The 144,179-nt window shown below is 38.7% G+C and overlaps 1 protein-coding gene and 1 pseudogene across 1 annotated transcript; one reads left to right on the top strand and one right to left on the bottom strand.

Annotated features, from left to right (window-relative positions):
* Window positions 1–814: 814 nt before the first annotated feature.
* LOC113931471 lies at window positions 815–1,350 on the bottom strand (annotated as a pseudogene).
* Window positions 1,351–46,290: 44,940 nt separating this feature from the next.
* MAGEB16 (MAGE family member B16) lies at window positions 46,291–143,222 on the top strand. Its single transcript, XM_027608483.1, has 2 exons — window positions 46,291–46,353; window positions 141,794–143,222. The coding sequence occupies exons 1-2, from the start codon at window positions 46,336–46,338 to the stop codon at window positions 142,889–142,891; spliced, it is 1,116 nt and encodes a 371-aa protein (XP_027464284.1). The 5' UTR covers window positions 46,291–46,335; the 3' UTR covers window positions 142,892–143,222.
* The last annotated feature ends 957 nt before the right edge of the window (window positions 143,223–144,179 follow it).

The following is a 144,179-nucleotide window of genomic DNA, read 5'->3' as shown; positions in this document are numbered from 1 at the left end:
ATTGAGCCCCGCATCTGCTCTGCGGGGAGCCTGCTTCTCCCTCTCCCTGCTGCTCCCCCTGCTTGTGCTCTCTCTCTCTCTCTGTCAAATAAATAAATACAACCTTAAAAGAAAAAAAAGAAAGAAAGAAAGAAAAAGAAAAACCAGGGGCATCTGATTGGTTTTTATGTTTTTACATCAATGCGACAGACCACACTGGTGATGGGAACAGGACAGCAAAATACAATTGCGATCTGAGACCAACTTTGACATTATGCTTCCTGGCTTTCTCAGTGAGGCAAACAAGGAGAAGGTGGAAGACAGATGGAGTCCAAAATCCACCATATACACGCATCATGTTAGAGAGTTTTCAAAAAAGGGATGTATAGCCATCTGGCCATAGCTTTTAGGCATTTGCCTGCCAAACTAAGAAGAGAATAGTGAGAAGAAAGAGAAGACAGAAAAAGCAAAAGCTTACATTAGATAATACCTTAGCATTTTCTGTGGTGCTATGATCAGTAGGTTTCTTTCTTTCTTTCTTTCTTTCTTTCTTTCTTTCTTTCTTTCTTTCTTTCTTTCTTTCTTTCTTTCTTTCTTCTTTAATGGTAGCACTAGGATTTATTTAAAAAAATTTTTTTAAGATTTTATTTATTCATCTGAGAGAGAGAGAGAGACAGAGAGCACAAGCAGGGGGAGAGGCAGAGGGAGAGGGAGAAGCAGACTCCCCGCTGAGCAGGGAGCAGGGCATGGGGCTGATCCCAGGACCTGGGAAGGCAGACACCCAACTATCTGAGCCACCCAGGAGCCCCAGCACTGGGATTTATTAAGTTGTGTCTTAGTACAGGCACTGGGGCTTGCCCTTGGTGCTCTTGATGTATAAAGCCCAGCCATTTTTCCAATTCTTTTTGAGCAATGACACCAGGAAATTGACAGCTAAGTGGGTGTTGTACACAAGCCAAGCTCATCATCTGTCATCGTTATGTGGCCAATAGCCAGTGCCAGACACAGCACCTTCTTCATCTGGAATTTGTTCATGGACTTCACTTCATCCACTTTGGCCACTATGTTCTCATTGTGGGTCAGCAAGGAAGGGAACTTGCCAGCCTTATTCAGGCCTGGGCCCAGGATTCGTGGGATCTGCTTGATCAGATTCTGAAGCCAAAAAGGCATCATACTTCTTGGCCAGCTTCTTGACTAATTTTTTATTCTTGGTGAGTTTCTTCAGCATTTCGATGTCCATGTGGGGAATATCCACAGCCTTGACCTCATCACAGTGCTGCTAGTCCCCCAGAACACATATGGAGAACTTGGGGCGGGACCTGGACTTAAGCCTGATGGTGCCCAAGAAGCATTGGTCCTTCTGAGGGTCATAGTTCTTCAAGCCAATATGCAGCTCCACCATCTCCAAAAACTTCCAGCACTTGCACTGTTTCCTGTGCCGGACTTCCCACACAGCCTAGTATGGGCGTCAGGGGAGACTTTGCTGCTCAGGGTGCTGCACCACAATAACCAGAAAAGAGCGTCACTAGGTTTCTTTCAACATTAAAGAGAGACCGTATGGCACAGGAATACAAAGCGAAGATTCTAGAAACAAATTGCCATAATTAAAATCTCATCTCTGCCACTGAGAAGTTATGTGAATGTCAACAATTCACTTAAGCTCTTTTGTGCCTTAGTTTCTTCCTCTGTAAAACAGTAGAAGCAACTGTACCTATATCAAATGTTCTTGAGAATTAGAAAAGAATATATATGTATACATATATATGGTATTAGTACTTACTCTTTTTTTTGAAGAGAGAGAGACAGAGAGAGAGAGAGAGAGAGAGAGAGCATGAGTGGGGGGAGGGGCAGAGGGAGAGGGAGAAGCAGACTTCCCACTGAGTGGGGAGCCCGATGAGGGACTCCATCCCAGGACCCTGAGATCATGACCTGAGCAAAAGTCAGACACTTACCTGACTGAGCCACCCAGGCACCCTGGTGTTAGTACTTATCTTTTTTTTTTTTTTTAAGACTTTATTTATTTGTCAGAGAGAGAGGGAAGAGAGAGAGAGCAAGCACAAGCAGGGGGAACTGCAAGCAGAGGGAGAGGGAGAGGCAGGCTCCCTGCCGAGCAGGGAGCCTGATGTGGGACTCCATCCCAGGACCCTGGGATCATGACCCGAGCCGAAGGCAGATGCTTAACCGACTGAGCCACTCAGGCGTCCCAGTACTTACTTTTAAAAAGGGAGCTATGTGTTGTTCAGTAGTTATTAGAAGATATGGAAAAATGAAACTGATCACCATAAGCTGAATTTCCATGAACTCCACATACTACACAAAAGTTTTTTCAGAGGTACAAGTAAGTGGGAGATGTTACATTTGTACTGTGCATCTTCTAGGCTAGCTCTCAAACAGACTTTCTCTAGGCCATGCCTTATTTGAAGATTAAAAGGTAAATTTCAGGGGCGCCTGGGTGACTCAGTCATTAAGAGTCTGCCTTCAGTCAAGTCATGATCCCAGGGTCCTGCATTGGGCTCCCTGCTCAGTGGGGAGCCTGCTTCTCCCTCTCCCTCTGCACCTCCCCCCACTTGTGCTCTCTCTCTCTCAAATAAATAAATTTTTTAAAAAATCTTAAAAAAAGGTAAATTTCAATTAACACAGTGCTAACATACAAAGGATATCGCCTACATGATTTTTTTCAATGTCAAAAACTGTTTTCCAAAATGTGAGGGTCAGAGATAGGGTGGAGATGGGAGTTAGCATATTAAATAAGAGTGATAAATATTAAATGAGCCCCTACTAAATTAGCACATTTCATTTATTCTCATTTATTGCCCATACCCATCCCAAGAGGTTAAATATTATCTATCTTTTACAAATAAGAAACCTGATATTCAGTGAGGTTAGCTAAATAACTCAAGGTCACACAACCAGAGAATAATATAATTGGGTCTTGAAGTCATGTTTATCCAATTGCATAACATAATGGGGAGACCTAACATTTATTTAGTGCCTTCTGTATGTTCTGTGTTAGGGGCTTCATAGCACTATCACCCATTGATGGCCTAACAGCCAATTATGTAGGAACTATTTATGTTACCATTCCATGGATGAGGAAATTGAGGATGGGAGGGGTTGAATAACATGGCCCAGGTCTCAGAGACAAGACGTGGTAGGTAGGAGATTCAGACTCTGTTTCTCCCATAACATGGGATTATAAGAAGCAATCATATTTTGATGATGAACTTTGATTTTTAAAAAATCATTTTTGAGAAAATATTACATATTCTTATGATACATAAAATAAACTAAAACTAGAGTTTATGTAAAGTGATTCTTAGTTATTACAATATTTTTGGAAGCCCTGAAATAGCTGCACATCATTTAACTGACAAAAATTAAAGGATGGCTCGCTCAGGATGTTAAGATGTAGTTTGGTGTATATTCAAGAAGAAAGAGAAATCTCAAAGATCTCTCATTAAAAAGAAAGAAAAGGGGATGCCTGGGGGCTCAGTCGGTTAAGCTGCGGACTCTTGATTTTGGCTCAGGTCATGATCTTAGGGTCCTGGAATCAAGCCCTGCGTCTGGCTCCATGCTCAGCTGGGAGTCTGCTTCAGGATTCTCTCTCTCTCTGCCCCTCACCACCCTGGCTCTCTCTCTCTCATTCTAAAATAAATAAATAAATAAATCTTTAAAAAGAAAGGAAAGGATTTCTTCATTTATTGATATTTTAGAAAAGAGTATTTAACATATATTTTATAAAAGTAAAATGGAATAAGCTTGTTTAAATGCTTTGTGTTTTAAAAAAAGTTTTTCTCAGGGGGCACCTGTGTGGCTCAATTGGTTGAGCTTCTGACTCTTGATTTTTGCTCAGGTCATGATCTCAGGGTGGTGGGACTGAGCCCTGTCTCTGGCTCCCTGCTCAGCGGGGAGTCTGCTTGTCTGTCTCCCCCTACTTCTCCTCCCTCTCATGCTCTCTCTCTAAAATAAATAAATAAATGAAATCTAAAAAAAAAAGGTTTTTCTCAGGTCAACTGTTATGATTATGGGATATTGTCTTAAGAACAAGGATAATGCTAAAAATCAATTGAAATATATAACCTTTGCTTTACCCTGAAATGTTTTCAAAGGGATATTTTAAGAAAGCATTGAAAACCAAATTGTTTGGCTTCTGAATATGTTCTTTTTTGCAATAATAGTTAAATAGGAAATTGCAAAGTATGAGAAATGCCATTTTGCCATTATGATGTGGTGGATAACATAAATATCCTTCCCAAAGTTAAATGAAAATACAAAATTCAATGGTAATACTTTTGTTCAGCATCACTTTTTAAAAAATGTACAGGGTGAGTAGTGTTTCTCATTACACATAATATTAGAAATCAAGTTTTGAATTGAATTTGTCATTTTAAAGATGGCAGCTGGTAATAAATATCTTTCTGGAAAGTGTATCATTTCAGAGAGTGGCAGAATGTTGACTATAAAAACTATTTCTATCTTGCTTTAATGTAGGCCTAACATAAGAACAACTTTATTGTGCTCACATTAAACATTTTATTTAGACATTAAACAGAAGTTTTCTGATGTCAAGTCTTTACCAAAGCTGAATAAAAGCTTGTTTGCAATTGTTTGGATGAGGCTTTCTTGTGCCAATGTCATAATAGATCTCTTTCCAGTGTGCTAACTTCTGAATTGCAAATTTTCAGAAATGTGTTTTAGCTATAATTCACACTTGCAAGAACTAAATGAATAGAATCACTGTTCAGCAAATCAAAAACCACTTACAGCTCCTATTGAACAAAAATAGAAGGTATTTGCTGATTATGTTAAAATTGATCATTGTTACTTATCTTCTGGAGCTACAAGCTTAACTGACTGTTACTATCAAAGGTCATGAGTAATAGGATTGAATTTCAGACTTCTGTATTAAGAATGTTCAGGGTAGGGGCGCCTGGGTGGCTCAGTCGGTTAAGCGTCTGCCTTCAGCTCAGGTCATGATCCCAGAATCCTGGGATCGAGCCCAGAATCGAGCTCTCTGTTTAGTGGAAAGTCTGCTTCTGCCTCTGTGCCTCCCCTCTCTTTGCTTCCCCTCTGCTCGGGCTCTCTCAAATAAATAAATAAAATCTTTTTTTTTAAAAAAGGAGAAGAATGTTCAGAGTAGAGATATACTAATATAACTGGAAATCACCTTAATTGTGACTTCTCAGGATCTAGCTTTGTAACATGGAGTAAATAGAGTTAAAGCAGCTTGTGGACAGCACTGAACTGTGTCCATGTAGTGTGCTAGAACATTTACATATTAAATTTTTAACAGCATAATCGTTCCAAATAATCTATAGATTCAGTACAATCCAAATCAAACCCGATCAAGTTATTTTGTGGATATCGACGAACTGATTCTAGTTTATGCAGAAAAGCAAAAGAAGGATGACTGGCTGCCTCAGCAGGTAGAGCATGCAACTCTTGATCTAGGGGTCATGGGTTCAAGTTCAACTTGGGCCTAGAGCTTACTTTAAAAAAAGAAAGAAAAAGCAAAAAATATAGAGCAGCCAACACACTATTGAAGGAGAAAAACAAATCTGAAAGACCGACACTATCCAACTTCAAGATTTACTATCAAGCTATAGTAATTAAGACAGTGTGGTTTTGGTGAAAGAAAAGACAAATACGTGGATGGGACAGAATGTAGAGCTCGGAAATAGACCCACGTAAGTATCAACTGGTCTCTGACAAAGGAGCAAAGGAAATATAATGCAGCAAAGATAGACTTTTCAAAAAATAGTGTGGGAACAACTGGACATCCACATGGGAAAAATGATTCTAGACACAGAACTTAATACTCTTCACAAAAATGAACTCAAAATGGATCACAGACCAAAATGTAAAACCCAAAACTATAAATCTCCTAGAAAAATAACACAGAAGAAACCCTAAATGATCTTCGGAAAAGCAGTGACTTTTTTGTCATAGTACCAAGGGCATGATCCATGAAAGAAATAATTGATGAACTGGATTTCATTAAAATGAAAAACTCTGGTTTGTGAAAGACATTGTCAAGAACATGAGAAAACAAGCCAAAGACTGGGAGAAAATATTTGCAAAAGGCACATCAGATAAAGAACTGTTGTATAAAAATAACTCTTAAAACTCAACAATAACAAAACAAACAACTACATTAAAAAATGGACCAAAGACCATAATAGACACCTGACTAAAGAAGATATACAAATGACAAATAAGCCTATGAAAAGATGCTCCACATTAAATGACATCAGGGAAATGCATATTAAAACAACAGTGAGATATCACTACGCACATATTAGAATGGCCCAAATTCAGAACACTGACAACAGGAAAATACTGGCAAGGATGTGGAGCAATGGGAGCTCTCGTTCATAGCTGGTGGGACAACAAAATGTTACAGTCGCTATGGAAGACAGTTTGGCAAATTCTTTCTCTTTTTTTTCCAGCTTTATTGAGATATCATTGACATATAACATTGTATAAGTTTGAGGTGTACAACGTGAAGATTTGATATATGTGTATATTGCAAAATGATCACCACAACAAGGTTAGTTAACACATTAATCACCTCCCATAGTTATTATTATTTATTTTTGTGGTAAGAATCTTTGAGATTGGGCACCTGGGTGGCTCGAGTGGGTTAACATCTGCCTTGGGCTCAGGTAATGATACCAGAGTCCTGGGATCTCTCCCTCTGCCCCCACCCCCGCTTGTACTCTCTCTCTTTTTCTCATGCTCTCTCTCTCTCTCAAATAAATAAATAAATAAAATATTTAAAAAAAAAGAATCTTTGAGATCTACTCTCTAGTAACTTTCATATATATAACACAGTGTTGTTAACTATAGTCACCATGCTATACATTTGGCCCCAGAACTTGTTCATCTTATAACTTCTTACCTTATGCAACACTATACTATTACTTTGTCTTCTGTGTTCAGGGGTCTTCTTTCACAAATTCTCTGCTCCTCCTCCATGTAGCATTCCCCAAAGGTTTGTTTTACCTCTCTGCTCTTCTCTCATTCTGTACCTCGTTTCTCAGATATCTTACTGTATTCACAACTCCATATAGCATCTTGTTGCATATCACTCCCAACCTAGATCTCCAGCTCAATCTCCCACCCAGAACTTCAGTTCAAGATGAACAAGTGTCCATTGGACATTGCCTCAACCATTAAATCAAAGAAATAATGTGTCTTCCCCAGGCATATTTTAACTTCTCTTTCTCTGCTTTTGTTTGTATTGCAACAACTTTCCTATTCACTTTGCCAGGAAATATTATCAGTGAGAGCTTTGACACTTTATCCAAATTCCACATTCATCAAGTCCTGGTAATTCATCGCAGTGCCTCTTAATTCATTCTTCATTCTTAAGACCAGGACCGAGCCTGTGATAACTCAACTCATATTTCCTCCTTGTGCTTTACTCAACCCCGGCCTCTGGTGCAAGCCATCTTGTTCACCACAATAGATAATAAGGATAAACCCCTGCTTGGATCACACTGGCATACTATCAGAAGGGTATCAAAGGCTGAAAAATGTCTATGGATTAAAGTTTAAACTTCTTGTTCTGGAATTCACATTCTTTCACCATCTGGCATCCTTTACATCAAAGGAATGCTTTCAGGGGAGGATTTCATTGAAGTAGACTGTGCAGAGGGATCCCTGGACTGACTTGTCAACACCAAATTCACCATAAATGTGGCCCTGGCAGAGGGCAAGAGAGCAGGGCTTGCCATATCTTTCCAACCTAGCATCCACAGTCTGTCCCCCTGAGATGTCCATGTGTAGGATTCAGAGGATTGGAAAGGGCTGAAGAATCAGAGGACAAAACAGCATTTATATTTTCACTAACATCCCACTAAAATGTATCATTTCCTTCAAGTATGAATGTGGGCAACCTAACAAAGAAGAAGTACCTGTGACTAGGTCACCAGTAAACATCCCACGCGTTCTGACATCATGTAATGGTTGTGTCACACATCTTGAAGTGAAAAAAATTATGGGACCGCTCCCTACATCATGTTGTTCACTGTGTTAAGGAGCACATATACGATGTCACAAATGCATTTCATTTTTATTTTGACAGCACTGTTTCCAAATTATTGCTTTCCTTTGTTATTTATATATTTGTGTTTATATACAAACAGTATTCTGAGTCTATATTTTTTAGACTGCCAAAGGGGTCTGTGTCCATAAATAGGCTCAAAACAGCTACCCTGTACACAGCAGGTTCTGGAAGTAGGGAACTGATAACACAGAAACGTGGTCCTGTAGGTGGCCCTGTAAGTTTAAGCACTTACCTGCTTATTGTTATAAAAGCTTTCCTTTTCAACATATATTATTGCCCTGATATTCACAAGCTGGAGGGCATCGAGCTGATAAGAGTAACATCCTCATAAGAAATTCAGAACTGTCATGCCAGAGACACACACCTCAGACGTATGAGATTATTAAAGAGCAACTGGAGAAAATTATCAGAAAAATGATGTGCAGGTTATACCACATTATACAACCTCTAATTGGTACAAGTTAATTTTCATAATACTGAATTAGGAGTGAGCTCTCTCTGTCTTATGAACATGCATCTTTTATAACTATCTTTAAATTACGTTTATGAATCATATTATGTCATTGCAATCAAAATAAATTTAAGGATTGCTGTTACTAAAGCACAAGTTAACCACTTAGGCCCAATCACATTCACTTAAATTTCTGTCTTGTGCAAAACAAACTTCTTCCTGACAAAAATGGAAATCTACTTGCATATTTCACTACTTCAAGTAAATAACAGCCATAGTACTACATTTCTACAATTTGTTACGTATTGATTCTGTAATAATGGACAATAAAATTAGCCTTTCAAATTATAATTTATATCCACACCAGCAAGGTCACTTTATTGTTATTCAAAAAAGAATCTTAACTTTCATCATGTCTTAAAGTGTGATATCATTAACATCATTTCTGCCATGGCCTTAAGAAAAATGAACTTCACACGTTGTGTGTTTCCTTGCTTGCTTTGTTTTGCTTCTTTTTCTCTCATTGAGATAATGCAGTAATTGTGAAATTAGCTTTCATATTTTCATGTCGAGGACAACTTATTTAATATATTTTCATTTCCTGAAATGTGTTGACAAAGAAAAGGTGATTCTGACCTCAAAATTTAACTGGGATTTTATCCTCTGAATTTTTATTTTCCCTCTTTAAGTTAATGGTGTCACCTTCCTTAGGGTCTCTCAGTGCCATTACCATATTTGCCTCTTTTTTCTCCCTCATCTCTCCCTATCCAATAATCATCAAATGTACCTGTGATGGAAATTGTCAAGCAGCAACCAGGAATTATTCCCCTGGCTGTTGGGGTCCTGTGGGGGTCCTTTTGGCTATCAGCTTTCTCTCAGGTTTTCCTCAGCTGAAGAAAATGGCTTCTTCCAAGATCATGCCTCCTTCTAAAGCAAACCTGGAAGTTTTTCCAATGACTGGCCAACACAGGGCTATAAAGACCTGACCCATTTTCCCCGACTGGGGGCAATTCTGGAGGATGAGCTCAGTTATAGCATTCCCCATGAGGCTGACTGAGGCCTTCGCTGGGACTGCTTAACAACTCAACATGTACCTTTCCCTGCTTCTATTTCATATCTTCTTTGCCTGCCCCCACTCTTGATAATACCAACAGCATTTCCTAATAAACATCTTGCATGATAAACTCCATCTTTAAAACTGCTTCCTCTGCAACCCAACCTGTGACAGACCATTTTACCTTTCATTTCTCTTAAAACTGTCTTCCTGTTCCTCACAGACCTAGTTCCATCTACCATTAACTTTCATTTCGAGTGGCCATTCTACTTTTATTCCATACCAAGTCGGCTTTAAAATAAATGTTCCTCCCACAGACATGCGGATCTTGATTGGAGGTCAGTGAAGGGACATATTTCAACTTCACCTTCTCTTAAAAATTTTCCCTACTCACCTATATGCTGTGATACCCATTGAACCACATACTGTTCCTAGCCCACCTGCTCTCCACAACGGTTCCCATACACACTAATGTTTTCCTGCATCTCTCTGTCGGAAGGCATTCTTTGTCATGGGAGCATACGTAGCCTGTTTGTGTCAGAGATATCTATGGGGTAATATCTCAAGGTGTCCCTCAGATAGTGATGTATGAGATATAATGAATATCCAGCTTCTTGAGTCCATAAGGTGACAATTCTGAGGGGTATTCCACATAGTCTCTGATAAGGTCTCCAGTGAGGTAATCCAGATTTCAGTAGTAATCTAATTCTACCTTTTATTGGCTTTCACTCTTCAGAGTGCTTCGTAAGACCAACTTCCAAATGAATTATGTGCATTCAAATCCCTCCTTCAGAGTTTGCTTTATGGGAAACTCAAAATAAGGTACTTACATTAATAACTGATGATCTAGAACAGGAGTCAACAGGGCTGTGTGCCAAATCTGGCTTGCCATCTGTTTTTGTAAATAAAGTTTTATTGGAACACAGTCACTCACATTCATTTAGGTATTATCTATGGCTGCTTTCATGCTATAACAGTGGAGTTCAGTAGCTACAACAGAGACCAGACCTATAGGCATAAAACATTTACTCTCTGAACCTTTACAGGAAAGATTTTTGTTACATGATCTAAATTATTACCAAAAACCTCTAGATGATCTCCCAGATTTAGCTGCTCTATCTCTGACCATTTGTTTTACATATCACCTCCAGATTTCTAAATTTATTGACTCATGCCTCTTGACTCCTCTTGAATCTTCAAAGGCTCCCACTGCAATAAGAAGCAAAAAAAAAAAAACACCTCTGCCCTACAAATTCTGCCTGTATGTTACTCTGCATTCCTACCACACACCCCCTCCAAACATACCTCTCTATTCATTATTTACAGAAATTGTCTCCTCTGTGCTTAAATTAAGGTTGTTTCACCTGCTGGAATGCCCTCCTGCACTCATATTGGCTGAAATTTTCTATACAAATACGTCAAAAGAGCTTACATTTGCTTATTGTAAGCATGTCTTGAAATGTACAGCCTTACAAATGCTAATGAGACCAGTACAAAAAAGGTTATATTAAGGAAAAGCATATCAAGTGTAATTATTTAATTATCCTGTTCATTTCAATAACTACTGGCCCAAGAGCTTCTTTCAAGGTTGTCATACACATTCCTAATTCAACAATGCACAGTTCACGGTGCCTCTCGTGTTCCTTCTCATCAGTAGCCGACTTTGCTGCCTTATATACAGCAGCACACGGAGGTTCATTATGTTTTGTCTAAAAATAATCATGCCAATTCTGGGACTTGTTGCTCTTCACAAAAAAAAATAGTTCAATTTTTTTTGAAAAAAAAAATTCAGATTTTATTTTAATCATCAAATGACAGCTTTTTTGATGATTAAAATTTGATGATTTGATGATCATCATTTGATGAAATTATTTACTCAATTTACATCCCCGGATTACATGCAGAAATGGTGAAAGATACCACTTAACTGAAAGTTTTAGAGTAGGTTTACTATACTCTCTTGTGAATTTTTCCCTCTAACGTTATAAAGTAAAAGCAAAGTAAAGCAATAGATTGCAAGTGGAACACGTAAGCCAGAATTCCAGATGAGGACACAGTAAAGTGAGACTCAGACAGTGTTCATAAAACACCCTTGCCAGCCACTGTTGTTACTTTAACTCATAGAAGCCATATACGAATTTTTGAGATGAATATTTCTATTCTCTTCTAGAATATGGAAACTGGAGATGAAAAATTTTAAGCATCTTGTCCCCAGAATGGGAATGAAACCTTAACTCAGGTTTTCCAAGACAAATATTCTAACTGGGTTTGGGTTGGGGGGGAGTTCTGTGGGAGAGGTTTCTTTTCATGAATTTTTTTAGAAGATTTTTTTATTTATTTGAAAGAGAGAGCATGAGCAGGAGAGGCAGGGGACGAGGGAGAGAGAATCCAAGCAGACTCCCTGCCAAGAGCAGAGTCCACCACGGGGCTCAATCCTACAACCCTGAGATCATGACCTGAGCTGAAATCAAGAGTTGGACATTTTACTGATTGTGCCACACAGGCGCCCCTTTTTTTCATTAATTCTTAACGGTCTGTGTAAAACAAAATTCTTAACAGTTATGGGAAGATTTCAGAAGATGTTAATGACTACTGTGGTGGCGACATTTGATGGGAAGCACAGCAGAAGCTGAGGAGTGAGCCAGTGGACATTACAATATGTTCTGTTACAGTGGCAGAGGATGATGGAGTGAAGCAGAACTCCAGCTTTATGCCACATTTATGCCTTTTTAAAATTTCCCTCCTGCTCACTGATATTATTTGAATTCAGTCTACTATCTTTGCTCTTCCTTCTTCGCTCTAGTTCTCTACACCTTCTGTGTTAGGTATGGACCCTCCCATCGAACAATCTTTGTTTCTTCCATTCTTACCTAGTTTAGTTCCTTAATTCTCTGATGTCTTCCTGTCCATCCTACCCACTCTACCCCTCACTGGTTTCAAATTCATCCATATCTTCCTACCTAAGCTTGAACTGCTATTTCCTTGAACATTTCCTCAGTCATCTCCAAAAACGATCTGTTGTCTATTCCCCCAGACTCAAAAGAAGGCAAACAGGACACGGATAGAACATCAGAGATAATTTCAGACCACTGTTCTTCTACTGCTATTCATCATAACTTCATAACCTGAACTTTTCTCTCTGTATCATTTATTTACTTCTCTACCGTCTTTTTGTTTTTTTAATACAATATCCAGTCCCAGAATCAAGGTTTTTCCTTTACTCATCTCTTGCCATTATCCTTGGAAATTAGGTGATGTATTAAAAATGTCTGACAGTCACCTTGGTAGTTAGCATAGAGCTCATGTCCAGCTATTTCAAAAGTGCCCTTGAATCTCTTACTTATTTGACTTTCCAACTTCCGGGAGTTATCTATCCTAGGTTAACCTTACCCCTACTATCTATTTTTCATAATTCCTACAAAAGGGTAAAGAAAACACAAATATGGATTAGCCCTAAAATTTTGTGTGCCCTCACTTTTTCATCCCTGCTTTGTCATACTTCCATCAATTTCACATTTTCCTAACATGGCAGTTTCCAAAGTACTCTTCATATCTTTCCCTGAACTACTTTAATTCCCAAGCCTCATCTCTTCTCCTTATGCTGAGTAGATGGTCTCATTTCCTATTCTCTGTGGTAATCATAGATAACGCAAAATTTTCTATGTGAATGTTTACTCGGCCCCAGCTCTGGACGATTAAAGAGCAGAACATACACATACATACACATTTCCATGGGCTACACACGATCTCACTCAGAATGGGTTGCATTGACCTCTAAGCTGATGGAAACCTGAGAAACTATGGAAACCCTGAGAATCTTTTTGCCTTCATATTTATACCCTCAATCCAGTCGATGTCATTTGAACTATTTAACCCATGTGAAAGCAAAATGAACTGGGTTTGAGTAATCATTTTGAGAGTTTTCGTAATTGGAGTAGTGGTGTTTGTAGGCTGGCCTGGCATATAAGTGCTACCAAATATACTTTGATTTTTCTTTTCCCTCTGATCCTATTTGTCCATAACCATTCTCACCACTCTAATTCATAAATTTGTCACTTAATGGCTGGACTACTGCAAATATCCACCAAATTGATTTCACAAGCCTAAAATATTTTCTTTCATCTTAGACTGCCACAGTGATTTTCCAAAGAACTATTTTTATGTTATACTTCCACATAAAAATTTCCCACGACTCCCCACTACTCAGCGAATGATACAAAAAATCACTGACATGAATATACCTTTATAGCCTCAAGTCCCCAAATTTCCCAGAGGCTCAGTGTCCGAGTCGATTCGGAAAATTCTGTATTCTGAGAATTTGCTCTTGTCATCCACTTTCCCTGGATTTATAACCACCTCCAGTTTACATACAGATGTACTAGTCATTCCCCAAGCCTCAGTTACAATGCTAGGTCCTATAGATGGCCTTTTCTTAATACCTTAGCTTAAAGGGACCCATCATTTTATGGATTCTTAACATTTATCAGTCCTATGGCACTTGCTTCTCTCTAGGGAGCAGCTTCCTGAGCTTGGAGAAAACAGTGCTCCAAAAGATTGTTGGCCATTTATTCTGGTGCATAAAAACAATATTTGGACTTCAACAGGCGTTCAGGCAAGTGGAAATGAAGAGAGAACACTCATCGGGATCCCAGAATTGCTCCTAGCTGTGTGCTTCTCACATGGCAAGTTTGACTCTATTAACTCTTACCAGCCTTTGATCCTTAAGGCTCTTTCTAGATTATATGTTTGTTTATTTATTGCATTACTCAGATCAGCTAACCAACTTGCTTTCCTCTGAAGACATCAATGGTTTAAATCCAAAGGAAAGACGGACATTTTAAAATCTAGATAAGCCTGGTGGAAAAAATGGATTTGTACAAAGACATTTTGGTACCACTGATGTCACACCATTTAAGCCGATTGCTACTTAAAGCCAGCTGTACTGAGGTTGACAGGCAGGAACAAGCTCAGTAAAGTTTGGCACTTGAACTTTCTGTTTAGAAATTTAGTGATATCTATTTACTGGAGCATTAACATTCCTGAGAGACTTGTTATATTTCTTCATTTAATATAAGATGATAAAAATTTACACTTACTGTTGAAATATTCTGAGTCAACTCAACCACTGAAGCCTGGGGAAAAAGCGACCTGTGAAACAGCCTGAGAGAGGTTAAGTAGATTATTTCAAATTATATAATTAGTATTCAACTCCAAAGTCGGTGCTTTGCAATTTTTGTGATGAATCAAATACAGCATAGTATGCTTAGGTTCTTTCTTTCTTTCTTTAAGATTTTTTATTTTGGGGCACCTGGGTGGCCCAGTCGGTTAAGCATCCAACCCTTGTCTTCTGCTCAGATCATGATCTCAGGGTTCCTGAGATCCAGCCCTGCCTCAGGCTCCGTGCTCCGCACAGATTCATCTTGAGTTTCTCTCTCCCTCTGCCTCTGCTCCTGCCCCCCACGTTCTCTCTAAGTAAATAAATTCTTTAAAAAAAGATTTATTTTTATTTTTAAGTAATCTCTACTCAATGTGGGGCTCGAACTCACAACCTGGAGATCACAAGTTGCATGCTCCACCGACTGAGCCAGCCAGGTGTCCCTAGGTCAGTTCTTTTTACTCTGATTTTTACTCCTAATTAGCATCTATCATGTTCCAGACACTGGCTTAAGTGCATTAAATATATCATCATATGTTCTTCATTGAACAATCTCTGTCCCAAAATGAGAACACTGAGTTATAGAGCAGTTCGGTGACTTGTCCTGGTGATAGTAAGAGCTGGTGCTAGGGTTTGAAACTTTGCCTAGTTACACTGTACTTTACTGTCTGTCAAGCAAAAGGACACTTCCTGCTGTTTGTTTTTATGAAGTTAATATTCTCCTTGTTTGCTCTCTCATTACATTATAAGCTTGACCCAAATTTAAAATGAGAACAATTACATTACTAATATTGCAGCTTTATTAGGTTTCATATATTAGGTTCAATTATCTTTGAAATAAATTACTTTGTTCTTTCATAAGGTCAAGATTAATGACCTGTTAATTTGAGAATTGTTATTTTCTCTGTTTTTTTTTTTTTTTTTGTCAAGCCAAATGTTATACCTACTGGGGAATATTATTGTAAGTATGTCTTTTTTTTTCATATAATTATCTTAATTAAACAATTTACCTTTAACCAAAATTCATGAGTATATTTTCAGTATACTTGGTTGTATTCAATTTCATCCAACTAGAGAAATACAGGAAACACTGAACATAAGCACTATACTCAAATTCTGCCTTAATATGTACATTTATTTTAAAGAATAAATTTATGACATTATGAAATTCACCATGTGATGATATTGCCCTGTGTTTAAAAATAAGCATAAAGTTAAATGTAGTCAAATAAGAAAACATGTTTCTGTAGAAGAGGAAAAATAGAAAATATTATTAAGTACGTACGATGAAAGGGGTTTTTGAAAACTCCAAATGACATTTCCTTCCTCTCCAAATATGATTTTTCCTTTTCATAGTCACACTCTTGAGTTTCTTGGTATTCTTCTACTTAAATGCAGGATGCACATCTCTCACCTGGCCATCCTCAGTCTTCAGTTCCTCCTTTCCCTCAAGAGAATATCTCTTCTCATATTATTGAGAATGACTTCCCATCCTTTACTGTTCCTGGATTAAGCTCAAAATCACAAAATTAATTTCTTGAAAATGCCTGAATTTCAATATGTCTAATTTTTTAAAAAGATTTATTTATTATTTATTTGAGAGAGAGAGAGAGAGTCTGTGATAGACAGAGGGTGGGGTGGGGTGGAGAGGCCGAGGGAAAGGGAGAGAATCTCTAGCAGGGTCCCTGATGAGCATGGAGCTTCATCTCACAATGCTGGGATCAAGACCTGAGCCGAAATCAACTTAACTTAATCGACTGAGCCACCCAGGTGCCCCATGTCTAAATTTTTTTTTTTTTTGTAATCTCCCATCTACTGAAAATTATTTTTTTTCCTAACACGATTTCTGACTCCCATTATTTGTCCTCACTGTTCATTTTGTCACATCTACTGCCAAACACAGACTCTGGAATACGTAAGGGCTCACCAACATTAATTGAATGAATGAATAAATAATTGATTTTCAGTATTTTAGCATGACATTCAGAGATTTCTGCCCTCTGGTCTGATCTTCACTATACAATTTTTTCCTTTCTTTTTCTTTCATTATACAATTTTCTAATTTGGACTTTGGCCCCAGAGCATCCTTCAGCGCCTATAAAATAAAACCTTCTTATAATTTCCTAGTGACTTCAGCACTGATTTCCCCCTTTACTGTCCTGTTTTATCCCCACCATAATATCTTAGGAGATTTTACTTTCCCTTCACTCTAAGCTCTTTTTCTCCCTCTTAAATCTGTGCAAATTATATTTTTGAGGATAGCACATACATAATTTAAGATGCCGGTTTATCCAACTGAGAGGAGGAGACAAGAACAACTTAATGATCTCTTCTTTTAATTATTAAAATGTGCTATTAATTGGGGGACCTGGGTGGCTCAGGTGGTTAAGCATCCAACTCTTGATTTCAGCTCAGGTCATGCATGATCTGAGGGTTGTGAGGTCGAGCCCCATGTGGGGCTCCATGGTGGGCATGGAGCCTGCTTAAGATTCTCTAGTTCCCTCTCCTTCTGCCCCTTCCCTGTCTCTCTATCTCTAAAATAAATAAATAAAAATATGAAATGTGTTATTAACTTTCTTAAGGAGAAATTGTGTCTTTAAATCTCATTTCTAGACAACTCACAGGATATCCAATCTTTGCAGAAATAAGTGTATGTATTCTTTCTTACAAATAAATCTAAACTAATGCATAATTTATATCCAGTATATATCCAGAGATACTCATATAAAGTTATTTCTTCCTCAATAGATTTTGCTTTTTGTATTATCTAACGCCACAATAAGCAAGGAAACTTTTCAAAAGAAGTTTAGGGCAAGAAGCCAATGAGCTTCCTCCATTCGAATAACTGTTATTTACTCTCCTGAAGGACTCAGAAACATGCCTATTTGTTAAACTCAGCTAAGCTTCTGAGCTGAAATATGTAAAATGTTGGACAAAAGAGAATGAAGCATATCAATTTTGTCATAAAAAGTGTCTTGTTCACCTTCCAGTTTTCTTCAAGTCTAGAATCTCTATTGTGGACTATCTGCCTGTCAGAGATGATTGAATAACAATCCCATTCCTTTAAACATGGGAGTTACTACAGGGAGCAGGGCATGTTGCTCAACAGGGCAGAAGGCACCGCGCAGCTGGGTGGCTCAGTCTACTAAGCGTCCAACCCTAGATTTCACCTTAGGTCAGGATCAAGCCCCTCACTGGGCTCACACTGGGGTGTGGAGCCTGCTTGGGATTCTCTCTCTCTCTCTCTCTCTCTGCCGCTCCCCAGCTCACGCTGGCACGCACTCTCTCTCTCAAAAAAAAAAAAGGGTAGAAGGCTCAACTGCTGGACAACATAACCATAAAAAATTACCCTTGCTTTATTGAAGACTCTTGTTACCTCACTGTTTAGCCAGAGAAAGCTTTGCTATTTCTTCAAGGCCTCACACTGGCTGGGCAGGCTATCCTTTGATCTATGCTGGTTTTCCTTTTGAGCAATGTCACTTTTTCTCGAAGGTTACCATTCTCACAATCCTAATGAGATCAGAGCATTGTTATAAATATCTTTTCAATCCTAAGGTAGGATACAGTATAAAAAACATAATACAAATGTCTGGATTTGTCGAATTACTATATTGTATACCAGAAGCATTGGATATCAACTATACTTCAATAAATAATAAATTTAAAAAAATAATAATACAAATGTAACCATTTTACTTTTCTTTCCATTTATTGCCAATATATGTAAGTAATCAATAAACAACAAATGATAAAAAAGTGTCCTAAGGCCTAACTCCATATAAGGAAATTCTCTGGAAAACTGGAAAACAATTCAAGCACATCAGTCAGACAAGTATCCATGACAATGAGACTGATTGTCTAGAATTTTAATTCACTATGAGAAACATTTAACACACCAAATGTTAAAGATGGCAACTTCATTTTCAAATGCACTGAAATCTATATGTCAAGAAAATCAGGGGCGCCTGGGTAGCTCAGTTGTTAAGCGTCTGCCTACAGCTCAGGTCATGATCCCAGGATCCTGCGATCGAGCCCCGCATCAGGCTCCCTGCTCAGCGGGAAGCCTGCTTCTCCCTCTCCCACTCCCCCCGCTTGTGTTCCCTCTCTCACTGTCTCTGTCTCTGTCAAATAAATAAAATCTTTAAAAAAAAAAAAGAAAATCAGTTCCTCCTGCAAGAGTATTAACTGCTTCAAATTCTTTGTAAAACAAATAGAGCTTTTGTATGTGTTTATGTTATGTGCATGTACTATATTTTAAATCACAAATTAATTATATTATACATATCAGTTATAATTATATAGCATATGTTATATGCGGCTATGTGCATATACCATATTATAATTTAATATTACATATTAACACAGACTGGCAATGAGCCACTGTTGGAATCCATACTATGGTCTAGCAAAGCCCCAGCATTCTCAGCTGGTCTATGGGGGAAACAAACAGTTACTCTCAAAGACTGTCAAAATATTGCTATTTTTATTCCATCCTATTCAAGTACAAATACAGTTTTTTAAAAAAAATTTCTTTGTTTGTTTGACAGAGAAAGACACAGCGAGAGCAGGAACACAAGCAGGGGGAGTGGGAGAGGGAGAGGCAGGCTCCCTGCTGAGCAAGGAGCCAGATGTGGGGCTCCATCCCAGGACCCTGGGATCATGACCTGAGCCGAAGGCAGACGCTGAACAACTGAGCCACCCAGGCATCCCACAAATATAATTTTAGAATATAATTTTCTCTTGACAAAAAAGGATTCCAGGCATATTATCATCTTTGTTCATTGATTACTTCATTCTGAGAGAAGTATCTGGGTTGTGGCAATCTCATTAGAGCAGATCAGGAGAAAGAATTATTTGATCAAAGTGTGTTGTTTTATTAACAGAAATCCAGAAAAAATATGCCTGATTTTGCTCACACATAAACAGATTGAAATGGGAACCTTTAGAATAGGAAATTTAAACATCTCAATAGTAATTATTAATGTTATCAAAGATAAAGAATCACTAGTCATTTAATAGTAAACAATAATTGAAATGCACAAGTCCTAGTATAAAGCTTCCATCAGAAGCTTTATGTTCTCCACTATTTCCCTTTCCCTAAAAATATCCACTTCCTAATGATAGTGAGTCTGAAAGTGAAAGCCAAGGACATTCTTCAGTGTACATTTTCCAACTCATGAAATGTTCATGAGTAAAGACCCTAAGGAATGCACGGTGCCAGCCTCTTTCTTTGCCAGTCTGAAAAGGAATCCATCGTAACAGTGGAGTTCACGGTAAGATAGTTCTATTTTTGAAGATGTACTGATAAAATAATATGCATCATTTCTTAAACATTCAAAATAATTCGATTTGATTAATAAACATAAATAGGAGTATTATGATTTATTATAAATAAGAAGCCACTTCTGTTTCTGCATCCCTTCAGATGTAAAATAGCAGCTGTAGAAACCATTTGGATCTTTAGAAACTTGGAAATTTTACTGGCCACATTATGTCATCATGCCATCATTGTCTTTTAGGGGCAGGTTTTCTCAAAGTCCTTTCCGAATCTGCGCTGGAGCAGTTACCATCCATACCCCGCCACGTCTCCTGGCATTTAAGTCCACCCTGCAGGCAAATGGCTTTATGGAAAACCGACTTTCTCCTTGAGGGCTTTCTCTGGTCGTAGGAGAGTGCTTAGCCCTTGCACGGATCAGGCCAGAAGTGGCAGTTAAAGCCTGCAGGAGCAGTTCTCCACTGATGATGGTGGGAATTAGTAGAGAAATAACACAGCTTCCTTGCCCTTTGGTTAGAATAAGTCTGAGCTGAATTCTTCCAGAGGTCCTCAGCAGGATTAAGCCCCAGTTGCCCACAGTGGTACCCTGCTCATTTAGAAAAATGTTTCTTCAAAAATTTTAAATTTTTAATTGAAGGATAGTTGACATACAGTATTAGTTTCAGGTGTACAATATAGTGATTCAACAATAAGACACACTCCAAAATGCTTACCACGGTAAGGGTATTACAGTATTTTTGACTGTATTCCCTATGCTGCACTATTTATTTATTTATTTATTTATTTATCTATCTATTTATTTATTTATAAGATTTATTTATTTATTTGAGAGAGCGAGAATGAGAGAGAGAGAGAGAGTACATGAGAGGGGGGAGGGTCAGAGGGAGAAGCAGGCTCCTCGCTGAGCAGGGAGCCCGATGTGGGACTCGATCCCGGGACTCCAGGATCATGACCTGAGCCAAAGGCAGTCGCTTAACCAACTGAGCCACCCAGGCGCCCATATGCTGCACTTTTTAAAGCTGGTGACACATTGATTTCATAACTGAAAGTTTGAGCTTCTTAATCCCCTTCATTGAAATCCCCTGAATTGGTCTGCTCTCTTCACTCTCTCCCACTCTCCTATCTATGCTTCCTGAGGTCACCTGCTAAATAAACTATTTGTGGGGGCCCCTGGGTGGCTCAGTCAGTTAAGCATCTGACTTCAGCTCAAGTCATGATCTCGGGGTCCTGGGATCGAGCCCCGCGTCAGGCTCCCTGCTAATGGGGAGTCTGCTTGTCCTTTTCCCTCACCCTCTGCCCCCCTCCCTCCGCTTACGCTCTCTCTCTCTCAAATAAATAAATAAATACACTCTTACTAAATAAATAAATAAATAAATAAATAAATAAATAAATAAATAAACTATTTGTTCTCAATGCATGGTCTCAATATCTGCTTCTGGGGGTATATAACCTAAGACATCCTTTCAAATCAATCAAGTGAGGTCCCGGTCCTAGGCCTCATGCTTGCCAGGGCCTCACTCTACCCTTCTTCTGTTTTTTGCCACTCCCCACAGGGCAAGGAGTCCAAGGAATACAAAGATTCCTTACTAAATAGCTTGATCCTGTTTCCAGCACTTGCACAGGACTCCTCTCTGAATCACTCCCTCCTGATGGTAGATTCTTAGGCCCAAGACCAAATGAAGGGGTGCCTGTTAGAGGGAACCTGTGAACTGAGTTAGAGCATGCTGGCTAAGTTATCCATATAATTCAACACGAGGTCCTCCACAAAATGGGTTAGACTCCATAGTATCCCTCATGTCTCTGAATGTCTCTTTTGTAGTTTTCACTTACGTCTTCTCATGCTGAATTCTGGATAGTTTACTCAAAACTTTATTACAATTCTCCATTTCTGTCATCATCTGCAAATATTTGCAACTTATTACATCCATTGAATACTTAAAAAAAAATCAGTGCCTATATTTTTCACTCAGAAATTTCCAATTCTTCCTGTTACTTTTTAAAAGTCTGATTGTTCTAAAGATTTTATTTATTTATTTTATTTTGAGAGATAGAGAGCATGCACACGCGTGTAAGCAGAGGTAGGGGCAGAGGGGAAGGCAGAGGGAGAGGGAGAAAGAACACCAAGCACGGAGCCCTTCACGGGGCTCCATCCTATGACCCCAAGATCATGACCTTAGCTGAAACCGAAAGTCAGATGCTCAACCAACTGAACCACCCAGGTGCCCGCCTCCTGTTATTTTTAATAAGGTCATTTTTCATTACTATCTCTCTTTTTTAAAATTACCATTTCAATTTCATTTTTTTAATCTCTATACCATTTTAAAAAAATACTTATATTTCATCTCACATTTGTGTATTATTTGCTTGTGTTATTTGGGCTCTACTCCTTCTGACCATTGGATCCATGATTCTTTCTTTTGATAGACGGTTTCTTTATGTGCTTTTGTGTTCATTCCCACCCCCCGCCCCCGTGCAGCCTGGATTGTATGAATGCCTCTCTTGAATTATTTTATGTTTGTTTTTACCAGTAATCCTAGAGGATAGAACAGTCCCTAGACTAATTTCTATGTAAAGTCCTTGGTTTGGGGTTCCTGATCCATTCAAGTGGAATAATACAAACGAAGAGTGCACTGGATGAACAGACCGCCTATGTTACCTCTTGGGAAATCCTTTTTCTCACCTAGCGGTCCAGATACAGATGCCCAAAACAGAAGGTTTGTAAACTATAGTTGGATTTTATCTAATCACTTATTTCAACAAAGGTACACCTATTTTAAAGTTCCAACTTTATGGAGTTTTCAGTTACAACTTTCATTTTCACATGAAACCCAAGACCTTATCTCAGGTTCTGTCTGGTCATGATGTAAGCCGTTTGACTGCCGAGGCAAACAGCAGCTTTTCCTGAATCTCTGCCCTGCCTTTCACATGCTTCTCTTCTCTTATCTCTATTTTATAAATTTTGTTTCAAATCCAATCAAATATCCACAATGACAATTTTAATTATTTCACATGAATAATGCATTGTCATTATAGCAACACATGTTGTATTTCTCGAGCACTACAAACAGTGCCTCAAATATTCTAAGAATGTTGGCAGCTCTGTGATCATTATTGTGGAACCACTTCCAAGCGTTACTTTCCTCATAACAGCCTGTAAGATAGTTAACATAATTATGTTCTCCATTTTATAGAGAGGGAATATAAAGCCTACATATATTTTGTTTCAATTTTCAGATCAATAAAACACAATAGGATTTATTGTTAAAGACGATGTGAGGAAGGTTTCTATTAACCTTGTAATATTGTAACCACACTAACGTGAGTTTGTTCTTTGGTAACTTGCGGACAGAAAGTACACCAGATGGAGGTATTGTACAAAGGAAACTTTATTTGTAGCAAATAAGGAGATCATGGGCAATAATTTCCGAAGACTGACTCCCCAAGCAAGGGTGAATAGGTTCCTTTTATTCAAGGTTAGGATGAATATTTAGAAAGGGGAGACTTGTCATTGTATGTAGAGGCAGGCAGACGGTCACTAATGTGCCTTAAGGAAACATGCCTAGACATACATTGTATGTTATATAAATGAGGCTGAGGCTCCTCCTTGGGTGGAGATTTTAGTATTAGAATGAGGTAAAGGTAATGGTAGGTCATTGCAGAGGTCACTCCGTGGTCTGTCTGCGCAGGCGTGAGTTGGGGTCTAAGTTCAAACTGGTCTGGGTGGTCTGGGCCCAACGGAGCTCTTCCTCTGGGCAGTTATTTCTTGAGGAGTATTTTCAGTTCCCATCAAGGGATGCTATGCCCATGAGGTCTTTTGCCTGAGTTCAGAGATAAGCTGGAAAGAAGAGCTTAAGGAAAAATGTGGGACAAAGGTTGGTGAGTGCAAGCAGGTGGGCAGTAAAGTCAGGTCTTAGGGTCTAATGACAATATTTTAAAATCTGGTGTGGCATCTGTCCACTCCTTCATTATGTTTTCCTTGTGTGTGTGTGTGATTATTCTCTGACTTCCTTTCATATGAACTTTAAAACTTGTAAAAGAAAACAAAAGCAGTATTTTTAGGAAAATCTACAGACTTTTATATACACAAGGCTAAAAATAGATAAGAAGTAGTTCACTCGAAAAGCTAGAAAAGGAGTAATGTCACCAAGATGGTGGAGTAAGACACCCCAGCCCCTGTCCCCCAACAAAGATTAATGATTAGGTGGCTAGCCACAAACAAAAACAGCTTTGGGAGAGTGCAGGAGTCGACTTAATCCTCAGCAACACAGTAGAACAAAGAACCTGAGAATAACTGCACAAAAAAGGGAAAAGGGAAGAGCTTCATTTTTTTTCTTTTTAAGATCTTATTTGTTTGACAGAGAGCACAAGCAGAGGGAGAGAGAGAGAGAAGCAGGCTCCCTGCGGGGCAAGGAGCCTGATGGGGGACTCGATCCCAGGACTCTGGGATCATGACCTGAGCAGAAGGCAGATGCTTAACCGACTGAGCCACCCAGGCATTCCAAAGGAAGGGTTTCATTTTGCCTGCCTAACCCCAGCCCCCAGCCCAACACTGCTCAGTGCCTAGAGGGAATTTGCTAGCTAGAAAGGGAGAGCTGGGTGAATAACCAGTTTCCCCAGCCTTCCCAGTGCCGCACAAAAGACCCCACTGGGCCTACCTGCAGCTAGCTCCTCCAAATGTGCGTCCGCACCTCACCAGCCTGACTGCCATCACCAGCCTCCACTGCTGTGCATGTGCCCCAGGTTAGAGCTTGCAGTCACAAGTCAGAAGGAGAAAGACAAATAGTATATGTTCACACTTATATGTGAGATCTACAAAAGCGGAACTTATAGAAATAGAGAGCAGAATAGTGATGGCCGGGGGGTGGGAAAAATAGGGAGACGTTGACCAAAGGGTACAAATCCCAACTATAGGATGAATAAGATCTGGGGATCTAATATATGGCACGGTGACTGTAGTATATACTTGAACATTGTTAAGAGAGTAGATCTTATTGTTTTTTTTTAAAGATTTTATTTCTTTATTTGACAGAGAGACACACAGCGAGAAAGGGAACACAAGCAGGGGAAGTGGGAGAGGGAGAAGCAGGCTCCCCTGGGGCTCGATCCCAGGACCCTGGGATCATGACCTGAGCCGAAGGCAGATGCTTAACTGACTGAGCCACCCAGGTGTCCCAAGAGAGTAGATCTTAAATGTTATCAGCACACACACACACACACACACACACACACACACACACACACACACAAGTTGGTAATTACATGAGGGGATGGAGGTGTTAGCCAAACTTCTTGTGGTAATCATTTTGCAATATATACAGGCATCTAATCATCACACTGTACACCTTAAACTTAGATGTATTATGTCAATAACATCTCAATAGAGCTGGAAAAACATAAAAAAAAGAAAAGGAGGGTATCAGTAAGAAACAGAAGTTGGGATAAAGCATGGGGAAGACAGAGGTTTTCAATCAGTGGTGTCTCAGTGTGACTCTCATGTCCGTTGTTAGCTCTTGTAAATATAACCGAGCCGAGTAGGGACAATCAAGGCTAGACTACCAACTCTTGTGACTCCTGGAAATGGAAATGCCTGCGTATTGTCTGAATTCCGGCTTTCATCTGTGGGCTTCTAGAGCAGCTTCTAGAAAGGGATGCTCTTGGTCACAGGGTATGATTCCTCACTTCCTGGGACCTCCCGCTGCCTTTAAGCCACCTGTACTGGTTACTCCAACTGGAGTAAGGCTGCAGTTCATGCTGAAAGTAGAGACCACAATTCTGTTCTCACCTCTTTGTTCCTCTGGCCACAGGAGCACATGTGATGTCAAGGGAGGAAAGTAGAGATCCAGGCTTGAGGTCCCTTCCACTCCCAGGTAAAGAGTATATACGGAACAGATGAGCTCTCTGATCAAATTGGACTTAACTTCTGCCAAAACATGAAGCAGAACTTGTTTGCATATCATTTCATAAGTGCTGTTTAAATAAAGCAGCTGTTTCAATTAGTGATGAACATTTTGGGATCAATAAAACTGCTCAAAGAATTAGCACACAAAATTAGAAGATGATATATTTGTTAATAAAAGTATGGGTGACCCCAGCTCAACCTTGATATTAAAAAATGTGTAAATACTACCCTCTATTAAAGAATTTTATTACAAAGGGAACTTCACCACTGTTAAAAATTAACCTGTATATACATAGCAAAGGAGTCACCCATGAATCTTCAATTTTTTTTTTTATGGACTATGTAACAGTTCACAATACAGGGTGTAATGGAAAATTTGACCTGGGAAATAAAGGACTGTTTTATGTACTTATAAACTCCTCTTTCTGGTGGTTTGAAAACATGGCCACAAATCTTTTGGCACTGCCTGGAATGTGGTGATACGGTGGGCCGAGTTTAGTGACCTCATCCTAACGTAGTATGCTAACATGCAGCGGAAGGGAAGTGATGTAATTTCTGACACTAAATCAGGAAATTTTACAAAACTTTTTGCCTATTTCTCTGTCTTTTTGACTCACTTTCCTTTAGAACCAAACTGCCATCCTGTGAAATAGTCTGGGCCACATGCAGAGGTCATCTGTAAGTGTCCAGGCCAACAATCCCTGCTGAAGTCTCCTCCAAAAGGCAGCATTGACCGCCAGACATGTGAGTGAGAAAACCTTTGGGATGATTCAAGCCCCAGCCTCTATCTGACCAGAACTGCAGGAAAGGCTCTGAGCAAGAGGCACCAAGCTGAGCCCAGTCACCCCAGAAGTGTGAGAGATAATAATCATAATTGATTTTCTTCGTTTAAGCCACTACATTTGGGGTGGTTTGTTCTGTAGCTAGAGATAACCAGAACATTCCTGTATCCCTTGTCTTAGCCATCATTCTATCCATCTTTTCTAAATCTTCAGTTATTTCATAAAACAAAATAAATCTGTGTTCTCCTTATAATTTTAAACATGGTGATACTTGTCACCTAAAAGTCATTTATCTAAATACATTTATTGTACATGTAAAGCAAATAGGACTCACAGTGAAAAGAAAGATGTGGGCAGAGTCCTCCAAAGGGTCATGAACAGGGAAGGCTGAGGACCAGCCCTTGGGCCTCCAACCCCGCCAGCAATCCCCAGGGCTTGGCATTCTGTCTATTGTCATAACCATCTTTTGTTGAATATTTCATTTACTGATATGCTATGCACATAAAAGTCAGACATGAAGGGGCACCTGGGTGGCTCAGTCAGTTAAGCATCTGACTCTTAATTTTGGCTCAGGTCATGATTTCAGGGTTGTGACACTGGGCCCTGCGTCGGGCTCCCTCTGCCTTGTCCCCCCGCCCACCCTGCTCTCTCTAAATAAATAAATAAATAAATAAAATCTTTTAAAAAAATGTTAGGCGTGAAGACAAATAAAAGCTTTTGCCTGAGGTACTCACAGGTTCTTAAAGCATTTGGGGAATGGCAACAACCCTCAGCATTATCATGTTCAGGGCTATTCCCAGTGTCATTGTCGTAAGTAAAAAGGTAAACAACATTGATGACACAAAACTCAAAAACAATTCTTTATCTTCACTAAATCTTATAGATTCTTAAAAATTATGGCTACCTACATGATATGCAAAGACCACAGATGTATTTCATATATCATTTGATCTTTTATATTATTTTAAAGATTTAGAACATGAGAAAAATCCAAAAAGGAAATTAACAATCATTCATATTTCTACCACTCACTTTTTCAGTAAAATGATACATCTTCACTTTCAAACAGGGAAGAGAAGAATAAATTTGATAATGTAATAATGATGATGGTAATAATAATAATAAATCTAATCAAAAGACTAAAAATAGGTGGTCAAAAGTTAGGACTAAATAGATACTCTCTCCAAAAATGATGCTTTCTTTTCTTTTCTTTTTTTTTTCCTTAATCTCTAAGCCAATGTGGGGCTTGAACTCACAACTCTGGGATCAAGAGTCATATGCTCTTCTGACTGAGCCAGCCAGGTGCCCCCCCAAAATGATGCTTTCTTGAAAAATTTTATCAGCTTTTGCTTCCCACATTTGTTTTTTGTTTTTTTTCCTCATAAAGCTATAAGGAGTATTCTGCAGCTGTAAATTCTGGTTGCATTTCTGAAAATTAATTAGGAGATGACAGCTATCTCCCTTAAAAGATTCTTTGGTTTTAGAACCCATCAACTCTAGTCCAGTTACTCTTCTCTTAGTATTTCTAATCGCTTTGCTCAACAAGCTGTCAATTAATATTTGGCTGCTCAGGCACTGTTTACTTGATCTATTTCCTTTAAAAAGAAAAATAAAGAGAAAAGATTTGCTTACCCAGACATCTACTTTTGCCTGAATTTGGTGTTGTATACATATATTGGCTATTTCCAAGAAAAGTTCTTTTCACAACATCTTCTCATTTTCTCCATTTGATTTTTATGAATAATACCATCTTTCTGAACAACCTTCTCAATGAGATTACATATCCCAACTCATCTGTTATTCTGTGTCTTCTACTTGCAGATATTTTGATTGGCAGTTTAAATTAATACCTTTTTTTTAAAGTAAAGAACAACACCTGATATTTATATGTATCCCCCCACATACTTATATGTATTTTGAGGGTTTGATGTACACCTTACTTTAAAGCTGTCATAGACATAATAGTAGGATATTTTAACATTTATAAGAAAGATCATACACAAAGTGAACAGAGCAAAAAAAAAAAAAAAAAAGAATAGAGATATTTTCATATACATACCCAAGAGGCTATCTAGAGGGTAGTAAAAATGGGATGTTTGCTACATTTTGTACCACTTTGCCTCTGGGACATTGAATTCTCTCTTTTCTTTTTATGATTTTATTTATTTATTTGACAGAGAGAGACACAGCGAGAGAGCGAACACAAGCAGAGGGAGTGGGAGAGGGAGAAGCAGGCTTCCCGCTGAACAGGGAGCCCGATACGGGGCTCGATCCTAGGACCCTGGGATCATGACCTGAGCTGAAGGCAGATGCTTAACGACTGAGCCACCCAGGCGCCCCAACACTGAGTTATCTTTTTTTTTTAAGATTTTATTTATTTATTTGAGAGAGAGAGAGAATGAGAGATAGAAAGCATGAGAGGGAAAAGGGTCAGAGGGAGAAGCAGACTCCCTGCTGAGCAGGAAGCCCAATGCGGGGCCCGATGCGGGACTCGATCCCGGGACTCGATCCCGGGACTCCAGGATCATGACCTGAGCCGAAGGCAGTCGCTTAACCAACTGAGCCACCCAGGCACCCAACACTGAGTTATCTTAAGCAAGGGGCTCTAACCTGGGGTCCAAGAACAGAGTGGATATGCGAAATCCCATCTTTATTTTCATCGACTTTTGGCTGCAATATAGCATTCCCAAACCACAGTGGTATTGGTTGTGCCTATAACTTGGTCACCACAAAACTACATACATGTTTATATCACATTTCAGTTGTTAAAGATATCTTGAAATATTGTCTATATTTATCACTATCACTACCTTTAAAGTATGACAGTTATATTAGCCCCATCATAAGATCTTATTATGCATTGTGTTAAATAAGAAATACATATTTTAATATATTATTTTTCACTTTTTGATAACCTATTGGAATATTACTAGTTTTTTCTATAATCCTTGCATTTTTTTTTTTTTAAGTGGGCTTCACTCCCAGCGTGGAGCCCAATGCAGAGCTTGAACTCATGACCCTGAGATCAAGACCTGAGCTGAGATCCAGAGTCAGATGCTTAACTGACTGAGCCACCCAGGCACCCCTATAATCCTTGCATCTTATTTTAAGTATTTATGTATGAACACCTTATTCTGTGAAGAGGCATAGGCTTCACCAAACTGCCAAAGAGGCTGATGGCATAAAAAAAGTTAAGAAACTCTGACCTAGAGCAAGAGGATCAAAGCAAATTATTACAGTCCCCTTTTTTAAAAATAAAGATTTTATTTATTTGAGAGAGAGCGCGAACAATTGGGGGCAGGGTGGAGCACAGGAAGAGGGACAAGGAGACCTCGCGCTGAGTGCAGGGCCCAACGCCACAAACCCTGAGATCAGGACCCTGAGATCCCTACCCCAGCCGAAACCAAGAGTCAGAGGCTCAACAGGCTGAGCCACACAGGTGCAGCTGCCGTCCCCTCTTATCGGCAGTTTCGCTTCCGCGGTTTCGCTTCCCGGGTTTCAGTTACCTGCAGTCAACGGGAAGCAGATGATTCGCTTTCTGACGAATCATTAGAAGTCAATAGTAGCCTACTGCCACGTCACAGTGCCTGCGTCATTCACCTCACTTCAGCTCATCACATAGGCATCTTATCATCTCACATCATCGTAAGAAAGGTGAGTACGTATAATAAGATATTTTGAGAAAGACCACATTCACATTCACATTCCTTTTATTATAGCATTTATAGCATTTTGTTAGGTTGGTTTGATTTTATTATTAGTATGGTTGTTAATCTCTTACTGTGCCTAATTTATAAATTAAACTTTATCACGCGCATGTGTGTATAGGAAGAAACATAGTAAGGGGGGGTGGAGGGATAGGTGAAATACAAACTTCCAGCTATAGAATAATTAAGTCACAGGAATGAAAAGCATAGGGAATATTGTAATAACCTTGTATAGTGACAGACGTTAACAACACTTACTATGGTGAGCATTTTATAGTGTACGTAATTGTCAAACCACGATGTGTTACACCTGAAACTAATATAATATTGTATGTCAACCCTTCTTCAATTAAAGAAAAAACATAGTATATGTAGGTTTCAGCACTATCCGTGGTTCCAGGTATCCGCTAGGAGTCTTGGTGGATGAGAGGAGACTCCTGTACTTAGTATGTGCACTTGGCCTGTGATCTGCTCTAGTTTCCTTAGAGACTTGCCTAATTCTAATTGCTAATTCAGTGCAGTAGGAGGAAATATTTTAAAATCATGGCTCTCCAGAATCCAGCTTTTAGTGGGCTTTTAGTAAGGGTCAGGACCCACATAAAAATCTCCACTATAGCATTCTTTCACTTGGCTGACTATTCTGGGTCAAGCTACTCTGGGTCATAGGATGAATGATGAAGCCCCTAAGCTCATGTACCATTTCGTCCACAAAATGCAGGCCTGCAAGAAATAATTACAGTGCAGAATGATAAACACTTCAACACCTTTTCAGCCTTCATTCACGCTTTCCTATGCCAACCCTGTGGTCCATATGCACAAACATAATTGCTGGTGCTACCCCTTTGTTGTGTCCCCATTGCTTTTTGTTATTCTTTCTGTGTTCCCTTTCCTTGAAGGGAACATCTTTCCCTTCTTCTCTAGATTCTGGCCATCAAGATCTTATTCATTTTTCAAAGCCCCATTTGTATACGATAAATAAAAACAATAGAGTACAGTATATACATGAAAAAAGGGTTTAGTACCTCATAATTCTCCTTAAATATCTTTTCCTCTTCCACGAAGTTCTCTTTAATATCTAGTGATATTCTTTTTTTATCAACTCATAGATCATTTTTTTTCAAATAACATATAATACTGAAAGCATCCTGCCTTGTGTAACTGAAATATTTGTCTATTTTTTTCTACTTGATGTTGGGCTCCTTGAGGACCAGATATAACTGACTCATCACTGTATTCTTTAGTACGAAAGAGTGCTTGAGATACCATCTAGTATGTATTTGTTGAATGAGTACATAAGTTAATATTGCTGGAAAGAAGAGCAAATCATATTAGTGTAGAAAATTATTTTCAAAGGGGTCATTTCTGAGCATAGCTGATCCATCAGTCATTTTTAAATTGTGCCTAAAACTGGTCCTTGCCAAGCAATTCTTTTGGGATTAATTAGAACAAGAATTTGTTAACTCTTCTTGCTTATGTGAATGCTTCATATTCTCATAAAGTAAAATGTGTGATGAATATAAAGTCTACCTTCTACACTATTTAAATTTTTTAAAGTTTAGTTATTTTTTAGTAATCTCTACACCCAACGTGGGGCTCAAACTCTCAACCCAAGACTAAGAGTTGCATGCTCTTCCAATTGAGCTAGCCAGGTGCCCTTAAATTTTTAAAAAATATTTATCTATCACTTATAAAGAACAATTTATAGAGATGTTTTAATTTTTTAATAACGTTTCTATTATATTTTTAACAACACCTGAAAGATAATTTCAGTACCATAAAGTTTATTTGAGAAGAGAAAATATATCCTTTGGGACACATCATGTTTCAGCAACAAATAACATACAAAATCAGTGGGCTCACATAATAGTTTAATTCTTGCTCATACTACATGTTCATCATAGATGGAGAAGGTACACTCAGAGGTACACTCAGAAGGTACACCCATGCTGAGCGAGGATCAGTTTTTACATGTGGCAGGGAAGGAGAATCTGAAAAATCACCCAATGATACTTAATTTGCAAATAACGTACAGCACTTTTTTTTTCGACCAAAGAACTTATATGTTCATATATAGCCTCAACATTGGTAAGGAAGTGCAATATTACCATGTGCCTCAAAAGAAAAGAACATGAATATTTTTTAAAAGTTCTAATATTAATCCAATCAGTTTATGGGGATTTATTTTTAACCTTTTCTTATTTCCCAGTGTTACCTTTTGGGTTAGACCTAGAGATCAGACCAGGGGTTTTTGTTGAGACAATGTAATGTTATTACATTTTAGATTACATAAAAAAGTGACCATAAAGATACTATACAGGACTTCCATTCTAGTCATGATTTTATTTTTTTATTTTTTAAAGATTTTATTTATTTATCTGACAGAGAGACACAGCGAGAGAGGGAACACAAGCAGGGGGAGTGGGAGAGGGAGAAGCAGGCTCCCCACTGAGCAGGGAGCCCCATGCGGGGCTCGATTCCAGGACCCTGAGATCATGACCTGAGCCGAAGGCAGATGCTTAATGACTAGGCACCCCCTAGTCATGATTTTAAATGTGCATTCTTACATCTTATTTGTGCCTGGAATTTTCTTCAAAGGCAGATAATAATAAGAGCTTTAAGAAAACTGTGATCTTGTAACATTGCTAAGTATTATTTTATTAAGAAATATTTAAAGATCAAAAGGCCTCATTATGCCAATGGAAGCAGATTGATGAAATATTAGATAACTTTGTGCTGTTTGCGATAAAACTCTTTTTGTGTGCCCTTGTGAAGGAGACTGTTGACTTCTCACCCAAATAACTATTTGTCCTTTCCTCCTCAATGACAAAACTTTGATTTTATTTAGTCATGTGAGGAGGAGAGAGAGGTTTCTCAGTCTTCGTTCTAGCTGGGTTCAGTCATCTGATTAAGATTTGGCCCCTGGACTATAAGCAGAAGTGCTGTGTTGAATTTTTGCAAAGGTTTTCAAAATGGAGAGGGCACATTCTTTCCACCATCCTTCCTCTTTTTCTGCTGCTGTCCAGAACGTGGATATGATGGTTGGAGTTGTGGAAATTTTCGGTAAGTACATAGGGATTTTCCTGCTGCATGACCCAGAGCCTGGAGGTGTCATAAACCAAATAGTCAGGATCCCAGAAAATGAAGAAACTCTAGCATTTCAGAGAAATCAACCTTTTAGTGAACTTGTGATTACTCTATCTTAATTCATCATAGGATTTGGGGCTCAGCCGTCCATGTCAGTCATAAAATGACAAACCAAGGACTTGTATAAACTGGTCAGTCCCTTTTCCTCGAGAAATTTTGTAGCTTTTCCTTTGTAAGTCCCACCTTTGCCTTTGATCTGGGTGATAATCTTCACAGAGGTATATGGAGTAAATCCTTAATCCTTTAAACTAATGGCTCTGTCTTATTCTTTGGAGGTCAATCGGCAGGAGATTGACTCCACTATGTTGGATCATGTTCTTCCTGACTTATGCTGGATCATGACTCCCTCACTCAATGTTTCACCAACTTTATGTTTCTTTTATCACAGGGAGGGTTGAGAGAACTGAGAAAGTTCAGTAATATAAGTGGAAGAGACTATATGAGAAAAAATAATAAATCTTGAGACCATGGTAGACACACTTCTTAAGCTTTACTTCATGTTGACTTGGTAATTATTTTAGATGAGTACTTCTAAGGTTTCCTTTCCTGCCAAAATTAAATTATAAATATTTTTAAACTCGTGATTTCTATTTTATTTTTGGCTTGGCAGATATACCATAACAAGAAAAATACCTCTACCTGTAACTTTAGTGTCTATGGCTTCAGTAACTTTGGAACTTTGGATCTAGTCAAATACATTCCAGAACATGATATAAAGAAACAAACATGGTAAAGTCTGTGAGACAGAATTCTTATATTGCATCCCAAATTGTGAAAGTAGACTTAATTTTGCTGTTCATTAAACTGAGTCAATATTTTGTTTCTTATGCTCAAAGATACCTACAGCACTGCTTTGAAGTTTGACTCTAGTTTAATATGTGATACTGTAAATTATTCAAAAGTACAAGTAAAGAAAATCTTTTGAGACAACTCAGGTGAAACCTATACCATAAAGCAACCATTTAGTTAAGAAGATGCAAGGGACTGAAAAGTTAGATTTCTAGATGAACTGTTTACTGAGTGTTTGGCAATAATAGTATTTGATATCTACAAATAAGTTAACATAAGATATCTAAAATCTCCTGGTATGATATGTTATAGTATGATATGTAGTGTGGTATGGTATGGTATAGTATTAAAGCTCAACTTATTAATTCATGTTGTATTGTTTACTAAAGTCAAAAGAGAAAGCAAGGCTTTGAAAGCCCTAGTTAAGCATAACATGAGCATTCAATAAAGCAAATGCACTGAGAGCAAATGGTATCTTCTTTAACAACTTTTCTCACAGAACAACCAGTAGAGAAATCAAACATCTATACAATCTTTAGAATTTCTTAAAAATATTGGCTTAAGGGGCGCCTGGGTGGCTCAGTTGGTTAAGCGACTGCCTTCGGCTCAGGTCATGATCCTGGAGTCCCGGGATCGAGTCCCGCATCGGGCTCCCTGCTCAGCGGGGAGTCTGCTTCTCCCTCTGACCCTCTCCCCTCTCGTGCTCTCTCTCTATCTCATTCTCTCTCTCAAATAAATAAATAAAATCTTTAAAAAAAAATATTGGCTTAAGTTCAATTCACTTTTGGAAATTAAAATACATTAATTTTAATCTTAGCAAGATTGGCCCAAGCATTGTAATGATTTCAGATGACTTTAACGTTGGGAAGTCCCATGTAATCAAAATTACCCCAACTTTTACCTGTTGAGCCATTTTTACATCTAAAGGGATCACACAGACAGAAACAAAGGGTGTAAAATATACTAATGGCATAGTGATAAAGGCTAATATATCAATCGAATTCATTAATATAAATCTACATTATTTTCTTTTGTCTTGCCATTCCATAATTGTCATATCAATACTTCTTAATCTGTTTCACCCTTGATAGTTTTCTGTAGTTTAAAAGATATTAGAAGGACGCCTGGGTGGCTCAGTCATTAACCGTCTGCCTTCGGCTCAGGTCATGATCCCACGGTCCTGGGATCGAGACCCACATCTGGCTCCTTGCTCAGTGAGGAGCCTGCTTCTCCCTCTCCCTCTGCTCCTCCCCCTGCTTGTGCTCTCTCTCTCTCTGACAAATTAATACATAAAAATCTTTAATAAAAAAATAAATAAAAGATATTAGAATTATGGAGTGCCTGGGTGGCTCAGTCAGTTAAGCGACTGCCTTTGGCTTCAGTCATGATCCCAGGGTCCTGGGGGTCTGCTTCTCCCTCTGCCCCCCTTCACCCCTGCTCATGCTCACTCACACTGTTTCTCTTTTTCTCAAATAAATAAAATCTTAAAAAAAAAATAAAGATATTAGAATTATAAAGCAATTTAAGTTTTAAAAACCCTACTTCCATATTCAGAATTCAATGACTCTTTCTAAACTATGAACACTGACTTCACAAATCAGATAGAAGAAGTTTAAATATTAGTGTTATCAGTTGCATATTTATTCGGTTACCATGCACATGAACCTAGTAACACATAAACAGATATATTTGAATAAAAGTGTGAATAATATAAATTATTTGAATAAATTGAATTTGTAAATTTAGATTAAATTTATTTGGTGCAAATTATACTGAAATCTCTCTGATAATTAGCAGTTTATAAAATAAAAATTTTTACCAGTGGTTCATGTGGTTAACTAATTGTCCAGATTCAGTTCATTGTTATGGTAAAGATACAAATGTTCAGGATTCCACCAAAATGACTCTGAAATAAATGAAACAAGAATTATTTCGAATTCTAATGCACCAAAATCCACATGACCACAAAAAATTCTTCTCCCTTTTTCCATCATGAAAAATCATTATAATCAGAATTATACAACTTAAAAAGTCTAAGTCTTCTCATTTTGCCTTTCAAAACATACATATTTGAAGAGAAAGCACAGATTCCCAGGCCCCTCCTTGTGGAGAGTCTGATTCAGTTGATGTGGAATGGGGCCCAGAAATCGGTGTATTAAAATAAATATCCCAAGATAGCCTTATCAGAGAAGTTGAGAAGAAATGAGCTAGCCTAAGGAGGAGATTTTGGGAAAGCCCATAATCTACCAAAGGCCACTTCTGTGCCTCTGTCAATCACTCCTCATATTGCCTTGCCCACTCCTACGAGCAAAAAGATCTTAGGGTAAGTGTAGAGATTGCTTCTTCCAGCCAACTTTTTCATAATCATTTTGGTGTTCCTCAAACCAATATTCAAAGAAAAAGAAAAAAAAGGAGGAGCAGGGGGAAACCATAACATGTATATACATGATGCTGTGTTATATATATATCTTCTCTTTAATCATCTTTATGCCAAGCTTAATTTAAATACTTTATTCCTTATATCAATATTTTGATTGAGTATTCTTCTTTAATAGCTGTACTAGCAAAAATTTAGAATAAAAATATAGGACAACTTCTGAATGTAGAAAAATTTAATCAATAAAAACAGGTCAGTAATAAGATTAATTAAAGTTTTTTTTAACTTTTTAAAAAAGATTTTATTTATTTATTTGTCAGAGAGAGAGAGAAAGAGCACAAGCAGGGGGAGCAGCAGGCCAAGGGAGAAGCAGACTCCCTGCTGAGCAAGGAGTCCGATGTGGGACTCAATCCCAGGACCCTGGGATCATGACCGGAGCTGAAGGCAGATGCTTAACTGACTGAAACACCCAGGCAGAGCAATTAAAGGGTTTTTTTTTTTTTTTTACACTTTTGCACACATATGTGTACACCTACCCACACACACCCACATTCATACACCTGTAATATTTTGACACTTGAAAACTAACATCAGATTCTCTCCTCTTTTTTTTTTTACAGTTTTTATTTATTTATATTTATTATTATTTTTTTTTTTTAGAGAGGGAGAATAGGTGGGGAGGGGTAGAAGGAGAGGGAGAGAGAGAATCTTAAGCAGGCTCCATGCCCAGTGTGGATCCCAATGTGGGGCTTGATCTCACAACCCTGAGATCATGATCTGAGCCGAAATCAAGACTCAGATGCTTAACTGACTCACCCAGATGCCCCTTCAGTTTTTATTTTAATCACCCAGTGCTTATAATGACAAGTGCACTCCTTAATCCCCATCACCTATATCACCCATCCCCCCACCCACCTCCCCTCTGGTAACCATCAGTTTGTTCTCTAAAGTTAAGAGTCTGTTTCTTAGCTTCTCTTTCTCTCTCTCTCTCTCTCTCTTTTCCCCCTTTGCTCATTTGTTTTGTTTCTTAAATTCCACATATGAGTGAAATAGTATTTGTCTTTCTCTGACTGACTTATTTTGCTTAGTATTATATTCTCTAGCTCCATCCATGTAATTGCAAATGTCAAGATTTCATTCTTTTTTATGGCTGAATAATATTCCATTGTATAATTATACCACTTCTTATTCTGTTCATCAATCAATGGACATTTGGGCTACTTCCAAATCTTGGCTATTGTAAATAATGCTGCTCTAAACATAGGGGTGCATGTATCCCTTTGAATTAGTGTTTTTGCATTCTTTAGGTAAATACCTAGTAAATACCCAATTGCTAGAACACAGGGTAGTTCTATTTTTAACTTTTGGAGGAACCTCTGTACTGTTTTCCACAGTGGCTGCACCAGTTTGCATTCCCACCAACAGTGCAAGAGGGTTCCCCTTTCTCCACATCCTCACCAACACATGATTTCAGCCATTCTGACAGGTGTGAGGTGATATCTCATTGTGGTTTTGATTTGCATTTCCCTGATGATGAGTGATGTTGAGCATCTTTTCATGTGTCTCTTGGCCATCTGGATGTGTTCTTTAGAGAAATGTCTATTCATGTGTTCTGAGAATTTTTCACTTTTATTTTTTTCTTCTGCCCATTTTATAATTGGATTATTTGTTTTTTGGGTGTTGAGTTGTATAAGTTCTTTATATATTTTGGATACTAATATTTTATCGGATATGTCATTTGCAAATATCTTCTCCCATTCCATAGGTTGCCTTTTTGTTCTGTTGATTGTTTCCTTCACTGTGCAAAAGGTTTTATTTTGATGTAGTCCCAATAGTTTATTTTTGCTTTTGTTTTCCTTGGCTCAGGGGACCTATCTAGAAAAAAGTTGCTGCAGCTGATGTCAGAGAAGTTACTGTCTGTGTTCTCGTCTAGGATTTTTATGGTTTCAGGTCTCACATTTAGGTGAGACAAGAATTTGTTTTTTCCCAATTTATAACTGAATCTTTATCAAGCATCACTCACACTCTTCTGCAGGTTTCACAGTTATTTTTTCAAAGAGATTACAGTTATAAATTAAAGATCACCAGAACACAATTTTGAAGATCAATATGGACAAGTATTCAACATAAGAATAAATTTTTTTATCCTAATAAAAGTATGAATAAGAATACATAGAACAGTTCAAAGAAAAGGAATGAACATGAATCAGATTAAAGTTGTAAAATACTTATACAAAATAAGGTTATATCAGCCCATAGTGTGCTGAGAAAAAAGGCATGGGGAGACAGATAAATCTGGTTAATGACTTTATGAAAACTAGTAGAAGGGATGATCTTAGATAAATATAAATAATTTAAAATTGTATGCTAAAAAATATCTCCTAAATGCTAATAAAGAACAAATAATTTAAAGACAAATGAGATTAATGTAGCCTGACAAGATAGAGATAAGAATAGAGACAGTATTTCCTCACCAAAGATGATAGTTGCAAACATTGATGTAATTCTGTATAAATGTTATCAGTAGTGGACTCAAATTTCATTTTCAATTTCTTCTGCAAATTGATAAATATGCAATTACACTTTTAACAATTCCAGTGTATATAAAAATGTTTACTGAGAATTGGGTGACCCTGGTCAGGAGAATTTTCAATTTTACTCCTGTTTTTGTATTCTCATTTGAAAGAAATCTAATTGTGTAAATGACTAAAGAAAAGCTGAACATATTCAGATCACTAGATTCCCCTTAAAGTGTCAGTCCTTTCATGCATGAAATGAGTCTCAAGTAGCTTGAAGGGGTAGGATTTTCAAAAGTACTTAACTCTCATTTTCTACCTCCTCAAACTCAATTTCATAAATAAGAAAGGACTATGACTCATTGAAAGTGGTTATTATTATTAAATATAAAATGTTTCTTTTGTGCATAAATCCTGGGCCTAGGAGGGGCACATTTGCTAAGTCATTCAATTTTAATAAAATTATATCGATAATTGCTGTTATTTGGGGCTTATAAAGGAAATATCAAAAACTTAAGATAGGTGTTTCACTCACATTTATTTTGGTCCCAAAGGTATTCATGGCTGTCTCAGCACAGTGTCATATACAGTACAATGAAAAGACATGTCGTCAGAAAGCATGAGCATGGGGATTGGATTTGGGTCACATATGTCAGTGACCCACTTTCAAGGAAGAAAAATATAAATTAGAAGACATACAGATGATTAAAATACAGAGAACGAGTTAAAACAGTACAGCAATCTTTACATTATTTTTTAAGTTACTGATTGTCAATAGCACTGATGTGTAGAAAGAGCCAACAGGAAAATGAAAGCAAATCAGAAGAGCTTGCCCTATGTGTTAAAAGATTAATTAGAATTACTAAAAGATAAATGAGTTGCGTTCTAAGTGAAACACTAAACTCACAGCTTCAAAACTCTATAATAACCACTCAGAGCCCAGAAGAATATTAGAGTCTAGAAATGACTAAAGTGACTAAGACATTATCCCTCTCTTACAGAATCATATAATCCAGGGAAATTCAAATGGCAAATAGACAAATGAAAAAAGGATGGCAAGAGGTTTTGAATGAAAAACCCGTTGGGGGAGGTTGCATTTGAGATGGGCCTTAAAGAGTGCTATGATATTGAATAGATTGTGTTTGGGGCAAGGAAAATGGCGTATTCTCTCAGAAAGGAAAAGCTGTATAAGACACTACATAAAGATGTACGAAACTGTACAAGCTATATAAAGCACTTTATGGAAGGAGATAAGTAACACAATGACATTCAAGAAAGAAGAAGTACAACTTGGATCATGCATGAGATAAGAGGGGACAAGTAGCGAGTGAAAAGACTGAGTCGTGTCAGGGCCACATTGGGGAGATACTGGATATCGGAATGAAGGACTTGGTGTGTGAACAAGAAATGACGCAACAATCAGGTAGATCAAACAGAAGTGGTTGGGAAGAGTACTTTTCTTAGGAAAGACATATAGTAAGGTAGGAATGATAATTATATTGATTAACAAGGTAACTTAAAGATGGGGGTAGGAATAAATTTGAGATAAAATCCAAAACTATAGGGGCGCCTGGGTGGCTCAGTCGTTAAGCGTCTGCCTTCGGCTCAGGTCATGATCCCAGGGTTCTTGGGATCGAGGCCCGCATCGGGCTCCCTGCTCTGCAGGGAGCCTGCTTCGCTTCTCCCTCTCCCACTCCTCCTGCTTGTGTTCCCTCTCTCACTGTGTCTCTCTCTGTCAAATAAATAAATAAAATCTTAAAAAAAAAAAATCCAAAACTATAGAGGAATAACAAATAGCAAGGCCAGTAAATGTTGCCAAAATGTAAGTTGGAGTCAAAAATAGGCTCCAACCTACTGGAGGACAAGGATCAGAAAAAGGAATAGTTCTTTCTGTCAGTTTATATGGTGCCTAAGATATCCTAGAAAAGGGTGGAGGTAGTGGGGGAGAAGTATTCACAGCAAAGGAGTAGTGAGGTTGGTATGAGGCAGAGATTAAAAGACACACTGACACCAAGTGAGTCATCATCTTTCTGCACGTCCATGAAATGAAAATTTGCTGTGTCTTAATGGCACATACTCAAGTTAGCAACTGAAAATGAGCTGGGCCTGGCCTAGAAATGCAAGTGGTAAAATGTTAGAAGAGACTTCAAGTGTCATGTAGAAATAGGTGATGATATTTGGTAGCATTTATTGGAGAATAACACTATCCTCTCAGATAATCCAAAGTCCACACTTCCTTATAAACTCCTCTCCTTCTTGGGAAGAAGGAAAGGGTTTTTTTGTTGTGGTGGTTGTTTTGTTTTGTTTGGTTTGGTTTGGTCAATAAACAGTAAGATTTACCAATAAAAGTGCCTTGGAAGAGGATTGTTAGTAAAAAATAGGTTGGCTGGTTTGCCTCTGCAGGAAAGTTGCCTGTGATTATTATTTGAGGAAAATTAAGAAATATATCAGGACCCCAGAGTTTCTCACCAATATTCCATGATCTCACATTTCTTCAATAGAGAAAACATTAGACAATAGACACAGGGAAATGGTTTCAGAGATAAACAGAATAAAAACAAAATTAAAGAATTTGATTCTCAGGTTCACTTTTGTTGCCTAAGGAGGTAAATTTCAAAATGAAAAATATGTCCCTACTTGGCCCTATGTGTGTTGGACTAGCTTATGGGTCTGATCCAAAAAGTGCTGTCTAGGGTGATGGGAAATGTGGGGGCTTTTTGGAGAATGGGGAAAACTAGTAGCAGAACGCTCTAGGCTCAAGTCTGGGGTTAATAAAATTTTTTGAATCCTTTCTTAGTATACATGACTTAAAGTAGGTAACATTATAAAAGTTATTTCAAAAACTCTTTGAAAACATATATAATAGTATAAGCAAGTAATAATTTATTTGGTAAATGAAAAAAGTATTTATCTCAAAGGAAAAATATACTTAATAATTAAGACAATACAGTGGGAAACCAGATAAAACTCTAAATGAAAGAATTTTCATAACTTTCCTTATGATACATTTCAATGAAAAAAGCAAAAGAAATTATGCTTTGCCACTCTTACATTTAAAGATTGTTCAAATAAATCAAATTTATTTAAAACAAGATTCAAATGTGAAATATATTTCAAAAACATAACGATTCCCCTGTATCTATCTAACCAAAAAGAACTTCAGTTGTTTAGATCTTTGATTTCTTTCTTCTGAGGATCATGTGGCACTACTGGACTAGCAAAAGACAGAGAATTAAACCAACAAATGGGGGAAAACCTCTTAATAGAAAGGATGCTGGAGCAGAAATCATCTAGTAACTAGATGTCTAGTAAACTAGATGCAAGTCCTGCTGCTACACAGTACTAGGACCTCGGATTGGATGGTACTCAATTGGATTACCTGGGTCTCATTTTCCTCATTAGTAACTAGAAGAGGGGAGATGATCATGAACTTAATGGTGGATTTAATATGCTATGATTTCATAATTTCCCCAGCTTTCACACTAGACTAGCAGTACCATTGATATACTGTAACCCTAGAGAGTGCTCTGTTGATTGCCTTCCTAACAGTCATTTTTCCTTTCTTCTTCACTACTTACCCCACTTTTTGTGAATGTACCATTTCCTTTACCAAAGACTGGTCTATCCACAAGCATGGTATGCAATTCTCAAAATAAGATGCAAGGGGAACTCTGCTGTGTGGGACTGGGAAAGATTTGCCTCCCAGAAAAATAGAAGCACAAGGAGAGATGACATTTGTCTTCCACCAGGAATAGCTGAATGAAGGTGTTATGTAAGATCTTCAGTAGCTTTTTGGGGTTTATTAGTGTACATACCTAAAATGAAGCCAGCAGGCTGAGAATAGCTGAGCAAAAATGAATCTCTTAACATTTTTTAAAAAGATTTTATTTATTTATTTATTTATTTATTTATTTTTGAGAGAGAGAGAGAGAGAAATAGCATGAGAGGGGAAAGGGTCAGAGGGAGACGCAGGCTCCCCACTGAGCTGGGAGCCCCACACAGGACTCAATCCCAGGATCCAGGATCATAACCTGAGCTGAAGGCAGTTGCTCAACCAACTGAGCCACCCAGGCACCCTCTTAACATTTTTTTTAAAGACTTTATTTATTTATTAGAGAGAGAGAGGGAGCACAAGCAGGGGGAGCAGCAGGCAGAGGGAGAGGGAGAAGCAGGCTCCACGCTGAGCAAGGAGCCCAATGTGGAGCTTGATCCCAGGACCCCAGGATCATGACCTGAGCCAAAGGCAGATGCTTAACCAACTGAGCCACCCAGGTGCCCATGAATCTCTTATCATTTTGATGATGAAATGAACAGTTAACCCATATAATCTTCATCACCTGATTTCATGTAATATAAAATATTGAATTTTCTTATCTTTATTTTTTTTAAGATGTATTTATTTGAAAGAGAGAGAGTGAGAGAGCGAGCAAGCGGGGGAGGGGCAGGAAGAGAGGGAGAAGAAGAGAGAGAATCTCCAGCAGACTCCCTACTGAGCACGGAGCCTGACGTGGGGGCTCAATCTCACAACCCTTAGATCATGACCTGAGCTGAAATCAAGAGTCAGATGCTTCATCAACTGAGCCCCCAGGCACCCCTGGATTTTCTTATCTTTAAACCCCTTGTATTCATGTATTCTGTTATTTGTGGCTAAAAAGTCCTAAGTGACAAAAACAAAAACAAAAAATATTTAAGAGCAAAGTTAGAGTATCTATTCACCTTTAAGTCCCTTCAGTGCTCAGTATATACTGCATAGTAAAAGCTACATAAATGTTTATTAATTTAATTTAATTTGATTTATTTTTGGGGGGTGAGGAGCACCTGGGTGGCTCAGTTGGTTAAGTCTCTGACTTTTGGTTTGGCCCAGGTCATGATCTCTGGGTTGTGAGATCAAGCCCCATGTGGGCTTGGTGCTCAGCGTGGAGTCTTCTTAAGAGATTCTCTCTCTCCCTGTCCCTCCTCCTCTGTCTCTCCCTCTGCTCATGCTTTCTGTCTCTCTCTAAAATAAATAAATTAATCAAAATCTTATTTTTTAAAAAAGATTTATTTATTTACTTATAAATAAATCTAACAAAAATTTAAAATTTATAAATGTGGGGTGCCTGGGTGGCTCAGTTGGTTAAACATCTCCCTTCGGCTCGGGTCATGATCTCGAGGTCCTGGGATCGAGCTTCATGTCGGGCTCCTTGCTCAGGGGGGAGCCTGCTTCTCCCCCTTCCTCTGGCCCCCACTTGGGCTTGCTCTCTCTCTCTAGTGCTTGCTCTCTCTCAAATAAACAAAATCTTTAAAAAAATAAAATTTATAAATCTAGCAAAATAAATACAATATCTACATGAGGAAAGCTATAAAACGGTGATGAAAGAAAGAAAGAAGTAGAGAGACATTCCATGTTCATGGATAGGAAGACTCAAAATTATCAAGATGTCACTTCTTCCCATAGCGTCATTGCAATCCCAGTCAAAATCCCAGCAATTTATTTTTTGATATCAACAAACTCATTCTAAAATTTATATGGAGAGGCAAAAGATCCAGATTAGCCAACACAATATTGAAGGAGAAGGACAAAGTCAGAGGACTGAGACTACCTGACTTCAAGACTTACTATGAGGCTACAGTAATCAAGACAGTGTGGTACTGATGAAAGAATAGACAGGCCAATGGAAAAAAATAGAAATCCCAGAAATAAGTATACATAAATATAGCCAACTGACCTTTAACAAAGGAGCAAAGGTACTACAATGGAGCAAAGATGGTCTTCTCAATAAATGGTTCTGAAGAAAACTGGACATCCATATGCAAAAAAATAATCTAGACACAGACCTTATACCCGTCACAAAATTTAACTCATAATGGATAAATGTAGAACACAGAACTATAAAACTCTGAGAAGATAATATAAAATAAAAATCTAGATAATCTTGGGTATGGCAGTAAAATATAAATAACAGGAAAGGCATGATCCATGAAAGAAATGATAAGCTGGACTTCATTAAAATATTAAAAAAATATTTGCAAAAGACATATGTGATAAAGGACTGTTATCTAAAATATAGAAAGAACTCTTAAAGCTCAACAAGTAAACAAAAAACTCCACTAAAAACAGGCCAAAGACCTGAATAGACACCTTATCAAAAATGATAGGCAGACAGAAGATAAGGATATGAAAAAATGCTCCATATCCTATGTCATTAGAGAAATACAAATTAAAACAACAGTGAGATTCCACCACACACCTGTCAGAATGGCCAAAATCCTAAACACTGACAACATCAAATGCTGATGAGGCTGTGGAATGACAGTAACTTTCATACATGGCCGATGGGAATGCAAAAAGTTATAACCACTTTGGAAGACAGTTTGTCAATTTCTTACAAAACTAAACATACTCTTACTATACTGTATGATACAGCAGTCATGCTTTTTGGTATTTACTCAAGTGAGTTGAAAATTTATCTTTTTTTTTTAAAAGGCTTTTTGTTTGTTTTTTGTTTTTTTAAGTAAGCTCTACACCCAACATGGGGCTTGAACTCACAACCCTGAGAACAAGAGTCACATGCTCCAGGCACCTGGGTGGCTCAGATGGTTAAGCATCTGCTTCCGGCTCTGGTCATGATCCCAGGGTCCTGGGTTGGAGCTTCATGTCGGGCTACCTGCTCAGCGGGGAGCCCGTTTCTACTACCCTCTCTGCTCCTCCCCACTGCTCATGCTGTCTCTCTCTCTCAAATAAATAAATGAATAAAATCTTAAAAAAGATCATAAGATTAAAAATCAAAAAGATTATATCACTGCATTAAACCAAACTGTAAAAAATGTTTAAAATACAGTAAGTATACAAAATATTTTAGATGGTTGCAATTGTGGACTGGATGTGAAAGTCCAAATGGAATTACAGGTCCAAATAAAATGAAATATAGTATTACTATAGAGATCTTAAGCACATTTAACTTAAAAATAAGAGTGAGAAAAATGATATTTTAATTTTTGCTACTGAATTAGAAAATGATAAAATAAAACAAAACTGTATGCATACAATTTTCCTTAAATTCATTCATAGAGTTCTGGTAATGTGTTGTTTTTTTAACAAAAGGAAAAATCAGCGTTTTATTACATGCGCTCTGAGGACTGATGATGAAATTGAGATGCAAAGAATGACCAAGGTAGGAAGCTTTTGTACATTTCGGACAAAGAAGCACAAATCTGGGGTGCCTGGGTGGCTCAGTTGGTTAAGCGACTGCCTTCGGCTCAGGTCATGATCCTGGAGTCCCTGGATCGAGTCCCGCATCAGGCTCCCTGCTCAGCAGGGAGTCTGCCTCTCCCTCTGACCTTCTTCCCTCTCATGCTCTCTCTCTACCATTCTCTCTCTCTCTCAATAAATAAATAAAAATCTTTAAAAAAAAAGAAGCACAAATCTGTGAAGAATGTGCAGGACAATTATGTTCTTATGTTCAGGAGCTGTAATTAGTAAGGGATTTTCTTTTTCTTTTTTCTTTTTTTTTTAAAGATTTTATTTATTTGACAGAGAGAGACACAGCGAGAGAGGGAACACAAGCAGGGGGAGTGGGAGAGGGAAAAGCAGGCTTCCTGCTGAGCAGGGAGCCCGATGAGGAGCTCAATGCGGGGCTCGATCCCAGGACTCTGGGATCATGACCTGAGCCGAAGGCAGAAGCTTAACCACCTGAGCCACCAAGGTGCTCCTAGTAAGGGGTTTTAAACAGAATTTGGACTGGGTAGTAAATTAGTGAAAGTAACAAGATTTGTTTATACAGAATTCTTGGCCCTGAATTCCCTCTCACTGACAATGAGGTGGTCTCTCTGCCTTCTGGTGTGTGAGTGGTAGCATTCACATGTAGAATTTATTTCCTCCTTTCCGGAGACAAAGGAAAGTCTTAGTGTTCTTGCACTGGCCATTTCTTAAGTAACTTTAATTCAAAATAATCAGTATGACACTGTGGAACATTTTGTGTTGGATAGCCCTAAGCCCCTAGAGTTCCCTTCTCTGAAACTTCCCTGGAAGCTTCACATACTAAGAGCTGAGGTGGTAATTTATCTCGTAGAAGGAATCATAGTCCTGACAATGGGTCAGTTCTGTTAAACTAATTTCAGGAGGTGGTGATGCAGGTGTGTTTCCAAAGGTGGGCCTATGGTTCAAGTCATCAGGTATTAAACAAGAGGCATTTCTATGAAAATAAAAGAAAAGCAATGGCTAATGAGTGGAGAAAATGATAAACCAGTTTCTGAATTGCAAAGGTAGCCAGTCGAGATTTCTAAAGTCAGGGTAGGAGCATCTTTAGATGGAGTGAAGGCAAGCAGTGGCAATTGGAGAGATTTTCTGGTTTGCATTTAGAATCTTTGGTGATCTCTTTAAGTGACCCATGCAGCAACAGGCTCAGACATTGTCTGTATATAAGCTTTGTGGTGATTTCCCTGAAACTTATGTCACATCATTCATGTTCAGTTTGCAAGGCCTCAGGAAAAAGTAGTTTCAGTAGTTCTGGTAATATTAATAAAGCACTCAAACTTCGTTCATGTGTTTTATGACACTTGGACCTGTCAACAGAATGGCTTCCTTATTATTTACAGTTGGGTTACATATGTATATATATATAATGTAGTAGATTTATATGGAATCATATTTTAATATCTACACTGTAGCAACGTCCTATGAAGTCTGTTTCAATTCGGACTTCTACAATTTATGTGCAGTGTATTACTGCAGAGAAATAAAGTAGCAGAGGATACTCATAACAAGTTTATAGACTGCATGATAGAAAGACATATACCTATGTATCTATGTCAAAGTAAATTTCACATTGGGCATTCACAGGGATCAGGCAGTTGTACAGATACTGTTTAGGACAATCCAAGCTTGTGCATATATCTATAAAATGAAAGTCTGGGAAACACAATATTGAATCCTTTCATAATATAAGGAAATTATTGCTCCATTAGCTTTATTTGTAGTTTAACAAAAAATTATTTAAATGTTAACAGTTAGGCCATGGTAGTATATTAAGTGCAAAATGCAACATAAATAAAGCATTGTTAGCAAATCAAATTCTGACATTTGATTAAAATTAATAAGTTGAAAAGAATCAGTTTATAGAAATACTATTTCAAATTTCAATAATAAGGTGATTTGCATTAACAATTCTGTATGAAAAATGGCTCTTACCAAACATAATGCAACATAAATAAAGCATTGTTAGCAAATCAAATTCTGACATTTGATTAAAATTAATAAGTTGAAAAGAATCAGTTTATAGAAATACTATTTCAAATTTCAATAATAAGGTGATTTGCATTAACAATTCTGTATAAAAAATGGCTCTTACCAAACATGTGAACTGTGCTACAAAAGCTAGGCCTTAAAAAGGACTTTGCCAAAATTTATTATCCACATCTCATAGAGAATACACGTATTCCAAAAAGAAGTGAGATAAAACAAGAATCAGTTTTATTTTCTAAACATCAATCTTTCAGAAATTTAAAAACTAATTACAGAGAAAATTTGCATCCTATTAAGAAATTATATATCATATGTATGTACATATATGAAAATAATAAATTGTGACTAGAACAAATGCAGTGTAATTTCTGCAACTGTAAAATCACAGAAGCTTAATATCATGAAAGATATCTGAAAGATTTTATAACTCCAAGCAATAACCTTTATTTTTATCTGAACCACTTTAAACAGTACACTATCATATGGCAGTGGAAGGGAAAGCCGGTATTTCAAAATTACTTTCTGGTAAGTACCATAGAGAACAAATGTTTCATCAATAATCATCAAAATGAGTAAGAACTCTCAGAAAGGACAGATTACTTGTAACTTTAAAGTTTCAGTGTTGACTTCCCTCTGTTGAGCAAATTTTCACACATGTAGAGCCTGTATATGGAAGGCTTGGAATAAATAAGATGATTTTCTTAAGATTCATTTATTTGAGAGAGAGAATGAGAGAGAGAGCACACGAGAGTGAGTGCGGGGGGTTGGGAGGGAGAAAGGGAGGGCAGAGGGAGAGAGAGAATCCTGAAGCCGACTCCCCGCTGAGCCAGACACCAGACTCTCAACATGGGGCTGATCCCAGGACACTGAGATCATGACCTGAGCCAAAATCAAGAGACAGTAGTCGCTTAACCGACTGAGCCACTCAGGTGCCCCTAAGTAAAAAAAATTTTATGGCTTAAGGAAGACAGAATTACTTGACTTATAAAAGACAAAGCAAGGTGAAGGAATAATAAAAGGAATTCTCAATTACAGAAAGTATTACTACACGGATTGGAACAAAAAGTGAAACCATCTGAATACTAAATAAATATCTGAAAGATTATCTTATTTTGGGGGAAGTGGAGGTGATTTAGATAGTGGAAATTACTACTGAGTTGAATGGAGGCATCTCAGTAATTAGAGTTTCCAAATTAGCCTAGATTTTCAATGGGATGAGATGATTTCTTCTATGAATGGGATGGAGACAAATAGGTGATCTTCACAAATCAGCACAAATCCTGTGAATCCCATTTGCTTTGAGGGAAAACAATGACCGAATATACCCATTCCATGCTGTGATATTTTGATTTATAATAAGAAATATATATTTGGTCTTTGTCCACAGTAAGGTTCCTGGCTCACAGCTTGGAATTTCCTGAGCAATAAGAGCAATGGGAGCATTTTTGTTATAATATTTGACCACTTGTGTTTGGTTTCTGAAAATGCTTCAGAGCCATGAAGATGAAATGGGAGTCTTATTATTCATAAGAAGCCCCTTTCCAGGGCATTGACTGTCTGCCTTTGGCTCAGGTCATGATCCTGGGGTCCTAGGATCGAGCCCCTCATTGGGCTCCCTGCTCAGCAGGGAGTCTGCTTCTCCCCTCTCCCTCTGCTGCTCTCTCTCTGTCAAATTAATAAATAAAATCTTAAAAAAAAAAAAAAAAGAAGCCCCCTTCCCCCACGACTGGGTTTTGTTAACAAGGTGACTTTTAGAAAGCACCTACAGCTGGTGGCTGGTGGCTAGGGGAACCGACCATGAATAGAGGGTGGGAACATTCAGTTCCACCTCCCTGACCTCAGGGGAGGGGGAGATGGGCTGGATGTTGAATCAATCACCAATGAATGGCCAATGATTTAATCAATCACACCAATGTAATGAAGCCTCCATTAAAACCCAAAAAGGAGAGGGTTTAGAGAACTTCCAGACTGGGGAAAAAGAATGCTTCCATGTGCAACCGTGCTGGGTCCCCAACTCCACGAGAACAGAGCTCCTTCATCCAGGACCTCGCCCTGCTCTATCTGGCTGTTGATTCGTATCCTTTAATATCCTTTGTAACAAATTGATAATCTATTGGGTAAATGGGTTTCTCTGAGTTCTCTGAGCCCCTCTAGCAAACTAATCAAACCTGAGTAGGGGATTGTGGGAAATTCTAGTTTGTAGCCAGTGGGTCAGAAGCACAAGTAACAGCCTGGGCTTGCCATGTCATCTGAAGTGGAGGGCAGTCTTGTGGGACTGAGCCCGGAGCCCATAGGACCTGACACTATCTTCAGGTAGGTCGTGTCAAATTGAATTGAATTATAGGACACCAGCTGGTATCTGAGAATTATTGGTGTGAGGAGGCATCCCCCACACGTTGGAAATTGGGTGATCAGAACCCCTACACGTGTATTCACTTCACAAACCAGGATTGTTTTACAACTGAAATTTGAAGAGATTTCTCGGGAACCACAAATGTCTCAGATGCTTCACAGAAATAGTGCCTGGTACTTTTTCATCTGAGGTGCCACACCCTTGAATATATTCATAACATGTCATTGCAAAATCAATCTATCAAAATATCACTAGAAGTTTGTAGCTAATATAAAATTAGTTGAAACTCTACAGTTCCTGTATTTTTAAAATATTTTTCCTGCTAGAAACGTATTAATATTTTTTATGTCTAAAATGCGATTCAACCAAGGAGATGGATTTTTTTTAAAAAAATTTATTTATTTATTTGACAGAGAGAGTGAGAGAGAGCACGCACAAACAGAGGGAGAAGCAGGCAGAGGGGGAGGGAGAAGCAGGTTCCCCATAGAGCAGGGAGCCCATCGTGGGGCTCTATCCCAGGACCCTGAGATCATGACCTGAGCTGAAGGCAGCCGCTTAACAGACTGAGACACCCAGGAATCCCATGTTACTCTTATTGTTTTGAAGTCACAAGTAGTATATTAGTGATGTTGGTTTCTTTCAACCTGTGCATCCCAAATTTCAAAGATAGCAACTGGTGATTTAACCATTCTTTCAAGAACCAAATCTTATCCTTTTGGTAGAGTTTTTCCTAGCACCTTCCTATCACTTCGCTGTCATGATGATCTCATTAATATTCCTAATTTACGCCACCATAGTGATTAATATCTGCAAATAAACATTTTTGAGTGCTTACTATGTGTTAGGCACTGTATGAAGCTCTAGAATTATACATAACAATCTCAGTCCTTGGGTTGCATACAGACTAGTGAGGAAGGCAGATAAGCAGGGTTGTGAGTAAATTCTAAATGAGTGTATAGAAAGTCCCTTGGGAACAGAGTGGAGGCATGCTTGATCTTACCTTGAACGTACCGTGTTAGTTATCTATAGCTGTGTAAGAAATTAACACAAATGTAGGAGCTTAAAACAATACACATTTATTATCTCACAGTTTCCTTGGGTCAGGAGTCCAGACACGATTTGGATGGGTCATGTGCTTAGGGGCTCATACATTTTGTTTTTTTAAATTTTTTTTTAGATTTTATTTATTTGAGAGAGAGAGACAGAGATAGAGAGAGCACAAGTGGGGAGGAGAGGGAAAAGCAGGCTCCCCACAGAGCAAGGAGCCCGATGTGGGACTCGATCCCAGGACCCTGGGATCATGACCTGAGCCGAAGGCAGACGCTTAACTGACTGGAGCCACCCAGGCGCCCCTCATACATTTTCAATCAAAGCATGGGTCAGACTTACCTAGTATACACAGAATCATTTATATATGAACAATAATAAAGCATATTAAATATGTAAATGCAGTTTAATTTTACACATAAAATGACACATATATTGATGCTGTATAGTAATAGTAAATCTTGTTTCTCTTTTCCAATAAGGGAACATTTGATTTAACTGAATTCTTCTTATATAAAAATTTGTGAAAAGTATAAATTGCAATGTGATCAGTGATTTAATGAAATTCTCTGAGTCCCCTTGTATTAATTTATAACATAGCCTTAGAAAAATGCTAATATTCTGAAAAACAAACTGGGGGTTCTGGAGGGGAGGGGGTGGGGGGATGGGTTAGCCTGGTGATGGGTATTAAAGAGGGCACGTTCTGCGTGGGGCACTGGGTGTTATGCACAAACAATGAATCATGGAACACTACATCAAAAACTAATGATGTAATGTATGGTGATTAACATAATAAAAAAATTTTAAAAAGAAAAATGCTAATATTAATTTATAATAGCATAATAATAAAGTCAATTTTATTCTTTGCATTAGACAATGGGAATATTAATATTTTACTCCATAATTTTATATTAGTTAATCAAAATATAATTGCACTTAATTTGGCATCTCAGACATCACTTTTGATTGCATGTACTTTGTCTTCTTAGAGAAAATATTAGGAAAAAACTACAATATTGCTGTCAAATAAATATTGCTCTCAATCTAATAGATTATATTGAATTACAAACACTTAAGTAAAAATGGATCTATTAATCCATGCATTCAATTATATTGCTAAGTATATTGAAAAATAGACGTATACACTTAAATATGTAATCAAATCAATCTCTAAGCCCAACTAGTTGGCTTTTGTTCTAATTAAATGTGCATTAACTTCTTAGCCATTAAGAACCACATGTTGAAACCTGTGAAGTAATTAGGCCTCTGTTTGATGGCTTTACATGTGTATAATAAAAACATTTCTACTAACACTGCTCAAGGAAAGGGCATTTGTTTCATTTTAGTTATTCACTTTGAACTTCCAAATAAAAATGAAATGATTTATGTAAAAGCTCTATGAAAGTAGAAACAGTTCTACAAAACTCCCACTGAGATTTGTAAAGATTCTAAGATTAGGGCAAATCCTACAAAAGCCCTGAAAATTCATACTGTCAAATACTAGAAATTCAAATAAATTCCTGCTTTTGTGTAGACGGGGCAGATTAAGTCATAACCCAGTACATCAGAAAATGTATCTTCTGGGAAGAGGAGTTGACAGACCCCTACACAAAGCACACAAACAATGCAAAGTACAAAGCAATGTCTTGACATAAGCCTGGGGCTCTGTCTTCACTGTGGTACCCAGCATGTGAGCATCTGCTCTGCATAGTCCTGGTTTCCCAAGTAGGAAACCACCTATCGTTGCTGGGCTTATCTGTATGGGAGAGGAAAGAGGATCAAGTGTGGGCATCGATTATTAACTGTATGCGGTGGGGAAGACGGAATTCTTGAGCTTGGGGCTGGGTTAAGAGAAGGTTCCAATTTCAGCCACTTACTGTGTCATAATCATCCCTCTCCCACTAAACCTTATGCCATTTTTTGAGGCTAATCTAGACTCCTCCTTCCCCTGGATAGATTTATCTTCCAAGTCTTTTTTGTCCTTTTTTTTTTTTTTAAGATTTATTTATTTATAAAGAGTTAGAAAGTGTTCCCTCCTTTTCTGTTTTTTTATCTTTTTATTTTTTTAAGATTTATTTATTTATTTTAGAAGGAGAGAGAGAGAGTGAGAGTGTGGAGAGGGGCAGAGGGAGAGAGAAACGGACTCCCCACTGAGCAGTTAGCCTCACGCAGGGCTCAATCCCAGAACCCTGAGATCATGACCTGAGCTGAAATCAAGAGTTGGTTGCTTAACCAACTCAGCCACCCTGGCGCTCCTCCTTTTCTGTTTATAGGAGAGTTTGAGAATCACTGATGTAAATTTTGTAAAATTTATATTCTTTGTCATGTGTGGCTACCAATTATTTGTTCCTCTAGCTTAGAAGTCAGCTATTTTTCTGAAACAGCAGTAGTCAAAAAAAAAAAAAAATCCTATCCATCCATCCATCCATCCATCCATCCATCCATCCATCCTCTATCATCTATACCTTCCATTCTTTGCAGGTGGGGTCTGTGTTGGAACACTTATTCAGAGCTTAACCATGTTTTTAACAACTCTACCATAGCTTTCAATTCCTTCTTACATGGAGCTAAAATATCAACTAGTAGTGGAAGGTCATGATCTTCTTAGGTATTTTCTGAGTATGCCTTTGGCCCTGGACATGTACATGTCCAAATCTAGAAGGCTTCCCAGCACATGTGGGAACTTTTCAAAGTTTTAATTGCTCCAAATATCTTCTTCACTAGCTTCTTCCTTACCAGCTTTCATTCTTTTATTTGTACAGATTTTTGTCCTTTACCCCAGGTGGCTTCTTTTATTACATTTGTATTTCAGATTGGCTTTCAACAAATGCTCAGAAAGCAAACTGAGCCCTGGAAATACTGTATGCAGGTGAAACAAATGCAAGCACTTGAGTTGAACTTTCAGGGATCCATCACAGTTGAAAACACATAACCACTTTTCTTTGAGAATGAGGTTTATATTGGTCTCCCTGGTACCAGAAACTTTTACCAGAAATGTGGGCTTTTGTTTTCATGGCTGCTGCCAAGCTGGGGAGTGGGTTATGTAAACAGTTAAGTTAAACACCAGAGCATTTTCTTACCCAAACTCAGCAGCTTCTTTTTCCATTGAGTTTCCCTGTTGTTGTTTTTTTTAAGTTTCTTTATTAGATTCCAGAATTTTAAAAAACTTGATTCTGAGAGTCTAAATCAGCCTATCCATTACTTTTGTGAGGGGACAAAATTTTGAAGTTTCCTACTCTGCCCTTTTTGATTATTTATAAAAGTTATTTTTATTTTTATTGTTTATTTTATTTATTTTTTAAGATTTATTTATTTTTTTAGAGAAAGAGCAGGGGAAGAGACAGAGGGAGAGAGAATCTCAAGCAGTGGGAGCACTGAGTGTGGGGGATCACTTGATCCTGTCACCCTGAGATCATGACCTGAGCTCAAATCAAGAGTTGGACGCTTAACCAACTGTGCCACCCAGGTGCCCCTATAAAAGTCATTTTTATATCTAAAGGAACTGAGTATTATTTGAGGGTGGTTTCTCTTTTTTTCCATAATTTTAGTAAGTCCCAATCTATATGCTCTTTGATATTGATTCAATTTATGATTACTGCTCCCATTTTTTGTAGCTACACTCCTCTCCACATGTCCAAACCAGTGAATTACCTGGGTAAAATAAAGATGAAATCTCATCTGGCTATCAAACACCTGAAAACAATTATTTGATTTCATCATGACTGCTGGAATTTGGGAGGAGGCTACATGAAAGCTAAAGTGTTAATCAAAGCAGTAAATATTCATAAAATTACACATAATATACTTCCCCTCTCCATGGGGTAGCCTCTCCCGCTTCAGCCACCCTTCTTTCCCTTTGACCATAACTTGTCATCCCACAGTAAGCACCTGCATGCTTTTGAAGAACATGTGAGGAGAAAATCTGGGAATGAGAAATTTGTACTCAATTGGTATTTAATTATTATTGGAGATTGTGTCTGAGTTCCTATCAATGGCCCTATTATTTAGTCTGTAAGATGCCACATGCTTTGAGGGTACTAATATTATAGCACAAAGGGACATCTCCTGAAATGCCTTTTACCAGATGAAGAAAGAGAAAGTCCTGTTTTCCAATGTTGATGATGTTAAAAAACAAAACAGGGGTTACCTGGGTGGCTCATTAAGTGTCTGCCTGTGGCTCAGGTCATGATCCCAGGGTCCTGGGATCGAGCCCCGCATCGGGCTCCTTGCTCAGAAGGGAGCCTGCTTCTCCCTCTGCCTGCTTCTCCCTCTGCCTGCCGCTCCCCCACCTTGTGCTCTCTCTCTCTCTGACAAATAAATAAATAAAAATCTTAAAAAAAAAAAAATACAAAACAAAACCACAGGCCCAAAATGGAGTCAGTTATCTTAGTCCATGTCAGCAAACGTGGGCTTACTATCAAACCTAATTGCAGGTTTTTTTGTTTGTTTGTTTTTTAAGTAGGCTCCATTCCCAGTGCAGGGCTTGAACTCACAACACTGAGATCAAGACCTGATCTGAAATCAAGAGTCAGATGCTTAACTGACTGAGCCACCCAGGCGCCCCTAACCTATTTGTAGTTTTGACTTCTCCCAGAAATGCAGCTTTAGCCAATCAGTCAGAAATTTTCTGGTCAGCACCAATTAGGTAATCTGTCACATGGACCCTCTCCATCCTCTAAAGGAAGATGAGGTAATCCACCTAATAAGACCCTTTTGTCCCCAAAAGAAGGTGACCTCACCCTAAATTATCCTTTTTTTTCTTTTTATGACTTCCTTGTCCTGCTTTTAGAAACCTTTCCCTTTTGTAACCTATTGGAGCATCTCTCTACTTGCTAGATGGGATGATGCCCAATTCATGAATTAATTGATACAGCCAATTAGATCTTTAAAATTAACTCAGTTGAATTTTTGTTCTTTAACAATGTTAACTGTATGGACCCACTTACTTCTTTTTTTTTCGAACCCACTTACTCTTTAAGTAAACTGTAGGATATGGAGAAAGACTATAACAAATTTTAAAGTTTGCCACTTTCAAGCCTGAATGAGTGGATGAGAAAAGCTTGCTGAGCATATGTCACATTTGTAAGAATTAGAGAATGCATCTCTTGCTTCAGTGAGTGCAGCCTTGTGCTAGAACAACTTTGCCCTCAACAAGATGCCCCTTGAAAAGCGTAATTTTTGCTAGTATACATGGTGTCCTAGTACATGGTCACTAATTTCTGTAATACAGTTAGACACACTAACAATTTCTAGAGTAAAGAATACATTTTTATATGATGACAGAGACAGGAATAATTGGTTAACAAAAGAGCTCGATCAAGGAAGATGAGTATAAATTTGCCAGTAAAATAATGAAATGGCAAGGGACAGATATGCTTGGGAGAACACTGCAAAAAGAGCAGCTAAGCATGAAATTTCATGGATACTTGAGTGGCCAATTTTGAAAATGGTTTGTAAGAAGTGACAATAAATTAGTTGCATGGATAAAATAAAATGATGTTGAGGAGGCCAATCAATAATTTTTAAGTTGAATAACTTAGGTTTTATTTTATTGAAGGCAGGAACTCAAAGGAAGGTATTGATCACTGCTAAAATCTGATTTCATCTTTGTTTTAGAGAGAGTCTCTGGAGAGTACAGTAAGAGTTGGAGATAGAAACCGGAGTCAGGCATAGTGGCTAATTAGCTCTGGCAACTTATCTCTACTGCTTTCTGGTTTTGCTTATGTGATTCTGGCAAGGGATACCCTATGGCCAATATTTGATTGCTAGCATAGAAATAGAAAGAAGTATGTGAGGAGCAGTAGTGAAAAGAGAAGTGACAATATTGCACTTGAGGGAAGGAATAGGAAGTAAGAAAGGGGGAGGGGAGAACAGTTATGAGGAATCTGGATGTAAAGATCAATCATGATGATGGTTTTTGTGATATTCACACTTAAAGGAAAGCAAATTTCAATTTACTTGCAGAGCAAATCGATGGCAAATTTTTGAACAGAAACTTTTCCAATAAGCATAGTAATGGTGGGGAGGAAAAGTGTTAAATTCATTTCATTCTAGAGTTTAGGCACAGCTTCCTGGTATTTCCTGAGATAATGTCTCAGGAAATTATATTTATTATATTTATTAAGCAATCCATTTATGGGGCGCCTGGGTGGCTCAGTCGGTTAAGTGTCTGCCTACAGCTCAGGTCATGATCCTGGAGTCCCGGGATCCAGCCCCAAGGTGTCAGGGCTCCCTGCTCAGGGTATCTGCTTCTCCCTCTCCCTCTGCTCACCGCCCCCCTCCCCCCCCCCCGCCCCGCCACCCTCCAGCCTTGTGCTCACGCATTCACGCACATTCTATCTCTTGCTCATGTTCTCTCTCAAATAAATAGATAAAATCTTTTAAAAAAGCAATCCATTTATATGTTATTCTATTTAAATATATATATTACCATTTCAGAATGTTTATGGAATAATCTCTCAGGCATGCACATAAGATTATGTTAAAATGACTGAAATTTTCAGTGCAGGCATATAAATCTTTGAGTCTTTAACCCTCACTAAGCCTTCTAGCATCTCTCTCTGACTTAATTATTATCAATTATTCAACTACAAAACATTTTTTTTTTCAAAATAACAGCAGTTATTCTGCCCTGGTCAGGTTATTGTATAATTTTTAAAAGTCAAGTAATCATCTTGAATGATTAATGACCTCTTTCTAGGCTATGCAATTTAACATTTCATAATTTCAGTTTTGCTCCCTTTTGGCCTATCTAGCCTTCAAACTCATATAATTTGCCTATACAGTTTAAACAAATAATCTACAAAACCTGACAGGATCTAGGTTCAAGGTAAGAGAATAAGTAGAATTTAAGATCTAAAAGACAATAATGCAGATATTATCTATCTAGGTCAACATTTTTTTATAAGATTGAGGTTATTTGTATCTAGAGGGCGTCCACGACCTGTCCAAGGTTACTCAGCTAATTAGTTACAGTGCTGGGATTAGACCTTTCTTGCCCATTCAATTTTGTGTTCTTCCTTTCTGGGTCATTAATAGTTGGTCTTTTTGCAAAGTTGCATGCAACCATGCTATTTGAGGAATACAATTATCCAGATACACAGAATGAAGAAAATATTTTTTGTGGGTGTTCTTAGTTTCTCCCCAGAAAATATAATTGCAATTAATCATGTGTACTGAAAACATGGAATTAAAAACAGGAAGGAACTTGTTCAGGTGACTCTAAGAACACCTCACAATGACAAGTGTCTGCTATCATTCAGAGAATTTCATTTCTCTGGTCACAACCTCTAGACTTGAAAATTAAGGATTTTCTCTTTTTTTTTTCCAGCTTTACTGACATATAATTGGCATAATATTGTGTAGGTTTAAGGTATACGATGTGATGATTTAATATATGTATATATTGCAAAATGATTACTACTATCATCTTACATAGTTACAATTGTGTGTATGTGTGTGTAGAGAACTTTTAAGATCTACCCTCTTAGCAACTTTTAAATGTACAACACAATACTAACTATAGTCAGGATACTGTACATCACTTCTCCAGGACTTATTTTATAACTTCAACATTCCATATTGCATTTGCATTCTTTTATTGGTCTGATTTTATTTTAAGAAAAGTAGAGAAAAATAATTATACTAGACTATATTATACTACGGATTATAGTCTCCTGAATAAAATCTCTAACATAAGGAAAACAATAATTGTTTTTAGTATTGTTATGTAATAAATAAGAGAACATATTCAAAGTGAAAAAGTTAGATAAAATAATTTTTAGGCAAATGGTAATACACTGTCAGGGAGGAATAATTTCCTCTGTCCTTCAAGGTCCTTCTAGCTGGACTAAGAATTAAAGTGATATGAGACAGATTAACAGAGAAAATCAAAGTTAATAGCATACATACTGACGGGACTCCACACGGACATGGAAATTCCAAAGACAGTGAGGCAACATGAAGCTGATATGAGCTAAGGAGAGGGGTAGCGTCTGAGGATACAAGGGGGAGAAAAATCTGTAGCAAGAAGGTGAAAGGAGATGTTTGGAAAACAAAGTCTGCCCTGCCTTATGTAGATCAGTTTCTTAGATAAAGAGGAATCTCTGTTAATAGCTTAATTCCTGGTAAAAGAAGGCAGTTGAGGGGGAGGTAAAGAGCTTTTTCTGAATCTGCTGGGTTTGGATTGCTTTTAACTCAAAATAATGTTCATGCCAAAGTGGCCCATCTTGGGGTGGCCTGCCCTTAGTCACTACAACACCATCTGTGTAAGATGTAGAAATAAATGGAATTGAATGGAGACTCATTTATTGATATCTTAATAAAAATTGGCTAATCAGTAGAGGGGGTACTGTTTGTAATTTATATTAGAGACAAATATTTTGGCAAGTAGTTTTCTCCTTTTAAATAGACTCTCATGGCTTAATACTCAAACTTAGTTCAGGTTTTCCTTCAGCCACACACAGACACTGAAAATTGTGATAATGTTATAATCACTGAGTCTAACTGCTTATGAATACTATATTTGGGAGTGAAAATAACAGAATTTTAAATTAAAATAAGGATGCCAAGACAATTTGAATATAACTAAAAAATGATTTCTTGTTTTCTCAAGCCTCTGCTTTGTTGAGCTGATGCATTTTGTCCTCTAATTACTTTTGAAAATTTTTCATCATTGGGGTTGATCACTCAGCTGTATTTGTACTAAAAAAAATGTTTTTTTGTTCCCTCAAAATGCATGACTGCTTAGGAAATATACTATATGCAAATTATATAAAAATATTATTTGTTTCCTGGAGTAACTGAACTGAAGATAATTGTGTATCTTAATTAATGAAATTCCAGGAAATTTTATCCTATGGAAGCAGACCACCAAATGAATTATATTATAAACAAATATCAATTTGAGAAGAAGGTAATGAAGCTAGGAACAATATGACCTTGCAAACAAATTATTTATTTCTACATTGTTTTCCTATTTAATTTTCAATTTCTACCATTTAACTTCTTATCTAAGATACTTATATTCTTTGGAATATTTTACACATGATCCATTTAAAAATTGGTTGCCTACTTAAAGATATCTGTCATAATCTGTTAATCTGTTTTAGGGTTGTGGGGCACTTAAACCTGTTACATTTCTTCTTCAAAGCTGAATTTGATGCCCCTTAGTTTTCTAGTAGTTATCAGCATGCCTGTCACAAGCCCATTCAGTTGCAAGATTCTCCACTGTGGAGCCAAACCCAAATTTTCCAGCCTTTGTTTTCATTCATTCTCTCAAGTCTTGATCCCTCTAGATCTTTTGTGTCAGAAGCTGAGTCTCACAAGATCCTCACGTGATGTGTATGCTCATGATAGTATAACAAGCCCTGCTCCCAAAGAATGGTCCCACTGCATTTAGATGGATCTTTTAAGTGCCTGGTGTCAAGGAGCAAGAATTCCTGTCCCCTCAAAGGTCCCTCTAGCCAGACTAAGAATTAAATTGACATGAGACAGATTAATAAGAGAAAATCAAATTTAATAGCATACCTATGGAGAATCTGTTACCAAACTTAAACCTGTCTGTGCACCTGATGTGCAGTAAGCCAATGTCTGAGACACCACTTTTATTTATTTTTTTAAAAGATTTGTTTATTTATTTTAGAGAGAGGGAGAGAGTGCGAGCATGCAAGGGGTGGGGGGAGGGCAAGGGGAGAGGGAAAGTCTTGAGCAGACTCGGTGCTGAGCACATGGAGCCTGATGTGGGGGACTCAATCTCCACCCTGAGATCATGATCTGAGCCTGAACCAAGAGTCAGATGCTCAACTGACTGTACCACCACCCAGGACACCTGAGACACCACTTTAAAAGCAAAGAAAACTTTATTATCAGAAAAGCAGCCCAACAAGAAGGCAGGGGATCATTCTCAAAGCTGTCTTGCTCTGCTGAGCCTAGGGACAGCTTATATACATGAGAGGAGGGTAAAGTGTTTCTTGGAAAACTCGAGACAGGGCTGGGTGGGGGGGGGTGGAGTGTTTGAAACAATGTGAAGGTAAACATTTTTCCAGACAATGAGGCACTGTTTGGTACCTGGTATGATCAGATATCTCAAGACAAATGTTACCATCCAGTCCCCATTGATGTGGGAAACAAAGGCTGGAGAAAAATTATTAAATTTCCATACTACCTAGAGACCACTGACAAGTCCTTGAAACAGGCAGAGTGACATTCCTCTAGGGACTCAACTGCCTCAATGTTAATACTTTGCAAAGGGCAAAAGGCAATCCTAGCCTGATTCCCCCCCCCCCCACAACCAGGATGCTGTAAGTCTACTTTAACGTATAATAAATAATTCCTTTGGAAACTTCCTTATCTCTAAACCCTCCAAGATACGTGTTGGGCAATCATCCCCCAAGCATATGGCCCACTGATATAAATCTGAAGGGTCTCATGACTAAGGTTTTATTAGACTGTAATAAATGACCTTTTCCCAAAAATAGCTAGTCCTCTCAAGGTCCTGGAAACCTTGCTTCCAAAATTCTTTAGAGACTTACGCTATCCCTAACCCCCTCCCAACCTGAAAGTATATAATGGGCCACTCCTCATGACCCCGGTGCAGCTCTTTCTGCCCACAGGTCCTGTCCCCATGTTGTAATAAAACCACCTTTCTGCACCAAAGACGTCTCAAGAATTCTTGGACGTTTGCTTCAAACCCTAATAACGTCTTTCATACATCACCTGTTAGGTTTCTATAATCAGTGGGTAAGCAGGAAGTAGAGGTAAAAAGGCAAAGTTAATGATTGATCTTGCATGAGGTTAAGCGGTGCATAAAACATAATTAAGTAGGGAACAAAACAGAACGTGGAGTTAAGTTAATAATGTAACTAATACAACTATAGTTCTGCATATGCTTTTAAAACAGGTCCAGGGGGTACCTGAGTGGCTCATTCGGTTGAGGGTCTGCTTTCTGCCCAAGTTATGATCTCCAGGTCCTAGGATTGAGCCCCATATCCCCACCCCAGTTGGACTCCCTGCTCAGTGGGGAGTCTGCTTCTCCCTCTGCCCCTCCCACCACCCTCCCCGCTTGTGCTCTCTCTCTCAAATAGATAAATAAAATCTTAAAAAACAAACAAACAAAAAAACAAGTCCAGGAACCAAGCATCTGGCCTCAAATCCACATAGACATGGAAATTCCAAAGACAGACAGGCAAAATGAGATATATATATTATCCTGAACTAAAGAGAAAGGTGTAGGAGTCTGGGACTTCGGAGGAAAAAAATATACTTCACAGGGTGATAGCAAGAGCAGATGTTTACTAATTAGATGTTTACCCTGTTGCTCAGATAAAATTTAACTCTGCTAATAACACTTCTTCTGGGAAAGACCCCTGATTTAGATTCTTCTGTGTAGTTAAGGGAGGGGGAAAACCTTCTCTTGAGCCTACAGGGTCTCGATTGCCTTCAGCTCAAAATAATCCGCATGCCAAAGCGGTACATTCCGGGGAGGACTGTCCTGAGCCCCTTCACTGGTAAGTGCCAGGCGAAGGGTTAGGTTTTTGATATGTGTTGCCTCATGTAGTCCACACCACATCCTTACTCTCATTCTGCCTCTTAAGATATGAGAATTTAAAAAAAATTTATTATGGAAAATACAAAATATATACAATTACAGAGATAAAACTAGCAAGAAATCCCCCTGTATCCTTCTCCCAGGTTCAATAGTGCAGAGCCAAACATTTTTGTGATTATTTCAGATCAAATCCCAATCATCATATCCTTAAATAGTTCAGTATCTCTAAAACAAGCAGACTCTTTTTTTTTTGACACAACCATAATGCCATTACTACTAAAAATATTTTTAAAATTATTCCTTAATATCATCAAACATCCAGGCAGTGTTCATATTTCCCTAATTGTCTCCTAATTGTGTGTGTGCTGCCATTTCCAAGTACCTTTGTTTCAATTAGCATCTAAATAAGGTTCATCAGTTATGATTGTATGATACATCTTTCAACTATCTCTCTCTATAATATTGTGATTTGTAAGTGTAAAAAACAAAATTTAACTGAGTAAATTTAAAGATCTTATTGGCTTTATTTAATGAGTCATGAATCGGGCAGCATCCCATTAGTAAATAGACAGGTGCCCAGAGGAGCTGTTCAAAATGGAAGGATTTCATAGGCAGAAGAAGGATGGGACATGGAGGCTATTAGTAAAAGAAAAGAAAGGATTATTTCAGTTAAGGTTACCTTAAGGGGGAGGCAGGGGGTTTTATCAGGCAGATTACCTCAGTATTACAGACCAGGGCTGATTGGTTTAAAATTCCACTTCTGAGAGAGATTGAAACTGCAATTAAGTTTTGCTTTGTTGTCCTGGGGGACAAGCAACTCCACCTTGGGCCTGTTATTCCTTTTTTCTTAGTATAAGAAATATATGTATTTAGTCATTGGGATGATCAAAATATATTTCTCATATATATTTGGACTTTGCCCACCATTTCTGAATCACAGGTCCCAAAACCCTTGGAACTCTCAGGTCTGTAAGAGCAGTGAGAGCATCTTTTGTCATAGTATTTGGTCCCTTGTCTTCAGTTCCTGAAATTACTTCAGAGCCATAAAGGTGAATGGGTGTCTTATTATTCTTAAGAAGCCCTTTTCCAGCACAACCGGGTTTATGTTAATGAGGTGACTTTAGATTATATAAGACTGAAGAATCACAGACCTGTACCTCTGAAACCAATAATACATTATATGTTAATTAAAAAAAAAAAAAAAAAGCGTGCTAGGGCAAGTAGAGCCATACAGAAACTACCTGGGGACCTAAAATGACTTCTCTTGTGTCATGAAAGCTATGTCCCAAGTCTTTCTGGGGACCCTAACTCTTTCTGCTTATAAGTCCACTCTCAGATATTATCCTTGGCCATGCCATATGGGCCCAGTGTTTTTCCAGGCCAGAGATTCTATTTGTTCATACTGAAAAACAATCTAGCAAGGCAAAGAACACACCACCATAGAACTCTTCTTAATGACCTAGACTTACTATGTAAAAAAAAAAAAAAAAAAAAAAAAGGAGGTGACTTTAGAAAAGTACCTAAGGATGGGATCTGGTTGCAAGGAGAACCAACCACATATTAGAGGTTTGGAACTTTCAGTCCCACCCCGACCTCAGGGGAGGGGAGTGGGGCTGGAGGTTGAAAGATCTCACCTATGTACTGTAACCTCCATAAAAACCCAAAAGAATGGGGTTTGGAGAACTGGGTTGGTGAACACATGGAGATTTGGGAAGAGTGGCACTCCCGGAGAGGGCGTGGAGGCTCCCCACCCTTTCCCCCTACTTTGCCCTGTGCATCTCTTCCATCTGGCTGTTCCAGGGTTCTATCTTTTTATAATAAACTGGTGATCTAGTAAGTAAGATGTTTCTCTGAGTTCTGTGAGCTGCTCTAGCAAATTAATCAAACCCAAGGAGGGCAGGTTATTGGAAACACAGATCTACAGCTGGTCAGTCAGAAGTACAGGTGATGACCTGGGGGATCTGATGCTATCTCTAGGTAGATAGTGTCAGAACTGAGTTAAATTGTAGGACACCCAGCTGGTGTCCTGAGCATTGGTTGGTGGCATGGGAAGAAGCCCCCACCACACACATACATTGGAATTGGGTGCCAGACTAAATACTCTCCCTAAATCTCATTTAATCTCTAGGTTCCTTTAAATGAATATAATTGTTACTGCGCTTTACAAAGGAGGAAACTGGAGCTCAGTATTTAAGTGAATTTGTTTGAGGCTAAGTAGCTAGTAAATGGCAGTACCAGAGTTGAAACCAGGCCTGTCCACTTCCACTGATTGCTCTCTGTATCATGTTACTGCCCTTACTTTGTCCGGTTTTATTTCTTCACTCTCATTTAACTCATTGACCTCTTGCCTTCCCATTCATTCTAAAAGATTTTTCATCTTCACATGTGTCCACTCGGGAAGCCCAAAGTTTAAACTCTAGACCCTTGAGGAGTCAGACGCACCCCCAAAGGATGTCACTACCCTCCAACAATAAGTTACTGAATGAGGAGAAACAGTTTTGCTTGCTTTCTTAATTGTTCATTAATTTTAAGATGGCGTTCTTTCAAAGATTATATGTAGCTAGAAGGATCAACTGTTGTCAGTGCCATCCTGGGACTTTCTGAGCCTCTCCCCATGCTCTGGCTATAGGCAAAGTTTCCTCCACACTATGGTAGGGCTATACTTAAGTCTTACCTTTTCTACCCACTTTGGGCCTATGTTGTACAATGTATGGATGTTATTGTATCCTTGGCAACCATTTAGTTCTGCCTTTAATATGGAAACAGTTTTGTTTTATGATTTAACACAATTTTTATGAACTTTAAAAAAATGTCATTACATTATATATTGCAGAATTAATATACCTTGTGCAAAGAACAAATATGATCCCCCTGTCTTCCACCTTCCAATTCTTTAAATCCACTTAACTTATCAGCATTCAAGAATAAGTTAGAGTATATATACATTATATTTCATTTATAATGCTAAGGGATAGGGCTATTCTTTGTATAGGTACCTAACTATCCTCATAGTAAACTTTTCCAGTAAACAATTGTTTTCTGGAAAGCACCTCTTTAACTTTATTATATTAGCATATATGTAACAGAGCAACATATTACCAACTAAAAAATGTTGATTATGGTGCTCTTCTAAAAGTTTAACTTCCAATCTTGAGCTTAATATCAAAATTTGGTATGCAAAATATTTACTCAGCAAAACTTTCCATTTCTCAAATGATTTGGAAACCACTATACGTTCATAATCTATATATTACAATATGACCTGGAATTCTGTGTTTTATTTTCTTGATCAATAACCACTAAAGAATAAAGTATTGAGTGGTAAAGTTGTGGCCAAGTGTTCATTCACTAGTGCCCATTACATACACTTCCCTTAGCTTAACCAGCCTTTAGTCAGGATTTTCTCTGCCCTACAGATTCCTCAATTTTGGCTTGCCCTCAAGTTTGATTAAACATTAAAATGCAGAACATCCTCCCCTGCCTTAGCATGTCATCCTGACAATTAGCTGATCACAGTGAGAAACAGCTCTGATCATGCAGTCTGCTCACTCCCTCTCATTTACCCAATTTCCCTTCAAAAGTTCCTGCTAGCCCTGCTTATCTCTTCTTTTTTTTTTTTTAATTTTGTTTATTTATTTGACAGAGAGAGAGAGAGAGACAGCGAGAGAGGGAACACAAGCAGGGGGAGTGGGAGAGGGAGAAGCAGGCTTCCCGCGGAGCAGGGAGCCCGATGTGGGGCTCGATCCCAGGACCCTGGGATCCTGACCTGAGCTGAAGGTGGACGCTTAATGACTGAGCCACCGGGCACCCCTTATCGCTTCCTTTAAAAGAAAAGCGTTTTTTTTTTTTAAAGATTTATTTATTTAAGAATTTAAGAGAGAGCGAGAGTGAGAGAGCACAAGCCGGGGGGGGGGGGGGGAGGGGGCGGGGGGGGAGCAGCAGAGGGAGAGGGAGAAGCAGGCTCCTCTCTGAGCAGGGAGCCCTATGACACAGGGCTCAATCCCAAGACCCCTGGGATCATGAATTGAGCCGAAGGCAGACGCACTGAGCCACCCAGGCACCCCTAGAAAAGTGTTTTTAAATTTGATTTTGAAATACGTTCAAATCCTAAGGTCAGAGCATTCTCCCAGTTTCAATACTGTTTTTGAATAAAGTCTCTCCTTATCTAAGTCCAGATTTATTTTTATTTGACACTTGTTAGTTTCTCTGATGTGGTATGTTTCTGTGTGTTTGTTTCTATTTCCTTTGCCTTCTAATGCGTAAGCATAATGGTCTAACGTTTTGAGTGTGTTGTTTCTTTGAGAGAACCATTTGATCAGAAGACATTTGATTTTATCAGTAAAATGCCTCTTCTTTAATTCTTCAATCACTGAATTAGAGCAAACAGAAATATGTTACCCACTTATTTTACCGTGTTTAATGAAGTTTATGACTGCAGTTTCATGTTGCGTGTCTCCCATGACATAAATGATCATGGCAGTCATGGATGTTTCGGCTTCCCCTAGTGTTTAGTAAGGAAGACCTAGCTCTGTATTTGGAACGCAAGTTCCTTTAAATACTGAATGTGGAGCTCAAATTGCCACTGACGAATGGAGCCAAGAAAAGACTTTGGCTTTTGCAGCATAGCAACAGATGTCGGGTATAGAGTATGAGCAAAGGTTGGTGACAGGCCTGTGGAGAGCAGCAGTGTCAGAATGGCCATTGCCCTTCTGAGGGTGACCAAGGTCCTGGTGGGAATGGAGGACAGATGATGTGCTTAAATTACTTTCTCTTGAAATGTGTACACAGCTGTCACTACTTACTCAGTACCAATATTTGTCATAGAAAAAGGTGGGGTTTGCACTGAAGGCTTTTTCCCCCTGGAAAGATAGATCAGTTTTTTTTTTTTTTTTTTTAACCTCACCTAATAATACACTTGAAACAAAGTGTTCTGCTCTGTAATCTTAGGCATTGCAAGGTAGCCATTATTTCACAACAGCACTCAATTCTGGCTACACAATAGAGTGCCCTGGAGACCTTAAGATAATGGCACGTCCAGGCCCTGCCCTCAGACGATTAAATATGAATCTCTGCAAGGGGGTGGGTGGGGACATGTTTTAAAAGTTGCCTGGGATATTCTACTGCGCATCCAGAGAGGATTGTCTCTGGGATCAGATTACCAGGCTGAAAATCCAGACTCTTAACACTATTCCGCTGCCTGACTATGGCTGGTTTACCTAAAACACCTGAAGCTTCAATTTTTTACATTAGTTTTACAAGACACTGGGCATTAATGAAAACTAAGTGAAATAATTATGCAAAATGCGAGCATATGAGCTGGTATATAGTAAGTGCTCTCAATATGTATGGCATCGTTGTTATTGTTATTACTATTACATGACCTCTATTTTACCATTTAAATAAGGCATGGTCTACTTTCCACAAAGCAGCCAAAGTGATTCTTCTAAAATATAAAGCTGCTAGTGTTGCACATCTACTGGCTTTCCAGCTCATGTCAGGATAAAAAGTAACATTCTCGGGGCGCCTGCCTGGCTCAGTCGTTAAGCGTCTGCCTTCGGCTCAGGTCATGATCCCAGGGTCCTGGGATCGAGCCCCACATTGGGCTCCCTGCTCAACGGGAAGCCTGCTTCTCCCTCTCCCACCCCCGCTGCTTATGTTCCCTCTCTCACTGTGTCTCTCTCTGTCAAATAAATAAATAAAATCTTAAAAAAAAAAAAAGTAACATTCTCAGGATGGTCTTCATGACCGTCCTGGTCAGTCTCGTCCCCTTCCCTGGTTTCCAACATCTCCACTGAAGCCCATTCACTTACATCTCTCCTTCAGCACATGCCTTTTTGCTCTTTTGCAAATATGGCAGGCATACACCCCCATGGACTGTGCACTTCCTTTGTTGCTTTTCCCTTGGTATTAAAGGCTGTCTCCCTTAATTACTTCAGGTCTGCTAGAATGGTACCAAGGAGGTTCTACTTTACCAACTTAATTTTTTTTTTTTTTTACATCTCATACTTCTATCAGCCACCCTTCAAGCCCTAAATTTTCTTCAACTTTCTTTATAGATAGCATTTACCTCCTGAAAGTAACATATTTATTTGTTTACTCTTTGTCTCCAGCAAGGGGATTTGTGAGAAGATATTTGTTTAGTTGTTACACCACCAGTGCCCAGAAAAGTGTGTTGTGCCACTGGTAATCACTAAATTTGTGTTCTGTGGAGGAATAAAGAATATTTTTTCATCCTGCTTATTTAATGTTAATTTTAATTTACATATATTACAACAAAACTGTGATAATTTCTTTTGTATTTGTGGAAATGCTAGAGTCAACACAGAAGGGGAGAAAAAAGGCTTCTCAACAATTAGTGATGCCTTTTTAAGGATGTCCTAAAGTTTTAAGTTTGTTTTGGCATCAAAACATTAAGGTTCTGATGCCCTCTTGATCCATCCATACTGTGGTTCTTAGAAGTTGGTGGCTCTTTGCAGCTCATCTCAAAAAGCCTATTTCTACTATGGAACAGTGAATTTGGGAAGTTTTATGTTCAGCCTTTTGGTACGCTATTATAATAAAAATGTTCATTGATGGGCCATTTTGAACTTTAAGCCTATCTTAGGGTGCTCTCTCTCATTTTAAATACATTATATTCATTCTAGAGAGAGAAGGTGCATGCTCAAGCAGGGGGAGGAGCAGAGAGAGAGAGGGAGACAAGAAGACTCCCTGCTGAGCTGGGAGCCCCACACGGGGTTTGATCCCAGGACCCTCAGATCATGACCTGAGCTGAAATCAAGAGTTGGATGCTCAACTGACTGAGCCACTCATGCACCCTTTTATTAATATTTTAAATTCTCAAAATAGCAGTTCTTTAAAATTTGAGTTGTTCTATGTAATCAGCTGTATTAGTTCTTAGTTTTATTTATAAACACATTCTATATAAATGACTCCCTCTCAATAGCACTTATCCAATTGTATTATAAGAGCTACTTACCTGTGAGACCACCAAAGGGAAAACTATTGCAATTTCATCTTTTACCCAAGGGAATTGATGTTCGATAATGTTGTTTAATGAATGGTTGAATAAGTGAATGGTTTGGACTGACAATTCTCTGGGTTTAAAATACACAAATATTTCTCCATTTACTTCAAATGGGGTTACAAAGTTGTCCTGGGGTGCCTTGGGTGACTCAGTAGGTAAAGTACCTGCCTTTGGCTCAGGTCATGGTCCAGGGTCCTGGGATCAAGCCCCGTGTCATCGGGTTCCCTGCTCAGTGGGGGGTCTACTTCTCCCTCTCCTTCTGCTACTCCCCCTGCTTGTGCTCTCTCTTGCTCTCTCTCAAGTAGTCTTTAAAAGAGAAAAAAACAAAAGCAAAGTTGCCCCAAAAAGTTCACTTAAAATTTTAATAGCACATTTATGGTTTCAGTCTCACATTTAGGTCCTTAATCCATATTGTGTTTATTTCTGTGTATGGTGAGAGAATGGTCCAGTTTCTTTATTCTGCGTGCTGCTGTGCAGTTTGTCCAACACCCTTTGTGGAAGAGACTGTCTTTTTTTCCACTGGATGTTCTTTCCTGCTTTGTTGAAGATTTGTTGACCATATAATTGTGGGTTCATTTCTGGGTTTTCTATTCCATTCCACTGATCTGTGTGTCTATTTTTGTGCCAGTACCATACTGTTTTGATGACTATAGCTTTGTAATATAACTTGAAGCCTGCAATTGTGATGCCTCCAGCTTTGCTTTGCTTTTTCCAGATTGCTTTGGCTATTCGGGGTCTTTTGTGGTTCCATACACATTTTAGGATTGTTTATTCTAGCTCTGTGAAAAATGCTGGTGGTATTTTGATCAGGATTGCATTAAATGTATAAATTGCTTTGGGTAGGATAGACATTTTAATAGTATTTGTTCTTCCAATCCATGAGCATGGAATGTCTTTCCATTTCTTTGTGTCTTCTTCAATTTCTTTCATCAGTGTTTTATAGTTTTCAGAGTATAGGTCTTTCACCTCTTTGATTGGGTTTATTCCTAAGTATCTTATTGTTTTTGGTGCAATTGTAGATAGGATTGATTCCTTAATTTCTCTTTCTGCTGCTTCATTATTGGTGTATAGAAATGCAACAAATTTCTGTACATTGATTTTGTATCCTGGGACTTTGAATTTGCTTATCAGTTCTAGAAGTTTTTTGGCAGAGTCTTTAGGGATTTCTATATATACTATCATGTCATCTGCAAATAGTGAAAGTTTTACTTCTTCCTTATTCATTTGGATGCCTTTTATTTCTTTTTGTTGTTTGATTGCTATGGCTAGGAATTCTAGTACTATGTTGAATAAAAGTGGTGAGAGTGTACATCCCTGTCTTGTTCCTGACCAGAGAGGAAAAGCTCTTAGTTTTTCTCTATTGAGGATGATATTAGCTGTGGGTTTTTAATATATGGCCTTTATTATGTTGAGGTATGTTCCCTCTACATCTACTTTGTTGATGGTTTTTATCATGAATCAATGTTGTACTTTGTCAAATGCTTTTTCTGCACCTATTGAAATAATGATATCGTTCTTTATTTTTATTAATGTGATGTATCATGTTGATTGAATGGATAAAGAAGATGTGTGTGTATAATATTACTCAAACATAAAAAAGAACAAAATCTTGTCATTTGCAATGACATGGATGGAACTAGAGAGTTATTATGCTAAGTGAAATAAGTCAGTCAGAGAAAAACAAACAACATATGATTTCCTTCATATGTGGAATTTAAGAAACAAAACAAATGAGCAAAGAGAAAAAGAGAGAGAAGCAAACCTAGAAACAGACTTGTAACTATAGAGAACAAATTGATGGTTACCAGAGGGGAGGTGGGTGGGGTGACAAGTGAAACTAGTGATGGGAATTAAGAAGTGAACTTGTTGTGATGAGCACTGAGTGATATATGCAATCATTGAATCACTATACTATATACCTAAAACTAATATTACGCATGTGTTAACTAACTAGAATTTAAATAAAAACTTAAAAAAGAAAAAGAAAAAAATTAATAGCACATTTAAAAAGCTGCAGGTAACAAAGATCAAAACATGACAAACAAAAACCAGCTGAAGATGAGGGATCCCAAACTGGCAGCTGGTAAGCCAAACTTGGCTCATAGTTGTTTGGCTGGCTCAAGCTTTGAAATTTTCATTTAATTTGAATATTCAGTCTGGACATCTACTTTCTAATTTGTCATTTGCCCGTAAATCATCCCTTTTGCTTATATTAGACCTATTTCTAACATCTTTCTTATCTACTTGGCCACTTAACATTTGAATCTGTGATCCCACTTCTCTGGGAAGGTGATGTGAACAGAGTACCCTGTAACTTACAATTTGTAGCCCTTGCTCTTTCATACTTAAAAATTATACTATGGTTGGGGCGCCTGGGTGGCTCAGTGGGTTCAGAGTCTGCCTTCAGCTCAGGTCATGATCCCAGGGTCCTGGGATCAAGCCCCACATCAGGCCCCGCATTGAGCCCCACATTGAGCCCTGCATCGAGCCCTGAATTGGGCTTCCTGCTCAGCGGGGAGCCTGCTTCTCCCTCTCCTCCACTTGTGCTCTCTCTCACTATCTGCTTGTGCTCTCTCTCACTATCTATGTCGCTGTCTCTGCCTCTCTCAGAAAAATAAATAAAATCTTTAAAAAATTATACTCTGGTTAACATAAATCACCAATGAAAATTTAACAAAACCAAATTTAGCAAAAAAAAAAGACAAACCCTTAGAATCCATATATATCCATATATACTCTCTATACTATACATTCTAGGAATAACCCTAAAGAAGACATTACATTCCTATTATTATGCAGCAGTTTGGAAGGAATTATAAGAAAAAAGAAAGGTAATTTGGAATAGTTCAAAATAATTAGCCACATTGTTTATATGTTATCACTTGTATTTAATAATATAAGTGTATCAATATTTATATTAAATCTGGCTTATTTCTTCTTGATCACAAAAACAGAACAACGGGGCACCCGGAGTCTCTTAAGTACTCAGCAATACAGGCTCTAGTCCAGATCACAAATAAATTACTCATAAAGTACATATTGTTCTCCTCTGATACGGTTTTGCCATCAATATCCCTCCTTTCCTTTACAGTCAGCCTGAGCCTCAACTTCAGCTCAACTTCTGTAACCAAGTTCACTGTCAAAGCAAGAGCTCACCTTTCTCAAAGTACACTTATTGTCTATATTAGATAACTACTCTTTAACAAAGACGGGTCTGCAAATTTCAGTACCAGTATTCAGCACCCAAATTCAGTACATAATTTAGATTACTGTGATGTAATATTTTGCTTATTTATAATGTAAAATATCATTCAGTAATTGGTATACATGTAGCCGAACCTCTCCTCAATTATAATATGAATACCTTGTTAGTAAGAATACTCTCTTTTTTTTGTACTTGGCAGTATTTGGAACAGTGTTAGATAATGCGGTACACATGTTGCTGATCATCTGTTTTATTTAAAGTTTACTTTCTTGAGACTGAGTCAATGTAGCTTGAATTTCTGGAATCTGAGGAATGTAGATTTTCTTGGGGATATCAAAATATCCTAGAAGGCTCAGTTCTGTTATATATAAAATAAACTTAGTCTTCTTCAACTTTTTTTTAAAGATTTTATTTATTTTTTTGACAGAGAGAGAGAGCGGGAGCACAGGCTGAGGGAGCCACAGGCAGAGAGAGGGAGATGCAGGCTCCCTGTAGGGAACCTGATGACATGGGGCTCAATCCCAGGACCCTGAGATTGTGACCTGAGCCAAAGGCAGACGCTTAACCCACTGAGCCACCCATGCACCCCTTTCTTCAACATTTTTTTTCAGATTTTATTTTTAAGTAATCTCTACACCCAACATGGGCTCAATTCACAACCCCAAGACTAAGAGTCACACGCTCCACTGACTGAGCCAGCCAGGTGCCCCAGTCTTCTTCAACTCTGAGGTATTAAAGAGCATAAAAGACTGCAAATAAATAGAGTAAAATAAAAAGGTAATTATCTTAACTTTTACTTCCAAAACACAAAAGAGAGCATTATGTATTTAGACTTTATATTTGGGGAAAGATCCAACAAGAGATTGAGTTTGATTATTTCTTTAGCCAAATTTTTATTTAATTAATCAAGGATAACACAAACACATCTGTTCACGTAACCAGTGGAATCACCCTTTATTGAGATGAGAGATGCTGAATGTCCCCTGCTCTGTTTTTAGTGTTGAAGAAATCATTGTCTTGGGAGGAAACCATTGTACTGATGAATATCATTGAGAAAATGCTCTCTTCCTTGAGATATAACTTACGCTCCTTAACATCTACCCATCAGATATTTTCTTTCTCTCTCTCTTTTTTAAAGATTTTATTTATTTATTTGAGAGAGAGAGAGAGAGAGGTAGCAAGAACACGAGCAGGGAGGAGAGGGAGAAGCAGACTCCACACTGAGCAGGGAGCCTGATGCGGGGCTCAATCCCAGGACCCTGAGATCATGACATGAGCTGAAGGCAGATGCTTAACCAACTGAGTCACCCAGGCACCCCTGATTGGTGCTTTAAATAACTGATAAACATTTAAATTGGAGCTGGATAATAAGAATGTACAGGTGTTCAATTTAGCACAGCCCAAAGTTAAGGGTGGCTTTGAGCATTCAAAACACATTTCCAATTGGATTATCCAAATCTCTTTAATTCTCAATTAGTAATCTGACCTTGTGGATAGAGATTTGAGGCATTCATTCATTCATTCAGCAAATATTTGTTGAGTGCGTACTGTGTGCCAGATTGTGTTCTAAGCAATCAGTTTACACCAGTGATCAAAACAAAGATCCCTGCCCTGTAGAGCTTAGAGTCTAATAGGGGGATACAGACAATAAACAGTATACATAATAAAAGGTAAGTTTTCTTGTATGTGATAAGTGATAGAAGCCACAGAGAAAAGAAAAGGAGCAGGGTAAAGTCATGGGGAGCACCAGTGAGTGAGCACAGTTTACAGTATCATGTAGAGTGGTAAGGAGAGATTACCTTAGGATGAGAACTGAGCAAAGATTTGAAGACACGGAGGGAGTTAGATAATCTGGTGGAAGACTCTTCCAGGAAGAGGAAGCTGCTGTGAAATCATCAGGGCAGATTTTACAAGGAGGCCTGTGTGGCTTAAGTGGAATGAACAAAAGGGGAGGAAGGTAGGAGAAAGGGCTAGAAAGATAACAGAACACTGGACCTTGTAGGGACTTTGAGGTTGTTTTAAGGACTTAAGCTTTTCCCCTGAGTGAAATTAGGAGCTATTGCATGATTCTGAGCTCATGAAAGAATAGAGTGACTACCAATTAATATATACAGGTAGTTAATTTCAAAAAAAAAAAAAAAAATTAACTTTAACTGTTTTAACTTAAACTACTGCCTTCGCTTTATTGAGAGGTAAATTGTTTGAAAATGATCTTGTGATTCAATAATTACAAAGATACAGTTTACATTTAAAAAGTAAAAACTAGAACCCTAAGCATGTGCCAGTTCCATAGAAGCCCAGTAGAACAGGATGCGGCAGGCAGTTGTCAGGTGTGGAACATTCTCAGGCAAAGAATGGATGGTACCCAAAAGGATTTCCTCCAAATGAGAGGTAGGTCATCTATAGGCACAGTTGAGCATAAGCTCTACTAGGTATCTTAGTGTGTTCTGAATAGAAGATATACATAGTGGCCTTTTAAGGGCAAACATAACATTGTTGTCTCATAGCTGTACAGAAGACTGGATTTTGCCTACCATTATGGAACAGTGTGACCTAAAACTCATCATCACAATAATAAATAGTTTCTTTTTATATTTACAATTCAATTCTACTTTTCCTTAGACAACAGTAAAAGTTCAACATCAGCCTTGGCACTGACATGGGAGTTGATCATGAGAGGACACAACAAGGAACTTCAGGTGTCACAGAATAACTGTTCCATGCCTTCTAGTGGAAGCTGGCTCTTCTCAGAGAAGGTGGAGCTCAGTGGGCTCTTGGGGTTGGAGCTGTTTGCTGGAGTTGAGTATTTGATGGAATATGAATGAGGCTTTTTGTCAAATTCCTGGTCAAGACTAGACGTACTTCTCAGAGGCATGGCTACTCCCATCTCTGATCCATCCATCGAGGGCCTTGAAATGTACATCTTTTTTCTAGACTGAGCCTACAAAGAAGGATTGGCTGACACAGGACCTAGCCTATCCTCCAGTAAGGGAAGCAAAACATTCAGACTGAGAGCCATGTGGACTTGCATTCCATCACCAGGCCCTGTGTGAGTTATGAGGCTGAAATTGCTTAGGTTAATACAATTTGGAAACTCATTTTGAGTCTCTCTCTCTCTCTCTTTTTTTAAGATTTATTTATTTTAGAAAGAGAGAGAGAGCATGCAGGGGGAGGGGCAGAGGGAGATGGAGAGAGAGAATCCAAGCAGACTCCCTGCTCAGTACAGAGCCCAATACAGGGCTCGATCCCATGACCCTGAGATCATGACCTGGGCCGAAATCAAGAGTCGGATGCTCAACCAGCTGAGCCACCCAGGTGTCTCTTAAACGTGGTTCAAATACTGTTCACCCATGTTGTAATTCCTCTTGTTTTAGAACCTTAAAGACAGATCACATTTGCATGTGTGGCACCTTTAGAACTGTTCCAGGGAACTTGTTCTTAAAGTAGATTAAGATGGAAGCTCGCAGTTGAGGAGGTTGAGGATGCATTAAGAGTTTAGTGGTCTTATTCTTCTCAGTCCAGTGATTTGAACTCATTCCATAGTCTTAGCATCATTGTGGTACATTTTAGTTTCTGCACGCATGACTTTTGTTGAGTCCATGTGTAATCCCATATGGCCGAAGCAAAGCAAGTATGTGTACTTACTGAGCTCCACAGAATAAAAGGGCATCAAAAAATTACAGTGACAAGATGTAATATATGGTCATTAACATAACAATAAAAAATTTAAAAAAACCCAATGATGTAATGTATGGTGATTAACATAACAATAAAAAAAGATTACAGTGACAAGAACATAACTGAGGGGCAACTGGAATTTACTAGGCTTAGAGATTGCTTATCTTCATGGATGCTCAACAAAGAGAACCCAGAAGGGCAGGCAACACAGAGCTTAATTTTGAACATTGCCATCCACTGGACAGTTCCTGGAGCCATAGTTTCATTGAACTTTCTGTGAGAGATTTTAGCTCTATGGATTTCATAGCAAAAGATCAGGCATTTCACTTCTATAGACAGGTTGAAGAACTCTTCCTAAGTGTTGAAGTTACAATGAATAGGCAGTCTTTTATTTCTGGGAGCTTGGTTATCAAAGCCCCCTTCTACCCTCTCAAAGGAAGAATATGGAAAAAAATGGTGCATGGACCCAGCAATCCAACTATTCCAATAACAGAAGGGCTTTAATTTTCTCTTTGGGAACAAGTTCAGTATGGTACACTTTCTTACAAACAGTAGCTTGAATGATCACATCACAGGCAATCTCTTTTAAATGCAGTCATTTATTTATTTTTCTTAAAGATTTTATTTATTTATTTGCCAGAGAGAGAGAGAGAGCACAAGCAGGGGGAGCAGCAGGCAGAGGGAGAAGCAGACTCCCCTATGAGCAGGGAGCCCGATGCAGGACTTGATCCCAGGATCCTGGGATCATGACCTGAGCTGAAGGCAAATGCTTAACCAACTGAGCCACCCAGGCATCCCTAAATACAGTCCCTTTTTTTTTTTTAAGATTTTATTTATTTATTTGACACACAGAGAGAGGCAGTGAGAGAGGGAACACAAGCAGGGGGAGTGGGAGAGGGAGAAGCAGGCTTCCCGCTGAGCAGAGAGCCTGACATGGGGCTCGATCCCAGGCCCTGGGATCATGACCTGAGCTGAAGGCAGACAATTAATGACTGAGCCACCCAGGCGCCCCTAAATACAGTCTTTTAAACCAACTGCAATCTTAGATGATTTTTGGTAATGGCTGTCAGAATTACTTTAGTAAAAGGTAATATATTGTCATAGGCTTTTTGTAGAATATGCACAACTTTATTTTTCAGTCTGTTTTTATGCAGGATAGATTGGAGTTTTCCTAGAACCCTAGCCAATTTCCTCTTTGCTTTCTCATTTTCTGTTAGAGTAGATAGGGAACTGGTCTTCAAGTTGTACCTAAAAGAGAAGCTGTCACCCTGAATTTATAAGGAATATCTTACTTCAGAGCATGTGTAATAACTAAAGCTAGGACAGAGCTTATCAGAAAATCTTTATCTCTAAAGTGTAAGATTGGTTCATAACAAAATCAGGCTGGGTGGATTTATCTTTGGGCAAATAATACAAAAATTTTGTACCAATACATGAACCTTCGCCATCCTTTCTCTGCACTGGTATGTTTTGGACCTCGATGTATACTTTGTAGGGTGTTCTTATGCCTTTCTGCGTATCCACTTTAAGAGGCCTCTGGGACTGCCTAGAGGTTGGACAGACCTTGGGAGCAGTGTCTTTGCAGGATGCATGGCATGTGAATGAGCAAACCTCCAAGCCATAGCCTTGTTGAATTAGTCCAACCATAAGTGAGGTGCAATGACTGCAATGGGTAGGACTGGAAAATGATGTGATGTTAAATCAATGAGCTTTTGACTTTGATCCAGCTGGCAAGAGAACCTGTGTGGTATCAATGAAACAGCAGCTGGTCTTTGCTGCAGCTGAGACATGCCTTGCTCTTCTGAACTTATGGGCATGAAAATTCATGGGGACACTTCTTTTTTTTAAAAGATTTTATTTATTTATTAATGAGAGAGAGAGAGAGAGAGAGAGAGGGAGGGAGAAGCAGGCTCCCAAGGAGCAGGGAGCCCGATGCGGGACTCGATCACAGGACCCCGGGATCATGACCTGAGCCAAAGGCAGACGCTTAACCATCTGAGCCACCCAGGAGCCCTCATGGGGACACTTCTGGGTTTGGAGTTTATGTTTCTCCCTAGCTGAGCTAGTTCTAAATTTCAGGTCATCTGCATGAGGTGCAATGTTTCAATACTTAGAAAATCTTGAAAATCTGGAATTTTGAGCTCTGTGTGTATTCTAAAGTCTTCTCCATATCATCTAATCTCTACTTGTTGTTTCAGAATCCTTTAGCTCATTTCCATAGAGAGATTTGTATCTTTGACTTTTCTCCATTAATTTTGAACAAGTTGCCTGGCCTAGTTGCCTGCTACAAATAAAAGGGTTGCCTGGCAAACCCTGCATACATTCCCAGCTTCTAACAACCCTGACCTTTACAAAGTGGATCTGGCATTCTTGATCTCAGACTAGAACTTTTCAGTCTTGCCCTCTTTGGTCATCTTGGAAAGAAGAGCTTGAAAATACTCCTGAACATCTTTCTCATTGATGATCCAGTGCATAGTTTTGCAATTTAAGCTTCCCTCCAGGCAACCTTCTCCTAGCTGCCAAATCCTTAAACTCATGTTCATATTGTTTATTTTGAGCTGTTCGGTTATCCACAATAGATCAAAGCATTTCATATTCACCCTTTAATTTCTTGTTTTCTTCACACTTCATTGCACTTTCTTTTTCAAATATGTACTTTTTACTGTGTCTTCTGGCTTCTCCATTTTATCGTGATGGTCTTGTTTTGACTTTAATAATTTCTCTTTTAACTTTAATATTTCTTTCTGCAGGATAAACTGATGATTTTGAATCACACACTTCATATTTTGCATTTTTCTTTTTTGCTTCTAAGACACTGGAGGCTTCACATCCAACACATTTCTCTTCATTAAACAAGACTTTCTTCTCAAGTTCAGATTTTATTTTAGAAATCACTTGCTGATGTTCTAAAGTGGCACTTGGACCTTAACCTCCTTGCTTCATCATGAACACCTCAAGCTCACTTCCTATTTGTTTCAAAGAAGTTCTGTCTCACCTCAAGCTCACTTCCTATTTGTTTCAAAGAAGTTCTGTCTGCATTGATGAAGCTGGTGTTCCTTTGAAGACTTGGCAAAATTATACTCACACTAAGCCAGTTCTTTCCTGAACATCTTGGATTCAGAGATTTCCTGTTTCATGGAGTCACTTTTCTGCAAGTCCATTTCCACCTCTTCTTTGTCAGTAAGCTTTCTGAAAATTAGCTTCTGTAAGCCGGGCATGCTCTTATCTCTGAGAATTCCTGCAGGGCCAGCTTTTGCTACTGAGAGAGGGGTCTTTGTGGGTTTGTTTTGTTTTGTTTCGTCTGGGATTTTGGATTGTTGGAAGGTTCAACCAGTTGTTTATGAAAATCTTTTCCTGCCTCATGCTGCAGTCCTGTTTTTTTTTAAGATTTTGTTTTATTATTATTATTATTTTAAGTAATCTCCACACCCAACATGGAACTTGAACTCAATGACCCAGATATCAAGAGTTGGATGCTCTATGGACTGAGTCAGTCAGGCATCCCACAGTCCTGGTTTTCTAGTCTTTTCAATCTAGGTGTGGATCTTCATGTTCTTGGCAAAATTGTCACTGTATTCTTAAGTTTCTTAAGACTATTTGAATCAGCTATTTATTCTTCAAATATACACTTTCTTCATTAAATTTTTAATTTCTTTTTCTGGGTTTGAGTTTCTATGGCATTAAGTGAACAATGAAAGGAATGTAGAGTCTGTGCATTCTGCTAATTCCTACTCAGTTCCAGTTTCCCTTCTTCTAATCTTCATGCTCTTTCATAAGTTCAGTTTGCAAGCTTTTTTTCTAAATTCTGCTGCACATCCTCATATGTGGTTAATGTATTTATTGGACTGCATTGTGCTGTTCAGAGATCCTATGATAGTGTCCTTTATAGTAAGATACACACACACACACACACACACACACACACACACACACGCGTGCGTGCACGCGCACACACAATCTTTATCCAGTTTCTGGCCCAAAGCTCCCAAAACCCTTGGAATTTCCTAAGCGATAAGAATGACAGTGGTGTCTTTTGTTATGTTAATAGGTGACTTTTGGACTGCACCTATGGCTGATTGCCAGTGGAACCAATCACAAATAGAGGGTTGGAATTTTCATTTCTACCCCTTGACCTCAGAGAAGGGGAGAGGGGCTGGAAGTTGAATTCATGACCAGTGGCCAATGATTTAATCAATCATGGCTCGGCCATGAAGCCTTCATAAAAAACCTAAAAGGACAGAGTTCAGAGAGCTTTCAGATTGGCGAACACATGGAGATTTGGAAGGAGTAGTACACCTAGAGAGGGCATGGAAGTGCCTTGTCCTTTCTAGAGCTGTTATTTTCAACTTTGGCTGGGCACTGGAATCACCTGGAGAGTTTTAGAAACTGCAAATGTGTTCTTGCTACCTGAAAATTGATATTGTTTATTTGGAGGGTGATGGGGGCATTGAAAGTTTTAAATGCTCCCCAGGTGATTCTAATGGGATGCCAAAGTTGAGAACCCTCACTCTAGAACACTGGTTTTCAAACTTTACCCTGCATATGAGTCACCTGGAGGACTTGTTAGACTAGATTCTGAGCCAGAGCTCCTGGTTAAATAAGTCTGTGGTGGGACCTGCAAATTTGCATGCTGAGGTTGCTAGTTGAGGACAGACTTAGAGCTTGTTTTTAAGGCAGAATTTCAGGTCCCACTCCAGATCTAAGGAATCAGCAGCGTCTGTATTTTTAAAACATGCCCCGGTGATTTCGGTGCTCAGGAAAGTTGGTGAAGCATGGGACCTAGAAAGACTGAATAAGGAAAAAATGCCAAGAAGGATTATATTAAACACTGGTAAACACTTTGGCAGGAAATAACATTAGCACTAGCAATAATGTTGCTGTGGGAATTTTTAGGGTAGAAACGTATCTTTCTGATATTAGAGTAGATTTGGGTTCTCCTACTAATAATTCTCCCTTTGTATATAACCGAATGAAGTACAAAAACAAGTATTACTTAATTTTATCCTACTAATAGCTCCACATTGTACAGTACATGGTCCCCAAATGACAGCAGAGAAATAGAAACATTACTAGGCTATTTATCTTTTGTACTCTCAACCAGTTCTTAGATGAAAGAAGCTAGATTGGAGATGAAGTGTTATATCTAGCATAATATTTTGCCTTCTTCTAACTTTGTTTACAAAATTTTTTAATAACAGTTTTAGATTTACAGAAAAGTTTTGGAAATAGTACAGTTTCTATATCACTCACACCCAGTTTCCCTTCTTGTTAGCTTCTGACATTATTATGGCACCTTTGTCCCAACTCGTAAATGTATATTGATACCTTACTGTTAACTAAAGTTTACCACTTTTTTCACGTTTCCTTAGATTTGCCCTAATGTTTTGCTCTTTGAGGAGCCTATCTAGGACACCACATTGCATCTAGTTATCCTGTCTCCTTAGGTTCCACTTGGCTGTGACAGTTTCTGAGACTCAAGTCGTATTTCGAGTACTTGTCAGGTATTTTGTCCAGTGTTCCTCATTTTGGTTTTGTCTGATGTGTTTCTCATGATTAGACTTGACTTATATAGGTGTAGAGGCAGAAGACCACTGAGGTTAAACACCATTCTCATCACATTTTATCAAGGGAATATGCTATCACCAGGACATATCACCGTTAATGTTAACCTTGGTCATCTACCTAAGATAAACTGTCAGATTTCTCCACTGAAGTTATACTTTCTTCCCCTTTTCTATACTGTACTCTTTGGAATGAAGTCATTATACTGTGCCTCCACTTAAGGAGTTGGGAGTTATACGCCACCTCTTTGAGGAGCTTGAGTAATCACATACATAAATTACTTGGAATTGTTCTTCAAAGGAGATTTGTCTGTTTTCTTCAGTTTATTTTTATTTATTCAATCATTTACTTATATTATTTTGGATTCTTGGGTATTTATTTTAAATACTGGATTATAATCTTAAACTACTTTATGTATTTTGGTGCTCAGAATTTTCCAGTTTTGGCTATTGGGAACTCGTTCTGTTGGCTTCTTTGTCCCTTTAACACTTCCTCATCTTTGTGGTTATTTTTTAGAATATGCATACTCTCACTACAAGATGCTTTACAGCCATTATATATATTCCTGTCCCAACCCTGGAATTGGCCATTTCTCTAAGAAGTCCTGGTGCCTTTTATCAGAGAATGGTATCATGTATCAGAAAGTGAGTGCCGAGTGTGCTCATTGCCACTGGGATGTCAATACGTCTGATCCATCTCAGCTGACAGAGCAAGGAAATATATGTGTGTGTATTAACTCCTACCCATACACATATCTACCAATATTTCTATATGTATCCATCCATATCTATATTAAACTAAAACATGAGTTCTTTCTGTTATCTCCAATTTTAATCCAATACCACATGGATCATTCTAACCTTTCCCCATTGTTTTTCTGTAACCTCTTGATTCAACAGTAAGGGACCTGTATCCATCATCCTCCATCTATTAAATTGTTAAATTTGGTTTACATGTGTAGTGCTTTTGGTATTGGTAACCTGCAACACCATGGGAACCGACCTTATCAACCATGTTTTTATTGCTAATACATGTTCAGCTTACTAAGAAACTTGTATAAAATTATTTTTAAGTTGTACAAATGCATTACTTATATAGCAAAACTTTGATGTTTTAGTGAATGTTAATCTACATATTATGTTCTAAACAAGGGCCAATTAGAGATGCACAGTAAGAATAGCACAGGGGATGTTTGGTAGATGAGTTTGAATTAAACTCAGGGCTCGTGTTCCACTCGCACACAGTTGGCATATATTTGCCAGTGGATAAAGTCTTGAGGTACTTCTTTGCTAGATGGTAACTGGCCACTGTCTTCGCTGCCCACATCTGATGCCTGGGCTGTCTACCCATGCTCTCTGGACCTCGTAACGTATTCAAGACCTAGTAACTGAAAGGTTAATGCCTGATACAGTCAGGATTCTTCAGGAGCCTTTGCTATTTATCTGTGGTTCCCTTTTATATTGTAGGATTCATTAGCAATGGAAGCTAATTCTTCTGAATATCACCCTTTTTCCATATGAAACATGATGGTGTTTCCAAAACACATTGTTACTATATTTTTAATAACATTAGGAGCAGTGGTCCTGCACATTTGGGATTGGCTGGTATTCAAAAGCTTCAGTGACATTTACAGCAAAGCTGTTGCTGAAATGTCTCCTCTATGAATTTCTTGGCACACAAACTCCTGTGTTGTGTCTGATTTAGTTACCCACTCTAAGCTAATATTAATTAGTGCTTTTCTAATTATGGGTAAGATATGTTTTAGCAGAATTCTTGGGCCTTTCTTAAAAATAATTGGGCACAATCCTGTTTATTTTGGTGTTTGCTGGGTTTAAAGTACTAGGTTATATAAGTTTTTTCAGACTTTAAAACACATATGAATGGGATCTTCCACATATATTTTAATATGTTAACTTAATAGGGAGGTTAAAGAATAATTAAATTATAATTTATGCCTCATTTGTTAATATGATAATTAAGCATTCTACTCTTTAAATTTTTTTAAAGATTTTATTTATTTATTTTTTAATTTAAATTCAGTTAATTAACATATAGTGTATTATTAGTATAGAGTTAGAGTTCAGTGATTCATCAATCTTATATAACACCCAGTGCTCATTACATCACAAGCCCTCCTTAATGTCCATCACCCAGTTACGCCATCCCCCCCCCCAAGATTTTATTTATTTGAGAAAGGGAGAGAGAGAGAGAGAGCATGTGCAGTAGCAGGGGTGGGGGGTGGGTGAGGAGGTTGGGCAGAGGGAGAGGGAGAAGCAGACTCCCTGCTGAGCAGGGAGCCGGAGCTGGTGCTTGATTCCAGGACCCTGAGACCATGACCTGAGCCTAAGGCAGTGCTCGGTTGACTATGCCACCCAAGTGCCCCTCTACTCTAACTTTAAAGCTGAAGCAATGCTGGGTCTTTATTATAAAAGTATGGAATATTTAATGCTGATGGGAAATATATTTTAAAATGCGTAAGTCTGGTATTAAAACTGAGCATGTAAAACTCCTAATTATATTTACTGTTTTCTTATATGGCAGTAACATTTTGTCAACCTTGTTATGGAATCCTAAAATTTTTAGATGTATGATAAACCTTCCTATGTTCATTTCATTAACAAGACATTGCCATTCAAGTGGAAATTGCGCTTTTTATTTGTTTTTATATATTTTTTAAGATTTTATCTGAGAGAGAGAGAGAGCATGAGCAGGGGGGCAGAGGGAGAGGGAGAAGTAGACTCCCCTGCTGAGCAGGGAGCCTGATGTAGGGCTCGATCCCAAGACCTTGGGGACCCTGGGATCATGACCTGAGCCGAAGGCAGACACTTAACCAACTGAGCCACCCAGGAACCCCAAGGAAATTATGCTTTTTAAAAACTTTCAATGCATACTATGATGTTTGGGAAGGGTGCATCTGCGCATGTTGGGTTGGATTCTAACATTTATTAAAGAATTTTAAGCATGCCTCTTCTAGATACCTTATCTTTGTTTTTGAAAGAGATAGGAACCTGCATTACATAGAGGAGACCAGCAGAAAAATGAGTCAGACCCAGAGTTAAACCATTTGGAATGCACTCAGGTTGGCAACAGTATAGTAACTGTAGTGTAGATAAATTAATATCTGGTCCTTGTGTGTTTTTCTCAGATAAATGCATTAGATATATATTTTTCAAAGTATATAAAGTGAGTTAAGTATATCTAAGGAACAATACCATATAGCTAGAAGCAACTTTTGAGGTACTCAAAGCTCCCTTAAGGATTAAGAAGAATAGCACTCTAGGACATTTTCATCTTTTGGAAACTTTATACTTAGTGTGAACTAAGAATGTGTTGAATGTTTAGATTTGCTTTTAAACATATGCTGGCTTCTAGGTTTGTCTACTCTGAATTTCAAATTCCTCCAGACATATTCCCTGGTATTGTTGATCTACTATTAAAAAATAGTTTTGTTCAGGTAGTTTAGGAAGGGCATATTGGGTTTTTCTCCACTGACTAGTGAGATTAGCTTTATGTTGTCTACAGCTTTTTTTTAAATTGTATTTTATTATGTTATGTTAATCACCATACAATACATCATTAGTTTTTGATGTAGTGTCCCATGATTCAGTGTTTGTGTATAACATCCAGTGCTCCATGCAGAACTTGCCCTCCTTAATACCCATCACCAGGCTAACCCATCCCCCCACCCCTCCTCCCCTCTAGAACCCTCAGTTTGTTTCTCAGAGTCCATCATCTCTCATGGTTCATCTCTCCCTCCAATATCCCTCCCTCATTTTTCCCTTCCTTCTCCTAATGTCCTCCATGCTGTTCCTTATGTTCCACAAATAAGTGAAACCAGATGATAATTGACTTTCTCTGCTTGACTTATTTCACTTAGCATAACCTCCTCCAGTCCCATCCATGTTGATGCAAAAGTTGGGTATTCGTCCTTTCTGATGGCTGAGTAATATTCCATTGTATATATGGATCACATCTTCTTTATCCATTCATCTGTCGAAGGGCATCTCGGCTCTTTCCACAGTTTGGCTATTGTGGACATTGCTGCTATGAACATTGGGGTGCATATGGCCCTTCTTTTCACTACATCTGTGTCTTTGGGGTAAATACCCAGTAGTGCAGTTGCTGGGTCATAGGGGAGCTCTATTTTTAATTTTTTGAGGCACGTCCACACTGTTCTCCAAAGTGGCTGGAACCAACTTGCATTCCCACCAACGGTGTAAGAGGGTTTCCCTTTCTCCACAACCTCTCCAACATTTGTTGTTTCTTGCCCTGTCGCTTTTTGCCATTCTAACTGGTGTAAGGTGGTATCTCAGTGTGGTTTTAATTTGAATTTCCCTGATGGCTAATGATGATGAACATTTTTTCAGGTGTCTGTTAGCCATTTGTATGTCTTCTTCAGAGAAGTGTCTGTTCGTGTCTTCTGCCCATTTTTTGACTTGATTGTTTGTTTTTTGGGTGTTGAGTTTGAGTTCTTTATAGATCTTGGATACCAGCCCTTTATCTGCAGTGTCATTTGCAAATATCTTCTCCCATTCTGTGGGTTGACTCCTTGTTTTGTTGACTATTTCCTTTGCTGTGCAGAAGCCTTTTATCTTGATGAAGTCCCAAAAGTTCATTTTTGCTTTTGTTTCACTAGCCTTTGGAGATGTATCTTGAAAGAAATTGCTGTGGCCGATGTCAAAGAGGTTATTGCCCATGTTCTCCTCTAGGATTTTGATGGATTCCTGTCTCACGTTGAGGTCTTTCAACCATTTTGAGTTTATCTTTCTGTATGGTATTAGAGAATGGTTGAGTTTCATTCTTCTGCATGTGGCTGTCCAATTTTCCCAGCACCATTTATTGAAGAGACTGTCTTTTTTCCATTGCATATTTTTTCCTGCTTTGTCGAAGATGATTTGACCATAGAGTTGAGGGTCCATATCTGGGCTCTCTATTCTGTTCCATTGGTCTATATGTCTGTTTTTGTGCCAGTACCATGCTGTCTTGGTGATCACTGCTTTGTAATAGAGCTTGAAATCAGGCAACGTGATGCCCCCAGCTTTGTTTTTCTTTTTTTAACATTTCCTTGGCAATTTGGGGTCTTTTCTGATTCCATATAAATGTTAAGATTGTTTGTTCCAGCACTTTGAAAAATGTCATTGGAATTTTGATGGGGATGGCATTGAAGGTATAGATTGCTCTGGGTAGCATAGACATTTTAACAATGTTTATTCTTCCAATCCATGAGCATGGAATGTTTTTCCATCTTTTTGTGTCTTCTTCAATTTCTTTCATGAATGTTCTGTAGTTCCTAGAGTATAGATCCGTTTCTTCTTTGGTTAGGTTTATTCTGAGGTATCTTACGGTTTTTGGAGCTATTGTAAATGGAATCATTATAGCTTTTGATTATAATCTTGGTTTGGGGAAAATGTAGGGATATATTTATGCTAGAATTTCCAAATTCTGAACCCCCAGCAATAATTACGCATTTGCAAAGAAATTTCCAATCACTTCTAAATTTATACTTAGTGGAAGCCATACCAATTTTAATTTTCTACAACAGCAGAGTATGAATTAAGGGGATCTTGATTTATTGTCAGTTTATTAAATAATTTTTTGCTTATTTTTAAAAGTTTTTCCCCTTGAAACAACATAGAGAAAATGACTTAAAACTTATTTGCTTATTTTAACAAATTATTGCAAGTAAATGCTCCTGTATTTACAGCTCTTGTCAAGAAACAGAACACTACTGGCACTCCAGAGGTCTGATGTATATCCTTTCCCAACCAAAACATGTTATAAATTCTGTAGTTATTGGTTATTTTCAACTATTGTTTTCTGTAATTTTGGGCATTTTGTGTAAAAGAGGTGATGTATTAATCAGGGTTTTCCAGAGATACAGAACCAGTAGGGTGTGTGTGTGTATATATATAAATACACACACACACACACACACACACACATAAAGAAATTGGCTTACACAATTATGGAAGGTCTGGAGTTCCAAGGTACCATAAGGTACCTGTCATATAGTTGTCCCAATTCATATAATATGTAACACCAAGAATGAACCCTAAGATAAACTAAGGACTTTGGGTAGCTGTGGTCAATATAGGTTTATCAAGTGCAACAAATGTACTTTCTGGTGTGGAACATTGATAATGGGGGAGGTTATATATGTGTGGAGGCAGGGGGTATATGAGAAATCTCTGTACCTTCCTTTTAATTTTTTTTTTAGTTTCTCTAATTTAATTTAATTTAATTTAATTATTTTATTTATTTTAATTCCAGTATAGTTAACATGCAGTGTTATATTAGTTTCAGATGTACAATATAGTGATTCAACAATTCCCTACATCAACCAGTGCTCATCATAAGTGCCCTCCTTAATCCTCATCACCTATTTCACCCATCCCTGTACCCAACTCCCCTCAAGTAACCATCAGGTTTTTCTCAGTAGTAACAAGGGTGTTTCATGGCAAGATTTCATTCTTTATTATGTTTGAAGATCCTTTTAAAGTTTGCTGTGAAGCTACAAAGTACTTAAAAAATTGTCAGTCAAAAAAATTTCATTCATATTTTGTGCAGAAATAGAAAAAAAATCCTTAAATGTATATGAAATCTGAAAGGACCCTGAATAGCCAAGAAGAACAAAGCTGGAAGCCTAACATTTCTGATTTCAAAACATATTAGAAAGCTATCATAATCAAACTAGTATGGTATTGGTATAAGGATAGATAAATAGACCAATGGAACAGAATAGAGAGCTTGTATGGATGACTAAATGATCTTTGAAAATAGTGCCATGACTACCAAATTAGGAAAGGATAGTCTTTTCAACAAATGATGTTGGGAACACTGGGTATACATGTAAAAGAATGAAGAGAGACCCTTATTTTACATCATATACAAAAATTAACTCTAAATGGATTAAAGACTATAAGAATGAAAACTATAAAACTCCTAGAAGAAAACAGGAGAAAAGCTTCAAGGCATTGGCATGGGCAATAGTTTTTGAGATATGACTCTAAAAGCACAGATAGTAGATGCAAAAGTAGAATGAATGTGACTACATCAAACTTGAAAACTTCTGCACAGCAAAGGAAATAATCAACAGAGTGATTATTACAAATCACAAATTTCTTTAAAATGGGAGAAAATAGTCACACACCATATATCAGATAAGGGGTTAATATCCAGAAATATATAAAGAACTTCTATAACCCAACAACAATGAAAAACAACTAACTAGTTGGCAAAAGAGTTGGATAGACATTTCTCTAAAAAGGATATGCTGCCTACAAGAGACCCATTTTAGACCTAAAGACACTTGCAGATTGAAAGTGAGAGGATAGAGAAATACTAATCATGCAAATGGATGTCAGAAGAGGGGCGCCTGGGTGGCTCAGTTGGTTAAGCGACTGCCTTCGGCTCAGGTCATGATCCTGGAGTCCCGGGATCGAGTCCCACATCGGGCTCCCTGCTCAGCAGAGAGTCTGCTTCTCCTTCTCACCCTCCTCCCTCTCGTGCTCTCTGTCTCTCATTCTCTCTCTCAAATAAATAAATAAAATCTTTAAAAAAAAAAAAAAAAAAAAAAAAAAGAAGAAAGCCAGGGTAGCAATACTTATTTTGGAGAAACTAGACTTTAAAACAAACACTGTAACAGGACACAAAGAAGGACACTATATAATCATAAAGGGGACAATCCAATAAGGAGCTATAACAATTATAAATACTTATGGACCCAACATGGGAGCACCCAAATATATAAAACAATTAATAACAAACATAAAGGAATTGATAATAATACAATAGTAATAGGGGACTTTTAACACCCCACTGACATCAATGGACAGATCATCTAAACAGAATATCAGCAAGGAAACAATGGCTCTGAATGACACACTGGAACAAATGGATTTAACAGAGCATTCCATCCTAAAGCAGCAGAATACATATTCTTTTCAAGTGCACATGGAACATTCTCCAGAATGGATCACATATTAGCCCACAAAACAAACTTCAACAAATTCAAGAAGATCAGAATCATAATATGCATATTTTCTGACCACAACTGTATGAAACTAGAAGTCAATCACAAGAAAAAACCTGGGAAGACCACAAATACATGGGGGTTAAATAATGTGCTACTCAGCAATGAATGGGTCCACCAGGAAATCAAAGAAGAAATAAAAAAGTACATGGAAACAAATGAAAATGAAAACACAATTGTTCAAAACCGCTGGGATGCAGCAAAAGTGGTTCTAAGAGGGAAGTATATAGCAATACAGGCCTACCTCAGGAGGTACGAGAAAATCTAGAATAAACAACCTAATCTTGCACCTAAAAGAACCAGAAAAAGAAAAACAAACAAAACCTAAAACCAGCAGAGGGAAGGAAATAATAAAGATCAGAGAAAAATAAATGATACAGAAACTAAAAGAAATAATAGAACAGATCAATGAAACCAGAAGCTGTTTCTTTGAAAAAATCAATAAAATTAATAAATGTCTAGCCAGACTTATGAAGAAAAAAAAGAGAAAGGATTCAAATAAAATCACAAATGAGAGAAGAGAAATAACAACCAACACTATAGAAATACAATCATAAGAGAATATTACGAGAAATTATATGCCAAAAAATTGGACAACCTAGAAGAAATCAATAAATTCCCAGAAACATAAACTACCAAAACTGGGGGTGCCTGGGTGGCTCAGTCAGTTAAGCGTCTGCCTTCAGCTCAGGTCATGATCCCAGGATTCTGGGGTAGAGCCCTGTGTCGGGTTCCCTGCTCAGCAGGGAAGATGTATATATACATGATAGAATATTATTCATCCACAAAAAAGAATGAAATCTTGCCATTTGCAATGATATGGATGGAGCTAGAGAGTACAATGCTAAGCAAAATAATACAGTCAGAGAAAGATAAATACCATATGATTTCACTCATTTGGAATTTAAGAAACAAAACAAAGGGGAAAAAATGAGAGAGAGAGAGATCAAGAAACTGACTCTTAGTTATAGAAAGCAAACTGATGGATAACAGAGGGGAGGTAGGTGAGAAGATGGATTAAATAGGTGATGGGGATTAAGGAGGGCACTTGTGATGAGTATTGGGTGATGTCTGAAAGTGTTGGATCACTATATTATACTCCTGAAACTAATATAACACTGTATGTTAAGTAACTGGAATTAAAAGTTTAAAAAGAGTCCATTGATAGATGAATGTATAAAGGAAATGTGGTATATGCATAGAATATTATTCAGCCTTAAAAAAGGAGAAACTCTATGTCATGGGCAAACCTAGAGGACATTATGCTAAATAAAATAAACCAAGTACAAAAAGACAAATACTGTATGATTCCACTTTTATGAGATACTGAAAATAATTAAACTTCTAGTAACAGAAAATAGAGTAGTGATTGCCAGGGAATGGTGGAGGGGGAAACAGGGAGTTGTTCAATGCGTATATAGTTTAAGTAATGCAAGATGTGAAAATTCTAGGGATCTATTACACAATATTGTGCACAAAGTTAAAAACACTGTACTGTATATGTGAAAATTGCTTAGGGTAAATTGGAATTACGTGTTTTTATCATAATATTTAAAAAGTGGGTTGATTAGTACACCTCTTAGTGCCTCTTTCAGGTGTGGGACATGCTGCTCAGCCATGTGGAGCATGATCAGCTGACTACCTCTATTTGTCACCTTCTACAACATCTTGGCCACCTGGCTTGAAGTTAATCCTACTCATGCAACTTCCTTTCACAATTAGGGATCGAATGTGGCACTTTTGGGGTCCATGCTGATGACTACAAAGCAGTCTTTTCTGGTAGTTCAAATGTTTCTGGAATGGGGATGTCACCCTCTCTCCATCCACCCATCCATCTATCCATCTAATTCCACATATGCAGTCAAAACTTCAAAGTATTTTTTGTGTGCTATGCACTGGTCTTTCCCTTTAAAGCACTTCCAACCAGATGAAAGTGATAAGATATTTGTGTGAAAGTGGTTGTGGAAAGAGAAAGGGCAGAAGTCCAGGGCAGTAAATAAATAAACTACCGGACAGATGCTGTGAGGAGGTGAGATCTATAGTGGTGGGAGTTGGAAAAAATAAAAAGGGGTGCATGGAAAAGGAGTACTTTTTGATGGAATAAACAACAGCATGTGCAGACTGATGGCAATGTGTGGGGCCTCTAAAATCTTTTGAAAGGAGGGGCACCTAGGTGGCTCAGTTGGTTGAGCATCCAACTCTTGGTTTCAGCTCAGGTCATTATCTCGGGGTCGTGGGGTTGAGCCCCAAGTCGGGCTCCCTGCTCAGTGGGGAGTCTGCTTCTCTCCTTGTTCTGCCCCTTCCCCACTTGCACACGCTGTCTCTCTCTCTCTAAAATAAATAAGTTAATTTTAAAAAGTCTTTTGAAAGAAAATAGTACTAAAAGGCACCACGTATACATGTGAATAGGGCCCTGTGCAATCATAGACCATTCTCTGTAGCTTGCTCTAAACACCTAGAAAATTTAGTCTTTAAAACAAAATTTAAGCCTTGGTAACAGAAATTGTGTCCTGATTGTAACTAGTACAGTTTCAAAATGGCAGGATTTTTTTTCTTGTTAGTTTGTTGTGATTAATAAAGTATTTATTTTATTTTATTTGCTAATAACATACCCTCTATGTTACTCAACTCCCAGATAGAACTGTTGCAATAGCTAGTAAAACCTCAAACCTAATTATTCAATTTATTGAAATGGGCATACAAACTGATTCGGTTTTATGTCCTTTTTGATGCCTCCCTTTCCTTCCCCCTACACTCTGTTAATTTCTTGATAACTGTTAAATTCAACGTTTATTATATAGTAAGGGATTATTTTCCAGTTTCCTAGTCCAGCAGTAAATCTTAGCTCCACAATTTTGATAACCTAGTCCCTGTAACCATGAGAGTCAGTCTTCACCTGGATTTTGTAGCCATCACATGGATGTTTGTAAACATTCAAATGTGACCTTTTCCAGTGACTTAGCCATACTGCATTCTTGTTACTATGGGAAAAGTCAAAGAAGCATTAACATCATAAAGTTAAATTCATTTCTCCCCTGCTGAAGCGCAAAAGGTAGTTCAGAATTCTACTTTTGGGCTTAAAGCTACACCTGTTTTCCGTGCACTTTAAATGATCTTCATTTCAGTCTTGCATAAGCTAATGGGATCCTGGTGTGCTCTATTCTAGATTACATTCAAGGTGAAGAGCAGTGGTTTCATACTTTTCTAGTACTGCATACTCTTTTAACATCAAACCAATTACCAGACCCTCTACTTGAGTGTACTTCTATTTTACTGTTTTTCTGTGTGTGTGTGTGTGTGTGTGTGTGTGTGTGTGTGTGTGTGTGTGTGTGTGAAAATCTGACCAAAGTTTACTCTAAGTTCAGCCACTCTTTAAAGCAAAAACTTCATCTTATTAACTATTAGAGCATTCATTGATGCCCAAAGATCAGTTTAAAAACATATGTTAGGCAAATTATTTGTCAGACTGTTTGGTGTACATAAGGCAATACAGAACCTGAGCTGTTTCCTAGGTTTCTGCTGCCCCTTAGCTATCTGCAGCCTAGAGATTAGGAACTATTTTCAAAGATGATGGAAATCTGCTGGTAATGTTATCCTCACAAGTCTATAACTGATATTCAATACAGGTGTTTTTGATGCATTTCACTGACTTTTTTTGGAAGGGAACAAAACAATGCAGTACAAACATAGTTTGTTTCACTATCACTGGACATGCATCCAATGGGAATATTCTGAAAAAGCTCATCTATCTTTGAAAAATTACATGAGATAGGCTACCTTATGCTATACTTTGTACACTATAGTTCCTGGTTAATTTTATTTTTTGCTTCCCTTCTGAGCCATTCCTAGATGGTCAGGAGTCCCCAGATGACTCTACGCCCTGCAACCATATTTCTCTTGAAAGTGATGTCAGACTATCTGCTGGTTTCCCAAGCTACTGTGGTGATTTCATTACAACCTAGTTGATCTCTAATATCTGTTCTCTTACTTAGACATCAATATTTTACACTCAAGCTACAAATTTATAATCAACAGTTATTCTTTTTCAGCATCCCCCTAATCAATGACAGCACACATTTCATGGTGGGCTTTCAGGCATTGGATTGCATTGTTAGGGAAATACATTTTAATAAAAGTTTCTATCAGAGAGATTTTTATCATGATACAGAATTGATGACCTCCTTTAATAAACTTGTAAGGCCAGCTCTGACCTTAGTTTCTGTCTGTTTATAAAAGCCTCTTCAATGGAATAGTTTAAGTCCAAGTATTTCTAGCATAACTGTGCCTTCTTTTTGTTATGCTCATTTAAAAAAAACCTAAAATCTTCCTAGAGATAAAATGGGAATAACCTATAAATATTACAGAGTCTATGTTTTAGCTAGATCATGGCTGCCTTAAAATAAAATGCATTAACAAATTTGAAGGAACAGTTTAATGAAAATGAGTTTACTGTGCTCATAGGAGTTTCTGTCATCACAGTGGGAGTTCTAGCTTTTGGTTACCAGCAGGATGCAGATGTTGATTCACATAATATATTTAATGGCTTTTGCCTCTTCTCAAAATTCATTGGAATTAACTATTAAAGATGTAAGGATGCAAACAGAAGAAAAGCTATTGTATCATATAGTTTACAAATAATTTTTAGTCTCAGCTTTATTACGTATTTTAAAGCTGATCACATTACCAGAGCAATCTATTATATATCACATTCCTACTCCTTGGGCATTTAGACAGTGCTATTTAGTACTGTGTTAAAGTACTATGTATATCTTTCTGAATACTTAAAGTTTAAATTTTACCTTTATATCTTTTTGTACTGATAGTTATTTACACATATCTTTATAAACACAAAAATTTGTAAGATTTGTAAATTTGGAGTATATATATTTATGTAATTTTGCCCAAACATAAATATGTTTAGGGATTGATAATTTCTCTTCTTTGCCACAATTCATTCCTAAAAGCACATTTTGGACTTTGTTAACAATAAGCTATAGTGTTTTCCTCTAGGAACACTCTTGAAAATTTATATTGGTAGATACTAATCAGAGGTAATGTTTTATTTATTTATTTTTAAAGTTTTTATTTATTTATTTGACAGAGAGAGACCCAGCGAGAGAGGGAACACAAGCAGGGGGAGTGGGAGAGGGAGAAGCAGGCTTCCCGCGGAGCAGGGAGCCCGATGCGATGCGGGGCTTGATCCCAGGACCCTGGGATCATGACCTGAGCTGAAGGCAGACGCTTAATGACTGAGCCACCCAGGCACCCCAGAGGTAATGTTTTAAAATACTGAAGATACCCCTATGAGAAATATTCAGATCTCTCAAATGTTTTCTAGAAATCGCAGTTTCTGCTTATTTTACCAGTATTGGGTATCTAGCAAGTGAGTTGATTCATGTGAAAATAACATAAATTTAAGTTGTTGCTAAAGGGACATATGTTTCTATACTTGTTGAATATCTACAGATCTCTTATGTGATCTAAAGAATTCTCTGCCTTGGGGGCACCTAGGTGACTCAGTCTGTTGGGTGTCTACCTTAGGCTCAGGTCATGATCCTAGGGTCCCCGGGGTCTTGGGATAGAGCCCACATCGGGCTCTCTGCTCAGCAGGGAGCCTGCTTCTCCCTCTACCTCTACCACTTGCCCTGCTTGTGCTTTCTCTCTCTTTCTCTTTCTCGTTCTCAAATAAATAAATAAAATCTTAAAAAAATAAAATAAAAGCATCTCTTTCAAAAAAAAAAAAAAAAGAATTCTCTACCCTTATTCTGCTGTTGATGTAAATCAATGGAAAACATTCACATATGCAACATATTCCCATGGATTTAGGAAATTTTAGATTAAACCAAAAACCTATTTTAGGGCTCTAAATTAGTTATAGTTGCTAGAATTATTAATTTTCATATGTAACAGTGACTTCGTGAACTGCAGATAACATAATCTCTGAGTTATTGCAATACCTAGAAGAGTAGCTGTAAGTCTATTCCCTATTTTCTCCTCTAAAGGAAGGATATTGAAAGACAAATAAATGGGGGCCTGGGTGGCACAGTCGGTTAAGGGGCAAACTCTTGATTTCAGCTCAGGTCATGATCTCTGGATTCTGGGATGGAGCCCTGCATTGGGCTCTGCGCTCGGCGGGGAGTCTGCTTCAGTACTCTCTCTCTCCCTGTGTCCCTCCCCTGCTCTCTCTCTGTAAAATAAATAAATAAATCTTTAAAAAAATGACAAATAAGTGAGAGTCACATTATCATCAGGAATATTTGAGTCAGCTTTGATTTTTGAAAATAAATGAAAACAAGAACTTTATTCCTCATTAACAAAATGATTTGTGATAGAAACATTCTTATGTTTTACAACACCATGTATGAACTCTATCATTACAAATATATTACTGCATCGGTATTAAAATTTACTTGTCAATTGTCCTAACACACATATGCTATCCATAGTTCGTATTACGTATTTAAATAAGCATCTATTAACCCTTTTGTGCATAAGTAAATTTACATGTGAATATTTTTGTTACCAATTATTAAGTTGAGAAGCATGTTTTTTAAAGATTTTATTTATTTATTTGAGAGTGAGAAAGTGGAGGGAGGAGCAGAGCAGGAGGGAGAGGGACAAGCAGACTCCATGCTGAGGGTGAAGCCCAACACAGGGCTTGATCTCAGGACCCTTAGATCATGACCTGAGCTGAACCAAGAGTTGGTGGCTTAACTGACCGAGCCACCCAGGTGCCTGGAGAAATACTTTGAATAGATATGGGAAGTACAATCAACTTTAGAAAGCTTGTTGAATGAAGTTTGTTTTCTGTAATAACTTTCTCTGAAGCAAGCACAGGCATTCAAAATCAATTTCATTGATTATGTTTTCCTTAACTAGTAGGTGGATGGTAATAAGCATTTCTTTTGGATGGTGAGAGTGGTGGTAGTGGATTTTATAATATAAAGCACTTTCAAAGGGTTGACCCAGCATGGGTTTTTTTTTCCTTCTATTTCTGAATTTATTTAGCCCTATTACAAGACTTGTGGTGTATCAGTCTAAAGCAGTGTTAGCGGTAAACTCTTCATTAACCGTAAGCACTGCCTATTTTGTTAACATGTAATTTTTAGTTTAGTTGCCTTGCGGAGAAAGCTTAGATACACAACCATATTAAGACTAGTGAGACCTGCTCCTAAAAACCACATACTGGAACCTTGTTGCCTCTTCTTGGCTCTGACCCTATTTCTGTGATTAAAGCCATATTTAATTGAATTCCTTTGTGGACACAAGATCTGTCTTTCATTAATACAAATAGGAATAGAACCTTAATTACCTTAGTTAAGAGCAGAAAGATATGAATAATATCACAATTTTACAGTACATAGCATGTTTTCAATAGGCCTTCACTGTAGTTCATATGCTATTGGAAAGCAATAAAATACTATAATTACAAAGTCCTTTATCACAGATATTTGCTATGAAGATTCAAAGTTGCAACCCCACCATAATTCGGAAAGATGAGAATAAGGGTTGTTTATCTTCACTAATGATGGGAAAAGTCAGATATGAGCTTTGAATGTTAAGATTACCCAGTTAATGACCAAGGTGATGAATGGTGAGACTTTGCACACTTTCTCTAATGTGTTATACGTACTCATCATGTCATTCAACTTCAAAATCGTGGTGCTTAAAACTGTCATTTGCACTGTAGTGGTTATTCTCCACTGTGAATTTAAAACTTTTTGAGTGATTTACATTGATGTTTTTGTTTATTAAAAGGTATTTTTGTTTGTTTTCCCCTTTTATAGCAGACTGACTTTCCCCCTACAATTTGGCAATGAGGAGAAATGGAAAATTGAATTAAGATAGTAATGTGTGCCTGGATTTGGGGAGAGGGATATGGTATTTATATGGGCATGCAAGTCTGTGTGTGTGTGTGTACAATATGTTGGGGAAACGGATGTATTAGATGAATCAAATTAGATTGCCATTTTTGTACTTGGCAGTTTCATATGGTTCAACCCAATATTTAAAAATTCTTCTGATGCAACCAGTTTTAGTAGTGTTCTAATAAGTGCCACTACAGCTCCAGGCATATGCCGTAATTATACTCACACTATCCAAAAGTTATCGTTTTTTTAATAAGAGGAAATAGAAGGCTAAAATAGCATCATGAAGGTATTAATATATGAGTGTTACATCATTATCAGGAAAACTTTGAGTCTAATTCAATAAAAATCAATACATATTTCAAAAATTCTATTTTATTAATGACTAAAAATATGAATCACGATGCCATCACGAGAGATTGAGACATGCTTTAGTGTTCCAGAATCAAAAACTGCTTATCTAGGGGGCTCCTGGGTGACTCAGATGGTTGAGCATCTGCCTTCGGCTTGGGTCATGATCCTCGGGTCCTGGGATCGAGTCCCACACTGGGCTCCTGGCTCAGCGGGGGTCCTGCTTCTCCCTCTCCCTCTCCCCCTCTCCCCAGCTCATGCTCGCTCTCTCTCTGTATCTCTGTCAAATGAATAAATTAAAAAAAATACTTATCTAGGGTTAAACTGATAACCTCACTGAAAGATAATATTAGTATCTCTATATTAGGTTTGGTTAAAATTTACACAGACATTAGAATGATACATTAAATAAACAAATGAAATTTGTTCAAATAAAATTGAAGTAAATACATTCTCATTTCCATAATAGTAGTTTTAAATAATTTACTAATTTACATAGCTCTTTAATTTGATTCAGAAACTATGTTAATGAAGTTTTCTGATCTGAAACAAATCTGAATTATCATTCTTTAATTACTTCCCTGAGTATTTATATAAAAGAAACAACAGAACTCTCTAAGATACATGGAAATTATAAAAGCAGTGTCCATAATCTTAGTTTTCTGTGTTTAATAGGAGACTGAAAGCATCCATGCTGTGAAAACATAGTCATTATAAATGTTCATTTTTAGAATCATGGTATTAGAACTATCATTCCAACTGTGAATCATTGGCATCTATTGTATAGTGATTTATACCAGAGATCAACAAATTTTTGTCATAGAATCTTTAGCAAAAGTTAGACAAATGATTTTATTGAATAAACTAACTTAAATCCTATAAAATGTGGACCAATAAAAGAGTAATACACTGTGTTTAGAAATTAAGTTATGCAAAAGGGATACATCATATTAAAAGTATTATCATAAGAATAATTGGTTTGTACTGGATTAGATCAACTATCTTCCCAATTCTTAGTTTCTTGTGGCTCTGAAAGACTGCTATCTTAGTTTCTTGTGGCTCTGAAAGACTGCTATTATAAATTCTTTTGCATTCCTTGGTGGAATGCAAAAGAATTTATTTCCTATAGTTCTTATCTGGAGAATTATGCATGGCCTGAAATTTGTATAGAGGGGCAATAATTTCTGACTGTGTTACTTGAAAGGAGATGTACTGATTCTGTAAATTTGTACCTACAGGACATAAAACAAATTTATACACTTATTTGCAAAAGGCATCTGGTTTCTTTTTCATCTTCTGTTGCTGCTGTCCTGCCCTGCGCTTTTCAGTTTGGGGATCTGGCTCAGTAGTTTTTAGCCCTGAGAACTATTGACCTAGCTGCTTGGAGTGAGTCCTTCCAGAAGGCTTTACACAACCCAGATGTGGGACCATTGAAGGCAAGGTTGATAAAGAAATGGGTGTTTACATGGTTTCAAAGTCTCACCTATAGATTGCTTATTAATCACCAAGGGAGAAAGATAGATTTAACATGAGAACATTTGATGGATACCACCATAAACAAATTACCAAACTCAGCATTACTAATGACTTGGCACTCTGACCTGCTGTGCTTCTTAATGGTTCTCTTCCTGAGAACTATACTGCAGTACATAGAAATTTTTCTTGCAGAAAAAATGTAAACTCCTCCAGTCATGAAAGGACAGCCAGAGATTTCAGATAGCTGGCCTTGACCCTGGAAAGTATGTCAATGCCATGAAGGACCAAAGAAGGCAGTCCTAGATTAAAGGAGACTAAATTCAATGGGTGGTCTCAGTTTGGTCTCTGACACTACTGGGACTTTTGAGTATGTACTACAAATTAGAAAATGTTATATAATTTAAATTGTATATTTAAATTGTTAAATTTAAATTGTTACATAATTTAAATTTATAAATGTTAAATTTCTTGGCTGTAGTGATGGAATTGCTGTTATATAGGAGAATATTTTTCTTAGACGAGGCATGCTAAATATTTAGGGGTGTGCGTGTGTGTGCATGTGCATGTACACACAAGCATATACCTTAAGAAAATACATTGCAAATAAAACAGGGCAAAAATAAGAGGAAGGTATTGTAGGAGCCAAGGGAAGGCTACCCCAAGATGGGCCACTTTGGCATGAAGAATATTCTGATCTGAAGGCAACTGAGGTCCTAGGGGCTCAAGAGAAACTTTTGCCCCTCCCTTAACTACATAAAAGAATCTGTGGTCGGGGGTGGGGGGGAGGCTTAATTGAGAGGTCTTTTCCAGAATAAGGACAATTAGCAGAGGCAAATTTTATCTTACTGACCCAACTGTATGGCAAGGCAAACATCTAATTAGCAAACATCTGCTTTTCTTCTTATTGCCCTGTGAGGTGCCTTCCTTTCCTCTGAGTCCCAAACCCTTATCCTGTTCCTCCTCCTTAGTTCAGGATGACATATGTACCTCATCCTGCCTGTGATTGGGATTTCCATGTCAGTGTGGATTCCTGTATGTACACTATTGGATCTTCTCTTGTTACTCTTGACCTTGAAAGACCTCAAAGGGGACAAGACATTCTTGCTCCCCAACAGCAGAAAGCAGCTATGGCAAAATGTTAATTGGTGAGCTAATGGAGGATGTATATGTGTTTATTGTTCTAGTCTTCAATTCTTATGTAAGTTTAGAATATTTTAAAGTAGAGAGTTAGGGGTGCCTGGCTCAGTCGGTTAAGCGTCTACCATTGGCTCAGGTCATGATCCCGGAGTCCTGAGATCAAGCCCTCTGTCCAGCTCTCTGCTTGGTGGGGGGGGGGGGGGGGGGGCGGTCTGCTTTTCCCTCTCCTTCTGCCTCTCCCCTGGCTTACGCTCTCTCTTTCACTCACTCTGTCTCTCAAATAAAAGTATTGAGTGTGATGGGGCACCTGGGTGGCTCAGATGGTTAAACGTCTGCCTTTGGCTTGGGTCGTGATCTCAGGGTCCTGGGATCGAGCCCCACGTCTGGCTCCAGGCTCAGAGGGGAGCCTGCTTCTCCCTCTGCCTCTCTCCTGCTCATGCTCTCTCTCTATCTCTCTGTCTCAAATGCATAAATAAAATCTTTAAAAAAAAAGAAATATTGAGTGTGTCTGAACATAAAGAGGATAAAAACTAAATAGTGCATTCCAGATTTGTCTCTCTATGCATTACAGTATTTTTTATTTGATTTACTGCACAGATATATCAGGAGTTTGTACATGAGAATGACATGTGAATTAGCATTAGACAGAAATTGCCTAGAATTTCTTCTCTATTGTTTCATTTTATAGTGTTCCTTAGGATTCAAGAGTACCTTTTTTTCTGTACAAAACTTCAAACTTTCTGCCATTGTAAGAACTTGTGTGCTTCATAAAAGTATTTGGTCAAGTCAATTTTGTAAGTATGGGTTATTCTTTCCTCTGGGGAGCATTTAAATCAAATGTGTTTCTTTCTGAGAACCAGGGGAATATTTATAGCTTCCAAAAAGACTACTATTTAAACTACTTTCTACTGTGAATGTATACTATTGCACATTTTTAGAATGGCTAGAAATTACTAAAGTGTGTGTTAATGATATAAGTGAGAATGGAAGTTAGTGAAAAAGTTTTAAGTGCCTACACTTATCATTGTCTATATGGTTTTACCCAGACGTCCTAAATTTAAGCATTTGTGCAGCAAAACAGACCTGGAAACTAACCACTCCCATTCTGTGACTAAGAATGTAGCTTTGTTTCAGTCAGATTAAACTTGAACTTGGCCCCACTATTTTCTAACTGTGTGACTTTAAACAATTAATGACATCTCAGGGCCTTGTTATAAACAAAGTCTGAGAAAGATAATAACATCTACCCTATAAGAGTGTTGAGAGGATTTATAGAAATGAGATAATGCACATTAGGTATTCAGCACAGTACCTGACACAAATAGTACAAGCCCATTACCATCACTTTCATCAAAATCCACACCAGATCATCCTCCCTGGTGTCACTAAGAATGTCCATCCTCATTTATGCCCAGTAGAAACATTCTAAATCATTAATGTCAGAAGAGTGTTGTTTAAATCCCAGAATGGAGTTGAAATTCATGGTTTCCTGTGCCTTTTCATTTTGCTGTCGCTCTAATATTGAGTATTTTGAGAATAAATTCCTTACCACTAACTGTTCCTCTCTGTATAGATTGCCATAGGGAATCCATAAATATTACCATTGTTTCCTGATAAGGTACCACAAATTGTCCTATATTTCAGGAAATATTTTATTAACATAAGCTCTTTTACTTACATTTAATTTTTAAAAAACTTTAATAGTACTTATTTATAATATGTTATGGTATTATGTGTAAAATAACTGTAAATATATTAATATCAGGGGCACCTGGGTGGCTTACTTGGTTAAGGGTGCACTCTTGATTTCGGCTCAGGTCATGATCTTAGGGTTGTGAGATCCAGCCCCTCATCAGGCTCCACACTGGGCATGGAGCCTGCTTGGGATTACCTCTCTCCCTCTCCCTCTGCCCCTCCCCTCTCCCCACTTGCTCTATCAAAAAAAAAAAGTAGTATTAATATCAAATTATAATTTATTTAAAATTAAAATATTGTCAGGGAGCAAGAATTTACTGTTGCCTACAAAAGTCCTAACTGGACTAAGAATCAAATTGACATGATACAGATTAACAGGAGAAAATCAAATTTAATTTTATATGTATGGAGAATCCACACAGACAGAAATTCCAAAGAGAGTCACACAAAGTGAGGTATATATGTCATCTTGAACTAAGGAGAAGGAAGGGGGTGAAGGTCTGGAATTTGAGAGGAAAAGAATGCAATTGACAGGGCAATAAGAAGAGCAGATGTCTGGTGATTAGATGTTTGCCCTGCCATACTCAGTTGGGTCACTTAGATAAAATTTATCTCTGATAATAACCATTATTCTGGAAATGGCCTCCCCAAGAAGACCCCCCCCCCAATAGATTCTTTTATGTAGTTAAGGGAGGAGCAAAAGGTTTCTCTTGAGCCCACATGGTCTCAATTGCCTTCAGCTCAGGGTAATCTTCATGCCAAAGTGGCCATCTTAGAGCAGCCTGCCCTCAGCTCCTACAATTCCCTCCTCTGAAACTTGCCTGAAGTTTTACACATTAAGAGTTGAGCTGGTAGGTTGTTTTATCTTGTTGAACCAGTCTCTTAGTCCTGACAATAGGTTAGTTTAGTCAAACTCATTTCAGGAAGCAGTGATGCAGGTGTATTCTCAAAGTTAGGCCTGTTACCAGACCCCAGGTTCGGCTGTCTGTTGCTTGAAAGGCCAATATTCAAGAGACAAGTGTTGATTGGAAAGGAATATGAGCTTTATTCAGGAGGCCAGCCACCTGGGGAGAAGGCAGAATCTTTTCCAAAAGCCACCTTTGAGGTTTCTGCCTAGCCAAGAGGGTTTTAAAGACACAGGGGTCATTAATCAGTAAGGGGGGCGCCGTGCAGTGGCCTGTTACATTTCCTGAGTCCGTGTAGATTTAATGGTGTCTGTTTACAGTTTTAGATGTTATCTCAGTGCCTGAAGTTTGTGCAAGAGGTCTAATTCCTGTTCTGTGACATGTGAGGGCTTTCTGTTCTCCTTCTAGAATAGAATATAAGATTTATAGATTCACAGGGAGGGTTAGTAAATCAATCATATGAACTTAAGAACACCTTTAAAGATCACCATGCTGGTTATGAAGATCTAGGTGGCCTCAATTCCCCACTGTTCCCAATATTACCATTCCATATCTATGGGATTAAGGATGAAGGTCAATCTTCTATAGATTCTTCTTGCTGATATAGTGCGTAGTCATGACCTTGGACTAGAATATGTTAACATGGGTTTGAAGCATTTCTTTAGGCATAACTGATACGGCTTGCTTGCAAGTTTTGTTACATACCTTGTAATGAGCTTAATTCCTATGTATACACATAGTGCCTCTAACATGAGGGTGAGTCCTAATTTTAGAATGCCTTCTAATATGGACCTAAGTCCTGATGGTATCCAGGATTAGAGGTTCGTGAACCAATCCCATCCTCCCTGAAACATGGGGTTAACAATCTAGGGTTTGCTGCACCCAAGTGGCTTGCTGTCTGATTTTATCAATACTGGTTTCCTCCTCCAAGGAGGTATTGATATACATGCAGTAAGGTGAATTAGCAACAACACAAACTCCCCCTTGCTCAGCTTGGATAAGGTCTAGGGCCATATGGTTATCTAGGACAGCTTTAGGAAAGGAATCTAAGGATTTTTGTAAGTTGGCCAAAGGTTTGGCAGTTTCATTAGTCAGGATGGTTAGAGTTTGGGACAAGTTGCAAAGCACATGTTGGTGGGCAGCAAGCCCCCCACCATGGCAATAATGTATAACCAAAGAAATATTTATCCCCATCAGGGATATTGCTTGAGAGATAATGAGTCAATCTGGCAAATAATTTCAGGGAGCTGGCGCAATCTTTCTAATTGGGAATACATGCCTGTTTTCTGTCCTTTGAAAATAACCTCTTTTAGTACAGTAATTAGAGGGACTGTTACATAGATATAGAGGTGCCTCAGGATCACTTTGAGAGAATGTAGCTATTCAAACCCTATAAGTTATTGTTTTGGCCTTGGAAACCAATGGCCTTTGAGGATTTCTGAGGTGTTATAAACAGAGTGAACCAAGGGGTCTCTATGGTCCAGCATTGATTGGGCTTTTGGATGACATATCCAGTAATTGATAGCACACGCGGCTGTAGCCAAAGTCTGTTACCCATACTATTGCATTGTCTTTCTGACCTAGGGAGAGAGAAGACATGGTTAATAGGGATCACAGAATGAATATAGTTGTCATAGGTTTCCTTTCCTAAATAGGTATTTTAAATCCTGAAGAGAATGGCTTTCCCAGCAGGGGGTTTTATTGGCCTCTTTGTCATAGGTGGAGCCCTCTTCATTCTGGTGTGGTGTATCCATGGCTTTATGGGCCTTAGTTTTACAGAGGTGAGTGGTTAATAAGATGTCTTAAAGCCCCAGCCATTTCTCAGCCAACTGATGATTGGGTCCTTGATTTCTCTAGGTCTTTAACAATACTCTGTCTTCAGGGCTGGAAAGATGTAGTGGCTCATCTGAAGGCTATGTAGACCTGGAAAGGACCAACCGGTACAACACAGTTAATATTTGACTCAAATGTTGTATATACTGTTTAATCCTATTATCATTTTCTAAGTCTAAATGTGGTATCCCTAGAGCCGAGGCCAGAAAGAGTTTCCCATATATAATCTCAAAAGGGCTTAATTTTAGCCCACTTTTGGGAGCAACCCTAATGTGGAGCAGAGCAATGGGTAGAACCTTACCTCTTTTTCGGTTTGATTTTAGCAGAAGTCTTTTTCAATGTTTGATTCATTTTTTTCTCTCTTTCCTGTTGATTGAGGTCTCTATGAAGCATGTAATTTCCAGTTGATATGGAAAATAGCACTTGCTTTTACCCTACACCAGATACAAAACCTGGTCCATTATCACTGTGAATAATATTAATAAACCAAATGTAGGAGTAACTTCCTTTAGCAAAAGTCTTACAATGGCCGCAACTTTTTCTATTTGGGTAGGGAAGGCTTCAACCCATCCCCAAAAGATATCTACAAACACTAGTAAATATTTAAAATTCCCCGGAGTCCTAGGCCTTTGGGTAAAGTCTACCTGCCAATTCTCAAAAGGACATTCCTCTTTATATTTTATCCCTTGGCATGATGGGGATCTCTTATTTTTTTGGATTATTCTTTGCACATGTCAGCCATCTCTGGGTGACTTTATGGACCATTTTCTGTAGATATGGCCCCTTCTTTGTTGTGTTTGACTTGTGCTTGACTATAGACACTACCTTCTGGGCATTCCATGTCAATTTTAGTATTTAAGACACTGTATGTGGACCCTATGTCTACTAAAAAGTCCATCATTTGGATTCTCACTGTCAGTTGTACTCAGGGTTCCTGTGAGGAAATGGTCAATGAGGTGGTAGGGAGCCCCAGGGCCTCTTCATTCATTTCTATTGTTACTTTCTACTTTTGGAACTTTCTCCTTATGTCAGGGGTGCTCTGTCCAGTGAATGTCATGTTTACCATGTGGATTTTTTCTGGGGCCTCTGGGTTCATATCCATATATTTCCAATAGGCTTGATAAATTCTTTCTAACTAGGCTGCTGGGTTTTCAGTTGTTTCTTGCCTCAGTTCCTGAATTTTGTTCAAACTATGTTGCTTGGGTACCCCTTTATTCAACCCTGCCAATACACGCTTTGGGTAATGCTCAAGCCAAGATAAACCTCCTCAGTTTAGGTACCAGTTGGGTTCAACCAATGGGATGGCAGTAGCTGGGTTTGGGGTCTCCTGATGTGGGCGCTGAGCTTCCTCATATGCTTTGGCCGATACTAGCCATCTTGTGGCGGCTAACATCATATTCATTAAAGCTTGTATGTCCACCCAAGTCAGCTGATGGGTCGCAAAAATCCTCAAAAAGAGTTCCACCATCTCTTGGGGGTCATCTCAATGAGAGGAGTTGACATTTTTCTAATTCATTAAGTCTGAAGTTGAAAAAGGAGTATGTGTCCAATAATATCTGAGAGGCTGTCCTTGAGCACCAATGCCCCCTACTAGATATTATCTTAAAGGACATGGCCTGGCCCCCCAGCAGTGGGTACTCCTTGTCCAAATTGGGAGCCCTGCTAGGTGGTAAAGAGACTGTTCCAGGATTACTTTTTCCCCTCCCATAGGATGATGGGGCCAAAGCCCCAACAGGAGGATGAGGAGGTGGAGGTAAGAACCCTGGAGGAGGGGGTGGTAGAGCTAGATTTGCCATATATTCTTTCTCCTTCTCTCTTCGTTTTTCATTTGCATCATCAAGACAAATCTTTGGTTTTTCTCCTTGTCTCTGCACCATTAACTTACTGTTTTCCCTGGCAGCATCTTCATTGTGTAAGGACATGTAGGCCTGAATATAGGGTATCTCATCATCCTTTCCTGCCCTTAGACAAAACAATTCTAATTGTAAAATGGTGTAATAGTTTAAAGATCCATCGAGGGGTCATCTCATCTGATTCTAGATGGTACAATGCGCAGGCAATATTGCAATAGAAAAATCATCTTTTTCTTATTAGGTTCCTGGCGATATTCTTTCCATTTATTCAAAATTTGACCCTATGAGTTAGTTGGTGGGATAGAGATAGAACCTCCCATTATACCAAAGATGATAAACTCGAACACAAACACATACACACACACACCAAAGACAGATCTGCCCTGAATCCCAAAGGACTTGACTGTCATTCAAGTTCTTAGTTTCTCCCAAATGTTGTGCCTCTTCCAGAAGGAAAAAGTACAGACAACAAAAACAAAAGCACCTAGCACTTCACAAAAGAGAAACTGTCAATGTGCACTTCTGACAAACTTCTGTACCCAGTATGGAAACTCTTGCCCCAAATGCTCTTTTCCTTTCCATTCAAGTCAAAAAGTGAAACTGGCGGTGTCGGTAGGGAATCAACAGAGAATTTCCTCTAGACAAAAGAAGCCTAGGCAGCTGAAGGGACAGATCCCTCAGATTCCCTCCTCAAGACCAACTAGCCCTGAGCAGCTAACCTGCGGTCATCCAAGTTACTAGCCTTGGAAACAAACTCATACTGCCATGGCCAGCTGCTTCCTCTGCCCAAATATGGGCGAGCCCTAGTGAGCTGCCACAGCCAACTGCTTCACTTTGTGGATTCCCAGGGTAACCGGACCCCACAAGGGCATTGGCTGCTGGCTGGCTGGCCAGAATCTGTTACCGAATCCCAAGTTTGGCTGCCCCTCACCCAAAAGGTCAATACTCAAGAGACAGGTGCTCATTTGAAAGGATTATGATTTTTATTCAGGAGGCAGGCCACCTGGAAAGACAGGATCTGTTCCAAAGCCAACTCTGCGGTTTCTGCCTAGCCAAGAGGGTTTTAAAAGAACAGGGGGTCCTTAATCAGTGAGGAGGTGCAATGGCCTGTAACGTTTCCTGACTCCATGTAGATTTAATGGTGCCTATTTACAGCTTTTAGATGTTACCTCGGTGCTTGAGGCTTGTAGAAGAGGTCTAATTCCTGTTCTGTGACTTGCATCAACTTACTGTTCTCCTTCTAGAAAGGAGTGGAAGATTTATACATCCACAAGAAGGGTCAGTAAATCAATCATATGAACTTAAGAACACCTATTAAACATCACCATGCTAGTTACGAAGATCAAGGCAGACTCAAGACTGTGGTTTAAGTACTCAGGCATTCAATAAGAGGCATTTCTATGAAAACAAAAGGAAAGCAGTGGGTTAATGTTTGGTTCAAATGTTAAGCCAGTTTTGGAGTTCTGAGGGTAGCCAGTTGAGCAGACTTGCAGATGTCAGTCTCAAAGCATCTTCAGATAGAGTGAGGGCAGGTAGTGGCAATCTTGCAGATCTTGCTGGTTTGTAGTTCAGATGTTTCTCGTGGTCTCTGAGTGGCTCACTAAGAAACAGGCATGAAGATTGTCTATATATGAGCTATCGTGGGGACTTCTCTGAAGTTTACATCAAGTCATTTATATTTAGGGCTTCAGGAAAAAAGGCAGTTTTAGTTTTCAAATGCTTCCAAGTTAGAAAGATGGGAGAAAAAAATCAAAATGTTAGTTTGGAGAGTTATAACCAGGCAATGGAGGATACTAGAAGAAATCAGGATCTAGTCTAGTTATAATGAATACTATTAAAATCGAATATCTACAAAGATGTGTTATTGAAGCATATTTTCTCTCCACAAATCACCCTCATTCTTACTAAAGATAGCTAAATTAATATTAATTTGTTTGCAAAATAAGACTAGTTTCAAAAAAACTTGGCCTGATTATTTACATAAGTGCAGCCAAGTATAGTGATTCACCATATAGACTCTTTAAAACCTGCTTTGCTGGAACTTTTTATAAGAAATCTCTAGAGCGGAGCAAGATGGCGGAGGAGTAGGAGACCTAGATTTCGTCTGGTCTCAGGAATTCAGCTGAATAGGGATCAAACCATTCTGAACACCTACGAACTCAACAGGAGATCGAACAGGAGAGTAGCAACAACTCTCTGAACAGAGAAGCGACCACTTACTGGAAGGTAGGGCTTGCGGAGAAGTGAATCCGAGGCGATATTCGGGAGGATAGACGGCGGGGGAGGGGCCTCCGCCGGCCGCTTCTGGCAAGTGATAGAGCCGCGGAGCACAAAATCGGACCTTTTAGAAGTCGGCTCGGCGGAGGGAAGTCGCTGCAGTGGCTAAGCGGGGGGTGGAATCCTCCCGGGACAGTGTGGTCTCAGGACCCTTGGGGTCACAGAGATACCGGGGTGCCTGAGTGCAGCAGAGCTCCCAGGTATCAGAGCAGGGAAACCGGCTTCAGATACGGAGCAGAGTCGCGGGTTCTCAGCTCGGGGTTGCCATAAACTGTGATCTGCGGCCCAGTCGGGGCACGGCTCCCCCAGCAGGGACCCAACAAGCAGCAGATCCGGGGAGACTCCCCTTCCTTCCCGGGGAGGAGCGGTGCGGGAACGCACTGCAGGGATCTGCTGGGTTTGGAGACTCCGCGCGGGGTCGGGTGCCAGAGATAGCAACGCTCGATCACAGGCCGGGTGAGCACGGAGTGCGGCCGGAGACCGGGGACACGGAAGTGACTGCTTTTCTCTGGGGGCACACTGAGGAGCGGGGCCCCGAGTTCTCAGCTCCTTCAAGTGGAGATTGGGAGGCCACCATTTCTGCCCTGGGCCTCCAAAGCTGTACCGAGAGCTTGCAGGGAACAAAAGCTCCTGAGAGCAAACCGGAGCAGCTTCCTTAGCCCGGACCGACAAGGGCGGGGCAATTCCGCCTCCGGCAAAGACATTTGGGAACCACGGCAACAGGCCCCTCCCCCAGAAGATCAGCACAAACAGCCAGCAAGCCAAGACCAAGTTGATTGATCAAGGAGAATAGGAGAACTCCAGCGCTAGGGGAATACTGCACATAGATTCATGGCTTTTTTTTTTTTTTTTTTACCATGATTCATTATTTCATCAAAGTTAATTTTTGTTGACTGTTTTTTTTTTATTTTTCTTTTTCCCTTTTTCAACCAACATCTTATAAATCCCTTTTTAAAAAAAAAAAAAACATTTTTTATTTTTCATTTTTAGAGTCATATTTTATCCCTTCATAGTAGTTACCCTTATTTTTGGCATATATATATAAGTTGTTCTCTCTTTAAAATTTTGAGGTACAGTTTCTTCTAACAGATCAAAATATACCCTAAATCACTAGTGTATGGCTTTGTTCTAGTCTCCTGCCTGATCACATTCTCTCCCTTTTTCCTTTTTTATTTTTTCTTATATCTTCTTTCTTTTTTCAAACAACTTATCTTACCAAGTCCTTTTATAAAATCTTTTATAATTTTCATCTTTACAGTCATCTTCCATCCCTTCATTGTATCAACCCTTATTTTGTACATATATGTCTTTCTTCCTTTAAAATTTTAGGAGGCACTTTTTTCTAACAGACCAAAATACGCCCAAAATCTAGTGTGTGGCACTGATCTATGCACTAGCCTGATCATATTTGATCATATTCTGCCTTTTTTGTATTGTTTTGTTTTAGTTTTTATCTTTTTTTTCTTTTTTTTTTTTCTTTTTCTCTTTCTTTTTTCTTTCTTTCCCTTTCTTTTCCCCTGGTGTCAGGTCTTTTCTGATTTGTATACAGTATATTTGCTGGGGACGTTGTTAACCTGTTAGCATTTTGTTCTCACATTCATCTATTCTCCTCTGGACAAAATGACAAGACGAAAGAAATCACCTCAGCAAAAAGAACAAGAGGTAGTACCGTCAGCCAGGGACCTACTCAATACCGATATTAGTACGATGTCGGACCTAGAGTTCAGAATCATGATTTTAAAGATACTAGCTGGGCTTGAAAAAAGCGTGGAAGTTATTAGAGAAACCCTTTCAGGAGAAATAAAAGAACTAAAATCTAACCAAATCGAAATCAAAAAGGCTATTGATGAGGTGCAATCAAAAATGGGGGCACTAAATGCTAGGATAAATGAGGCAGAAGAGAGAATCAGCGATATAGAAGACCAAATGATGGAAAATAAAGAGGCTGAGAAAAAGAGAGAGAAACAACTACAGGATCACGAGGGCAGAATTCGAGAGATAAGTGATATGATAAGACGAAACAACATTAGAATAATTGGGATCCCAGAAGAAGAAGAGAGAGAGAGAGGGGCAGAAGGTATATTGGAGCAAATTATAGCAGAGAACTTCCCTAATGTGAGGAAGGAAACAGGCATTAAAATCCAGGAGGCACAAAGAACCCCTCTCAAAATCAATAATAATAGGTCAACACCCCGACATCTAATAGTAAAACTTACGAGTCTCAGAGACAAAGAGAAGATCCTGAAAGCAGCTCGGGAGAAGAGATATGTAACCTACAATGGTAGAAACATTAGATTGGCAACAGACCTATCCACAGAGACCTGGCAGGCCAGAAAGGACTGGCAAGATATCTTCAGAGCACTAAACGAGAAAAATATGCAGCCAAGAATACTATATCCAGCTAGGCTATCATTGAAAATAGAAGGAGAGATAAAAAGCTTCCAGAACAAACAAAAACTAAAGGAATTTGCAAACACGAAACCAGCCCTCCAAGAAATATTGAGAGGGGTCCTCTAAGCAAAGAAAGAACCTAAAAGCAGCAAAGAGCAGAAACGAACACAGACAACAGACAGTTAACAGTCACCTTACAGGTAATACAATGACACTAAATTCATACCTTTCAATAGTTACCCTGAATGTAAATGGGCTCAATGCCCCAATCAAAAGACACAGGCTATCAGATTGGATTAAAAAACAAGACCCATCAATATGCTGTGTGCAAGAGACTCATTTTAGACCCAAAGACACCCCCAGATTGAAAGTGAGGGGGTGGAAAACCATTTACCATGCTAATGGACACCAAAAGAAAGCTGGGGTGGCAATCCTTATATCAGACAAACTAGATTTTAAAACAAAGACTGTAATAAGAGATGAGGAAGGACACTATATCCTACTTAAAGGGTCTATCCAACAAGAAGATCTAACAATTGTAAATATCTATGCCCCGAACATGGGAGCAGCCAATTATATAAGGCAATTAATAACAAAAGCAAAGAAACACATTGATAGCAATACAATAATAGTGGGGGACTTTAACACCCCCCTGACTGAAATGGACAGATCATCTAAGCAAAAGATCAACAAGGAAATAAAGACTTTAAATGACACACTGGACCAAATGGACTTCACAGACATATTCAGAACATTCCATCCCAAAGCAAAGGAATACACATTCTTCTCTAGTGCCCATGGAACATTCTCCAGAATTGATCACATCCTAGGTCACAAATCAGGTCTCAATCGGTACCAAAAGATTGGGATCATTCCCTGCATATTTTCAGACCACAATGCTTTGAAACTAGAACTCAACCACAAGAGGAAAGTCAGAAAGAACTCAAATACATGGAGGCTAAAGAGCATCCTACTAAAGAATGAATGGGTCAACCAAGAAATCAAAGAAGAATTAAAAAAATTCCTGGAAACCAATGAAAATGAAAACACAACTGTTCAAAATCTTTGGGATACAGCAAAGGCAGTCCTGAGAGGAAAGTATATAGCAATACAAGCCTTTCTCAAGAAACAAGAGAGGTCTCAAATACACAACCTAACCCTACACCTAAAGGAGCTGGAGAAAGAACAGCAAATAAAGCCTAAACCCAGCAGGAGAAGAGAAATCATAAAGATCAGAGCAGAAATCAATGAGCTAGAAACCAAAAGAACAGTAGAACAGATCAACGAAACTAGGAGCTGGTTCTTTGAAAGAATTAACAAGATTGATAAACCCCTAGCCAGACTGATCAAAAAGAAAAGAGAAATGACCCAAATCAACAAAATCATGAATGAAAGAGGAGAGATCACAACCAACACCAAAGAAATACAAACAATTATAAGAACATATTATGAGCAACTCTATGCCAACAAATTAGATAACCTGGAAGAAATGGGTGCATTCCTAAAGATGTATCAACTACCAAAATTGAACCAGGAAGAAATAGAAAACCTGAACAGACCTATAACCACTAAGGAAATTGAAACAGTCATCCAAAATCTCCCAAGAAACAAAAGCCCAGGACCAGATGGCTTCCCAGGGGAATTCTATCAGACATTTCAAGAAGAATTAATACCTATTCTCCTGAAACTGTTCCAAAAAATAGAAATGGAAGGGAAACTTCCAAACTCATTTTATGAGGCCAGCATTACCTTGATCCCAAAACCAGACAAAGACCCCATCAAAAAAGAGAATTACAGACCAATATCCTTGATGAACATGGATGCAAAAATTCTCACCAAAATACTAGCCAATAGGATCCAACAGTACATTAAAAGGATTATTCACCAGGACCAAGTGGGATTTATTCCTGGGCTGCAAGGCTGGTTCAACATCCGCAAATCAATCAATGTGATACAATACATTAACAAAAGAAAGAGCAAGAATCATATGATCCTCTCAATAGATGCAGAAAAAGCATTTGACAAAGTACAACATCCTTTCTTGATCAAAACTCTTCAGAGTATAGGGATAGAGGGTACATACCTCAATATCATAAAAGCCATCTATGAAAAACCTACAGCGAATATCATTCTCAATGGGGAAAGGCTGAGAGCTTTTCCCCTAAGGTCAGGAACGCGGCAGGGATGTTCACTCTCACCACTGCTATTCAACACAGTATTAGAAGTCCTAGCCACAGCAATCAGACAACAAAAAGAAATCAAAGGCATCCAAATCGGCAAAGAGGAAGTCAAACTCTCACTCTTTGCAGATGATATGATACTGTATGTGGAAAACCCAAAAGACTCCACCCCAAAACTGCTAGAACTCATACAGGAATTCAGTAAAGTAGCAGGATATAAAATCAATGCACAGAAATCAGTGGCATTCCTATACACCAACAACAAGACAGAAGAGAGACAAATCAAGGAGTCGATCCCATTTACAATTGCACCCAAAACCATTAGATACCTAGGAATAAATCTAACCAAAGAGGCAAAGGATTTGTACTCAGAAAACTATAAAATACTCATGAAAGAAATCGAAGAAGACACAAAGAAATGGAAAAACGTTCCATGCTCATGGATTGGGAGAATCAACATTGTGAAGATGTCAATGCTACCTAGAGCAATCTACACATTCAATGCAATCCCCATCAAAATACCATCCACTTTTTTCAAAGAAATGGAACAAATAATCCTAAAATTTGTATGGAACCAGAAGAGACCCAGAATAGCCAGAGGAATACTGAAAAAGAAAAGCAAAGCTGGCGGCATCACAATTCCGGACTTCCAGCTCTATTACAAAGCTGTCATCATCAAGACAGTATGGTACTGGCACAAAAACAGACACATAGATCAATGGAACAGAATCGAGAGCCCAGAAATGGACCCTCAACTCTATGGTCAACTTATCTTTGACAAAGCAGGAAAGAATGTCCAATGGCAAAAAGACAGTCTCTTCAACAAATGGTGTTGGGAAAATTGGACAGCCACATGCAGAAGAATGAAACTAGACCATTTCCTTACACCACACACAAAAATAGACTCCAAATGGTTGAAAGACCTAAACGTGAGACAGGAGTCCATCAAAATCCTAAAGGAGAACACAGGTAGCAACCTTTTCGACCTTAGCCGCAGCAACTTCTTCCTAGAAACATCGCCAAAAGCACGGGAAGCCAGGGCAAAAATGAACTATTGGGATTTCATCAAGATAAAAAGCTTTTGCACAGCAAAAGAAACAGTCCACAAAACCAAAAGACAACCAACAGAATGGGAGAAAATATTTGCAAATGACATATCAGATAAAGGGCTAGTATCCAAAATCTATAAAGAACTTATCAAACTCAACACCCAAAGAACAAATAATCCAATCAAGAAATGGGCAGAAGACATGAACAGACATTTCTCCAAAGAAGACATCCAAATGGCCAACAGGCACATGAAAAAGTGCTCAACATCGCTTGGCATCAGGGAAATCCAAATCAAAACCTCAATGAGATACCACCTCACACCCGTCAGAATGGCTAAAATTAACAAGTCAGGGAATGACAGATGTTGGCGGGGATGTGGAGAAAGGGGAACCCTCCTACACTGTTGATGGGAATGCAAGCTGGTGCAACCCCTCTGGAAAACAGTATGGAGGTTCCTCAAACAGTTGAAATTAGAGCTACCGTTCGATCCAGCAATTGCACTACTGGGTATTTACCACAAAGACACAAATGTAGGGACCCGAAGGGGTACGTGTACCCCAATGTTTATAGCGGCAATGTCCACCATAGCCAAACTGTGGAAAGAGCCAAGATGCCCATCGACAGATGAATGGATAAAGAAGATGTGGTATATATACACAATGGAATATTATGCAGCCATCAAAAGGAATGAGATCTTGCCATTTGCAACGACGTGGATGGAACTGGAGGGTGTTATGCTGAGTGAAATAAGTCAATCAGAGAAAGACATGTATCACATGACCTCACTGATATGAGGAATTCTTAATCTCAGGAAAGAAACTGAGTGTTACTGGAGTGGTTGGGGGTGGGAGGGATGGGGTGGCTGGGGTGATAGACATTGGGGAGGGTATGTGCTACGGTGAGCGGTGTGAATTGTGCAAGACTGTTGAATCACAGTTCTGTACTTCTGAAACAAATAACACAACGTATTTTAAGAAAAAAGAAAAAGAAGAAGATAACAGGAGAGGAAGAAAAGGGGAGTATGTCAGAGGGGGAGACGAACCATGAGAGATGATGGACTCTGAAAAACAAACTGAGGGTTCTAGAGGGGAGAGGGGTAGGGGGATGGGTTAGCCTGGTGATGGGTATTGAGGAGGGCACGTTCTGCATGGAGCACTGGGTGTTATGAACAAACAATGAATCATGGAACACTGCACCAAAAACTAATGATGTAATATATGGTGATTAACATAACAATAAAAAATTAAAAAAAAAAAAAAAAAGAAATCTCTAGATTGAACTTTTAACAGCTTCTCAAGGCCAAAAGCCAAGCCAAATACTTGCCATCAGATTTTGTCTGCAATATACCTATAGATTTGGGTCAATTCCTGTCTTCTCAAGCTCCCCCAAATATCCTGAGCTTCCTGCACATGCCAGGAAGTTACCTTCTTTGCTCACCTGATAGGAGTGCTGGGAACTCTGTGAGCAAGGTATCAGGCTGAGATTTCCAAGGCGCTTTATTGGCTCCATAAAATCAACCTTAGTTTCTTAAAGCTGTCTGGTCATATCTGATCCTATACATGTTTTTCCCAGCTATGGCTTTCCAGTCAAAGCCTTGGTAATATAACCAGTATTTCCAATCGTGTCCTGTCATAAGGAGAACAGATTCTTATTGAACTTATGCAAATAAATATATTGTCATAAAAATATAAGAATACTCTCTGAGAGTTTCTGAATTTTGAGGGTTCAGGTAGGGAGAAAAGGTAAATGTTTCAATTTGTTCATAAAAGTACATTTTATCAAACTGCTGTAAACCCATTAGCTTAAGAGAAACAATTTTACTGAATCTGGAAGAAAATAAAACATTTTTTTAAAAGTCAGCAATGTTTCAAGCAAAAAGTCATAAAAAGTATAATTATCTTCCTCAGTTTATTCAGTCCCATGTTATTAATTCTTGTTCTGCTTGAATCTGATTTTTCCATTACTTTTGGAAATTTTTATCTAGTTCAATTTTATGATCTTAAGGTTATCAGAAACCTGTACTCAAGAGTTTTTCCCATGAGTCTCATTGAAGATGAAGCAAACTTGCAGGGAATTTTTATAAAGGCATCTGAGTAAAAGTATAATTGTCTGTAAATGATAAAAGACTTAAAAATGGACATGGTTAAATATCTGATTAGAATGCAAATGACAAGGAAATTTTTTTATTTCTGTGACACCCAAAACTTCAAGATAATAACATACTAGGTAGGACATCAGATTCCTAGGAGTTTCATATAATTTTTGGAACATTTACTTGAATAACATACCTACATAGATATAATCTAAGAGGGTTTAATATCACTTATTTGATGGTGCTTTTATAGGGGTTGGGGCAGGGTGCCCCACAATCAACCACTTTAGCATGAACATTATTTTGAGTTAAAAGCAATCCAAACCCAACAGGTTCAGAAAAAGCTCTTTGCCTTTCCCTCAACTGTCTTCTTTTACCAGGAAGAGCTATTAACTTATTCTTCTTTACCTAAGAAACTTATCCACATAACACAGAAACTTTGGTTTCCAAACATCTTTCACCTTCCTGCTGATGGTCTTTCTCTCCTTTATATCCTCAGACCCTTACACCTCTCCTTAGCATCATGTTGCTTCCCTATCTTTGGAATTTCCATGTCTGTGTGAATTCCCTGTAAGTACATATGCTACTAAATTTGATTTTCTCTGTTACTCCATCTCATGTCAATTTGATTCTTAGTCCAGTTAGAAGGACCTTGAAGGGCAGAGGAAATTCTTCTTCCCCAACACTGTCATACTGAATTAACATAAACTCAATGTCTTAAAATAATACCACCTATTATCTTAGTTCTGTATATCAAATTCCAGCGTGGCATGGCAGCGTTCTCTGCTCAGGTTCCACAGGCTGAAATCAAGGTATCATCCAGACTATAGTGCTCATCTAAATCTTGGTTAGCTCCTTTTCCAAACACAATGGTTGTTCCAAGAATTTGTTTCCTTGTGCTTGTAAGACTGAGGGCCTATTTTCTTGCTGGTTGTCAAGCAGGGGCAGCTGTCAGCTCTTAAAGGCTTCACACTCACAAGCCATCCCACAACATGGTGCAACCAAACTAAAGTGAGTTTGCTCCTTGGTGAATTACAGATAGATGCTATCCCATATGGAGTTGTCACACAAAGGAAACTTTGTTTCCACAAATAAGGAGATCGTGGGGATTAATTTTCAAAGCTGTGACTCCCCAAGCAGGCATGAGTGGTTTGTCTTTTTTTGTTTGTTTGTTTAGATTTATCTAGCGCTAGGATGAATATTCAGAAAGGGGAGTTTTTTTCATTGCATGTAGAGGTGGATATAAGGTCACACATGCATACTTAGGAAACATGCCTATAGATGCATTGTATATTATGTTAATGAGGTTTATGTTCCTCCTTAGGCAGGGATTATAACTTTATAATGAGGTGGAGGTAGCTGTCTGGCATGCCATGGTCCATCTGTGTAGGTGTGAGTAGGTGGCCAAGCTCAAACTGGTCTAGGCTGGCCAGAGCATTTCTCGTTGTTTTCCTCTAAAAGATAAGTTTAGGGGGGCACCTGGGTGGCTCAGTCAGTTAAGCATCTGCCTTCAGCTCAGATCATGATCTCAGGGTCCTGGGATCAAGCCCCACTTTTGGCTCGCTGCTCAGCAGGGAGTCTGCTTCTCCCTCTCCCTCTGTCCCTCCCCCATGCTCGTGCTCTTGTGAGCTCTCTCTCTCTCTCTCTCAAATGAATAAATAAAAAATCTTTAAAAAAATAAATAAAAGATAAGGTTAAGGGCACCTGGATGGTGCAGTCGTTTAAGCATCCAACTCTTGGTTTTGGATCAGGTCATGATCTCAGGGTCCTGAAATCAAGCCCCGAGTTGGGCTCCACACTCTGCACAGAGTCTGCTTGGGATTCTCTCTCCCTCTTCCTCTACCACCCACACTCACTCTCTCTCTCAAATAAAGAAATACATTTTTTAAAAAACCAAAAGGATAAGGTTAACATTCCTGTGAAGAAAAAAGGGGTCAGTGAAGGTCTTGGTGGTGACATTTTTAACCTCATTAAGTGTATAGGGCATTGTTTCAATGGTACTTTACTCCTTCTTCCTTTAGTCCAGCAGGAGCAGATCCCTCTGACTTCCACACATTCAGAGAAACTCAACTGTTTAGCTTCTCACCTGATTGAGTCAGGCCCACCATAATTTAAGGTAAACTGATAATCTCCATAATTTAAGGTAAACTGATTTGGAACTTTTGATTCCACCTGTAAAATTTCTTCCTAGCTTAGTGTTCGATTGAGCAACTAGGGGGCTGGAATCTTGGGGACCATTTTTAGAATTCTGCCTATGACAGCAGACAAATGCAAATTAACATTAATTAACATTAACAGGGATATCCAATGTATGTGTTTAGGCTACAGTTAATAGAATGATTGGTTTAGGTAAATGGCTTGAAAGGAAAACCTAATATGTGTATTTTGCACAAAATTTTGAAGATTTTTAAATGCTAAATATAAATGGGTAATGCACTCTGCAAGGAAGAAATAATGTATGTAGGACCATGAAAGAAATAACAATTTAGTTATATAGAGCAGATGTGTAGGCTTAATATCCTTGAGAACTTCTTATATTTGAGCTGAAATATTTTTCTTGATTCTGTGGTAAGTGAGTTAGTGTAGTGGTAAGAAACTAGTGAGATTAATTTAGTCTTAAGATTAATTAATAAAGTGGGCACCTGGGTGGCTCAGTTGGTTAAGCAGCTGCCTTCAGCTCAGGTCATGATCCTGGAGTCCCAGGATTGAGTCCCACACAAGGCTCCCTGCTTAGCAGGGAGTCTGCTTCCCCCTCTGCCCCTCACCCCACTCTTGTGCTCTCTCTCACTCTCTCACATAAATAAATAAAATCATAAAAAAAGATTAATTAATAAAGTTTATATCATTTTCTTTCTGCATTATGTGCACTGACTTCCTTTTTTCTGCTACAAACATACACCATTCATATGTACATGTGCACACAGATGTGGACACATGCATACATTTGCATACATATACATGCACTAAGTGGAACACAAAAGAAGTTTCTTAATCCATCAATTACACAGCTATAGCAAGGCAATCCGTTGTAAGATCATTCAGTGAACTATTTCAATAAATACAGTTGCTTCTTTGCTCATTTACAAAATCCATCAACCCATGCTTGGCATAATCCAGAACTGGAAAAATAGATTATACTCATGTAAGGAAAAAGAGGAATGATAGAAATCAAAGAAATGTTCTGGAGAAGCAATGTGAACAGAATTTGAAATTTTTCGTCATGGCAACAACAACATTGAAAATACTTGAAAGTCCAATGATGCTTTTGAAGGGCAGTAGAATATGCCGCTTCAAAATATGCCTCTTTGGCCTAAGGATTAATTTGAGCTGATGGCTTTGAGAAACTGTAGACATAGGAGAAGCTCTGAACAGAGAAGTTACCTCTTCGTGGGAAAACCTACATTTATAAAGGAAATTTATATTAGAAAGGGGTCCTTACCAAACAGACAGCTATTACCAGAGATAACTTTTTTATGTGAGAGATTTATCTGCATGGCAAGGCAAACTTTGTGTAGTAAATATTTCCTTCTCTCACCTTTCCATGAATTCCCCCCACCCCCAGCATCTCTCTTCTGTCTTAAGCTGAAGATGGTAAGCTGAAGGTGGTAACTTGGGTCATTTTGGGGAGTTACTCAGTTTTTCTGTGTTTCTCCCATGTATATAGGAAGTATATATGTTATTAAACTTTTGTTTGTTTTACTCCTGTTACTTTGTCTTTTATTATGGGGGGGAGAAGGGTCTCACCCAAGGACCTAGAGAGGTAGAGAGAAAATTATTCGGCAAATACTTCATTCACCAAAGAACTTATCAGCTTTGTAAGGGAGGGGTAAATTATCCCTTCTACCCCTCTTGATTTCTTTTGGTTCTTCTAATAGTTTAACTGACACAAGACAGATTAATAGGAGAAAAAAATTTAATTAGTATGTATGATGGTCTTATAGATATGGGACCTAAGAAGGGACCAAAGCAGTCAGCTTTTATACTTTTTAGACAAGTAATAAATTTTTGAGGAATTAACAAAATAAAGAAATGTAGGTTTGGGTATTCATTAGTGAAGAATCTAAGCAGGGATTGTTTATATAGTCTTCTGGGCCCTGATTCCTTATCTCAGGTGATAAGGATGTCTCTCTACCTCCTGGTGCAGAGAGGGTACCTTTCACATTGGGGATTTATTTCCTGCTTTCAGGCAGGCAGAAGGAAGGTCAGAATATTCTTTTTGCATGGCTGTTTCTCAGGTAACTTTATTTTTTTTTTAAGATTTTATTTATTTATTTGACAGAAACACAGCGAGAGAGAGAACACAAGCAGGGGGAGGGGGAGAGGGAGAAGCAGGCTTCTCGCAGAGCAGGGAGCCTGATGTGGGGCTGGATCCCAGGATCCCGGGATCATGACCTGAGCGGAAGACAGACACTTAACGACTGAGCCACCCAGGCGCCCCTCTCAGGTAACTTTAATCCAAAATAATCAATAGGCCAAAGTGGCATATTATTCGGCGGCCTTCCCTAAACCCCATTATCTATCATCCAAAGAGTATGAGGACTGGAATAGAATTTCACTCCAAATCAAGGACAAATAAATGGCAGGGGAAGCAAACATCAGTTGATTGGAGGAAGGTAATGATAATCACTAGAATCTTAGTGAAATGTTGTGGCCAAATGATTACAATGTTAAGAAATTGGCTAATATATCCTGTTTTGTAATGTAAATCAGTTAATAGACTAATTGCTGTAAAATTTGATGGACTGGCAGTAGTTGAAGGAGATTAGAGGACAATTGATGAATCAAGGATCTAAGAAAAACTTTTAGAATTCAGTAAAGCTATAGAAGAGACTTGGAGTTGGGTTGTTAAAGAAAGAGGAGGCCCTAGAAAAGAAATGACTGATTTGATCAGTTGTGGTATGTCTCTGTTTCCATGATCCATCATATTAATTATATTTTTCTAACCAAATTATATTATCTCATAAAATAAAATATAAAGTTCTCATACATTATAGCTTCCTTAAAACTTTTAAAGTAAAAGTAAAGCAAGGGTGGGTAAATTTAGTTGACACTAAAACAAAAAATTAGATGTCATACATGAAAAAGAAATAGATACTTTGTGATGTAATAGTATCCAGATGTTATGATAGCAAAGGTCAGGAAGAATAAGTTTTCAATTTCTGCATTAATTATGAAATAAGCAGTGTTGATGAGCACTCAATATCCTGCAGACAATTAAAACACCAAGACTGAGTTTAAATGAATGGGTTTCAATGATTAGAGTGTCTTCATATTCATCCCTATGATCATTAAGAAAGAAAAATGTTTTTATGAAGTACATGAGGTTGACTGGTCATGTTTATTATCTGATGGATGACTTAGACTATTTAAATCATCAGGATCTTTGGAAACTAGAAGTAGGCAAAGAAAAATCAATTAGGGTAACCAAATGATGCAAATAATTTATGATTTATTTTGTAATTAGAAATACAAAATATAATTCATTCTCTGTGTAACTTAAAAGCTCACATAGACTTTTTCTATTTGGTTGGCATTTATCATTTATCTCCATGTAGTTAACATTTGTTATGTTCATGGATTACCGTTGTTACAAGTCCCCACTGCATGTCCCCAGTTCATAGTTTCATTCTCAGCTCTGCATACCTTTCCCTCAACATCCATGACACTTGGTGGGAATCAGTCTATTAGGTTCACACAAGTGATCTATTCTTGCAAACTAGCTCTGCCAAAAATATGATTAAATTTTGTTTCCATAAATTACATGTCAAGGACCATGGACCTTCAGGACTTCCTACAGATAGTTAAGTCAACAATTTTGTTAAATTAATGCCAAGTTTTCTGGGATATATTCAAGTGTATGTCTGTATATGTATGTATTTATATGATGGTTACATGTCTACTGTATGACAGACAGGCTGATCAGATGCCATTCTTAACCTCTACTCCAACACTTAGTAACCTAATAGCTGTGCATACTGGGAAATTTAATGTTTCTCTGCTTCCATTTTTTTTAAACATGAGGAGACAAATAAGTTTATAATGAAGATTAAATATGAAAATGTACATAAAATACATGTTCTTAACATCTGGTATGTAGTAAGCATTAAATAATAGATATTAATGTGTATATGTAGCATGTCATGTGTGTATATATGTATACATATATACACACATGTGTAATAAACACAGGCATGTACATATTAAAAGATCAGAGAGAAATTTACCAGTTGTGTTAATATAACTGTGTTTATCTGATGGGAGTTTGTATTTTTCTTTATACTTGGTTATGCATTTCAAATTTTCAGTTATCACATTTACAATGTGGAAAAAAAGGTAAGTATGTGTTCACTTTGAAAAAGGTGATCCTAAACTGACACATTAGAGAGTGTGGTTAGCAGGAATAAGTTTTTCATAATGAGAGTTTTAAAATAATGGAATAGGCTACTGTGAACAATTATGTATAGGTTTTCTTTGTGGACAAAAGATTTCATTTTCTGGGATAAATATTCAGTTGTGCAATTTCTAGTTATGGTGAATGTATGTTTAGTGTTTTGGTTTTTTTTTTTTTTATTTTTCACCTATATTCAGAGTTGCTGTACCATTTTACATTCCCACCAGCAATGTATGGGTCATCCAGTTTCTCTGCATCGTTACCAATATTTAGTATTGTTACCTTTTTTTCAACATTTTAGCTGTTCTGATAAGTATGAAGAAGTATCTTAACATGATTGTTACTTTGCATTTTCCTGAAGTGTAGTGAGGTTGAACTTCTTTTCATGTGCGTATTTGCTATCTGTATATCCTCTTTAGGGAAATGTCCCTGCATATCTGTATAGGAAATAATTCAGTTTTCTACCTTCCTCTGGAAGGAAAAATCCAGTTCTTCCCTACTGTATATTTCTGCCCTATGGGTCTCCTTTACTAGATGCACAGAACACTCACACTTCTGACAATTCTGGTCGCCAAATATGTGGAGGTTTTTTTCTCCATAACAAGTCTCTGTGACACCAGCTGGTATCCTACAATTTAACTCAATTCTGACACTATCTACCCAAAGGTAAGGGCTCAGTCCCACAAGACTGTCACCATCCACGACCTTCTCCCCACCCCACAACACACACACAGTTCAGACACAAGTTGCAGGCCCAGGTTGTCACCTATGCTGCTGGTCAACTTCAGAGATTCTAAAGACCTCCTCCTCGAGTTTGACTCATTTGCTAGAGCAGCTCACAGAATTTATTAAAGGATCTGATGAATGATACAGATGAACAGCCAGATGAAGAGGTACATAGGGTGAGGTCTGGTGTTTGCCCACCTGGAAATTCTCCAAGTCCACTATTGGGATTTTATGGAGGCGTCCTCATGTAGGCATGATCAGTTAACTCCCTTTCCAGTCCCTCTCTCCCCTCTGGAGGATGGGGATGAGGCTAATATTTCCAAGCCTCTAATCATGGCTTGCTTGGCCCTTCTGGTGACCAGGCCCCATCCAGGAACCATCCAGGAGCCTACCCAGAGTCACCTCATTAGAAAAAATTATGCCCCTAGTGCTCTCATCACTTAGGAAATCACGATGGTTTTAGGATCATTGTTTCAGGGATGGGGTCAAAGACAAATATTACAATAAGAGATGTGAGATGTTCCTAGTGTTCTTATCATTTAGGAAATTATAAGAATTTTAGGAGCTCTGTTCCAGGAATGGGAGCAGAGACCACTATATGTACTTTTTATTTCACAATATCTTTATCCATTTTCTTTTCTTTTCTTTTTTTAAGATTTACTTATTTTTATTTTAGAGAGAGTGCATGTGTGCGAGCAGGGGGAGGGGCAGAGGGAGAAGGAGAGAGACAATCCTCAAGCAGACTTCCCACTGAGTGCAGAGCCCAATGGGGGCTCTCACAACACTGAGATCATGGCCTGACCTGAAATCGAGAGTCTGACATTTGACCAACTGAGCCACCCAGGCACCCTATTTCCTAATTAAATTGTTTCCTTTTTTAAATATTGAGCTTTCAAAGATCTTAAGGTATTCCACATATAAATCTTTTTTACATAGATGAATGCTCAACCGACTGAGCCACTCAGGCGCCACGCTCCAACATTTCTTTAAAAAATGAGCTTTACATTTTACATTTAAATCTGTTATATTTGACTTTATTTTTACGTAAGATGTGAGGTTTAGGTCAACGTTTATTTTTTCCCTAATGGATGTTCGATTGCTCCAGCATTAGTGTTTATAAAATCTATCCATCCTCCATCTAATTGCTTTTGCAACTTTGTTGAAAATCAGTTGTCCATACTTAATGCGGGGTTATTTCTATGGTCTCTATTCTGTTCCAGTCATCTATATGTCCATCCAGCCATCAATATCACAGAATCTTGATTACTATAGCTAAATAATGTCTTGAAATCTGATAAAGCAGTTCTTCCCACTTTATTTTTCTTTTTTAAAAATAGTTTTAGCTAGGGGTGCCTGAGTGGCTCAGTTGTTAAGCATCTGCCTTCAGCTCAGGTCATGATCCCAGGGTCCTGGTATCAAGCCCCACATCGGGCTCCCTGCTTGGCTGGAAGCCTGCTTCTCCCTCTCCCACTCCCCCTGCTCGTGTTCCCTCTCTCGCTGTGTCTCTCTCTGTCAAATAAATAAATAAAAATCTTCATTAAAAAAATAGTTTTAGCTATTATAGTTCCTTTGCCTTTCCGTATAAATTTTTAGATAAGATTATATATAGAAAAAATATGGCTGAAATTTTGATAGGAATTGTGTTAAGCCTGTTTATTAATTTGATAAGAACTGATATCATTACTATGTTGATTCTTTTAATCTGTGAACATGCTATAGCACTCCATTTATTTAGATATTATTTGTGGGTGTCTGGGTGGCTCAGTTGGTTAAGCATCTGCCTTTGGCTCAGGTCATGTTCCCAGGGTGCTGGGGTGAAGGCCCACCTTGGGCTCCCTGCTCAGCGGGGAGTCTGCTTCTCCCTCTCCCTCTGCCCTTCCTCCCCACTTGTGCTCTCTCTCTCTCAAATAAATAAATAAAATCTTTAAAAAAGATATTTTTTGATCTCTGGGTTTTGTTCCTTTCAGCAAACAAGGTCTGTAAATGTTTTGTTAGATTTATACCTTTGTATTTCAGATTTGGGTGTTTTTTTTTTTTTTTTTTTTTTTGAGCAGTTGTCAATGGTATTGCATCTGTAGTTTCTATGTGTTTATTGATAGAGTATTGAAATGAAACGGGGCACTTGGGTGACTCAAATGGTTTAGCATCTGCCTTCAGCTCAGGTCACGATCCCAGGGTCCTGGGACCGAGTCCTGCATGGGCTGTCTGCTCAGCAGGGAGCCTGCTTCTCCCTCTGCCTGCCGCTTACCCTGCTTGTGTTCTCTCTTGCTATCTCTCTCTCTCTGTGTCAAATAAATAAATAAAATCTTAAAAAGAAAAAAAGAAATACAACTGATGTTTGCCTGTTGATCTTATAACCTGCAACCATGCTGCACTCACTTGTTAGACCTAGAAGTTGTTTTATAGATTTCTTGGGGTTTTTTTATATACACAGTCATGACATCTTCAAAGAGGCACAGGATTATCTACTCAATGTAATCCTTATGACTTTTATTTTCTTTCTTGCCTTAATGGGCTATCTAGACATTCTAGCACTATGTTAAATAACAGTGGTGAGAGTGGACATTCTTGGCCTTGTTCCCGATCTTAAGGGAAAGTCATTCGGTCTTTTACCATTAAGTATAATGTCAAAATAGGGATTTTTATAGATGTTCATTATCAAGTTGAGGGAACCCCCCTCTATTATTTCCTAAGACTTTTGCCACAAATAGGTGCTAATTTTACCTATGATAATAACTATAATCATTATTATCATTGTTATTATTATTTTCTGTCAGTATGATTTTGGTGACTTTTTTCTTTTTTCTTCTTTCTTTGTCAGTCTTACTAGAGTTTTATCAATGTTATTGATTCTTGCTTAAAAAAAAAAACAACCCACAAAAAACACCAGCTCTTTGTTTCATTAATTGTCCCCATCAGTTTGTTGCCTACTTACAATTTCCAGTCCTGCTCCTTACCATTTTTTTTCCTTCCCTCTGGGTTTATTTAGCTCTTCCTTATCTAGGTTCTTGTGGTATGAGTTTAGATTACTGATTTGAGAATTTTCCACCTTTTCTCCCCACTTTTCAAAAGTACTATCTTAGTACTATAAATTTCACTCAGCATTGCTTTAACTGTGCCCCCACAAATTTTGAAATGTTATATTTTTATTTTAATTCAGTTTGTGCATTTGTAAATTTCTTTAGAGGCTTCCTCTTTTACCCATGGTTTATTTAAAAGTATGTTTTTAGTTTCCAAATATTTGGGGTTTTCTTGTTGTTCTGTTAATTGATTTTAATATTGATTCCATTATGGTCAGAGAGCACACTCTATATTATTGTAATTATTTTCAATTTGTTGAGGTTTCTTTTATTAATTAGGATATGGTCTATCTTGATATACGTTGCATAGGGTCTTGAAAAGAATGTGCATTCTCCTGTCTTTGTGTAGAATGTTCTATAAATGTTTGTTAGATTCTATTGATTGATGATTCTTTTATATCCTTGTTGATTTTGTATCTTGTATCTGTTCTATCATTTGTTGAGAGAGGAGTGTTAAACTTTATTAAATTAACATTTGTTAAATGGAGCACAAGGTGCTAATGGTGAGCTGTGCAGTTCAACAATGGACCACAAGAGAAATTGAAATTGAGTTTACTACTCACAGATCTTGGAGGAAGCATGCCTTGAAGGACCACATAGGGAGATCAAAGCAGAATGTAGAAAGAGGCAGGACATAGAGCACATGTCTTTATTAGGGTTCCTGGGTGAATTCCAGGCTAAGGCTGGATTGGTCAATTCAAACCAAAGGAGCAGAATTTTGGTAAATTACACAGGGATCTTATCTAAAGGGCACATCAAAGAGAAGGTTCTGGGAGGCAGGGGAGAGACTTGGTCAAAAGGGCTGTCGGTGAAGTCGTATCAGGAACTTATATTGCTTGTGAGTCTGCAGGATCCTACCTAGGACATGCACTTGCATCAGAGGTTAATGTCAGTTTAAGGTCCCTGCAGGCTGCTTGGCCAAACAAAATGGATGCCAAGGCAAAAATACCATGGAGTAGCTTAGCTAAACTCTCAGCAACTCCGCACATAATTATAGATTTATCTGTGTTTCTTTTCAGTTCTATCAGCTTTTGTTTCACGTATTTTTCAGCTCGGTTGTTTGGTGAATACATAGTAAGCATTGAAATATTTTCTTGGTAGATTGACCCTAGAACTTGTAGAAAGTAGTACAGTCCTGTCAACACAATGATTGTTGCCTGATGAGACTCATGTCAGACTTTGAACAAATAGAACTGTGAAATAATACATTTGTGTTGTTTTAAGCTGCTAAGTTTGTGATAATTTGTTAAGGCAGGAAAAGAAAACTAATATACTAGTATAAGCAATTTGTGCTATAAATTCTTTTAATTACTCCCTTACCTGCATTCTGTAGATTTTAATATCCTGTATTTTATTTTTCATTTATTTATCTGAACACAATTCTAAATTTACCTTGAGAAATCCTCTTTGCCCCATATGTATTTTAGAGGTATGTTGTTTAATTTCCAATGGTTTGGAGATTTCCCTGTTATAGCTGTTTTTGATTTCTAGTTTCATTCCATTATGTTCACAAAACACACTCTGTGTCATTTCATTCTTTTACCATTGTTAAGGTTCTTTTATTACTCAAGGTATGGTCTAGGTTGTTGAATATTCTACATATGCTTGAAAACAACATGTGTTCTGTTGTGTTGGGTTGTGTTGTATAAACATCAATCGTATCCTGTTGGATTGTGCTACTGTTCAGTTCTATACCTTTATCCTATATTTATATCCTCTAAATCCCTGATGAGTTCCTTTCTATTACTACTGCTGATCCCTTGGAGAGAGGCATTTAAATCTCCAACTATAAGCATGGATTTGTCTATAAATCCATTCAGTTCTCTCAGATTTATATTCTGTTTTGAAGCTCTTCTGTGTGAGCATACATATTAAGATTGTTATGTTTTCCTGGTGGATCAACCCTTTTATCATATAATAGCCTCCTTTGTCACTAGTAATTTTCTTTGTTCTAAAGACTTAGCTTGCCTGATTTTTAAAATTTTTATTTATTAAAATAAATTGGCCTGATATTAATTATATCATGTATAATTAATATTAATAATTTATTAATGATTTATATTAATAATTTAATCAATACTAATATCCAGTTTTTAAAATTAACATAATAGTTTTTTTATTGCTGCAGTAATAAGTTACCACAAGTTTAGTAGCTTAAAACAACACAAAGTTATTATCTTACAATTTCTTTGGTCAGCCCTTGAAGACCTTGAGCCAGACTGTCAGTCTGAGGGTTCTATTCACTTCTTTATATCAGGTCTAAGGGCATGAGTCCTTGGTCTAAAGATGTAGCCACTGGTCACCAAAGGGAGCAAGTAGTCTCAGATCCTATCTGGAGAAAAAGCGAGGACCCTCCTTGAGTTCTGACCATAAGTATCCCAGAATGGAGACTGCCTCATAGAATAGCCAACACTAGGTACCCCATGGTAAGGGTGATAGCTGAGGCACCAGGGAAGTAAGTGCCTTTGTTTAAAATGTCAAATTTGGAGCAGTAGAGTAAAGGGGACCCAAGCCTAGCTAATAGTGGATAATCCTGAATGTGAAATGAAAGGACAACCCAGAACAGAGGGGCTCCACTGCCAACTTCTCCTGCCACCCCAGTACGTCTCAGGCAGTAATGGAAAACCTCATCCTAAGGCTCACTGTAACTTCCTTCCTTGGTATATTGGCTTCTAGGACTACCATAACAAATTACCACAGTTTGGTGGCTAAAATAATCAAAAATTTATTCAGTCAGTCCTTTTGGCTAGAGATTTGAAATCAAGTTATCAGCGGTGTTGGTTCCTTCTGCAGGCTCTGAAAGAGAACCTGCTCCATGCTTCTCTCCTCACTGTTGATGGTCTGGCAGCACTTTTGGCATTCCTGGCTTGTGGAGGCACCACTCCAATCTCTACCTCTGCCAGCACATGGCCTTCTTCGCTTTGTCTCTTTTCTGTGTCTCTTGCATGTATCCAAATTTCTCTTTTTTCTCTTATAAAGATACCAGTCATTAAAGTTAGGGTCCACCCTGTTGCGGTATGACCTCATCTTAATTTGACTACATTTGCAAAGATCCTATTTCCATATATAGTCACATTTATAGGTACTGGGGGATAGGGCTTGAACATCTTTTGGGGGCACACACAATTCAATCCACTACATCAGAGTTCTCAGGGGACAGGCCGATCAGGAGAACAGAAGACATTCCCGTGGGTTCCTAGAAAAGCAACTTCAAAGAAACCTTCAGAGGAGGTCCTTATTACAGCCAGGGAAGTATTTCCCTTTTGAAGATGAACACACCCTCTCATCCTCACTCCTCCAGTAGGCCGGCGTTACCTGTTTTCCTGCCCACACTTCTGCCTGATGCCCTTGACCAGTGTCACCATGCCTTGAGGTCACAGGAATAAGCAATGTGCTTGTGAGAAACTTAAGATCCAAGGTGAAACACCCCCCTCCCCACCCTTCCACTTCGGGAAATACTCTCCAGAGCTTCCCTGCTGCTGGTATTCCCCTGGAACTTCAGAAAGCCACGTCTACTACCACTGCTCTTGCAAGTGTTTCATGTATGAGATCAGATGAAAGTGCCAAGAGCCAAGATGAAGAAAGACCAAGCATTTTTAAGGCCCCACTCTCAATTAAGAGCTCACACTAAGGCCTTCTAATAAGAAAGAATAGTGCAGTTAATGGTGCACTTCCTGCTGTACAAGTATAAAATGAAAGACCCATTGCAAAAGCAGACATGCTAAAAATTGTTGACATAAAGTACAAGCACTTGGACCCTGAAATCTTCATGAAAACTTCTAAGTACATGGAGCTATCTTTGGCATTAATGTGAAAGAAGTTGACCCCAGAAGTCACTCCTGTGCCCTTGTCAGCAAGTTGGGCATTACCAGCAAAGGGAGTTAGTGTGTTGGCAGGGGGTTGCCTGAGATTGGACTCCTGATCCCTCTCCTGAGTGTGATCTTCATGAATGGCAATTATACCACTGAGGAAGAGATCTTGGAATTCCTGAACATTGTTGGGATAAATGCTGGGAGGAAGTAGTTAATTTGGAGGGAACCCATGAAACTCATCATCAGAGATTTGATGTAGGCAAAGTACCTGGAGTAGGGGCAGGTGCCCAACAGTGATCCTCGGGGCTATGATTTTCTGTGGGGTCTCAGAGCCCAGGCTGAAACCTGCAAGATGGAAATCATGGAAGTTTGGGCCAAGGTCAACAATAGTGTCCCAGTGTCTTCTAGTCCCAGTATGAAGAAGCTTCAAGAGATGAGGAAGAGAGAGCTTGAGCCAGAGTTGCAGCCAAGGCTGGCACTACTGCTGTGGCCAGGGAAAATTACAAAGCTATGTCCAGTAGCTTTTCCTGTCCCTAGTGAAGTCTGAGGCAGATTATTCACATTGTGGATGAAGGAGGCAGTGAATGTTCTAAGTAGTGGAGGGCCAAAATAGGGCTGGAGGGAACACGGTGTATATGGTCTGTGTTCCTATTCTATATGAATAATTTTTTTTGTATTTTTCAGTTGTCCATTATACAGAAGATTTATGTAGCATCATAATCAAAGTTTATGAATGACCTCTATCACACATCTATTGTTGTTTATCCGGTTTAAGAGTAAGAGTTTTGGTATTTTCTTGGAAATATGAGAGAATCACACAGTAAAACAGGATCACAAAATAGAGGGAAGAAATAAAAATATTTAACTATTGGTTTCCTTTATATTTTAGTCTTCCAGTAAAATTAAAGACACATAGATTTGCTTAACTTATTCAAGGATGTAGGTAAAATAAAACTGTAGTAAATTAACCCCAGCCCTTTCATTATTCAGACATTGAGAATCTGCTCTTTGGAAGGCTCCTTCTTGTACCGGGGATGCCAAAATAAAGAAGATTCAGCCCTAGCCCACAGAATTTTGGAATCTAGGAACAGCTATCACATAGGGAAGACGGTGACATACTCTGTAAGACCTAAAGAATAAATAAAAAGAGGGGAGCCTGGGTGGCTCTGTTGATTGAATGTCTGCCTTCAGCTCAGGTCATGATCTTGGGGTCCTAGGATTGAGGCCTACATAGGGCTCCCTGCTCAGCTGGGAGTTTGCTTCTCCCTCTCCCTCTGTTCCTCTCCCTCTTCTCCTCCCCCCTGCTCATGCTCTCTCTCTCAAATAAATAAAATCTTAAAAAAAAAGAATAAATAAAAAGAGGGAGTTGGGGGGATGGGTTTCAGAACAGTCAAGTGTAAATGTCATGAAACAAAGAAGTTTGAGGTTTTGGACACTGCCATTTCTTTAGTGGGAGGTAATTTTAAGCTAAATTGGGTGGTGGGCCAGATGAAGCTGTCAGAGTGGTAAGCAGAGGCCAAACACTCAGATGACGTATCTTACAGTTGAGAGACTAGGCCTGGAATGAAAAACTGCTCACAACAGTTGCTTTGGTATCTTAGGTAAACCAGAGAGAATCTCCCCCTGCAGCAGTAAATGGAAGGAGTTGTGCACTTTTGTCCCAGGCAGTTGAGCTCAATACACAAACTAAGTGTTTTAGGAATATTGTGTCCCAAGAGTTTCCAAGAAATAAGTTTGAGACTCCGTTGAGGCAGGATGTGAAGGAGACACTGGGCTGGCACTCTTTGTTCTGCGCCGAGAGAGCAGAGCCTGCTCCATTAAAAAGGGCATTTGAATTAGGTTATCTTGAATGTAATTTTGTAAATCTATACCCAAGGGATAGAGTTCTGCTTGCAGTAGAATGAATGAAAATAGGGGTGGTTTGGATGGAAAGGCAGCTGGGAGGGACAGAAGAAGATGGCCCTTCACAAAAATTCTGGGAGTTTGGAGTTGCGCCCATTTACAGAAGACTCCCCAACAATCAAATAATCTCTCTTCAAATGGGGAAAATTGGTGGAGTTTTACTTGCAAAGCAGCGTTTTGATTGATTTGTTGTACCATGTCCTACAGCACTTCATGTTCTCTGAGACATGCATCCATCAACTATTCATTAACGATCTAAGATACGCCAGGCACTGTGGTATGCCCTTTATGTATGTCGCATGTATTTGGACAGTCCTAGAGGACAGAGCTTCTCAACCTATTTAATAGATGAAGAGCCTGAGGATTATACAGTTTGGTTATGTGCCCAAGTTCACAGGGCTAGAGTATGACAAAGGTGGGACTATACCGCTGGTCTGAATTCTTCTATAGCCAACTGTTCCACTGTCATTTCTTTATAAAAATACTGCTCTTTCCCCACTTCTCTGCAATGGCACACTTAATCAGTCAAGCAATAGTGTATAACTAGGACTGTTTGAGGACACTGTTTAGTTACATTGTTCTCTTTGCCTATGCCTGCACTCATGCCACAAGTTCTTGATTACTATAGACTTTTACTAATTCTTAATAGTAAAGTAAGCTATATTTTATTTTTATTTTTCAAGAGGATATTAGGTATTTGGGGCGACTTGTGAATCAAATTATTTATTTACTTTTAAAGATTTTATTTATTTACTTGTCAGAGAGAGAGAGAAAGAGAGAACAGGCAGGGGGAGCGGCAGGCAGAGGGAGAAGCAGGGAGCCCAATGTGGGACTCCATCCCAAAACCCTGGGATCATGACCCGAGCTGAAGGCAGACGCTTAACTGACTGAGCCACCCAGGTGTCCCTGTGAACCAATTTAAATTTTATCATCAGCTTGTCAAGTTTCAAACACACATACACATAGACACGGGCATTCACACACAAACATTTGTGTTGTTTTTTTTTTAAACATTTGGGGTTTTATTTGTATGAGAAGAATGATAGTCATCTGTAGATTAAATTTGGGGAGACTTAGTATGATCATAATATTGAATCTTTCATCTGCAAACATATTTCTGTCTTTAGTTAGGCCTTCATTAATTTCTCTAAATAATATCAGTGTATTTTTTTCACTGACTTGATAAACTTTTAAAATTATATTTACTTATAGGAACCAAGTATTTTGTTATGGTAATTTACAAATTGTATTTTGTTTAATTTATTTTTTATTTTCAAAAATATTTTATGTAATCTCTACCACCAGTGTGGGGCTCAAATTCACGACTGAGCCAACCAGGCACCCCTATTTTGTTTAATTTTTTTTCATACATTTTGTTGCCACAGATACAAGTATATTTTTGCATATTAACATTAGACCCAGCTACCTTTATAAATACTTTCATTGATTTGATAATTTATCGTTAGTAGATTTTCTTCGTATATATTCTAATCATCTGTTAATGATACTAGCTTTGTTTCTTATTTTCCAATCTAAACCTCTTTGCTTTCTTATGCTTCCATTACTTCCCTATATAGGATCTTCATTAAAATATTGAAGAGAAATGGTGATAGCAGGTATCCTCATATCCTTCCCAGTTTTAAAGTAAAAGCTCTCAGTGATTTGATATCAAGTATAGTGTTTACTGTAGGGTTTTTCTAGATATCCTTTAGTGAGATAACATATCTTTTCATTATAAATGAATGCTGAATTTGATAAACCAGTTTAGCAATTTAGGAATGATTTTTTTTTTCATTTAATATGTTAATGTGGTATTTCCTTCACTTATGTGAGTATAAAATTTTCAGAATAAAAAGTTTTAAAGTGGTTTTTAAACTGCTTGGAACTAGAATTTCTATTAAGTGTAAGGGAGGATTTTAGTCACATTTGTTTTTAATATGAATATCAAAATGTACCAATGTGATTTCTTATTAAAAAACAATATTCTTTCCCCTACTTCTCTGAACAGATAATTTTTAATAAACCGGGACATGATATATAGTGGGTCTGTTTTGGAACATGCTATTCACTTCTTTTGGTCTATTTCTCTATGCCTACATCTGTAACACAAACTCTTATTACTACAGTCTTTAATATCACATCTTTCTTTTCAAGAGTATCTTAGCTATTCATAGCCATTTGCGAGTAGGTTTAAATTTCAGAATTACTCCCCACTCATCGGGGAGTCTACTTCTCCCTTTGACCTTCCCCCCTCTTGTGCTCTCTCTCTCTCATTCTCTCTCTCTCTCTCAAATAAATGAATAAAATCTTTAAAAAGAATAAATGTTAGAATTATCTTGTCAGCTTTCACACAGAATGCACATGTATAGTATATAAACATTTACACATAAAAATTATGTGGCTTTATTGAGAACGAGGGATTACAGTCATGAATAGATTAAATTTGAGGACAATTAACATGTTTACCTAATTGAATCTTCCATCTAAAAACATATTTATCCATTTAGTTAAGTCTTTAGTAATTTAAATAAATAATAGCTGTATAATTTTTCTATAGAGTGCTTATATTTTTTATCATGTATATTTTTAGGAATCAGGCATTTATTATGGTAATTTACAAGATAGTCTTTGTTTAATTTCATCTTTATTGTGCATTGCTACCAAAAAAGTGTCTTTTGGTATATTGATCTCATACCTAGCAATTTTATTTAAAAATATTTTTATTGATTTAAGTTTTTCTTTAGTATATTTTCCTCATATACAATTTATTCATGTTTAATTATACTGACATTGTTTCTTATTTTCTAGTTTCTATCTCTATGATTACTACTATTTCCCATTACTTTATTATGTAGTGTCTTTATGAAAATGTAGACTAGAAATGGTGATAGCAGATATTTTTGTTTTCTTCTCAATATTAAAATAAAAGGTTTCAACTTTTCCACATGAGATATGATTTTTACTCTAGGGATTTTTTTTATACATATCCTTTATCTACTTTGAAAACATACCTTTCATCAGGAATGAATAATGATTATTTTTATGAAACACTTTTCTTTATCAATTGAAATATATTTTTAAAATTCATCTGTTGATGTGGTATGCCAGTCGTTGACCTATTTGACTTCAGATTCATTCTTCACTCTTGCTCTGTTCCATACTCTTCTATACACAATTCCTAGGCATCAAGATGCCAATTCAGTTCAGCCAACAGGAGAACCCAGAGGAGATTAGAGCCCAGGAGGATGGGAGTGCCCGGAACTTTTCTTCTTCCTCTGCATTATGTAGATTCTGCTTCAGTTGCTACATCTTGATTGCAGCCTTCATCTCTGATAGCCCACCAGAGATCCTGGCCCCTGACTGTTTGTGTTCTAACTTCTTCATGTCATGCTAAGACCGGGACATGACCCATTCCACACTTGGCAAGGGTTTCGGTGGGTAAAGTCATCAAGAGTTTGCCGAGATATAGCATTTCCCAGAAAGCCTTGAGTCATAAGAAAGGAGCCAAAACAAGAACTGCCAATGAATGAGGACAGAAAAGAGGCCAAAACCAAAGAATGAGGGTGGGTCACATAGACATGAGCCAGTGCCTATTTCAGCCCTATTGGCCCAGGCAGGGCTCTCCGACTGAAGCATCCCCTCAATTCCTCTTGAGGGTTCTAGGGGCATGAGGACATTGGCATGAGAGGCATGACATGGGTTCAAGAGAGGGATTAATTCCAAGGCTACCAGAAGTCAATAGGACTATGACGAGGGACCAGCCGCAACCGCCACTGTGAAAGAGGCTGGTGCGCACAGCCCTGCCCCTGCTGCTGGCCCGGAAGAGCCCAGGCAGGTGTAACCGGATGTGACACCCCCTGATTTCCTCCTCCAGAGTGCCCGGCTTGCGGGATTCAATCTGAGGTGCGTGGAACCAAGGCAGCCGAGGGACGGGTCCCAGGTGCTACTTGGAGTCAAGTAAGATTCCAAATGAGAACTGAGGAGACCTCGTTATCACAGAAATGAGGGGACTCATTAGATGAGAGCCCCAGTCCAACTCAGGGAAGCCCCGGACCGGTCTGTCAGGCTGACCTACGACACACTTCCTCTTTGGGATCTGATTGAGGCGGCAGCGTTTCTGTTGCAGGGCTAAGAGTTCCCTGACCTGCTGGTAGTCCAGAAAAGGCCCCCGAGTGAGTCCTGAGGGGACCACCCACTCCAGACAGTGGTGGACTCAGTGAGCCTCGGCCATTCTGTCAGCCCTGGGAGGCCTCGGGCAGGGGCGGCGGGAAGTGTTGCTGACTGACTTCTGCCTCCAGAGTCTGAGGGAGGGAAGAGCTTGGTCTGAGGCAGGCGGTGTCCTGTCGGCAAAGGAAGGAGCCTCAGGCCCTGCGGGGGACTCCTATAGGAGTCCGGGCGAGGACCCCGAGTGAGTTCTCATGCTTCCCCTGACCGCGGGTAGAGGTTGTGGCACAGAGTCGAGCCCCTGTGGTCAGGGCTCCGTGTCGGGCAGATGAGGTGTCCCCTCACTTCCTTTCTGGGCGTCTCAGACACGTGGGGCCTTGATCAGAAGGTGGGACGTCACCAACTAGTATTTGACAAGCACTTGTGAGGATGGTGGGACCGACCAACTGATGGCAGAGGGGGTGCACAGAGCCCTTCCTCTGTTGTCAGCCCTGAGAGGCCCACGGAAGGGATGGCAGGCAGAGGCGACTTTTCCTTTCCTCCTTGGGGGCTTGGGAAGTTAAAGGATTTGTTCAGTCAGCAGGAGTCCCAGGCCCTGGCAGTTGTCATTGAGTTATGTCTGAAGGGCAAAGTCGGCACATACAAGTGGAGTCCCACAGATCACAGGGAATCCTTGGGAGATTCTGAGCAGTGATTGCCTGAGAGACACCCAGTCACTCCCCCATGGTGTTCAGTGGAAAGGGAAGCCTTATTGTGAGCGGGCGCACTTGGGTCAGAGGTCTAAGTCCCAGGACATGCCAGGATTCAAGACGAGGACCATAAGAGAAGGCCATTCAGACCACACATTCCAGGACAGAGAGTCACCGTGCCACTTTGGTCCACCCTGGGAGGTTCCTGAAAGGAATGACCACGTGTAGGTGACTTCATGTCATCCTTTTGGATTTAAGAGAGGTGTGAGGCTTGGTCTGAGGGAGTGAAGTCAGGTGGTCAGATGGAAGATTTCCAGGTGCTTAAAGGACTCAGGGTAAGGACACAGAGTTATGCTAAAGGGACCACCCACCTTAGAACACAGGTGGCCCCACGATACCCACCCTTGTTGGCAATCCTGGGAGGCCACGGGCAGGGGTATCCAGGTAAAATGTCCCTTAGTTGTCCCTTGGAGGTCACTAGGAGGTGGGTGTGTAGTATAAGGAGTGAACAACGGTACAACAGAGGGGAGGACTCTCACACGGTGCCAGGAACCAAGGTGTAGACACTGAGTCAGGACTAAGGGGCCACCCATTCCAGTATAGGTGGGAAGTCCATGAGCCCCACTCTGTCTCTGCATTTAGCCCTTGGAAGCCTGAGGTCGGTGGTCAGATTCTCACATTCTCCCTTCATCTAACAGGGGCCTCAGGGAAGTAATTGTGTTTGTCTGAGCGGCAGCCTCAGGTTAACAAACAGAAAAATGCACAAGGGGTTGCAGGAACCTATGAAGACACGGTATTAGTACTGAGGGTAACAGTCATACCAGGACAGAGGGCCCCTCGTCAAAACACTCCTGCTGTCAGTCCAGGGTGTGTCAATAAGGATCACCTGATGAGATATTGCTCCTCTTCCTTGTGGTGTTCCAATGAGGAGTGTTTGTATATACAGGGCCTGCAGCACATTAGGTGAGCAAAGGATGAGTCCCAAGGTCTGTTAGGACCAAGGTAGGTTCTCTGAAAGAGGTTTGAGGGGCCTGGCCACCCCAGAACAGAGAAGCTCCAGAGTTCTTGCCCCTATTCTCAGCAGTGGTAAGCCTGGCTGTGGTGACTGAATGAGATTTCTCTTTCCTTCCCTCTTGGTTGTCTCAGGCAGAATAGTCCTTTTTCTGGTGGGGGTGACATTAGGTTTAAGCAGGTGGGGACTGAGGCCCTACCAGTAGCCAAATAGACGCCTTGAATGAGGGCTGAGAGAACCACCTATCCCAGAAGATTGGAGCCAAACATAATTCTCCTTAGCCCTGCTGTCACCCCTGGGAGGCCTGGAGCAGAACTGAGACATGCCCTCATTTCTTGCTCAGTAAGCTCAGGGTGATGAAGAATGGTCTGTGGAAGGGTTCCAGATCCTAGGTCCTACTATTAGTCAAGGGAAGGACCCTAAGTGAGGCTGAGGGGGACACCTGCTCCAGAACAGAATAATCTGAAAAGAGCCCTGTCTTGCTGTGACATTTTGGAAACTCTGGGTTTGATACCCCTTAATTGCTCCTCAGTGGTCACAGGAATGAGTCTTTAGTCTGAGGGAGCAAGAGCAGTTCAGTAGAGGGGAAGAGGCTCATAAACTGTCAAGTTCCAAAGTATACACCTTGTTTGAGCAAGGAGGTGACCATCTACTTGAGCACAGTGAGACCCTTTGATACCTGTCCTCCCCCTGTAGTCATTACCTGATAGGTCCCAGACAAAGATGGTCAGGATTCTCAGTGGCTCGATTCATACACTGGGCACCAAGGGGATTGGGACATATTCAGATTCAGCAATGGACAGGGTAGCCAGGCAGTACTGGAGTCCGTGTGGACATACAGAGTAAGAACTCAAAAGGATCCACCCCAAAATATAGGGTCATCAAAGAGACCCTGGACCTTTATCAGTCCAGAGAACTCTGGGCAGAGACTACATGACAAGATCACCATTTTGGTGGTGGTGGTGTTTGTGTGTGTGTGTGTGGGGGGGGGTTCACACAGGTGAGATCCTTGGTGTATGTACCTACATCATACGAGGTCATCCAGGAAAGGGATCCAGAGCCTCTCATGGGTCACAGTAGGACATTAAGTGAGATCCAAGGGGTCTACCCACACCAGTAAAGGGGGACCTTTACAGTTTCTACCTCCTTCTGTTAGCCCAAGAAGGCCTTATAGAGGGGGATAGATAACTTCTCAGGTAACTCGTGAAGATGAGGCATTCTTACACACAAAAGAGTTGACATCACATACAGTGGTCAGACCTGAGACCCCACCAGTTGCCAAGTCAAGAACCCAGAGTGAGTACTGAGGGTCCCCTGACCCCAGGAGAGTGGGGATCATGATGAATGAATCCTGCCCTGAACTGTCATCAGCACTGAGAGGCAATGGGAAAGGCTATCTGTAGACATATGCCCTAATTACCTTCTAGAAATCAGAAGGTGGAGGCTTAATTCTGAAGGGACAATGTTAGGTCAGCAAATGAAGAGATCCTAAGACCTGCCTGGATTCAGAGTGAGGCAACTAAGTGAGAACTGGGCGGGGGGGGGGGGGGGCTACCAACAGCAGTATAGATAGACTCCACACAGTCTAGGTCCTGCTGTCAGCCCTGGGAAACCCCAGGTAGGCCTTCTGGAGGAGGTTCCTCCATCAGTTGTCTCGGGAGATGTGACTTTGGTCTTCGGGGACCACCCCATATTAGCATAGGGGAGGTACACCAGGCCCTATTGAATGCCAAGTTAATGAACCTGAGTGAGGACCGATGGGTCCACCCTCCTCAGAACAGAAATGGCTGTCTAGAGCCCCACCACACGTGCTTATTGCGATCTGAGAATTCTCAGCCTGGGTTTGCTGGCTGCATCCTCAGGTGTATTCAGACATCCTCCTTCATTGCTCTTCAGGGACATAGCAACTAAGGGGTTGGGAGACCTGTGAGGCCCTATAACAGTGTTGTCGGGAGAAGTCCATTGGAGGCAGTTTTATCGGAGCCCCCCCGGTGGAGTTTAGCAGCTGAAGCCATTCACATCTCCTTCTTCCTCCTAGGCTGTGATTCCCCATTGCCCACTCCCCTGTCCTCACTCCTGTCTGTTGCCACTCATAAAAGTCACCATGCTTCAGCACCAAAAGAATCCACGATGCTTATACGATCAGGGCTTTCAGACCTGCAGTGAGGTCGAAGATATGGAAGTTGTACAGGTCTCCAAGGCTCTGGAAGAGATCTGTCTCTCCTCTTATCCTCTGATGGCTGGCAATTCAACTGAGGCTCCTGATGCTGGTAAACCCAGTACCCCTGAGAGTCATCAGAGTTTCTGCTCATCTTCCTTTGCCATCACAACCACCTCATCAAGTGAATTGAATGAGAGCTCCAGGAGCCAAGAAGAGGATAGCACCTTATGGGCTGGGCCTGACCCCAAGAATGTGCCCATAGATGCTCTAGATAAGAAGGTGATTTCGTTGGTCAATTTCATGCTGTTCAAGTATCGCATGAAAGAGCCAGTGACAAAGGCAGATATGAAGATTGTCATCAAAGAGTATGAAGACCACTTCATTGAGATCTTCCTGAGAGCCTCTGAGTACATGGAGATGGTCTTTGGCCTTGATGTGAAGAGAGTGGATCCCATCAAATACTGCTATGGCCTCTTCATCAAATTGGGCCTCACCTATGATGGGGTGCTGGATGGTGAAGAGGGCATGCCCAAGACCGGCATCCTGATCTTTATCCTGGGTGTGATCTTCATGAAGGGCAACAGTGCCACTGAAGAGGAAGTCTGGGAAGTGCTGAATTGGACAGGGATATATGCTGGGAGGAAACACGCCATCTTTGGGGAGCCCAGGAAGCTCATCACCAAAGATTTCATGAAGGAAAAGTACCTGGAGTACCGCCAGGTGGCCAACAGGGATCTCGCACAGTTTGAATTCCTGTGGGGCCCGAGAGCCCACGCTGAAACCACCAAGATGAAAGTCCTGGAGTTCCTGGCCAAGTTTAACGGGACTGACCCGAGTTCTTTCCCATCTCAGTATGAGGAGGCTTTGCAAGATGAAGAAGAGAGAGGCCGAGCCAGAATTTCAGCCAGGTCTGTCCCTACTTCTGTGGCCACTGCAAGTTCTAGTGCCAAGTCCCTTAATTTCTCTTGCTCCTAGAGAAGCCTGAGGCAGGTTTTTCACTTTGTGTTTGTAAAAGGGCAGTTAGTGTTCATAGAATTTAGGTCTGAGTTGGAGCTGAAAGGAACACAGTATATATGCCTATGTGTTCCTATATTATTGTGTCACTTGAAAATTTATTCTTTTTTAACATGTATTCAAATATTGTTTCTTTAATGTAGATTTAATTAACTTCAAAATCTCCAAGTTTATTAAAGATATTGATCATACATTTATTGTTATAATGAGGTTTAATAGTAAGAGCTTTGTTATTTTGTGAAACTAAATGTGAAACCATCTTATTTTGTAATTTTGAATAACATAACATGGAATTGCTATAGGTATTTACTGGAAAAGTGAGAATGATCAGCTTTAAGGTGGTTGGGTTCAAAAAATAGAGAACAAATTAAAGATTGCCATCCTATGGCCCTCTTATACGTTTTACATTTTTGTTTTATACAATTAAATTATATACGCTTGAATATGCTTAACTTATTTATGGATATATTAAAAAGAAACATCAATAAATTAGACCCCATGCTCACTGTTTCTTTTTTATTCTTTTTTTAAAAGATTTTATTTATTTATTTGAGAGGGAGAGAATGAGAGATAGAGAGCACAAGAGGGAAGAGGGTCAGAGGGAGAAGCAGACTCCCCGCCGAGCAGGGAGCCCGATGCGGGACTCGATCCCGGGACTCCAGGACCATGACCCGAGCCGAAGGCAGTCGCTCAATCAACTGAGCCACCCAGGCGCCCCTCACTGTTTCTTTTATTCCCCAAATCTTCCTTGAACATTGGCTGTTTGGCAATCACCATGTTAGTCTTTGAAATTATAGCATGAATAATAACTACAACTGCACTTATAAGTTTTACTTATAGGATCAGCAATCCTATAATTAAGTGGGATGCCTTCTAATATCCAAGGGGCAGGTAAAAGAAGGAGTTAGCAGATAAGTGGAGGTATTCCATATGCGACTGTCAAGTGTAAATGCCCTGGGACAAGAAGTTTGGGGGTCAGGGGAGCTGGAATTCCTGTAGTGAGTGTTAATTTTTAACTTAAATTTGCATTTAGGGCAAGCTGAGCCTAATGGGGTGGTGATCAGTGATCAGACCTTCAGATAGTGTGTCTCCAAGTTGAGACTCAAAAACCTGAACTGGAAAACTGTTCTTTGTAGTTAATTAGGGGGCATGGTTTAAAAAGAGAGAAATCTTTGGGACAGGATTGGAAGTTGTCCTGTGTTGGTATCCCTGTGCAATTGAACATAATTCACAAACAACTTTTTATACA

The sequence above is a fragment of the Zalophus californianus genome, chromosome X, assembly GCF_009762305.2.
Source record: "Zalophus californianus isolate mZalCal1 chromosome X, mZalCal1.pri.v2, whole genome shotgun sequence".
NCBI lineage: Eukaryota > Metazoa > Chordata > Mammalia > Carnivora > Otariidae > Zalophus > Zalophus californianus.
Note: the sequence above shows the minus strand (reverse complement) of the source record. Positions and strands in the feature narration are given on the sequence as shown.